This window comes from Osmerus eperlanus, chromosome 27, assembly GCF_963692335.1.
Source record: "Osmerus eperlanus chromosome 27, fOsmEpe2.1, whole genome shotgun sequence".
In the NCBI taxonomy this organism is placed as follows: Eukaryota; Metazoa; Chordata; class Actinopteri; order Osmeriformes; family Osmeridae; genus Osmerus; species Osmerus eperlanus.
Window position 1 is genome coordinate 5,462,243 of NC_085044.1, and position 125,343 is coordinate 5,587,585.

The 125,343-nt window shown below is 40.7% G+C and overlaps 13 protein-coding genes and 1 long non-coding RNA gene across 22 annotated transcripts; 6 read left to right on the forward strand and 8 right to left on the reverse strand.

Moving 5' to 3' along the window:
* Positions 1-7,770: 7,770 nt before the first annotated feature.
* On the reverse strand, positions 7,771-26,539 carry zbtb20 (zinc finger and BTB domain containing 20). Its single transcript, XM_062453220.1, is given in 6 exon segments — positions 7,771-8,398; positions 8,883-9,450; positions 9,452-10,419; positions 12,046-12,213; positions 22,633-22,729; positions 25,881-26,539. Coding segments are annotated over 3 exon segments (2,055 nt in total). The 5' UTR covers positions 10,400-10,419; positions 12,046-12,213; positions 22,633-22,729; positions 25,881-26,539; the 3' UTR covers positions 7,771-7,859.
* Positions 26,540-28,106: 1,567 nt separating this feature from the next.
* On the forward strand, positions 28,107-34,116 carry LOC134014050 (uroplakin-1b-like). Of its 3 annotated transcripts, none has more exons than XM_062453898.1 (12): positions 28,107-28,251; positions 28,584-28,724; positions 29,109-29,171; positions 29,435-30,039; positions 30,695-30,796; positions 31,781-31,869; positions 31,960-32,160; positions 32,343-32,417; positions 32,562-32,696; positions 33,055-33,234; positions 33,345-33,426; positions 33,980-34,116. In XM_062453898.1, exons 6-11 carry the CDS (start codon positions 31,798-31,800, stop codon positions 33,381-33,383), a joined length of 702 nt encoding a protein of 233 aa, XP_062309882.1. In that variant the 5' UTR covers positions 28,107-28,251; positions 28,584-28,724; positions 29,109-29,171; positions 29,435-30,039; positions 30,695-30,796; positions 31,781-31,797; the 3' UTR covers positions 33,384-33,426; positions 33,980-34,116. The 3 variants fall into 3 exon arrangements, with proteins under 3 accessions (XP_062309882.1, XP_062309883.1, XP_062309884.1); XM_062453899.1 differs by having other exon boundaries at positions 30,700-30,796; XM_062453900.1 differs by lacking the exon at positions 29,109-29,171.
* A 31-nt stretch (positions 34,117-34,147) lies between these two features.
* On the reverse strand, positions 34,148-44,767 carry arhgap31 (Rho GTPase activating protein 31). 2 transcript variants are annotated; one of them, XM_062453896.1, is made up of 12 exons: positions 43,985-44,766; positions 41,429-41,531; positions 40,837-40,981; positions 40,181-40,263; positions 39,929-40,036; positions 39,654-39,790; positions 39,332-39,539; positions 39,061-39,185; positions 38,831-38,887; positions 37,946-38,656; positions 37,600-37,784; positions 34,148-37,499 (listed from the first exon to the last, which is right to left on the reverse strand). In XM_062453896.1, exons 1-12 carry the CDS (start codon positions 44,082-44,084, stop codon positions 35,376-35,378), a joined length of 4,086 nt encoding a protein of 1,361 aa, XP_062309880.1. In that variant the 5' UTR covers positions 44,085-44,766; the 3' UTR covers positions 34,148-35,375. The 2 variants fall into 2 exon arrangements, with proteins under 2 accessions (XP_062309880.1, XP_062309879.1); XM_062453895.1 differs by having other exon boundaries at positions 39,332-39,790; positions 43,985-44,767.
* Positions 44,768-46,887: 2,120 nt separating this feature from the next.
* Positions 46,888-51,994, reverse strand: b4galt4 (UDP-Gal:betaGlcNAc beta 1,4- galactosyltransferase, polypeptide 4). Its single transcript, XM_062453897.1, has 7 exons — positions 51,864-51,994; positions 50,282-50,855; positions 49,573-49,805; positions 49,176-49,363; positions 48,811-48,933; positions 47,690-47,794; positions 46,888-47,567 (listed from the first exon to the last, which is right to left on the reverse strand). The coding sequence occupies exons 2-7, from the start codon at positions 50,553-50,555 to the stop codon at positions 47,426-47,428; spliced, it is 1,065 nt and encodes a 354-aa protein (XP_062309881.1). The 5' UTR covers positions 50,556-50,855; positions 51,864-51,994; the 3' UTR covers positions 46,888-47,425.
* Positions 51,995-52,590: 596 nt separating this feature from the next.
* Positions 52,591-56,884, reverse strand: casr (calcium-sensing receptor). The gene is made up of 6 exons (XM_062453832.1): positions 56,700-56,884; positions 56,303-56,609; positions 55,236-56,075; positions 54,856-55,086; positions 54,605-54,728; positions 52,591-54,505 (listed from the first exon to the last, which is right to left on the reverse strand). Exons 1-6 carry the CDS (start codon positions 56,882-56,884, stop codon positions 53,358-53,360), a joined length of 2,835 nt encoding a protein of 944 aa, XP_062309816.1. The 3' UTR covers positions 52,591-53,357.
* A 2,347-nt stretch (positions 56,885-59,231) lies between these two features.
* On the reverse strand, positions 59,232-61,719 carry eif4e1b (eukaryotic translation initiation factor 4E family member 1B). Of its 2 annotated transcripts, none has more exons than XM_062453835.1 (7): positions 61,583-61,719; positions 61,378-61,460; positions 61,114-61,209; positions 60,927-60,990; positions 60,066-60,179; positions 59,810-59,964; positions 59,232-59,379 (listed from the first exon to the last, which is right to left on the reverse strand). In XM_062453835.1, the coding sequence occupies exons 1-7, from the start codon at positions 61,676-61,678 to the stop codon at positions 59,265-59,267; spliced, it is 723 nt and encodes a 240-aa protein (XP_062309819.1). In that variant the 5' UTR covers positions 61,679-61,719; the 3' UTR covers positions 59,232-59,264. The 2 variants fall into 2 exon arrangements, with proteins under 2 accessions (XP_062309819.1, XP_062309820.1); XM_062453836.1 differs by having other exon boundaries at positions 59,810-59,949; positions 61,583-61,709.
* A 2,970-nt stretch (positions 61,720-64,689) lies between these two features.
* Positions 64,690-68,831, forward strand: zgc:175280 (cationic amino acid transporter 2 family protein). The gene is made up of 12 exons (XM_062453837.1): positions 64,690-64,722; positions 65,343-65,713; positions 65,830-65,985; positions 66,088-66,253; positions 66,349-66,485; positions 66,596-66,818; positions 67,404-67,540; positions 67,643-67,745; positions 67,859-67,995; positions 68,132-68,298; positions 68,404-68,512; positions 68,608-68,831. The coding sequence occupies exons 2-12, from the start codon at positions 65,344-65,346 to the stop codon at positions 68,757-68,759; spliced, it is 1,857 nt and encodes a 618-aa protein (XP_062309821.1). The 5' UTR covers positions 64,690-64,722; position 65,343; the 3' UTR covers positions 68,760-68,831.
* Positions 68,832-69,715: 884 nt separating this feature from the next.
* Positions 69,716-80,279, forward strand: zgc:152816 (uncharacterized protein LOC777712 homolog). The gene is made up of 23 exons (XM_062453065.1): positions 69,716-69,786; positions 70,647-71,206; positions 71,366-71,427; positions 71,612-71,647; positions 71,988-72,076; positions 72,198-72,241; positions 72,384-72,500; positions 72,619-72,744; positions 72,834-72,995; positions 73,219-73,343; positions 73,447-73,921; positions 74,652-74,745; positions 74,850-74,875; positions 75,003-75,245; positions 76,336-76,464; positions 76,668-76,790; positions 77,054-77,182; positions 77,314-77,442; positions 77,538-77,668; positions 77,940-78,075; positions 79,160-79,283; positions 79,497-79,618; positions 80,009-80,279. Coding segments are annotated over exons 1-23 (3,222 nt in total). The 5' UTR covers positions 69,716-69,785; the 3' UTR covers positions 80,048-80,279.
* A 1,020-nt stretch (positions 80,280-81,299) lies between these two features.
* LOC134014015 (matrin-3-like) lies at positions 81,300-92,000 on the forward strand. 2 transcript variants are annotated; one of them, XM_062453829.1, is made up of 21 exons: positions 81,300-81,424; positions 82,122-82,678; positions 82,838-82,899; positions 83,067-83,102; positions 83,376-83,464; positions 83,589-83,632; positions 83,776-83,889; positions 84,966-85,091; positions 85,181-85,342; positions 86,314-86,435; positions 86,539-86,938; positions 87,950-88,066; positions 88,263-88,391; positions 88,653-88,775; positions 89,040-89,168; positions 89,297-89,425; positions 89,518-89,648; positions 89,796-89,922; positions 90,643-90,766; positions 90,903-91,024; positions 91,562-92,000. In XM_062453829.1, exons 2-21 carry the CDS (start codon positions 82,124-82,126, stop codon positions 91,598-91,600), a joined length of 2,880 nt encoding a protein of 959 aa, XP_062309813.1. In that variant the 5' UTR covers positions 81,300-81,424; positions 82,122-82,123; the 3' UTR covers positions 91,601-92,000. The 2 variants fall into 2 exon arrangements, with proteins under 2 accessions (XP_062309813.1, XP_062309815.1); XM_062453831.1 differs by lacking the exon at positions 81,300-81,424 and adding an exon at positions 81,605-81,652.
* A 465-nt stretch (positions 92,001-92,465) lies between these two features.
* LOC134014017 (uncharacterized) lies at positions 92,466-97,365 on the forward strand. Of its 2 annotated transcripts, none has more exons than XM_062453833.1 (5): positions 92,466-92,757; positions 93,677-93,965; positions 94,321-94,409; positions 94,717-94,823; positions 95,127-97,365. In XM_062453833.1, the coding sequence occupies exons 2-5, from the start codon at positions 93,679-93,681 to the stop codon at positions 96,549-96,551; spliced, it is 1,908 nt and encodes a 635-aa protein (XP_062309817.1). In that variant the 5' UTR covers positions 92,466-92,757; positions 93,677-93,678; the 3' UTR covers positions 96,552-97,365. The 2 variants fall into 2 exon arrangements, with proteins under 2 accessions (XP_062309817.1, XP_062309818.1); XM_062453834.1 differs by having other exon boundaries at positions 94,351-94,409.
* A 1,445-nt stretch (positions 97,366-98,810) lies between these two features.
* Positions 98,811-99,703, forward strand: LOC134014054 (uncharacterized). The gene is made up of 3 exons (XR_009929019.1): positions 98,811-98,910; positions 99,386-99,509; positions 99,646-99,703. It is a non-coding gene; the product is annotated as an uncharacterized LOC134014054 (long non-coding RNA).
* Positions 99,704-101,140: 1,437 nt separating this feature from the next.
* Positions 101,141-105,784, reverse strand: tagln3a (transgelin 3a). 3 transcript variants are annotated; one of them, XM_062453827.1, is made up of 9 exons: positions 105,704-105,784; positions 105,399-105,441; positions 105,060-105,184; positions 104,861-104,946; positions 104,053-104,767; positions 103,156-103,337; positions 102,506-102,680; positions 102,243-102,345; positions 101,141-101,940 (listed from the first exon to the last, which is right to left on the reverse strand). In XM_062453827.1, the coding sequence occupies exons 6-9, from the start codon at positions 103,333-103,335 to the stop codon at positions 101,799-101,801; spliced, it is 600 nt and encodes a 199-aa protein (XP_062309811.1). In that variant the 5' UTR covers positions 103,336-103,337; positions 104,053-104,767; positions 104,861-104,946; positions 105,060-105,184; positions 105,399-105,441; positions 105,704-105,784; the 3' UTR covers positions 101,141-101,798. The 3 variants fall into 3 exon arrangements, with proteins under 3 accessions (XP_062309811.1, XP_062309809.1, XP_062309810.1); XM_062453825.1 differs by having other exon boundaries at positions 103,156-103,399; positions 105,704-105,783; XM_062453826.1 differs by having other exon boundaries at positions 103,156-103,399; positions 105,376-105,441; positions 105,704-105,750.
* A 1,522-nt stretch (positions 105,785-107,306) lies between these two features.
* abhd10a (abhydrolase domain containing 10, depalmitoylase a) lies at positions 107,307-110,474 on the reverse strand. Its single transcript, XM_062453828.1, has 5 exons — positions 110,281-110,474; positions 109,585-109,768; positions 108,311-108,422; positions 108,057-108,194; positions 107,307-107,698 (listed from the first exon to the last, which is right to left on the reverse strand). Exons 1-5 carry the CDS (start codon positions 110,354-110,356, stop codon positions 107,357-107,359), a joined length of 852 nt encoding a protein of 283 aa, XP_062309812.1. The 5' UTR covers positions 110,357-110,474; the 3' UTR covers positions 107,307-107,356.
* A 4,773-nt stretch (positions 110,475-115,247) lies between these two features.
* Positions 115,248-116,808, reverse strand: gsx1 (GS homeobox 1). Its single transcript, XM_062453658.1, has 2 exons — positions 116,355-116,808; positions 115,248-116,206 (listed from the first exon to the last, which is right to left on the reverse strand). Exons 1-2 carry the CDS (start codon positions 116,728-116,730, stop codon positions 115,866-115,868), a joined length of 717 nt encoding a protein of 238 aa, XP_062309642.1. The 5' UTR covers positions 116,731-116,808; the 3' UTR covers positions 115,248-115,865.
* Positions 116,809-125,343: the final 8,535 nt, after the last annotated feature.

Consider the following 125,343-nt stretch of genomic DNA (forward strand, 5'->3'; position numbering starts at 1 on the left):
TTTTTTATTTGATTTCTGTCAATGAATGGATAGTATATGTCTAAGGCTTTAAGACACATCTTCATTCAACAATAATTAATAAATCCTACCAGAATCATAACTAATCATATTTCAAATTTTGAACATTTGCCAAGGGGTTTACATTCTTCGTTGATATGAACTATTGTTGTTACAAAAATATATTACTATTTAGTATCCTTATTATCTATTAAATCAACTGATATCAAATTTGGTCCACATAATTAGGATGTAAATATAACTTCACTAATAGGAACATCAGCATTTTGTTTGGTTGTTTTAGCCGTAATTATTGGGATCAGTAATATATTGAGGCAGTATCTTATTGAAGGATCAATCAGATTTAATCATTTTTGCAGTGTCTTCATTATTTATTGTAGGAAGGTAGTTGTATGTTCCTGTTTTTTTAACAATGGCAAATAATGTATTGCAAAACCAATAAACAAATATGTGCAAAGTAAAAATCTTGGTCCATCTCAAAATATGAAAAAAAAAAAGAACATAACAAATTTATTATATTTTCCACTGTGTTGGAATAACATTTTAGCAATGATTTGTTGGGGATCAATAGGCAAAATATTAATTGTGCATGGCACATAAATTTAGTGTCACTCTTCCACCAATCCAGTGCATTTTGTTTGTAGGAGAGTTTATGAAAATAGAAAATAATGACTAACGATTATTCATAAAAATAACTTCTGGAATAATAGACATAAAGATTATAGAACAACAAACAGATCAAACATAATCAAGTGCACATTGGGAAGGTCTAAATTGATAGGTTAAGTGTGTGTATGTTTGTGTGTAAAAAGGATAACTAATCAATATTGAGTATTACCTTTAAGCAGAGGAACAATGCAACATTTACAATCTTATACATGTTATAACATGCTATAGTTTTACATCACAGCTACGATGTGTCAGGTTTATTTTATGTTTTGCAAAATTTATTATAAAAAGCTATTTTGATTAATAACACAACTACTAAACTACTGTCTACCAATAGTGATCATAGGATGAAACCCCGCCGCATGTTCACAAGTACTCTGCCTTGAGAATAAAGTGAAAATTTTACTTTCTAGATTGGAACACGTATACAAGTGTGTTGGAGCTCACATCTTTATAGTCTTATCACTTACACAATAGATGTTATTTGTGTTTCTCAGACACTGTAGCATTATTACCATTCTTTGGTGTTTACAAAAACAAACGTTGTCTAACATTTAACAGTTAACCTCTTATGATGTGCGGTCCAATTGCACAACAGACAAATTTGACTACTACCACCACACCTCTGAAGAGACTGCAATTAAATATATAGTGAATGAAGCTGTGTTTTCCATTGTAATGAAGTACTGAAAGCATTAACAGTTTAGAACAGATTCAAAAGTGTATACAGAAATATTTTCACATGTGTACCAAACCTATTTGGCAAAAATGTGTCAAATGTAATAAAAACAATACTGCCACACTGTGAACATTGCTTTGTCTTACAACAGACAGGAATTGTTTTTGGGGCACGAGATAAGCACAAGAGACAAATAAATGACCATCATCCAAAGTGTTTCATATGTAAAGTAGTGTTGGGACCTGAATTTAGAGAATTCTGTTAAACATAAGTATATCATAAGTGGTATAATTATACCCCAATTAAGAGTATACTGGCATTTGTTATGAATTTAAATGAGTCTGGTACGAACAGGGATTTTTCAATAAAATGGTTTGTCATTCTTTTTTATATATATAACAGCATCACCTCAGCAGAATATTGACTGATTCTCAGCTGTAACACCGCACAAAGCTGGACCATAGATTGTAGTGGTCTTAAAGGGGGATATGCTAAATAAGCCGATAGTAAATAAGTTGAGCAAGTTGTCCTTGCAAGGTCAAAGGGATCACACTATTTCTTAAAGAGTTTCAAATAACATCATGAAGTTATGTTACATCACACCAGACTAAATTTAGGAATGTTCTCCACATGGAATGTGCATACAGTGTAGTCTGGCCTTTGCAACACAAATTGAATTCAAATTCAAAACTGCTTTCCATGCCTCGACAAAGATGCTCGCCAATAGGAATATTGCTTCTTTCAAGAATTTCTTTTCATGAACAAAGGTAGAACAACTAATCTGTTCAATACATAATATATTTGTTCAATACTAATATGTTTAATACATGACATTCAGATTTGACTTTACATCATGCCATTGTATACAACTGATTAGAGTAATGATTGCTATGTGGCATCTGTCCAGATGTGCATTACAATAGAAGTTTGAGTACTTTTCATTTAGGCTAAACGATGAATTCATGAGCAAAATGACAAACGTGATTACTGGTCTAATCAGCATGCCTGCTTTGGATTTGGGGGGCGAGAACAAGGTCATACAGTACTGTGTCTTGTCTCCAATCATATAATGTCTGTGTTTGTTTAGCATGTTGAGGTGACAAACATGTAAGGTTGTATATAACCACAGTGGCTTCCTATGCACTGGCCAATCACTGGCCTATTCAGGCATTATTGAATGGTTTTAGCCAGACATTTTTATACCATGTTTTCCTACACTATCATCAATGTTACATCCAGCATGCCTACTAACAGCGTTCCAATGGTATGAGCATGACATTTCTAAATAGAATGGATCAATACGAGCTAGCACGATGATAGGACAGTTTGAAGTATAACCAAACTTTGAATTGTGATTCTTGAACCATTTAATTGGCAGAATCCTAACAGTGCTGTTTGTTTGTCTCTGAGCTGAATGGGATCAATTTAGTTTAGCAGTGGAAAGACAGTTATGGTGTTCTAATAACAGTTTGCTGTGAATACTTTATTATGGCAGAGATGTTTGGGTGATTGGGACTTTGTTGTAGCACCTCTTGCTCACGTTTGTAAGCACCATGTCATAAGAACAGAGTCAGCTAGAATAGTGGCTAGATCTGTATCTACTGTGCAGGTAACTTGGTCTACTCCTGCTTGTTAATGTTAATAAAACTCCTGGTTGTTAATGCATAACATTTAGCATGATTATTTCCTGCTATGTATTTATTTCACAACTTTGAATGACAGCAAATAAATAAAGATACATTTCAGATGTATCCTACATAAATAGATTAGAACAAAGAGGTTCAAGCTATTTAAAGGGCTCTACTGAGATGTACTGTTGTCACCAACATTTATCATAGCATAGTTGTATACATACTATCATTATCTGTTTAAAGACCATAAGGTGTAAATACTGTATATATTTGCAAAATGTACTGTAGGTGAGGAGTTATGAAGATTACGTATATCAATATACAAATAGGCACTTGATAGGCATACTCTCTATATCCCACAAAGCATATTCTAGCTGCAGTAATTTCTGTATCAAACAATTTCAGAATGTTTGTTATATGTTAGAGATGTTCATGAAGATATTTTCTAGCCTGGCATATACTGTATATTTACTTGATTCCATTACAAACTAATATGTAGTAGAACAAAAACTGTATTTACTAGCGAGTGACCATAACGCTATGACCAGTAACAGTTACTGGCCATTACTTTGTGTTATTACATGAGTGAATGTGAATTCTAAATGAAAATAGAAGGACACAACAATAAGATCGGAGTTAGACGGATGCGTCCCAATCGACAAAATTACCAAAGTCCTTTCCCTTGTGACTACATTAGACTGCTTACTACGTCAGATTGTTTTCCAAATGGTTTCATCTTATCTCCTCTTGCATTGAAAGAGAGGGTTCAAGTCCGAACAACACACTTGCACACACGGACAACTGTGACATGTTACTCAATGGCTGCTTGTCCTTCCCCATTTAGAACAATGTACTAATAACACAAGAAATGGTCCTGAAATAAATTGCAGAAGTGACAACTAAAAATAATGTTTGTACACTGACTTAACTAAACCTTAGCAACATGAAAACGACTTTTAAAACACCAAACCAGGAGCTGCTTACTAAAGTCTATCTACTTGTGAATAATGAATCCTGTAGCAAAATCCGAAGCAATATCATAATCAAAAAAATAGCACTATTACAAAGGAAAATACAAAGAAGACACAAATGTGTGCCATGGACTGCAAAGAAAGCATTATGGTGTTGCAGTGAAAAACAGCCTGTGTAGTTAGCCCATATACATTTGTACTATTATTATATGTTCTTTTAAAATTAAATAATGTTTTACAAGTACATTTGTGTGTGAGTTTATCTGGCTATGGACAACAAAAGTGAAATGACACCACCTAATCCTTGCAAGGGTTTATGTGGAATAAAATTGGTTATCTTACTTTTCATTTCCCATCTCAAAATATATCAAAACCAACATTAAGCTACTTCTTTGACTTTTCTTCCATTGACATCAACAAACTAACATTTAGCTACAGTCAATAGTGCATTTCATACATTTATCACACAAAATATTGGCTAATTTAGGTTAACATTGCTCTGACTGCATCTGGGCTAACTCAGTGAACACAAAGTAATGATCTGAAGTCAGACTGGTTCAAGACATCTTTGCAACCACGCTGCGCAGACACCAACAGAATGGCAGGACTAATAGCCTACTGTTTGAAATAGATCTCAGCAAATCTTGACATTTTGTCAGATAAAGCAAACAACAACAGAACCTAGTCTCTATGTACTGTAGGGTATGCAGCATCTATAGCCACTTGGCCGATGGTAACATGAGCTGCAACGAAGACCCTGACTTCTTTCAGTGTCGCTGACCTCTGCAGAAAAAGGCACCAAGACGAAGACCTGCCCAATCACAAATTGCTGAATTTCTCTCTACAACCTAATGCGATTTCACTGACCAGGTGCAACCTCAAATATTGTTCCCAGCATTGTTGTATGATCGACCATTATAGATAGCTATAGCATAGATAACTTTGCTTCTGAAGAACCAAAATCACAGCTTTGGTATTTCTGCAATATGTCCACTTAATGTCAGTTTCTTGTTTTCTTTTTTCAATATGAAAACACAACAAATTTGACCAAATTTGTGACACTTGTTGAATGATCTCATCAGGTAAAATATTCCAATAGACTTGGGTGATAAAGCTTAAGCTAATAAAAGCATTTAGTCTTAACAGCACATAGGTCTTCCATTAGGGGCAATGGTTCCATTAGGGCCAATGCTCTACAGTTAGAGAATCTACACGACAGATTTATTTTTCAGCCCAAAAAGGTTAGAAAAAGCTGTTGCTCAAAGTACCTGCACTGCATATTGCAAAGGAAGCCCTACAGTTCAGATATTCCACCTCCACTTGGGACATCAACAATTTGATTATATGTCACACACAAACATTCACACAGACATACAAACACAAGGGAAGGGACACACACACTTGTGTACAATTTACAGATAGCAAATAAGCTACGTACAATCTCCCACCCTAATTCCCCAAGAAACTTGTTCTAAAACACACATATCATTTATGTCCACACACACTATAAATGTTTTTTTTTTCCTTTTTTGGATTTAGTTTGGCATGAATGCTTTTATATGAAAATTCAGCATCTGTTCTAATGTATGCAATGCAAACTGTTGTTAGAGGGGATAAACTCCTGAAAAGAATATATTAAAAAGGTAAAAAGAGAGACAAGCTCACACGATGGTTTGGATTTAAATAAAAAATAATTGCTTGCACAAACACAGCACAAAACATACGTATTTGCAAGCGTTAACAAAAGCTGAAACATTGAATAACCTTATGGAACAAAGCATTTCTAATACATGTGAACTACAACCAAATAGATAAAAATGATTCTTCTCTAAAACTATAATATCTCTGGTAACAGTAGTGCACTTATCGGTTTAAGCAGTGCAACATATATGCAAGAAAATAATGCAGTCCTCTTATCAAGCTTTTAATAACTTTTTTTCTTTAAAAATGAGAAAAGAAAATCATAGAAGGTAATTTCTTAAGTAAAACAATTCAAGATTAAGCACAGGCATTTGAAGAAAATGTGCAAAGTAGCACTTAGTTTAAAAAATCTTACAATTGTTTTCAGACTGTACTGTAAAATGGTTAGTTACTCTCTACACCGATACAACTACTGATGGGTTGTCTACCCAAGTAAATGAGCAAGGTTGTTTATTTGCAATTGCAAGCAAATGTTTGTCTTATTTTTGATAAAAAAGCAGGTACAACTAGTCAAATATCAGAACAGAGATTTTGAGTGACGTGACACGAGAATAACAACCTTCTCCCCTTACTTCCAAACCTTTTCTTTACACACTGTATCTATAGGTTGCCAAGAAATCAGGAATGTATACTGTTGTCTGGAAAGTCAAATCTGCAAGTTGTGGTATGTGAAATAATTACTAAATTATTTTTTTGTATTTTTGTCTATGCCTACTGTTTGTTTTCTGTACATCCTGTCGAAACAATGCAGGCCATTTGTGCCACCAGATGGAGCTAACTTATCGGGAATAGTGCATTTTAGTCCTCTCCATCTGCTCAAATGGCTCAACAATGTAGTTCAGATGGACAGGCTGTACAGAGACACTGGATTGAGATTGAATATTGTAAATGTCCCATGCAAGTTCAATGAAAATGATTATATATTTGACAGTAATCCAAATCAACAGATGTCTTTAAATCCTTAATAGACGTTTACATTGTCAAAGGATGATTATGCTAACATTGATGTTCATGATGACATAATCTTGTTTCATCAACGGCTGATAACAGTCTGATGCAAGATGTGGAGCAGCAAATATAATGGAGAGTGAGTGCGATCGCATACTCAAATCTGCCATAACTGTTAATGTAAAATCCCAAATTCCATATTCTTTTCAGAAATTCTTTTCCTGTTTTTTTTGTCGTTGTTGTTGTCTCACATTTTGAAATGGAAGAGGTCTAATAGCCTTAACAGTCTTCTAGGGTTTTAGTGGCAGTGTATGCAAATAATATAAACTCCAAACAATATAACATTTTTGCTAAAATACTGTCGCATCAACAAACTCAAATTTTCGTAAACTTAACCTGAACCATCAAAATGCTCGGACAACTATGCTAAAACATATAGATATTCACTCCTCTAATCACTCACAGGAAGTTATATTTCAGTAAAATTATTAAATCAATTTGTACCTCGACAACAGCTGCATTGTAATCCCTCAATACCAAAACAATAAATAAAAACCCAGTGTCAAATGAATTACTCTCCTTTTCTTATCCTACATAAGAAGGCAATCTTGTGACCATCAATATCTTTTAGAGGGAATATTAAGCCCGAGTCAAGACTCTTTTTTTTTCTTTTTTTTCCTTGTTATTGTTGTTGTTGAAAATTATACCACAGTAAGGTTGGACGCTTATAGTGTCCACATCGGTCAGTATGGATTCACATCTGCCATGTTAGAAATTTCATGGCAATGTTTGCGCACACACACACACACACACACAACCACCACACGTACACACTCACACACCACAGTACATACATACAGTACACTCATGGACACGTAAACTCATACAAACATATCTATATTTTATATAGGTGTGTGAGTTTGTATGTGTGTGTGTGTGTTTCTTTCGTAGGCCTTTCGGTAGTGTTCAACACGTAGATCAGTATTTTAGGAAAGCATACATTTAGAGGCCTGTAGTTCGGATCCATCCAGTGGATCAATATCAAACTACAAAGCCTTAAGGCCACCATCTTTTTTTCTTTTAGAATAACAAAAACACCTCTTATCTGGGAAACTTAATGTGCCAGTGTCTATACTCATTACTCTTCATGCCCCCCCCCCCCCCCCCCCGAAAAAAAGAAAAAAAAATCTAGTGCCATTTTTCTTTTTCATTCTTTTTAAAAGAAGTTGTATCTTTTTGTACTTATCCATCGGAGACATGCATTCGCATGTGGTCATTGAAGTGCTCAATTTGGTCGAACTTGGCAGGGCAGACGGAACACACGTAGGTGGTCCCTTCTTGGCAGCTTGCCTCCGCAGCCACACCCACTCCTGTTCCGACCCCACCCCCTACCCCGGCGCTCCCCCCCATGGGCATGGCCAGGGCCACCACCCCGGCGCCAGGTTCGGGAACAGCCATGGGCATAGGAATGGAAACAGGCCCGCCGGCCCCCGCCGGCCCTGACAGGCCCGCCACGGCGCCGCCGCCGGCGCTGTGCATGGCCATGTGCCTCTCCAGCAGGGTCTTGTGAGAGAACTTCTTCTTGCAGATGTAGCATTCGTAGGACTTCTCGCCGCGGTGCAGCCGCATGTGAACGTTGAGGGAGCTCTTTTGGGTGAAGCGTTTGTTGCAGATGCTGCACTGGTAGGCGCGCACGCCCGTGTGCGTGACCATGTGTTTGATTAAGTAATCCTTCAGGGAGAACGAGCGCCAACAGATGCTGCACTGATGAGGCTTCTCACCTGGATGTGCACACAAGTTGTATGGATTAGGGACAAAGGCACGAGGCAGCAGCAAAAGGATGTGAGAGGAAAAAAACATTGAGAGAAACGGTAGCGCTGCGAAAAGTGTATCTCGGCTCTGCCAATCTAGCCTTGACCGAGGCGATGTGAAAGGGCAGTGCTCATTCCAAAACGCATTAATACTGTATTCAGGCTGCATTATATTTTGATTGGCATACATATGTATGCATATTGTACAACTGCAAATACGTAGGCAGAATGTCAAAGATTATTTCACAAAAATGAAACTTTCTTATTGAGTCTATTTATTAGCATTACTATTTTATTACCATTATATTCGTCTATTACTTTTTTAGTTTGGAAATAAAAATGAATAACCAATAACCATGTTGTGAATTGAAGAACAGTCAAATCAATTTCACACATCACATTCAGACATCATATCGTACATGTGAACGGGCAAAGCAATGAGACCGTTACTCACCAGTGTGGACAAACATGTGTTTGACGTAGTTTTGTTTGGCAGTAAACGTTTTACTGCAGAGAGTGCACTCATAGGGCTTCTTCTCCCCTGGCCCCAGCCCTGCCGCCGCCTGCTGCTGCTGGGCCTGTATTGACATCTGGTTGGTGAACGGGGCCATAGAGGGGGGCGGCACGGCAACAAACTGAGTCTGCTGGCCTCCTAGGGACTGGGGGAGACTGAACAGAAAGGGTTTGTTGGTGCTTGACGACTGCGTGGCGAAGAGCGTGGGCAAATAGGAGTTTCCAGCGGTGCCCATCACCTGGGTGTTGCTGGTCATGGTGAGTGGCATCCTCAGGTTGCTGGTGTGTGATTCGGCCTGGCGCATGTAGTGCTGGGCACCTGACAGGGACGGGGACACGATGGGGTTGGGCAGTGGATGCATCCCGCCGTCACTAGTGCTGTGGGACGTCCCGCCGTCCTCCACGTCGTGGACCTGCTCCGGAGACGAGTCGTCCACCTCGATCTGCACCGGCCCCCCCCCCCCCTCCGTCGGGGTGGCCCTCGTGGACCCCTTCCCGCCCGAAGCCCAGCAGGTAGTGCTGATGCTCGGCGGAGTCTGGCTCGGTACCGATGGAGGAGCTCACCCCCGAGTCGAAGCTCTCGCCCTTGGGCTCGCTCTCGACGCCCTCGGTGTGGTCGGTGTCTTCGGCGCAGTCCTCCAGGCCGCCGAAGCAGCCGCCGTACTCGTCCTCGGCCTCCTGCTTGATGTGCAGGCCCCCCGTCTGTATGCGTACCGGTCGGGGCTGCTTGCGGCAGTGCGTGGTCTCGGTGGACAGGAAGCGCTCCATCTGCTGGGACCTCTCGTGGATGCGGGTGATCCACGGCGGGTCCTGGCCGTGCTGGTCTTTCTGCGGGGCGAGCGCCGGGTCGTAGTTGGCCGACATGCCGCCCACGTAGTGGGTGCGCTCGCGGGTGCCGTTCTGCAGCGAGAGGCCGGGGTAGGAGTACAGGGACGTGTACGAGCGGTCCTGCTGCGACGTGGCCTGCATGTATCCCGACTCGGCGTCGCTACTCGGCCCCGACGTGCCAGACTCCGGAGTGCCTCTGGGGGTGTCCTGCCCGGAGTCCACTGGGACGACGGGAAACCCCCCCGGGCCGGCTAGGCCCACGTTCTGGGACACGATACGGGTACACTCATCGATCACGGTCTTGATTTGCAGGATGCTGGCGGCAGTGAGGATCTGGAGGGCCTCTGATTGAGACACCCGCAAGACGCCGCTGTACATAAAGTCTATCAGCTTTTGGATGGACTGCACTGAGACCACGGAGGGGATCTCAATGTCGCTGTAGCCCAAGAGCAGCTTGTCCTGAAAGAAGGGGCTCCCAGCGGCCAGCACACACCGGTGAGCTCGCAGCATGCTTCCATGGATCCGAACAGTCACGTCACAGAAGTGCCCGCGGTTCCGCTGCTCATTGAGGGTCTCAAGTACAGAATTGCTGAAGTTGTGGAGGTTGATGTTATGAATGCGCTCGGTCATCCCCTTGCAACTAATGTCACCTGGGGTCAAACGAAAACAAAAAGCGCAGTCAGAAATTACCATTTTGCGTGACTCATTTCTGATGATGTCTTATCTTAGCACATTGTGCACATTAATTAAATATACTGTACATCAATAATAAAAGAAAAGGTTTTGGAAATTCCAAATTCATTCAATAAAATCATGCAAGTAAAACGATTCAAAGTCAACATAGAGACAATAACAAGTTCGTCAAACAGACCGGGAGGCGCCTTGACATTTGTTGCAGGAGACCAAGACAATCAAGATGGTTCCCACCTACTTAGGAATTGTATTACATGTACAGTGAGCCATTTGATTTGAGACAACATCCCCCCAGCAGGTGGTGCTATAGGCTTAAACGACCTATTTATAAGGCCCACATGTGCTACCGTGATGTGATTGTGCTCACATTTTTGGACGTGACACAAATGAGCTTTATTAAAGCTGATATTTCTACCCTACCAATTTGACCGAGCAAGGTTTAGGACACTGTGGTGAAGGAGTACGAACAGTTAAACAGAGTGAATGATAAAGTCTATCGATGACAATTTGGTCTAGGAAGCTACTGCCAACCATATAATGGATTGCAACATATTTCAGTAACGAAAGCGTAGAACTCGATATATATGCATTGGTTAAGCTAAATTTAGATAGTAAGGAGCCTAAAACAATTTGAGAGCAAAGCTCCCTCATTGGTTGTTGAATAATGATTGGAAAACCATGGAAATTAAATGAAAAACAATGGATTTCCATAGCTTTGCCTGAGTAAAACATTTGTATACTGTTTGTTTTGTTTATCCTGGTGATGTGAGGATTTTTTTTTTTTAAATCAAATCTCTTAGCAGAACAACATTGTTTAGCAAATAATGGAACTGCTTTGTATTAACCCTCCAGCTCAGTTGATCAACTATTTCGTTTCACAATCCTCTTCACCTTCTTCAATGAGATTCCCCCTCTTTGCATATAATCATTAATTTACATAATTTCATTCAACCACACATCCCACATCCTGTGCATAAAGGCTCTTGAACCAGTACTGTTTTACATCTGGGTGTCACTTTTTCTTTTTTTTGCCACAGTGCTTACATTTGTGTATGAAACTCAGGAGTGCAATCTCACATGTGAAATGCATTTGGCCTTTACTGTCAATACCCCAGAAAAGCTGTTGAATTGTGTGTATTAGTATTTCATATACTGAACAGACAAATAACACATTTGAAACCAGATAATGTTATGTGAAAAATATTGATCTGCATAGCATTTTGGTCCACTGCAAAGTGTAACTGGGATGTGGTTGCATATCTCTGCCACGGTGGATAAACTCCCTGTATCATTTCCTATCGGCCTTTGTGAACCTCCATCTGTACATTCAAATTGAGGAGATTAAAAGACAAAGTAGAATCCATTTACACTTCTAGACTCCTGGGAAACCAAATCGTAAACGCAAAAATACAGGGGCAGCAGGTGAACTGTTCCAGTAACACCAGGCTGAGCTCCAGCTGGAAAATCATGCCTATCCATCCTCTCCCAAAAACACTGATCCTGACAGGCTGCCTCCGAGTGTGGATCCGCCCACAACACACACACACACACACACACACACACACACACCGGGGAATACTCACAGTCAGATGACAAGTTGTTGGGAAGATGTAGATGAGGCTAGTGATGAGGCACGGGTTGTGCTACAGGTTGCTGGTGGTGTCGGTGAGGGACCAGTGCTGGGCTATACCTTCAGTTGTCTCGGCCAGATTCATGCGTCGTTCTGCCACAGTGGTTCCTTCAGTACCACCCTGGGTGAAGAGGAAAGAGGCGATACGTAAAGCGACACATTGTCGTGTGGGAGTGTGGTGCTCTCAGGGCAGTGCGTTTGTCGTCCTTGATTTTTCTTTTTCTGCCACACTTTACTACGCACACTTTTGTATTGTATGCTGCTGACCTCTGCTCGTGAATGGAAATGTATGTATGTGTGGATGCTGAGGATAAGAAGGCTCGGGTAAAATAATGGGATAAATAACAGCATTCCATAAGCAATGTATTCTTAAATCACTCAATTTGATGCCTTCCAATCAGCAATATGTGGGGTCAATTCAGTATGACCTGTGTGAAAGAAATTACAATACAGGGAACGTCTTGTCCGGCAGGACATATCCCACTGCTGTTTAGTGGACACTTGACTGCCAATTGTATTTCAAGGCAGGAAATCATATGGTCAGAGGGCCAAATATCCTTTTAGCAGTTAACTAAACTACTGGTCAGGAACACCGCATTCTTCCAACACATCTATTCACATTCCATCTTGACATGTCCAGATTGTCCTATTTTTAGGTCGGAAAAGAATCTATCTTCTTGTGTACTGATGTCTTACAGGAGATGCCCATGCAGTAGCTGATGATTAGAACTATTAACAGTGAATTCATATGAAAAGGCATCAGAGCTTTTCACATCCTCTGTATGTGAACGGTCAGCCTGTATGCACACATCTCCTAAATCAATGCCTTTCCTTGTAACCTGTAGGGTCCGGAGTTTGTGTGTCCACTACAGTAGAGAATCCTCTAAGAGAGAACGTCTGAGTGGTACAGTAGTTAACAAGGCAAGTACAGGTGGTGTCTTTAGTGGAATGCTTAGCTGGAACCATGCCTCGTTATATCTGTTGTACGCCTCTGTAGGGGAATGTATTGTTTTGCTTCATCCTATAAAATGAGCTCTCTGACCTTCACTTGGGAGAGAGATTTCGCAAAGCCACAAAAGACACTGTTGGTTGAGACATGATGCCTTCCACAATGGCAGCTTGAGAACCAGCATGCATTCAGTGATTAAATATTAAACGTATGACTGTTTCTTATATAAAACTTTCTCTGACATGTTCCCTTGATCAGCTGTGTTTTCTGGAGACAGTAAGATCATTGTAACTTCTCTGCCCTCTCCTTTTAAGGGAGGTAGGGAGTAACTGTTATCTCTGTAACTGCTGTCAACCGACTAGAAGTGAGCATCTCTCTTTTCTTCCTACCTCATCCACCCACAATTCAAGGCTATTAACTGCATTGAAGCCTTGTTTGTCTCAAACGATATTAACGCTAAGCCCTCCGTTTTCCCTATCTTATCTGTGAACTCCTCTCATGCTCAGAAGGATCGGTGCCATTACTGTTGGGAGTGTTTTGTCCTTGGTGAACATGTTCTCGTGGGGTCAGCTACGATTCTCTAAAGCCAAGCCGTTTTTGGAATTCAACCCTTTAATCCTAGGGTTGCAATGTGTCTTGTTACTTCGATATCCCACATCGTTATGGTTTGGTCAGCACTTCCATTCAAAATCCCCCCCAAACTAACCATCTCCACCATTTCACAAAGCAAACCCCTTTGGTACACCAACTCACATTGTAAATACCTGTACATAGGCAAAGCCAAAGAAGCATAGGCTACACATCTGGGAAGTTGTCAAGTTGCACATTCCATCTACTTCTGTGCAGGACTGCAGCTAATTCATTAACTCGTGCAATACAATGACAACTGTCCAGCAGCTAGTTTGAAAGATACTCTATGTTCACCTTTTTAATTGTTTAACTTATTTTTCCTGCCAAACCTTTTTATTAGTTACATTTACATTTAGTCATTTTCACAAACCATAATTTACCACATAAATAAAATCTTGTTTTTAATAGTAGCCCATTTAGATGTAACGTGTTCACTCAATTATTTGTCATAGAATTCTGTAGACATTTCTTATTTGTGATAATATAACCTTATTTAGGCCTACCTTGATAATAATTTAATCCGGGATTGTATTTAAAAAGATCAATGAATCATCGTATGTGTTACATGGTCAACATAAGAGGAATAAATACTTCTCCAATGGTTTTCCATGCAATATCTAATATCAAAATATATCTGTAATGGAGATGTCTATGGGTCTTATTTACAGGCATGAGGGTGTATTTATTTTTTCTTATTATGTGTCTATCATGTGTCTTTATTATTTTCCACTTAAAGGCAGTTACAGTTCACTCCAAGAATAATCAGATATTCAATGTGACCGTTTCTCATCTAAGATGAGAAACGGATCTCAGATTATCTGAACCCTACAGGTGTTGTTTTTCTGTAGACCATTTGATTAATTATACAATTATAACTTTTCTGCCTCCCTCCCTCATCCATCCAACCTTCAGGGATATAACTTATCTAGTAACTTGCATTGACTGACTTTAGCATCTCTTATTTTTAAACTTTTCTTGTAACATAATTTGATAGTATTAATTGCCTTACCAGATTGTCCATCATATCTGCTACAACCAATACATTCTAATGCTAAGTCTAATGTTTACCCATAAGTGCCTGTGATGCATACCTAAAATATCAAACGTCAAATAAAGCTGGCAAACACAAACAAGAACCTATACCCCTTCTCTTTGTGTGAATGTGTGTATGCGTTCAGTTTATCTGCAATCAATACTGATAAGACATGGCAGTCCAGCACAGTCAGACCAGGATGCCAGGACACGACTGCCTCAGATATATATAATAACACAACACATAAGGCATTCATGCACTAACACAAGACAAGCATTCAACAACATGCGGCATGTGATTCTCAGGTTTACAAGCACTCATAAAAAAGCTATACATACAAGATACATGCAGCCGAACATACTGTAACACATTTTGAGCATAAAAATAGTCCATAACAACATTGGGGGAAACTGACTCAAATGATGGTTTCTGTTGATGATTTGGAACTACAAATATGTGTTGCCCTTTGGTACAGTTTCAACTTTATGTGGAGGACAATGTTAATGACTGGGAAAGAAAAAGCAAAGACAGGAATAATGTGTTTGCATACAATTGTCTATATTAATGCTGTTATATTCAGTTGCACTTGAGATTGGTTTAATGCTCCTGATTGTCTTGGCCTGTTTTAAAACATATATTTTTAAAATGGTATCTTTGCCTACTAACTATTGCACATCATGCTGTGTGTGTGTGTTAATGTGTTCTTGTACATGCATATCTATATTAAATGTAAATACAGACTATTCCAAACTATGCAATTTAGATCTGGGATCTTTTGCCTTATATTATATAGATTCTATATGATAGATGTATGTCAATCTGGATTGAAGGATTGGATCTGCTAAATTAATCAAATGTAAACATTTTCAACAGAGAACATTCCGTTTTCTTTTTTGTTTTGTGCTGAGACTAAAATACTTAACTCACTACATTCATTCCGGGTGTTATCATATACTGGTGGTAAAGCAAGCTTAATTTCCTGCACAATAATATTTCACAACACTGGGTGATATCAAAGGCTGCATGTATAACCCAATAAACTGTTTATTGGAAATCAACACACACACAGTACACATTTATCGTGTGTTGAAAATAAACTACAAATAACTATTTAATAAATGATTTTCTATCGCATGTTTGGTAAGGGACAGATGACTGTGACCTGATGCCAAAGGCCTCTTTGTGGGTAATATCTTTAGTCAACACAAACAAATACGTATATTACCTGCCTGGCTTTGGTCGCATTCTAGACATGTAAATGCACCTGTCTGAGGGGTGAAGTGAGGTGAATATGGGCGACAAAAGAGCCGGCCAGAGGGAAGCAGCCTTCAACTGCCCAGACTGCCACTCACTAGAGTGATTCCATTTTAGCTGTGACACAGTGGGTGAGCAGCAGCCAGTTCCTACCTGCAGTGAATGCTAATCAGTCCAGGGGTCTGTCTCACCCCCCCACCCCCACCACACACCCCCCCCCCCCCCCACACACACACACACCCCTCCCCCACACCCCTCTCCCTTCCCCGCCTTGGACGAAAGGGGCTGATGATCCTTCAAAATTAATTAGATCCTTTTTGGAGGCAGCCATTTTCTTTCACTCCTTATTGCTCTGGCAAACACTGTACTGTGTTTCTTGCTGCCCTTGTCCTTAGGAGACCCACAATATAGTTACAGATATTCGTATTTCTTGAAATCTTAACTATATTTTTGAGACTGATATGACCGTTTTGAAAAACTCCTTGTCTATCTTTTTCTCTCCATCTCTCTCATTCTCTCTCTCTTTCTGTCTGCACTGTGTGCCTGTCTCTGTAGAGTTAGCTGTCAATACGTCCCCAGAGGTCAGTTTGTCTGCTAGAAATCAGACACAATGCTCCAGACTGCCAGTGCCATGCCCTACTGCCACAACAAAGACCACGGAGAAGGAGAGAGATAGGAGGAGAACAGCATCGGCAATCTGAGTTCAGGTTAATCACGGCTGCCTTAATTAGTTGGCAACCTCATAAAATACACTGTGCCGAATTTGGAAATCAGTTTAATCTAGGGGGAAAATGAAAAGGTGGGGTTAGGGGGATGGGGTGGAGGACAGAGATGAGAGGAAGGCTTGTGAAAAGAGACGGTGTCAGCCATGTGAATAATATACATCTTGAATATGCAAATTTGACTTACAATACACAGTACAGGCATACATTTTCTCCTCATTTGTGCCCACAAAAAGAGATAAGGGTTTACTCTGGCATTGTGATCATCTGTAGTGCATGTTATACTATATGATTATGATTAATCAGGAACACAGTTTACACTAACCCCATTATTCATGAAGAAGATAGACAGTCGTGGTATTACTGCTAGTTGTTGGTGCAACAATAAGTATGATTCAGGAAACATTTATTTAGGAAAAGATTTCATAAATGAATGTTCTTAATATGAAAATAATTTGGATTCCTATTCAATTTCAACCATACATTTTATAAACTACAGTTTGTTTTGCCCAGAATTTTAATCTGATAAAAAAAATTGGAATTCAGGGAAACATCCAAACACACATTGAATTATTTGGTTCATGTATTATGTTTCCATTTCCATATTTGCAACCAACCAAGCTCCAGTATATGATACCGTTCCACTATTCAAGTACTGAGTACTATTAGAATTTCATAATTCAAAATAACTTCTACATTTTACACACCTCAGCCGTGACCTTTCAAACTGGTAATAAACCAAACAGAATTCAAATTTGGTCTCATCTGAACACAAAACAATTAAATATTTCATAATTTAATATTCAATTCTCGCCCACAGCATTCTGTTGGCTAATTAAATTAATGAACAATATAAAGCACTACATGCCTTATTACTGTGGAGTGTTTTAAAATCCAGCTATTGTGCTGTTAAGTATAAACATCAGAATTGCCTGATAATATGCTTAATGCACCTAAAACACACTTCAGTAGAATCTGTGGAAAACAAGCACTACATTTTTGCCGTAATTGATTTACCTTTGACTTGTGCCACTGGACCTAGTGTAAAATCAACCACATTTAAAAACAACATTAACTGAACACCTGCACTGCTTAAACACAAACATTTCTATGTTATGTTGGGCATCACTCAGTCTAAACGATCACTTGGACTCAAACAAAGCATCAGGCCTGTGATCCAAAATTAGTTGACAAAAGAAGGGGATGAAGCAAATCGCTAATGATGGTATTTGATGAAGGGCTGTGTGGAATAAGGTGTTAGCACACAAATAGCAATATATAATACAATGGTTGCGATATGGCCATGATTCTTTAAGACATGATGGCACTTGTGGCTAATGGGCCTGGGATGTAGCTACTTTGGCTTTCATAAAGGGGACCCAATTTCTTGGCAATTATATTACCATGATGGGGATATCCATGACCAAGAGCAGACTTAATTACACATGACCTCAAATCATCAGGACACAAGTGTACATGGTTTGTCTAACGGTAGCAAATTTGTTGGCTGGACAACATGCTCAGCTATATCACCTCATGTCATAAACACATCCACTACTATTACAGATTCCAGAAGGTATAATAATCTTTAAGGCACTTTTTTATATTTTCAAGCTTACAACATACTAAATAAAACCTACTTTATTTATCGTCAAGACAAATGCCACAGTAGACTGTCATAAATCATTGATCAGACCACTTTGCACTGAAAATGCAGTCAGTATTAGGATGTTATTTGCAGAAACACTAATCGAGTAGTACTTGTTCCCCGTTATTCTACGCTTTTAGAAATTAGTTGTTCAGATGATGAACCATTTGACTACTCATGTGATAGTCTCACGAATGCTCCAACCCTGAAGCAGATATTTGAACAATTAGAGACTTATTATTTTTTGGCACAGGTGACCATAGCAACTGAAAAATTTTAGGAAGGGAAAGAATCAAGAGCAACAGTGTTCGTCATGTTGGAGAGCTTGGAGGGGGGGGGGGGGGGGGGAATCACTCCTCATCCTACATTCAAAGTGCTCTGTCATTGGGCTGCACATAAACAAAATCCAAAAGCTATACACTACCAAGACCTTGTAGAGTTGTAAATAAAATTCAGGACAGCCATTTATGGTTTTATGAGGCCTGATTAAATCATTCACATGGCTTAGGAAAAAAACAAACACATTTTATGTTACAATCAGCCATGTCATTCTTCAAGAACATCAGGTCAGAATCAACAGTAGACTATAGGACAATAAGTTAAACATATAAGACGAATTTAGGAACAATAAACTGTATGGCTACTCGCATTGTGTTAAAAGCGGATATAACCTCTGAAATAGGGTATGTTGTACAGAAGTGATATCTTATTAGCTCTTATGACTTATCTTTAATATTCATATTCTGACAGCTGGTAACATGGTTAACCAGAGTACTCTATACGTAGTGTCAAATTGAATGTGCCTGGGCCAAAGGCATGCTGGCTAGTTTCTAGCTAGTAGGGTTAGCTGCAAGAGCTTGAGAAACCAATAAACTTTACACTTGCATTAGATTCAACTATGGCATGTTGAAAGCTGATTGTAACAGGGTTGACAGAGGGCACACAATATCAGTCCGATGTTGAATTATGGTTATTTTCTTGTCTTGATGTCATATGACCAAAAATAGACCTGCTCAAGCCCTTCCAACTGACCTAAATCCAGTGTCTTTACTTTAATATTTGCTCTTTGTTCTCATCAAACCTCTCACATTTGTATGCAATGATTCTAGAGTTGATTTTAACAAAGTACAAGAGAACTATACAACCAGACCATTTTACCTGTTTGCACCAGGCAAGTTCTGATTCCTTAAGGATTTCAATGAGACTGGAAGAAAAAACGACATCAGAAAAGCTGTCCTTACGACTGCTGAACAGCCGACCTGTGCCCACTAGGTTGGGGTTCATTTGATGAAACAAAAGCTCTGTACGTCTTCAGTCAATTCTCAAAATTTAAAAACAGCACTGGAACTCAGCAGGGTTGATGCAAAGTGTTTTATTGGTTCTCAGGCAACAAAGATTCCCAATAGAACGTGAGCGTGATCCCGGGATCAGACTGAAGTTTTCTCCGGACAATTTAACTTATATAGTCTTCTCCCCATTGTATGTTAATATGGTACGATATTTATTGGTTACATAGACATTAGGTAATCTTACCAAGCGTCCCTTGTCTCAGGGGATTCAAACCAGGTACTTTCCTACATAGACACTTCTTCCAATTAGGCTCTTTCTGACCTTGAACAGCCAGCTGCATTAGGTTTCTGGGCGTAAGGCCACAAATATGTCTCATAAGTTATAGCTATGCATCCTGGTTCTTTATGGAAGCATACACATGCTCCTCTCCCCCACTCATCCTTTAATTATTTAAACCTTATATTTTGGGCTTCATGTCTCCTACCATTGTTTAGGGATAACAATAATCAGCCAACAGCTTTGCATCTGGTTTCCACTAATATAACTTGTAATAATATGGTTTCCAATGATACAGCATATACCAAAAAGTGATTACAAGTATCTTTAAGTCCATAATCATTAACCATCTTCATAACTACAACAGTATGATGTTTTTTCCACATCACATTCTATTTCTATTCAGTAAATTCAGGAAGTGAGTTTGAAGGCATGAATAAATAAATAAATAAATACATCAAATAAACTCCTGGCCATAGCGTAGCATAGTGTAATGAATGTAAAACATTTAGCATTATTTACTAAAACAAATTATTTTTGTGACTTGAAGAAACAAAGGTACTATACAGTATACCGTTAATCCAGAATGTGTCGACTCATACTGCCAACGTGAAAATAAGCTTTACAAACTTGAACCATAAACTTTTGTGTTGCAAGAGGAGCTTGCGAGAAAGCCAGCCATTTCACAAGAAAGGAGTAGCGGCCAGAAGCCCATTAATGCGTTTTTTTCTTCAATAAATACTCAAAATTATTTACCAGAAAGGGGCCAATACCACAAATACATCAGCATTGAATCTTGAGTGAGAAAATCTATCAGACAATATTAATCCAAACTCGGCTTCCAGATGGGCAACAACAAAAGTGTGATTACTATTAGACTATTAGACAAGGACATTAATAATATTAGGCTTGCTTACATTGGGTATTCATTTGTAAGAATGTGATCAACATTCACCAAAAGAGGTAGTACTTTTATTTTCTAACGATCTTCAGTTGCACAATCTCCTTTAATGAAAGCTACAGTAGGTAGTTGTAAACACTGCCTGTGTCAGTCAGCATACCTGCTAAAAATAATACTAAAGAGCTAGCAGCTATCGTCAATTATGCATATCGCTTGCTAATCGTGATCCATTTCATGCTTGAAATGTTTGGATAGTTGTTGTTTTTTGCAGTTGGTCTTCATTACAAAATAACACATAAGGATTTCCTGAGGTTGCACTGGTAGTACTAGGAAACTGGCTTACATTAAGTCTGCCAACTATTTTATAAAATTTAACAAAAACCTTATTGCTTCAAATAAAAAGTAACAATGAGGTGTGGAAAGACTTTGGGGTCTTAATAGTCTTAACTTTGTGTGGGGCAACCCTGGCTTTATCGCACAAATGCCATTGTGCAGATACTGTCAAGTTATGTATTCAGTTGTACAGTCTTGGCTTCTGTATTTTGAGATGTTTACTAGCATGAGACATGAAGATTCTTTCAGAGAATACAGAGTTAAGTTAGTTTTGGCATAATCCATGTAATATATGTATATATTTCTTCTTTTTTCTTTTTCTTTTTAAAAGCAATCTCCAGATACTTTTCCACTCTTGAATACACAGTGATCTCACCATGACTTGTCGAAAACCATATGGGTAGCTGGGTTAACTGAGGACAGACATGCAGCTTGGCAAACATACAACTTCCCTATTAGAATCCAAGATACATTTTACACATCACTGAAATACTTGGGCCCTCGTGTTTGCATTTATAGTCAAAGACTATTACTATTTTACATGATCCATGTCTTTTGACAAAATAAAATAATTGTCTTGCAACTTTAACATGCATAAAGGTCCATTTAGACAAAATAGAAAGGGACCTTCAAATTTAGTCTACAACTGGTCAATTTAATTGTTCAGTTCAATTCAAACTATTTTAAGAGATGATTTAGAGAGTTCAGCAGCTGTTAAACTTCCTACTACATCGGTTAGCTTTGATCTGCGTTAGTTTTAATTAAGACTATCTGGAAATCATGCTGATCAACATTGCTTTGTAAAAACTAGCCATGCTGCATCTAACACATAAAAACAACTGACACTGCAAGCCTACTATTTAAAATGTGCAAGTAGAAAAGGTGGATAATTGATAAGATATGTAACTGTCTTGTAACAAGATATAAATCCTAAAGGTATACAATGTGTGCTTTTGCACTGAAGCCTTGCAAAACCACTCTCGACCTCTACACCTTCACCATCATGGCAAAGATCCAGAGTTTAGTGTGTTGAAATACACATTTTCAGTTACAGCCATTTTGAAGTAGTGAAAGGGATCACGTGAAATTATGGCCTACACAGACAATGGCCTACACATATGTGCCTTGGTATTCCCATAGCCTGCTTGGTGACGTTGAAGACCTAATGTTATAACAATAATAATAAATCATATAGAAATCGCTTTAATCCAAAGTGACAAACAGCACAGGAATGGGATTTCAACCCGTGACCTCTGATAGGATGTTACCCATGAATGAAGAAGGTGTGCTGTAGTATAGACAATTGGGGCAGAGGAAATGGTGACCTGGACTCCATCATCATCATCATCATCATGTACATTGTGACATTTCATGCATAAACTAGCGAGAGACATTTAAAATTGTGGGTTAGGTGTTGACCTCCTGCACTACTGTGAAACACCATGCAAAGACTCAAATGTAATTCAGTAGTAACATTTCAGAGCAGAACTGTGATGTCTCTTACCTTTCAGTTTAAGATGGACCTCCAAAACCTCCCCATCTGGCAATGACATCACAAATCACATCTGGAAGTGTCTTTGTAAGCCGATCCAGACCTATTGCTGTGGAAGACAGGCTGAATCAATGAATGGAAATATAAATCCTCCATTTGATAGTGATTAAATGTAAATTATGTAAGATATGACCTACATAAACATTTGTCGAACACTCAAATTCACACTTTTAGGATATTCTGAATTAATGTTCCCCAAACTGTTTCTACATGTTACGTTAAGGGTTAGTCCATTGGGGGCACCATTAAGTAAGTAAGGAGGGTCTCTGGAATGTTTCTTGAGCAAATGGTTTATGTGTTGATGAGCATAGAGTAGCACTCCAATTTTTCCAGCATTTGGCTTGCTTTGCTTCTAATCTAAGCCCCCTGCTGACTAAATAACATATTATTAAAATCCACCTTCAGGTGCTTGTGATATTTAAATAGAAAGTTAACTAGTGTTGTTAGCAATGCATGTGTAAGAGATGGGGGCCAAGCCTGATGGGAGGCCTTTTCACTGAAAATATTCATAAACATCTGTAATCATTCAAAAACATGATTGAACAACATGTTAAATATTGTTTTATAATGTAGTATGTTATTAAAATACAGGCAATAACCTTTCCGTAACTGTATGATATTCTATAAAGAATATCAAATAACAGCATCAACTGATTTTTCTAATCATTTTGAAGAATCAGCAAGGGTCTATATGGTTGCCACAACAAGCCAAAAACATTTTACATTTAATCAATATAACCAGACTGAACGATTCTGAGACAGTATTGCAGTTAATACGTACTCCTGCCTACAGTGACCTTATGACCCCGTTGGAGATGACAAAGCTATCCTACACTTAAACCAGTAATTCTCACTAGCAATCATGTATATAGATCAAACATAACGACTGAGAAACACAACGTCATACATACAGACCAATGTTTTACCGATCGCTTTGAAAATGTCACCTACAAGCTCAGATTTCCACACGCTAGTTAGGATGCTATCACTTTGTTGTCTTTCAGCAAGGGATAACCAGCTCACTATCCTTTAAGCACTGCAAGGGTGGGTTGATACACAGCATGATACAGCTGGACCGACCACCCTCACCCAGTGTTATACAAGATATTTGAAAGTTCAAATGTGCACGAGCCTACCTTCCATAAATTATGAAATTTAAAAACAGGCTTACATATTCTGCAAAGGAATCAATCGAAACAGATAAACAAACTGTAATTATAAAATGGCATAATGGTCTTGATCTAGATTTTGGATATTTGTTTTTAGAAAAGTATGTTATTGTTCTACAAACAAATCAATCAATTATGATTTTGAGACTCGATTTTTTACATCAATAAGTTAAGAGTACCAAAATCACCTGGCAGAGATAAGGGAATATTGCACAGTGTACATAATAATATTCATTTAGATATAACAGGCCTTAGAATGCGGAACTTTGCACTCCTGAACGGTAAACCACTGGTCTTCAGTGAAATAACTGTATTAGATCGAATTGTTAAACTTTTGCATCACTGATTATTGACAACAATATTTTCACAAACCCACAAAAATATGTGACCCAATGTGGAACATTAAGGAACATTTGACATTTATAGGAGACAGACCGTTGGCTTGCAGATGGGTGATATTACACACACACACACACACACACACACACACACACACACAATGTATCCAGTGGGACCTCGAGGAAATCATGTTTCCAAGGTCATCATGTGCTTAAGATGTTTCAAATGAACTTGCTAACCAGAGCATTTAGGGCTACAGTATTCGGCCACATGTTTTGCCTTGTATAAAGGTGATATATCCGGACGTCTTAGTTTCAATTAATAGAATAGGTAGGCTTTAGTCTTAAATGAACATGGGATAGTTTCAGAAACTTTGTGAATCAGCAATAGTATGCTCCCATTAGCGCTCGCCTTATTAATAGTCCGTGATTAGCATTTGCAGAACTCAGATAGTCTCTTATGGATTATTTCCAAGTGAAATTGGAAACATGTTTAACCAATTCGAGAAACCGTGTTATTAATCATACATCGTTAATATGCTATGTCGTCATCACGTTAATGTAGCCTATATTGTTCATTTGCTATTGGTACGCATGGGCGTTATCTTAGCCCATCTGAAATAGTATATATAACAATAAGGGATGCCCTCCTTTTGTTAAACATGGCTCCAAAACCCAGGCCAGAAGGACAGTTTTTCTTTCATCAGTGGAACTAAATCCGCGGTCCTTCATATCTTTAGCCAGTGATATTAGCTCAAATGCTGTTACCTCTGTGGCAGACAGATGTTGCTTTAGCATGACTGATTTAATTCGACAAAACACTAGGTTATATGTATGAATTGGTTATATGAACTTGAAATTCATAAGGTCAAAGACATTAATATTATGAGCCACGTCTGATTAAAAAAAATAAGCTGCTTTGTTACAACTGGGGGCATATATCTGTTTCGGACATTGTTCGGGCCAACAAGTGACAATTTTTTTTTTTTACATTGTCCGGTGAAATCGCAAATTACGTTAATATATGTACATACGTACAGACAATATATATTTATCTATTTGTTTTTAGTTTAAATGGCCATTTCCTCTTGTTAATCATTGACTCAAAAGATGTACACGCGCGCTATAGGTCGGTTAGATCTCCAGATGTCAAGGGAATGTTGTTTATTGAGAGTTTTATGAAGGAGCTTGACCACAGTCTAGCTAACTAATCTTGAAATAACGATGCATGAGGATAATAGATTAATTACAGTTAAAGATAAAACTCTGAAACAATTTGGGGGTGAAGGTAATCATTTTGAGAATAATGACAGATGGGCAACTTCTCACGTCATGCTCAGCGCGTCTTTTTGGTCAGATACGAACGTTAATAGAGAAGACTATCGTCAAACCAAACTGTGAACATAGGCTATAGGCCTACTCCTACAAAATATCATTTTGAATTTGTCTTATAATTAATTGATGTTGATCTGGGATGACAGAATAGCTAAAGTTTTAGATTTTCCTGTGTATTTGAGTCGAAGGTAATAGGAGAAGAAACTCTAGAGTAATATTTCCTCTATTAGCACCACATGCTTACACTCTTGTGAAGTTTGCATATTTCATACATTGTATTAGTGCTGATCTTATAAATAGCCTTATAGATACTATATGAACACCCGCCCCTTTCTATAGGATTTAGCTAATTTCTTACCTGCTGTCCAACGTGTGTCCTCTTCTGGTGGCAGCGTTTAACAGCCTCCCGGTTTTTCCCCGGCAAAGCCTTGATTCTAATATTTTCCCTTACTTTGTTTCATTTCTCACTTCCATTTTCTTTCATCTCATCAATAAACACACGCTGCAGCCTACCTTCATAGAGGACCTCAGTTCAAGTGTGCCCTCCCATTTTTAACTATACGTTGAATATTTTGGGGAGGCACGCCTTTTCACTTACGATTGGAACAGGGCGCACTGTCTTGAGCGGTGTAGGCTGGATCATAAATCGGTCAACGTTATTATGCCCCAATCGTAGAGCCGCTCACTCGTCCTACAGCACATAGTGGGACGTTGTAACTGGTTCTATAGTGGTTTCGAAATGGTAAATGGTTCTCCAACGCAAACAGGGGAGTACTGGGATCCAGTATGAACTGCAGAAGCAAAAGTTTCATAAAAATCCTCGTCTCAATGTTTAAATTCATCCGTATGCTAAATGTGTAGACTAACCTATAGGCCTATAGTTCACCATAAATCCGTTTTAGTATCTCTCACCATCTACAAGTCTGCTTCGTTTAGTCTTAGATAGCCAGCTGTAGAGTATAACGTAGCCTATTGATCCCCAAAGCCTCGGGATATAGCGTACTGTTAATACTGAATGAACTCTTTAATGAAATGTTCCCAGCGTTGCTCAGAATGGCAGTCAATAGTAAATTACATATAATACGCGTGCCTGTACTTCTTATTGGTCAGAGTCGTTGTCAGTAACGCTGTCCATTGGTTCGCAGCTTCATATTGGATGAGGTGACTGCCAATCTTTTTAGGACCAACAAGCTAGATTGCCTGTCGCGTCTTTTACTTTCTACGCATTTCTATTTTCTCATTTATTTATTTTTTAACGTCCCGAGCTGACCTCAAGCCAACCAAAAAAATGGCGACGTTTTAGCGGGCCAATCAGAATGGGTAAAGCAATATAGCATTTTTTGTTCTCCAATGCGTTCACAGATAACTTCTGACTGGCACAGAACGAAGCAATAGGGTCGTGTGGGATCCCCCTCCCCCCTTTTGCCTTCATGCCCCCTCCCTGTCTAGACAGAGACAGGTGTGTGTGTGTGCGCTCGCTCTTGTCTGACGTCTAGACTTAAAAAATCCATCCAAATCTGATATTAATGTGTTAATAATATCACCAAAACACAAACGAAGGGCAACAGCACGAATTTCCTAAATGTATCCCTCATCATTCACATGTTCAAGTGGAACTGCAGTTTGCATGAGAACTGTATAGGCTACGGAAATTCAATGGGTCAAATGAACCTTCTTGGTTCAGGTCAATAAAGTTTGATTCATCGCCATAATGTGTGTTAGATTATAGTAGGCTCATAATCATCAAACTGTACTGAATGGAATTCTTTCGGTTTAGCTTCAAACAAATCGCACAACGCGAAAATCCTGTCAGTGTGTCGCGCTAAACAAACGCCATTTCTCATGGTGAACAAGTACAGTAGGCCGGATCATGTCTGGGGTGTTCAGTTGATTACGCGCGCCATCTGCTGGATATTTAACATGGACCTTTATTGCAGGTTCAAGGGAGGACACTGTGTCCCCGTCACCTACATTAACCGGCCGTATTTGATCTTCAGAATTAAACCAGTTTTATATGATTGTGATCTGTAGCCTATCCAAACGCATTATTATTATTTATCTCAGGTTTTATATTTCAAAGCATTATTCGGACCCATTCGTTTTACAGCGGTCCAACATCAACATGTAGCCTACCGCGGTTTCGTTCGCATGGACCCATAGGCCTCGGCAGGGTGAAGAAAGCCTATGCTCCCATGCACTGGCTCTTTTCCATGTCTAAGCGCCTTCCTGCAAGGACTTCACAAAATGTCTTGTTTATAGTTGGCAGGGGAAACATCAACATCACACTTCAATCTCATAGTGTATTCGATTGGCGTTGTTACAGTGGCTGGGTTGAAAAATGAGGCTATATAGTAGGCCTACAGTACTGTATGCAACGGTAAAATAACGTTATTGGACTACAAGTAGTTGAAAGACCAAACTGCGAACACATTAGGCATAATCAACCCCGCAATGTTTCATTTTGCATTTACGTTAATACATTTATTTGTCATCATCTATATTAATGGAATGAATAGAGTATTTGACTCTGACTTGAAGTCGAAGGTAATTGCAATCTTTTTTTACTTCCTAAAGTGACTTTATAAAACGTCCTGTTTACAGTTGCTGTGGAAACGACAACACCACACCCACACATTATTCTTTTGTTGTTAATACGGTGGAACGCATCCGTATAGCCTGTTTTTTAGGCGACAGAAGAGCGAAGAAACACAATTCTTCTCAGCATTAAGGTCTGTGTTAAATTGAGGACTGTCTTTTACCTGTCACAATATCCCAAAGTTTGTGAAGTCTTAAATGGATTGTTCTGACTGGGCCAGTTTCCTACCAGTACCAGTAACGTAGACTAGGCATGTGCTTTATTTAATTTAACACGGACATGTGAGTGTGCAGTCAAATGGTCCATTTTCTAGCTGGGCTATTTTCACATCATTTTACGTCATGGGGACTTTAACCGATGCGTTCAGCCCATAGGCCTAAAAAAGAAAGAAAAAGCCCATGGGCCTGAAGTGAGCAAGCATCTGCACAGGCTACTGTATTTGAACCCTTCCTTTCCCCCACCCAGATGGCCAACTCTGACATCACAGACAAAGTCCTCATAACAGAGTCTGCAGATCCTTCCTCACGTCTTGCCCCTTCTTATGTGGACCCTTATGAACGCTCTGTAAGATACATGGAAAGTCATAACATTTTACAGATTTTCCAGGTAAGACTTGTGGTTACTACGAAACTGTCCTTTTTGCCATTTCGTATTTGAGATATGATATTGTTGTTGCACTGTGTTGAAACAAAGATAGTTAATAACTAATACTTACACTACTGATACAAATACTATACTTGGATACTTGATCCAAAGGAATAAATGTAAGTGTAAGAGAACAATCTTAGTGATCCCATTTAAGGATCACACAGGGTCATCAAATGTTTCCAGATTACCTTAGTACAGTCTGGAACCTGACTTGCAGTCATTTGTAAGCAGGTTGTGCAAAACAAATTAATTTCAGCAAGACCCAGTAATAATTCAGTTTAATACATACAGTTACATACAATGAAGTTACTTAATCATCATGTTTGTCTTTGTTTCTCACAGGAGATAACAGAGAACCTGGTTTTTGACAGGCCAGAAGATCCTCTCCAGTTTATGTTAGAGCAGGTGACCCAGTAACACCTCAAGTTTTGAGACAATATCTTCATATAGATTCTATTAGACTGTTGCACAACTTGTCCACCCTTTTGGTGACAGGGTACCACTTCAGTCATTGTCCACATTAATTAGAATTCTTTAACATTTATTTTTTTGTCTTTATTGATCATGACAAAAAAGGATTGATTGCTTTAATATTCTATGTAACATTTTCAGCAGCAAAGCAAAAGGATTAAACTATAAGTGGTGCAATAATATTCTTGTCTCCTCAGGTGCAGATGAAAATCCAGATGAGAGAGGAAACGAGGAATAAAACTGAGTAGAAAATAGGCGTTCCACTCCATACCTCTGAAGATGAAAACCATCAGTTATGTGTAAACTCTAAATCAAGACACTTAGTTCAGTGGTAACTACTCAGATACTTGTACCTTGGGTTTTTGTTTTTATTGTCAAAGGGTCAGGTTTAGCCTTACTGAAAAGGTTTGATAAGCACTGCCTTAACCGTGTAGATACAAAACCACAGGGTGCAGTTTTCATTGAAGATTTGTATTTTTTTAAATAGTCTTTGTGAATAATGTTAAAATGGCTTCACTGCTGGCTGTATGTATTAGTATGGGAAACACAATTCAAAAGGGGTTTGTTGAGAGTGGACTATGAAGCCAACAATAGGTCAATAATGCCAATGAAATCCAAATGTCTGACAGTTTGAGTCTCTTTTTTGCAGCAATGTGGGTTTGTCTTGCAGCTCAATAAACACTGCAAACTGACAAAACAGGTTTTCACAATATCATATTTCTTTAACGAAACCCTGGTGCTTCTGATCCTTTGCACTTCATTTGCTCAATGAGGTTACACAAAGAGGGGGTTTCTGAGAAAGGTATGTGCCCGTTCATTTGTTTAAGCTTTATCACATCTATTTAATATTTCTATTAAGTTAATCAATTGTCAAGAAGGCCTAAATGGTCAATATGAACACTGTAAATTTGACTGATGTTGGTAACTCAGTATGTGCCTGAACTCTTCTTAGTTTCTGATTGTGTTTCCAAAAGAATATTCTAATCTTTCCTGTGTCACCAACCCTGTGACCTACAAAGAATTACTTCTGCATTTCATAAAAATGTAGTATATTTGTATTAGCTGAAAGAAGATTCAATTGATAATACAGTATACTGATGACATCGTTTTTATATTGTTCTGTTTCCATAGTAGCTTCCATCAACATTCTTTAAGATGCCCTCTCTGTCTGCTAGATAACAATCTTTTAATCTGACACCTGCATGAGCAGAATGTGGTGCCGTGTTGTTAGATAAGAGTGTTTTCAATATTTGATTTAGCTTGTCCTTAATTTTTTTTTACTAGCCTGTAACCAACTCCTGACATTTGAATGTTTTAACTGAACCCTCCTCTCCCAAAATCATATTCAGAACATGACATCAAACATGAATCTAAGTACTTGTATATGGCCTCCTATGTCGCTTCGTAAAATGATCCCGAAAATGGAGATTTGGTGAATAAAACTTTTTTATTTTCAGTGTAGCTGTTCCTAAAACGTAACGCCTATTGTCTGATACAAGATAATACTGAAAGCAGCGGTGCCAGGCCCTGTGAGGCCCAACCATATCAGAAAGGTGAAGGTGAGAGATTAGACTAAACCCAGATCCTAGATGATTCATTTCAATTACTGTATGTTTGGATTATATGGATTTTGAAAAATATGTAACTCAAAGATTTTTTCAGTCTGGAAATCGGCTTGTCTTTGTCAAGTCAAGTCATTTTTATTTATCCCACTAGGGGAAATGTGTTTGTAGATGGGTATTAAAACACATTCAATCCATCATAAATACTACATAAACAGCATACTTGACACCACACAGAGACAACAACAAAATACAATACAATAGAGTAAAGTACAAGGATCACTACATAAACAGCATACCTGACACCACACAGAGAAAACAACACAATACAGTACAGTACAAGGATCACTTCCTGTTGAAACCCAGAAATGAGTTCCGTCAATGAATACTTAGTGCCATTCATTTATGCAAATGTAACCTCCCAATAGCAAAACTTACAAAAGAGTCCCCAAAAGTCCCCTTTTTGCTCTGTGGGTGGAAACTCAATACCTTCTTCCTGAAGGCAAGAGCTCAAATTCCCCCTTCAGGGGATGGTCAGTACAAGCCAATATGGCCTGGGTCTTCCTTACGACCTGCCTAACATAAAGCTCAGAGAGCTGAACTTGGTTTACCCCAATTACTTTACTGGCCACTCTGACAAGCCGATCAAGCCTGTTCTTAATAGCCAGATTCAGATTCACAAACCACACCACAACACAAAAGGTCAGCATCGACTCAATAAAAGTTCTAAAAAAACATTTCAGTTCACACTTTTCCAGTTGTGACATTGTGCATAATTTCATATTTGTATTAAAAGATTTAGCTGAGTTATGACATATATTGAACCCTGGGTCATGGTGACCCATGTTAGTATTTATTAAGTCATAGGAGGGTCCAATTTGTTTTTCGAAATGCAAACAAATCTTTTTCCTATGATATGCATAGATATTACATAATAATATGCCAAACGAATTGCACTTTAAGGCATCTATTCAATTCTAGAAATTCAAGGAACAGTCATGACCCCTGATGTTGATACAAAGGACGTCTGTTTAAGAGGCTTGCTCGTGGGCGGGAACTTTGTAATAGCGGTAAGCATGTTATGAGTATCTACAAGAATATAGGTAGGACCTGAAATCCCTTATGTTCTGTCTCAACACGTCTCTGTCCCCTGTTTGCAGTGCTGTGGATTGGCGCTCATGGCCATGTGTATTTTCTTCATAACGGACCATGATAGACTATACATCCTGGTGTTTGCTACAGGAAATGACAGCATCTGGAGGGGGGCCTGGATAGGCCTCTTCACTGGGTTTGCCCTTTTCTGCACGTCCTTATTCGGAATGTATGCCATTGTCGGGTCCAACAGACACCAACTACTGGCTGTGAGTTGCTGTTGTCATGGTGTTGTTCATAACCTCATGAGTCGGATTGTATGGTTTTATAAGTGTCTGTCGGTTCATTGTGGAAGGTTATAGCCTTATTATTCATATATGAGTTGAGTGATGTACTGTACATGCCAGAAACATAATTAAAATATGTTATTTTCAAATGAACCCTCCTCTAGTACCTCATCCTGATGATAATTATATACGCATTTGAGGTGGCTTCAACTGTCACTGCTGCAACTCACAAGGACTGGGTAAACCAAGATGTGTATTGATTAAAATGTATTTAAAAAATATATATATATATATAAAAAGTTAATCAAAGACAAAATCAGATTCAGGGCACTCAGTGACAAGCAGCACTCTCTAAACCTCGTTATCGTCTACTATGTCCTTAGTTCATCCTAAATCTCTTCCTGAAGCAAATGCTGCAAAATTACAGCAAACCATTACCAGAGGATCTTCCCAGTCCTCAGGACCAGATCTATGTTATCAATGGAATAACAGACACTTGGAACCGCATATTGACTGAGGTAACTCCTTCTGGATATAGTATTCCTGTTCTTGCCAAATATCTACCAGTTTACTGTACCAAGTAGGGATAAATGGACCGACACTTCAAACTGTAGGAGACCATGGATTAACAGTGACATATTCTTGACAAAGCTACCCAGTAAGTGGAATGTAATGTAGTGAGGGAAAGGCTACAAGGTGCATTTGAAAATTAGGGAGTTGTTACCATCTACTTTGACCTAGACTCACAGCTCTCATAGAGCAGCTTGGAGCAAACACATTTTGTTCCATTTGTGGCAGTTGTGGGGCTCGGGGGTTGTGAAGTTTTTTGCATAGAAAAACGCCTGAAATCCCACAACAAGAATGCTTTGCTTACAGTCTAAGTGCTGTGGAGTGTATGGGCCAGAAGACTGGGTTAAGTATGACTCATCATTCAGAGAGCAGAACACAGACACTGAATACCCCTGGCCCAGACTTTGCTGCCTGCAGGATGCCAAGGGAGCCATCAGCCATGTGGAGGGCTGCAAAATTGGGGTCAAACCCTTCCTTTATGTACAGGTAATCCTAATAGTTTTGTTTGTTTGTGTTGAAATGTCTCGTTCAAATATGAATGTAAAAACAAAATACAACACATAAAAGCCCCCTGAAACTCTTATCTTTCCATTAAGGTTGTTATGACTTCGTTGCTGGTCCTTGATCCAACATAGTTTTGGAGTCTCTTGGTTTGGATTTGCCATATTGTGCTTCACGGTGAGTACATGTAGGATGCACTCTGTATGACTTATCAACTTCCTGACAAAAGAAATGTGTGTCTTTAATTCACTATGAATGTGCCATTTAAGACAAATTTAAAGTTGAAAGACTTCAGACTGCAGTTTTTACATTAAAGTGTCCTTGCTACAGTGTGGGATAATTATACAGTGTAATTATAGTACCAGTCGTTGAATCACTCCGCCCTTTAGGTGGTTGTTGTTAGGCTCTCTCCTGTATACTGTACAGTATATGTGAAAAGGTCTTTGGCACCCAATATTTTTTACATGAATATTGTCTTATATTTATATTTTTTTGTCTTCTGCGTTTGTGTGGTAGTATAAAAGTGCAATGTGGAGAGCACCCTTGCTTAGTCTTTTCATGTCCTCATTTAATATTTGTTGTATTTTTGCTTAAGACTTTTGCACAGTACTGTATATATATAGGATATATACTGCATATACACAGTATAATGACCCCCCCAAAAAATCCAAAACAGAAATAGCTTCATGGGGAATTGCCTAAATATGTCCCTTTTTTGGTTTCTCTCCAGTTCTTTGTGATGCTAGGGGTGATTGTCCGATATACTCAGTTGGATTATTGAAGACGACCACCAACACGAATTTGGTGAGGGTTTGTTATATATATATTTTAGTGAGGGTTTGTTATATATATTTTGCTGAAATACAAACATATTATGTGAGTGGAGATAGTCACGGAAAACCTCTCAGACGCAATTTTAATATTTAGATTTTACAGTGAATTGACATATATACTGTATTGTGTCCAGTTCTTCATAAAAAATCATACATGTTACATTACTTGATGTGTCTGCGAGCCATCCATTGTATCACTGTGCTAATACTGCACTGTCTTGAGTACTATCCAATGTCAACATGGACTTTTACCCTCACAAATTTCTCATGATTTGACTTCATTATAATTCCACAGTGTCTCTATACATACACATCATGGTGTTTACAACAAAGCAACACCAACCGAATCTTATGATAATTCTGTGATCTAGCCAAACAGTACTATCAAAAGTCACAAAACTTCACAAAACAAAACCATGGTTGGGAACAACAGAACAGTATATAAAGTCTGGCAATGTGGCTTATAATTACTCTCAGGGAAGTTTACACTAAAGAGACTGCAGTGACAAGAGGGTCAATGGTTAACTACTATCTATGCAGTAGATAAATACAGGCTAGATAAATACTATTAGTATCCATAACATAATAAAAACTGAGATATTACCCTTCTTAATTTGTTGACACCACACCAAGCTGACAATTCTTTAGGAATATAGTTCCAATAACTAATGTCAGTATCTCCACATTGTGCAAAGTAAAAAATCACAACGTGAAAATAGGATCTTAAATGTATAAATAGTAACCAATTAGCAAGTACTGAGGACACATTAGGTTAAGCAAATCAATTTAAAAGTGGTTGTCTGCATGACCTGGGTAAACATGCAAAACAACATGCAAACTTGGCTTTGTTAGAACACTTTATAGATTTCTGAAATACTTCATGGCTTTAGATATTTAATAAATTCAAGTGTGTTAATAAGATATCAATTCATTTGACTCTTTTCTCTGAGCTAAATGGCACTACTGATATTTACAGTTCATAATCTAAGTAGAAAAATTGACGAACACTTCACATTCCTCTTTGACATCATGATTTGATTTGATTTAGGCAGTTGATAAGAATTATCTTATACTTTCTTGGATAAGTTCCTTACTGTATAACAAGCCCCTACATGGAGGATCATAAAAATTGACATTTGAACAATTTCCCAAAATAGTTGGACAAGAGACTTATGTAAAACTGCAGCTCATTTCAAATCTTGCAAGAGTACATTTCCACATGTCCAAAACATTGAAAGATTTGATACCAAGGTTCTAATTAGAAACTAAAATTTTTGTACTGAATGAGGGGATTCACTCAATCTGTCTGTGGCTTCTGTTGTCAAATATCATGGACCTTCTCTGAGGCTGGTAGAAGCAACTGGTTGAAGTCTCCAGCCTCTGGCCACTTTTGGGCATTGTCATTTTGCTCCTCAAGGTCACTCCCTCAGGGGTCCTAATATTATCTGTCAACTCTTTAGAAAAGACTTCGAGGGTTAATGTTTCAGTTGGGCTCTTGATAGGTGAGAGGACAACCTTGCCTTCATCCCCCAAGGTTGGGTAGTCCATAATGGGGAAAGGTGGACTGAACAGGATCAGACTTTGGGGTCTCTGACGACTCCTGAAGGATGACCTCTGCAGGAGATTGGGTCTGTCAGGTTTCGGCAGATCAACAAAAGGCTCAAAATGAGTGGGCCGCTTCCTCCTCAGCACTGTCACATCTGAAGTTGTCGCGGTTTTACAAGCCTCTGTCGCTTTGTCTGTTATCATGGGCTGCCTTTGGGATTTGGGTGCAGGCTCCTCATTTTCCAGCTCCTCCTTTACTTTTCGAATGGGCTGGAACAGAGGTACAGTTTCGACGTTCTCCACCAGAGTTTTCGTGACCTCCTTCCCCTGCCCCTTGGCTCCGTTAGAGCTTTTGTCATGCCTGGAGTGAGGTATGTGGCTGTACTGCACCTTGGGAGGGATGACTGGCACAGCTTTGGCCTGGCACGTCTTGATCATAAACGCCGTCCTGACGGACGACACGCTAACGGGGGCAGAGTTACGTCGGAGAGGGGCCTGGCGGTTGTTCAGAAACAACTCCAGCTCCAAGGACATGCCGGTGGGCTTAGGCCCGGAGGCGCTCCCTGCCCCTAGCTGCGTTGAGGAAAACTCAAAGGAATTACGGTTCTGTTGATTGGAAATGTCTCTGATGCACCGATGTCCCAGGTCTAGATTGAGGGAATATGGTCTATGTTTGGAAAAGCCGTTTTCCTCCGTCCTCTCTATGCGAGATGCCTCTGAGTGAGACGTCTGCCTGTGAAACCTCTGAGAGGTCAAGGTGGTGTTCTTTGTCCTGCCTGCGCAGCCGGGACCTTTGTGTGGCCGTGTGTCATCGGCGGTTTTGGAAGATGTGGGCTGTTGACGTAAGCAGTTGGTCTCAGTTTTGCCACCGTTTGTTTGAGAGATGTGGCCTGCCAACAGGTCAGCGCCCCAAGCTGGGCCTGATCTGTTGACGTCTTTGTCGGAAGAGGAAAGAGGTGCAGAGTCTCCTTCTTTGGGCTGTGTTCGTTCTCCAACTGGAAAAGGGGGTGACACCTCGAGTTTCTCAAACAATTCCTTGAGGGTAGGGGAGTGGAGAGGGCTTGTGACCCAGTGTTTGTTGGAGCTGAAGTCTTCCCAGGGCTCCACCAACTCCAGCTCCTCTACTCGTCCCCCACGTCCGTCCTCTTCCTCCTGAGCTGCTAGCTGCAAAGTGTGAGGTCTCTCCGGACAAAGAGACAGCCTCTCAACCCCTCCTACGAGCTCAGCAGGCGTGACCAATTTCTTGACTTTGCGGACAGCCTTTTTGATCTCGTCATCAGTTGTATGTTTCCCCGATGCCCCTTGACTTTTTTTTGCCACAGGTATGGAAATGTCTAAGATGTTCCCTGACGGCGGGGGGATTGTGACCGGGTTTTGAAGAGCAAGAAGTACGTTTGTCTCTGTGTGAGGAGGAAGCTGGAGCCATGATGTCATTTTGAAGGAACTATCTGTGTCCATCCTTTGAGACATATGTGACAGTTTGTTTTCTGGTTTATAGATGATGTGGGGAGAGTGAGGCAGAGGATCTTTTGTATCCTCACTGACAATGAAATCAAAGTCTTTGTCAAATGAAGTCAGCGTATCTGAGGGGTACTTGTTTCCTGAGTGTTCTCCTGTCATAGCAGCAAAATGGTCCATCCGTTGAGGCTTTGCACACATAAAAGGCTGTCCCTTATACAACAAAGAGTGATTTGGAAGGCTGCTCCTCCTTTTTGATTGTAAACCCAGCTTTGGTTTAACATCTTGACATATGGTTTTTGTGGAGCACAATACTGGTTCCTCTTCCAGTAGATCAAACTCAGGCTCAGTGATTTTAAGCTCAAGATGAAGGTCAGACCACTGTTCTTTTCTCCCAAGTGAAGATCTGCTGTCCTGAAATATGGTACGAAAACAGCATTGTAAGACATTGTTGAAACTGAAACGTTTTCACATCTGTGGTACAGCTTTGAACAAAGTTGAGGAATTAATATACCAGTTGAGTCTGAATTTTTGTCTCAAGGTATGGTGCAAGTCGGTTGTCCAGTTGTTTTCCAGGTGATTGTTGTATTTGTTTATCTCCAATGGTGGAGATGATGGTCTGGTTGGTCGATGACTGAAAGCCTTCCAGGGTGGAAGGTTGTTCGGTCAAGGTTGTTTTCTCTCCTTCGCAGACTGAGTCTGAAACAGAAATATCTGTAATGAGTATCTAAACATTCTAGAAAACAGTGGTCTAAAGACGCACACACTGGGTCAACATGCCAAAGACTGGGAGTTCAGTATCTGACAAGCACACACTCGTGCCTCAAAAACATAGAAGTGAAAAAAGAAATATGCAATACCCTCAGACACACTTGTTGACATTGGATCCTCTTTGCTCTTCTTCCCTGCTGGCCTGTCCTCCATTTCCAGAGGTGAGCCAAAACTGTTGCTCCTGTACATGCTGGGTTGGTTCCCTACCCTGCTTTCACCCAAGGTACTCTCTCTGCAAGCAGAGCCCCCGTTGCCGTCGCTCAGCTCAGACTGGCTGTACTCCCTGCTGGGCTTCAGAGCAGCTCCGGCTGGGGGTCTGTCTTTTCCTGGTGCCCTGCAGGGGGTGCTGTTGGAGCTGATGACGGCCGAGACCCGCAGAGGCACCGACACGGCGAAAGGCTCGGAGATGTTGAGAGCCTTGCGCTGGTGCCGAGGGGAAGACTCGAGAGGGAACAGGCTTCCCGGGAAGGAGGGCCGGGAGGAGCTGGAGTGGGAGGAGCCGGAGTAGAGCATCCTCCTGTTCTTCGGCGAGGTGGGCTGGCAGCTGCTGAGGTCGTCACCTTTGAAGACTTTGAGTTGCTCTGGTAGGGCTTTGGGCGGCGGCGCCGAGGTGCCCGGGGAGCCTCTCCTCTTCATGCTGGGGCTGCCGCCGCCCGTCGCCTTGCCTGATTCCGTCCGATCGCACTCCCACTTCTGGTCCTGCTCGTTGAGGTCGTAGAGCGTGTCAGACCCCAGGGTTCTGGATTTCATGGCGAATCCGTTGCCTCCTCCGGCCATGCTCATACTTGATTTTTCGTCCTCTGCGTTCGTAAGCAAATGCAAAGCAAAACAATATCATAGAGCAAATCCAACCGAGAGGTCGAGAAATGTTCTAGGTACATTTGTTAGCAAAGTAGTATGAGATATGTGATATGCAGTATATGTATTGATATGTGTTTACATTTCTTTTGAAGGCATTTCATGCATCAATTCACCTGTTGGGAGTGAGCACAAGGAGTCCATACTTCTAGCTGGTCGAATAGTTGTTTTTTCTGTGGACAAAGGATGCCATAACTCATCAGAATCTAGAATACAGTCAAGAAGTGGTGTGAGAATGTCAATACATTAAATGTATATATTCTTTGTTTAATTCTTGTTCCGGCCTTTTCGTCAACCGCTGTGGTTGTGGCTCTCTCTGGATTGGTGTACTATGGCAGTGCATTACCTGATACGTTCTGTTCTCTCATCAACACACTGCCATTGCGGTTCAGTTTGCCCTTGCTATCAGTCACAGACTTGCCCAGGTTGAATATGGATTTCCATTTCTTTGATTTTCCCGATAACTTCCGTCTACAAAGTGGAGATGAAGTGTACAAATAACTCCAAAAACCAAAAATCCAACATGACGAAACTAGGTTACGTACACTCGATACGTTGAAGCGATTTCATACAGAAAGAGGCCACAGAACAGGATGTGGGATGGGAATCGCTCTTACTTGCTATCGGACATGTCTAAGACCGTGTGGTAGAGGGTGGCAGTGCTCGTGTCGGGGAGGCTGTTCTCTCGCTGCCGTTCTCTGCGGGCTGGGTGGTTGGGGCTCAGAGAGCGAGCTTGGGCCTCCTCCAGGCTCATCAGTTTCATGGGTCCTCCTTGTCCACTGATAGGCAGCGTGGCATACTTCTCCCCACACACCACACTCGGGCCTGGACAAACAAAAGCGTAACTCTGTCCTTCTTTGTTGTGTGTGTTTATTTTTTTTTTACATCCAACCAGGTGAGCTCTACATTTACTTTTTGGAATATCGATTTTTTTCATACCTTCTTTTGGTTTCGTTTGGACAGCACCATTATTAAAGATTTGCTCTGTGTGATTGAGGATGAATTCAACCACTGACTGCTGGACCCGCACCTCCTGGAAAGCTATGTCCCCGTTACGGGACAAAACCTCTTTCGATCTGGAAAACACAGAACCCAAAGAAAACTGTAAATGCAAGTCACAAACATGGACGTGGTCTGTACCACTTTATACAAAGGTTGCAACTATACAGTCCTTTAAGCTAAATATTGTAGAAGAGAGTGATGCTATTACTTACCTGAGTAAATTTGGAGCCCAAACCAACGCCAGATTACGTGTGTGCATGTTAGTCTGAGGGCTGAGGGTGGCCAGGTGAGCAAGGTGCTTGGTAAGATATTCCAGAGTCCTGAGGAAAACAAAGAAAACTAAACGAAAATATATGGACTATAAATCTCATTTATGGAATATATATATTCGCTGACTATTTCCAAGCAGCGGAAGAACAAGTCAAAAAGTACATTTGTCAACGCTGGGAGGACTTAAAATGTACCTAAAGTGAGGGACAGGGAGTTCTTTGATGACACCCTGAATATGTTGCAGCTTCTCATGATCCCCTTGGACTAAAGCGGCATCCTGCAGGACCCAAGTCAGACGTTACATTTACATTTAGTCATTTAGCAGACGCTTTTATCCAAAGCGACTTACAAGAAAGAGCAAAAGGTGCATCGGTCAATGATCATAAACAACGAGATAGCCCCCAAAACAATGTGTGTAGCCAAAACATGAAGCATACATTTTGAAAATCAAATAAAAGCCAATGGGTAGAACCAGAAGAGCATGTAGTTAAACAAATTACAATTATTACATTAGCAGTGCTTAAGGTGCGAATTAACATGACTTTCTTTAAATCAGCGGTGTTCAACCCTGGTCCTCAGGGGCCACTGTCCTGGATGTTTTTCGATGTTTCCCTGCTCCAGCACACCTGATTCAAATGAATGGGTTGTTATCAAGGTCTGTGATAGCCTGTGTGCTGGAGCAGGGAAACATCGAAAACACACAGGACAGTGGACCTTGAGGACCGAGTCTGAACACCCCCTGCTTTAAACGATGCACAGAAAACATGAGCTTTCTGATTTACCGAAGAGTTGGAATCTCTATGAGCAACGGAAATGTTCTTGAAACGTCTGCATATTCAGCAATACTTACAGTGAATTGTTTGTACAGCTCATGCGTGAGAAGGGGGTTGGGCAGCTCCCTGAAGTACAACTTGCATAAAGAGCCCACACAGTGAATATCCTGAAGGTAAACTTCCTTCGTAAGGTCAGGGCATGACTCTGTGCAGAATTCCTGCCTGTGGGTATGCCACATTCCCACACACAGATACACACACACACACACACACACACACACACACACACAAAGACACACATTTATGCACACACAAACATATTTGTCAGGATGTTTTATAGATTTACGTGATGGTTAAATTCTTGCTTTCTGACTGGTTTTATTAATATACTGTGAAACAAACAACATGGAAAGAATGTAGTCACTTGTGCAGAGTAATGTTCTATCTAAACACAATCATTTGCAAACATTAGCCTCCTTGGTAACATTTTATAACACAATATGAAGCATTTAAATAACACAAAACTACTAATTTGTTAAGAATGAGTTAAGAGTATGTTATGTTAAATTCAATACATATCTGTTTGTAAATATTATAATGATGATGTATTCCTCCATTCTGAAGGGTATATACAATCTGGTACTATGTTAAACTAATGAAATCAATTACCTGAGTCTTTGGATGTTTGAGGTGACACCTGAAAGTCTGTATATCCCATCCACAACCCCATGCTTCTCAATAAACTCTGCACACGTCTTCAGAACCTGTGGAACTACATAAAAAAACAAGATGTGAAATGTTGTTTAGCCATTGTAAAGCTGTGTCATGACCAAGGGGGGAAAAAAAAGTTCTTAAAATGTTTATATATTTTAAGAACAATAAATGTCACAACATAGTGTTGTTATTCATTAAAGTTCTGCATCAATAACTTAATTAACTACTGTAATTAACTGAGGTTGTTCACATTTATGACATCACAGGAAGTCCAGGATGTCCTCTCAATAAATACAAAGGGTAGCAGGGTTGCAAAGCTACTAGCTCAAAACTGGGTCTCAGAGGGCTACTGCAGTAGACACACTGTAGTTTTACATAATAAAGCTCTACAGGGGTTACCAAACTAAGTGCCTTTCTCCACTGATAAATTAAACAAGAGTTATGAAAATCTGTACTAGATTTTTAAGAGAAGGCAGTGGTTTGCCTTGTGTTACTGTACTGTAATTGAAAAGTCTGAATTGATTAATAACGCACTGTTGTCACAATGTCAAAGATGACAATGCCATCTAAAGTTCAGTGAGTGAGAGAACATACACCGCTTGGATATTTTGTGTTGTATGCAGCAGAAAAATGTCTGCTGCTGACTCGAAGGGAAGTGTGATTAACAACATGAAAAGCTTCATTCCCCGTAACATTATATGAAGTGTGCAGGATGAAAAACAAACTGAAGGTGACTTGGATCATGATTCAGTAAATAATAACAATCCCAAATCCCAAAGAAAGCACACACCCATTATTTTTCACACACTATAAATGATACCCTTCTGGTTTTTTTTCTTTTATCACACTTGTTTAACTCTATCTCTGTTTTCTCTTCCAAAGGGCTGCTGAGTCTCAGGAAGGTGGAATTTGACAGGAAGTTAAAAATTGTTTGTTTGTTTCAGAGGAAGGCTGACACACCCAGTCTTTGCAGCTGGTATTACTTGCAACACTTCCTCTAATAGAAAATGGCTTTTGAAATGTTACCACCCAAGTGTTCCACTGTTGATGCTGTCTGAACTACAGTAGTCCTTGACAGGTCATTACTATTCTTAAAAAAGATATCAATTGAATTAAAATAACTTCATCAAAACTCCCTATCTCATATTTCTTCATATTCCCAAACAAAAAGGGCATTGTAAATCCCGCCACTACTATACAAAATACAATATCCAAAGATGACAACTCTCATGGACGTATTGTATCATTAAGATGTATGAGATTCTTAACTGTCCATTAGCTTCCAGAGGTTCTTTCAGAAGTGGTGACTAGAACAAATGACCAGTAGACTTATAAGTGATACATAGGTCCCCGTGAAGCAAACTATGCTCAACGACAATGGCTTGTTTTCAAACACAATGACAATGTACGGAGGGGAAGGTATTCCTCTCAATCATAATTCTGAACAGTATGCATGCTCTTACGTAACACACAACAGCATAATGCATGTTATTTTGTCATTTGTTATAAAGCAGTCAGTACAGACGGCTATTATGACGTATTATGACGAAGTATGCCCATCCCAAAATGGGTAAGACACACCCCTGACATACTGCACTAAAATACCCTATAGAAAACAATTAAACCCCTTTTTTAAGGATGAGCTGTGTGGCTCTAAATTTGCAAACCCAGCTTTGCTTCAAGCACTGTGGCTGTATGAAAGGGAGTTTGTTCTCTTACATGAGGCTTGCTAAAGGGTACACATTGAACCCTTTCAGTGGCACAGCCGTGGTCAAAATGGTGGGTAGTTTGAAACAGAATTCAAGCCACTGAGTGTTTGCCTGGAATGAAGATTTTTGTGAGACCCCAAAAGACTTGTGTTGAATTGAATTGCTAGAAATTCTACTTCAATGGTTTATGTTAACAATAGTAATTACAGTGGTCTCTTAGTTGTGCTGCCAAAAGTGTCTCCAAAATCATGCTCAAAGTATGACTACAAAATATGATCACTATGAAGACAACATTCAGTTTCCCACCTCTAAGAGCAGCACTGCACACCCTGAGAGCAGAGAGCACTGGGCACAGGCAGGGGAAATTACCCCCAAAAAGGAACCACACCCTGGGTCACATATCACCCTTTCCTTAAACTCAGTGGAATCATGGATTATTTAAATAGATCAAATACAAAGGACCAAAAAAGTTAACCTGGTTTGACCATTGGATATACCTAGTGAAATTAAAATTGCTTTGAGTTCTATGGTCGTCCGGCCAGATATTTATAAAACATTTAGGCCAGTAAAGGGTAGTTATTAGTTAGTCACATTTGACAAGGTTTTATACATCCAATGGACATAACTACAGTGCATGTGTGTATTGGACAATTCGTGTGTCTACCAACTGGGTTACTTTCCTGTGTATTAATGGCAGCATTGTAGCATTCACAAATCAAGTATTCACAGCACAAGCTGACATTTCTCCATATCAGCTGGACAGCCGTACACACTGAAGACAGTATAAACATTGAAGGTTTACCATCCTGTCCTGAGCTCTGTAGATGTTCTATGAGGTTGCAGCCAAATGCGTTGTCACTTCCTTTCTTTTTGGACCGCTGCTTGGCTCCTTTATTCTTCATCTGGATCCAGTTAGTCGTCCAGTTCAGAACAAACAAATCCAAAAATACACAACCATTGACGTGAGAGATCCTGCAAAAGGGATCAAATGTAGGAAGAATGTCAAACACATTCAAACCAAAATGTCCAAAGGCCCCAAAGTGGACTTATCCACTCACATCTTGACCAAAACGTTGGGTGAGGGTGAGAAGTTCCTGACCAAAGCATAAAGTTGACGTCACTTTTTTGTTACGACTTTTGGTCCTTTAGATATTCAAAGCTGTCACGAAAAACGGTGACAGAATGTTCCATTGCATTGGTGAGATAGCTGGAAATGTAGATTAGCAATGGTAGTCCAGTGAGTGATTTATCTCATGAAGATTTGCAGAAACAGCATCAGAATTAGTTGGTTTCCTGTTTTCCGTTTTTTTCCCTCCACCCCAGTCTCCCTGTTCATTTTTTCTCTTATCCTCCCGTCCAAACAATCTCTGTCCTCTTCCCTTTCAGTATAGGAGGAAACTTCTCAATTGAGGCAAAGGAATACTGTCCTCGTCAGATTTCCAGCTTTGTTTTTCAATTTTTCCGTTTTGAAGGTCATGGTAGTTGTGTCAGTGGCATGGCATGGAGGTTTGAAATGTCAGGACTTTGGAAAGGGGAGGGAAGTGAGGAGTCAGGGGAGGGGAATAGCGGATTGCTGTTACTCTCTGCTGTAGAGATTACTGACTCTTTTTTCCACTTTTTTTTTCTTGCCCTGGTCCTAACAGGAAATCTGCTCTCTGCCTTCCTGAATGCTCCCAAAGTACACAATTTCCTGTACAGAGAGCCTTGTTTGGAAAACAAAAACAGACAGGCTCTGAAGAGAGAAGGAGGAGGGGGTCAGAGTGAAATGAAGGCTGGAAGGGCACAGATGTGAACGGGGGTGGAGACACATGGTTCTTATTACCAACTGCTAAGCAGTTTCATCTTTTTCTCCCTCTGAACTCAAATCGTTGCCTGTCTCGGATCAAATGAATGAATGTGAATGAAACACTGACCGGAAAGAGCATGTTATTCTAAAGTCCGCGTTTAACTGTGACATCCATTTCGTGAGGAGACTCTCCTTACTCCACACGGCATTAGCATTGTAGGAGTTGTCTGTGATGTACAACACACAGTTTGGGTATAAACCAGAGGCCCTCCTTGTTCAAACAAAAAATCAGTTTACAGTGGAGCACCATATGAATTCACAAGCACATGATGTTTATCTGGATCAGCCAGGGTCAAACTTGGGTGTCAGCACACTTGGTGTCTAAACATCTAGCTCTTCAGACCAAAACGTACACGGTACTTGAGCACACATTACTTTGAGAACATAGCGTATTTGTCTAATAAAATCTGAACTGCGATTAAACTTGCCAATTGTACTTTTGAAATCAGGTCACATATTGCATTGTGTTGAAAAAGGAAAGCTTGAAAGTCCAGTTGTTTTTGGCTAAAAGTAGGTCTCAAAAGAGGCCTTGGGCATGATTCCAGACCTGCTGAGCTATTGATCTTTCTCATCCATTCTTATGCAGGGAATCTTCTTTCTGTAATGTTAAAAGACACCCTCCTAAATGTAAGTATGAGCATGGCAATAGATTTAGGAACCCTTCTTCTAAGCTCTGCTTGGCTTATAATGATTAGTTCCATAACCTACATTATATCCAGGAATAGAATGCCAATTTTTAAATGTCAAGTTACCATTCAGTGCCCTGACCATTATGGCCTTCAGCGAACAAAGCCCTCTTTCTGTACCACAGGAGGAAGGGATGACATCATATTGTTCAAACAAAGCCTCGGACATCACACTCCTTCCCGCCCTTTGGGTCCTTCCACGAGACTAAACTAGTGAAACTAGTGCTCTTCAAGTCAAGCCACACTTTCATCAAAATAGTTGTAAAAGGGTTAGGAAAAAAAAAAGGAAAGCCTATAATGAAATGACAAAAATGAATCAAGTAATGAAAACCACAGCAACAGATTACAATAAAATACCCATAATGACACTTAAATATAGGAAATATCTTCAGAACATGGAGCATAGAAAGTTAAGACTTCTGTCCAACTTCTTGTCAAACGGCTTGTATACAAAAAACCTTCTCAAGCTTAACTAGAAATTGATATTTTATTACCCTTTGAAAATCATAGCCTCCGATGCTATTATGATTTGTTCTGAATATTCCCAATAAGTTATGAGATTCAAAATGTGAAATAAATGTAAAAACATTCAGAAGTAAAAGGCCCCCACTAGATGGCAGTCAAAAACAGTCAACATGGCATCACTTCATAATGTCAATACTTGTTCATTAAATCATTAAGGTAAATCAAATTACAAACAATACCCCATTTGAAAGGCTATAATACCCATACACATTACTCTATGAAATGTGACATATATATGACTTTATAGTATGCAAATACCATATATGTCTAACCTAGATCTATGGTACTCTACTCAGTCAAAGCAAATCAATTACATTCACTCAAAAGGAGCATCACATTAAAAGGGACAATTTGTCTCTTTAAAATAATTGAAAAACTAGGCCAGTTAGCATTAAGAATAGCTGAAAGGCTGAAATGTACATTTATTCTCAAAGAAGAATTTTCATGGATACTACAGTACCTAATAGTTTTGCCTTGTTGAGATTTTGCTGCTTTTTCATTATAAGAAGCATGTGTTTTAAGTAGTGCTTTAAGTATTGCTAAGGCAACTTTTATATAACCTGATACCAATTATCAGCTGAAAAAGACCCACCCAACACCTTTTGCAAGTAGATTAAGGCAACATATATATAGTATATAAAAAAAAAAAACTATAATGATGAGCTCAAAGTTTTTTCAATCTAGATGTTAAGTTGATTCGTTCACACTGCATGGATGTTGCAAAGATATCCGGAAGATTAAAATATGTACTTGAAACCTAATACCACCAGTATTTATGTTGCTGAGACACCCCTCACAGAAAACATACTACAAACCATATTTCTGAAGTATTACAAAACAATCAGGCTTTGTTATAATTAGCTTCTACATTCAACCAAACTTCTAATAATATTTTTATCAAGACAAATTAAATAAATGTTTAGTAAGTCCAGGTTCCCTTAGGTCAAAATGCAAATGCAGTTTGTCTAGTTCCTAATTTTGAATAAAAAGTGCATACAGGTTCATGAATCCTTGATAATAACATGTGTTACGATCCATAAATGAAATGATTGGAAATGAAAAACTCTATAGTACAATTAGAATAAACCTTTAGGTCCCATGAGTTTCAACATTCTGTAGGGGTTTTAAAAGAGACCAAACAACCAAAACTATTCCTGGCCTACAATTCCTATAGTAGGTCAGCATCTTAGTGTAGAACCTGTGGTTTTCCTATGTCCACGGTAACATTAATATAAAGAGGTGGTCTTTCCACTTTCAGCATCTTGTAGGAACAAGTGTTCAGGCCATCTTTCTTCCAAACTTGAGGTGTCCGTCCCAGTAAACGCATTCTGTGAATGACACGACATTTCTCTTAAACTGTTCATGCACTGTAAACAACAAGGGAACGAGATAACTCATGGCTTCACTGAAGGAAATGTCATGTTTCGTGGTTGCCGCCACATCCACTGACCTGTCTTTATTGATTTCGTTGCCATTGTCTCTTTTATGAAACACCATGGTGTAACGTGCTATGTCTGCATGAGGTCTCACGATCTTCATTTTCTGAAGCTCCACTCTGGAAAAGTTAAACACATTTGTTGAGACGGACAGAACCAACGTGAAAATGTTTGTTATGGTTGATACATTGATGTTGCAAAGACGAGTCTCCGTCCTTGCTTGGTTTGTTGGCTGATAGGCATCCCTGGCTGTGCTAAGGAGCTCTTCATATGATATAAACATTGTGGTTCCACAGACAGAGTTAGCTGTTTAATTTCTAGAACTTTTTCAAGGTATGCTGGTTCTGTAGTATCTTGAAAAAAATGATTGCCAAAAACAACAGGACCTCATTGGCTAGAATCCAGACTCTCCCTACGAGTGAAGAAATCCTGTTTCACCCTGGAATGTAAACAATCTGGCATTGTATGCAGTTATACAGTACTGTCAAAGTACTACAAATCTTACTTAGCATTTTTTGTTGCAGTTTAAACTGATCAACTCCATGCAACAGCTCCCGACCAATCAGCAGGTCGTCCGACTTCCATTTAAACCCCACCTGTCTTCTGTTTGTCAGCTGACTGATTCTGCATTTGTGCTGTTGGATCATGGACCACCAACTATGGACGTGGTGGCATTTCTGATCTTCCCATGCATGAACTGTTCATTTTAACGTGTCTTTTTACTGACTCACAGTGACAGTGTTGTCTTTGCTCATTTGGTTGTGGGGTTTATACGTGACAACAATCTGTGTGGGTGAACCCCCTCCCCACTCTGTGCCATCTTCTTTAGCACGCCTACCACTACGGTGGCAAACAAAGACAACAGTGGAGTCAGGTGGCTGAGCGGTGAGGGAATCGGGTTAGTAATCCGAAGGTTGCCAGTTCGATTCCCGGTCATGCCAACTGACGTTGTGTCCTTGGGCAAGGCACTTCACCCTACTTGCCTCGGGGGAATGTCCCTGTACTTACTGTAAGTCGCTCTGGATAAGAGCGCCTGCTAAATGACTAAATGTAAATGTAAATGTAGAAAAGAAGGATTGCTTCATGTGAGAGGTGTTAGGATTGGTCGAATTGCACAGTGCACTGCCGGCATTACCTTATGCGAAGGTCATCGTCCTCCCCGCCCCAACCCCAGTAGGTGTTTGAGAATCCGTTCACTCTATAGAACTGCTCCTTAGTCATGGCAGTCACCCCTCCAAAGTATCCCTTGTACCGCAATCTGCAGAGTCCAAAAGAATGTTGTGCTTTACAACCACTTCTCGGGCATTCAAATGCGTGACTGAATCGAGGGAGAAAACCTGGTACAATAGTTGTCGTGGATTTCATCATGTAATAATCTGAAACCATTCCGTGTTTCATCAGGCATTTGAAAAATAAGTGAAGTAGTTATGCATGAGCATTGCAATGAATGTTTGATGTAGCCCCAATATTAGATAATAAGTTGCCAGCTCTGAAACTTACTTGTACCCTGTGGCATTCCTGCCAACCACAAGATGTTTTGGCTGCTGGTCACATTTGTACAAATTGAAGTCGTTCTCTGGAACCAGATCCACATCGTGGAAAACGAAGCAGTCCCAATCATGATCCTTGAGAGCTTCCAAGTATCCAACATTCAGAAGCTTGGCCCTGTTGAACGTCACATCTCCAGCCTGTGACAAACAGCTTACATTTAGCTTTTGTACATCCATACTCTGTGCATGGGACTTGACCATATGAAGACATTCCAGTTGTTTATTTTATCCATATTGTGCAGAATTGAGGATGCTCAAATTATTTCATCCAGTTACAGTCTATTTGAACGCATTACTGGGTAACCGCTTATACATTATTCCACACGGGGCATAGCTGGGGAGGATACCTGATGGATGACGTAGATGCCGTAATGCAGCTGCTGTCTTTGGAGGAATGGGTGGAGGTGGTGGAGGAGGTAGAGGAGGTGCTTCTCGCGGTTGCGGTGGGGGATGAGGATAGCCACGCTCTGCAGGGCATTGCAGCCAGGTGGTTTATACTGGCCAGCTGCCACTGCTTCGTTCTCCCTCTCCACTTCCTTGAGTGTTAGGGTGGCCTCGAAAGAAAGCTTCAGGGCTCCCTCTAAGCAGAGAGAGATGCAATGAAGTGACTGCATACAGCCAATTTAGCTGCTTAAGCCCCAATACTCGACTTGTACACTTGAATAGTATCCAAATATACTGTAGGCCAGGGTTCTCCAACCCTGGTCCTCGAGGGCCGCTGTCCTGCATGCTTTAGATGTTTCCCTGCTCCAACACACCTGATTCAAATGAACGGTCATTACCCGGCTTCCACCGAGCTTGATAACAACCCATTCATTTGAATGCAACAAATGGGTTATTGTTAGGAAATACTGTATGTCTGCTACAGTACATACAAATTGTTAAATGTTTCCTTTTATGAAAAGAACAGACATCAAGGCCCCGTTGCATTGCATTGGAAGCACACCTAAATCATTATTGCCACCTTATAAAAGGTATCCAAGTATATAATAAGGGTTTCTTTTTAAGTACACCACATACAGGAAAAACAGGCAGCCTACAATGCCGGATACTTACTGAGAAGTGGCGATTTTGGCGGACAGTCCTCTTTCGGTGGGGAGGAGTCAGGGAAAGGATCGGAGAACACTTGGATTGCTTTCTCCGAGTTCTGTTCTATTCTCAGGACGTCTGCTTCGCTTTTAGTCTGTGATGAGCCCGGGGGGTCCTGGATAGCCTTCACAGTTTCCCCAGCAAATGTTGCAATCCACACCAACACCGAAAGTGAGAGCAGCAACAGTAGCACATATTTGCCCCTCCGTAGGAACTTGGACACAGAAGTACACATCCTCATTGTAACTCGATTGTATAGGTATTGAGCTCCAAGTCTTTTACCTATGACATTTCTTTCCCTAAATCCACTCAGTGTACCAATGACTGAGGAGAAGGAATGTGGTCCGTCGTGGAGCAATCATCCCAAGCTGATAAAACATGTTTGATACGTTTTTCAACAATGGTCATTGCTGCTCTAAAACAGAGCCTAAACAGGCTTTAAGGCATTTAAGATCTAGGCCTAGCCGGACAGTTCCGGAACTTCTTCCAGGTGAATAGAAAAGTGACTTAAGAGGTTGATTACTCCAAGTTCTGCAGACACCTGTAAATGAACATACTGAGACGTAAATGACATTGTACTGTATCATTACAGCATAGACACAACATTGAATACAGCCCAAAGTCCCTTATCCTGGCTGTGCACGGATACGTTAAATTCTGCACACACACTCCACAGTCCCTCCTTTTAAACAAATGAATAAAAACTTGTTTGACCCTAATTTAGCCTAATCCCTCTGTAAACTTCAGTTTATAGAGTAACTGTAATGTGTACACCTTCCTCTGTGTGCTACGTGGCCAGTTGTAGGCTAGCAAACCGTTTCACACGTTGTACTTATTGACAATACAGTAGGGCCCTGGCCTTTTCCCAAACAAAGTTAAGGAGAATGCTAACTAACCTTTTTTACAGTGTCTCTGAAACGTGTATTTGTATGCATAATTAAACCTTCAACAGTAACGGCAACACTCCACTGAACTATAGAGTATGAGATCAATTCCACATTTATGGTTAGAATTAAGGTCAATAGGTAGGTATACCTATTGAATTAATTCTACTTCGTTAGCTCTTAACTTAACGCTATTTTATTCAGATTGCCATTTTAGTACAATTTCGTTGCAGAAAGATGTAGTTTCGAGTTTACCAATGCATGTAGGCCACCTAGCTAGCTCAAGTTACAAAAAAAATAGGTCGGAACAATCTGTTATTCAGCAAGCTATCTAGCTCTACCTCCAGCTTTAATGGCAGAACGACAAACAGCTTCATAGAAACAGCTTATTTCTACGTTATATGCAAGTAAAGTAAACATATAAACAATTGCCTCTTGATATACAGTTAGAGCTAGCTTTCTACAGTTTTAGTCTGAAAAAATCTAGTTGGCTAGCTACTGACTGTCCTGGAGGTTTGGGGTTGACAGACTTGCTATAAGCTAGCCTGACGGACATGCTTAAAGTCGCTCATTCCTGCGGTGACTAAAACCTGCCATGTAGCCTACTTTAAGTACCCAGAAGTAGTTTCTGCCTGTAAAAGATTAAGATATGAACGTTACGTTACCTTTCTACAGTTTTCTGCTCCATGCTTTACTTCCGCAAACACTGCTACGTTCTCACTACAGCGTGTTTCTACGGCTGTCTTTCTGCACAGGGTAGGCGTGCTCTAAATGTTTGTGCCACGCACTGATAGGCTACTGTGCAAGAATTTTGAATCATCTGGTCTGCATGTATGCCTCATGTATATGTGCGAATGTCGGCAAAGCATTCAAAAGTTGAGCTTTTATGTATCAAAAGCGCATTTTATTGCTTTGAAACGCACCACAGATAACACAAATTGGCAATAGTGAGAATGTGGCTTAGTGCAGTGGTAGTAGGCTAAGTGAGACATGTTTTTTTTTCATAATAAAGGCTACTAAACAAAAATCACAACACACATGAAACGAGAAAGAACAAGACCCATATCGGTAACATTGAACGTAAAAGTAGGTTTAAACAACACTGAAGCAGGAGTCTGCATTTATTTTTATAATTAAAGCGTTTATATTCGAATTTATTTGAGTATAGGCAACTTTGGTGTAGTCGGTAGAGGCCTCCACGCGTTTGGATTCACTTCAGTCTGACTCTTTGTTGACTTACCGTTTCCTATATTAGCGATCTACAAACCATGTTTTTCCACGTTTAAATTGGTTTAGTGAGGTGTGTTTTGGTTTAACGCTCATCTGTCCCTATGTAGCAAATCAGAACACATCTACCGCAAAGTAGGTGTCGCACCATTGAATACCATAGGCTGTAGCAGATTGTAGAAGCTGATGTTATGAATCCGCGAAAACAGGTGTCAAAATAAACATGCTTTCAATAATAAACATAACCTAAACCCCTACTCTAGATAACAGCTGAAAGTAAATAAACTAAACACGAATGCACTCTGAGCTGATCAGAACTCTAAAACAAAACCATACAATGGGCAAGTGTGCCAATTAATTAAAGAATCCTTACAAAATAATATTTAAATCTCGTCTTACTTTCTTAGTATTTTTGCTTTCAGTCTCCCTATGTTCTTTTTTCTCTCTTTCATATCCAATTAAAATATACGTACAAATTTTCAGCACACATTTGCTAGAAAAACAATTGCTAGATATATAATGGAACAGACAGCGCATAACAATCAACTATCATGTAACTGCAAAACAAGTTCTACAAACAATTATTTAGTTTATGTAAAACAAATTACATAAGCCTTGAGCCTACCATGATCATAACCATATTTTAAATACATGATTTTCGAGCAACATACATTTGTCTGCAATGTATGGATTCAATTTTAAAATGATCTGATAAATATCTCCTTTCATCAAACACCCTCACCTAGGTGACTTAGCCAAACCCTGGTCAGACTCAAGCCCACAACTGTATGTCTGCTGTAAAGTAAATCATATTTCAGTAAATGTAATATTTCAGATCAATTAATTATTTTTCTCTAATACATGTGCATTTGTAGCTCAAATATTCCTTCAACACGACACATCAGGTTCTTATACGCTCTGCAGCGTTCCTTTCAGTCTTTCATTGAATTCCTCCTTGACTCCTCCAAGCTCAAGGACAAAGTAACAGTCCCACTCTCAAAGCTCACTCTCGGCTTTTTGCCCCGCTGCTGGCCTGAGGGGGAGTCGGGGTAATTCCCATTGGTCTTGAGGCTGATGGACGAGGAAGGAGTCGAGGCAGAAGATCCACCCAGACTGCTGGATCTCTTCCTGGAAGCTGAGCTGTGTCTCAAGGTGGCTTTGGCCGCGACTTTAAACGCATGAGCTGCCGTGCTACAGCGGACCTCCTCTATAGTGTTCCTTGAGGGTTTGAAGAGGATAATGTAGACCTTGTTAAAGAAGATACAGGCCAGCAATCCAAAGCTCGAGGCCAGGATGGCAATAACTTCCACTGCAGATACAAACTTGCCATAGGTGCTGAAGTAGGCCGGAATGAAGGAGATCCAGACAATGAAGAAGATGAGCATGCTGAAGGTGATGAACTTCGCTTCTGTAAAGTTCTCGGGCAGTTTCCGGGATTTAAACGCAAAGAAGAAACATACAGCTGCCAGCAGGCACGTGTAGCCAATCAGGAACCCCAGTGCCATCATAGACCCCTCATTGCAAGTGATAAAAATGATCTCATCAATGTCATGGTTCCTGTAGCTGGCAGGAGGCGCGTTATAGAGCCAGACAACACATATCATCACCTGCACAAAAGTGCACAAGAAAACCAGAAGGAACTGCAAATTTAATCCCCACCATTTGCGATGGAGACTGGTAGGGATCTTCGCTTCGAACACCAGTAGGACTCTATTTGTCTTGACCAGAATGCAGGATATGCAGAGGACGAAGCTAATCCCAAAAGCAGGTTGGCGGAGACGACACGTCCAGTCCCGGGGCTCGCCGATGAAGATCAGAGAGCTCGAGAAACAGCAGATGAGTGAGAACAAGAGGAGGAAGGACAGTTCTCGGTTTGTGGCTTTTACGATAGGCGTGTTACGGAACCGGACAAACACTCCCATGACAAAGACCGTCAGGAAAACCCCCAACACAGCAAATATCGCCAAGGCAATTCCAAAGGGCTCAGTCCAAGAGAGGAACTCTATGTCCTTCAGGAAACACGAAGTGTGATTCTCATTAGACCAGGAGTTATTAGGGCATTTAGTACAAACGCTGGCATCTGTAGAAAGAAAGTCATGGTAGTATTATTATCAGTACAGGGGTGCAGTTTCTACCATCAAAATAGATGTTTTGTCTGTGTTGTAATATTGTACTTTACCTTTATGATCTGTATATTCTCCATCTGAGCACTCTGTGCATTCAAAGCAGCAAGTTGGCATACTGTCTATGATCCCCTTCCTGGTCCCTGGTTCACAGTCTTCACTGCAGTTAGAAAATGGTACCTACAGCAAAACAAACAGATAAAAAGATCTGAAGGGCCAAATGACCTCTTACTAAAAATAAAGATATACATTTTCAGTACAACACTATAGCGCAAACAGTCATCCATTTCTGTTTAAAATGACACACCTCCGTCTTGTAGCCATTCCACAGAATCTTTGTTTTATCAATGAAAAGGTGTGTTCCTTTCTTGGGGCGTATGCTGTAATAGCCAACCTCCTCAAAGACAACGGAGCCATCCTCAGCGGACCGGTGCCAGTTGATGATGGTGTAGTTTCCTGACGGGTCGGCGGCCTCATCAAAGTGAACCTTCTCTCCCACACTGTTAGTGAAGTTCAAATGCTTGAGCTGTTTGAGAACCTATGGCAAAGAATCATTTGGGATCAGGCTGAAATGAGAGGCTGAACATGTTAGGATGGTGTGCATTTCATCGGGATTCTATTGTTTGTCATCATAACACACAGTACGACATCATTGTTCCTATTCTTGATAGATGTACATCACTATACCTGCCATGCTTCAATTTTCTTTATATCTGCACAGGAGCTGTTGGCAAACAGACCGTGACCTGGTGTGCAGGTGATAATGTCCTGCAGGGCTTGGGCTATGGAGTGAACAGCTACATACACATTATAGGATATGCGTAGATGAGTATAATCCAAGTAAGGGGTCTCCACACTTGTAATGTCCTCCTCGCCGGTGCATAACGGTCTGAAACTGGTTCTCTCACTCTCACTGTCTGTGAGCCTCTGGCTGTCCTCCAGATAACAATTAAAGGTCTCCTCCCAAAACTCCCTGACAAATTCATTATAGCTGGACTGTCCTGGATACACTTGTTGTAGGAACTCCTTGAAGCCAGGTATGCTGCCTGCCTTCAGAGCAAATCCAATAGCTCCGCCCATGACATCAAGATACTCCGGTTTGGCAATGAGCGAGGAGCTGGCCCAAGCCTCGCTGGCCAACCAGATCCGGTCAGTAACGTTTCTCCTCACCATTTCTTTGATGAGGGGCTCGATGTCGGGCCCACTGGCGAACACTACTATGACCTTAGCTGTTGAATTCTCAATGCGGTCTGCCAAGCCTTGGATTTCATCCTCGTCCAAGTACTGAGAGATCAACTCGTTCAGGTGGATGCAGATGTCTCGTTCTTCCATCTCCTTCTCAAACTTCTCGATCCCCGGTCGCCCGTACTCGTCGTCAGAGGCCACAGCTATGACCCAGTTCCACTGGAAGTAGTCGATGATGTCTGCCATGGCTGTGGCCTGGTGTTCGTCTGATGGAATGGTTCTCATGAAGGACTTAAACTGCTTCTTGTTGCTCAGCAGGCGGCTGGAGGAGGCGTAACTGATCTGCAGCGACAACAACAAAAAGGACGGAAAAAAAGATGGAACAGCATCACTGCATATTGCTCAATGTATTGCCATTGGTTCTCATAGTGAACAGTTAGTGGTGTAAATGTGTCATTTACACTGGTGAAATGTGAAAACTCACAGCGCAAATCTGTGTGTAGTGTTGCTTTAGGCAATTTACAGGTGCGTTATGAAGAAGCCACTGAAACGTCAGCGTTGTTCTGTACCTGAGGGATGTAGAAGAGGCCCAGCAAATTGGCGACCGCAGTGGAGACCCCAGAGCCGCACGCTCCGACAACCGCAATGGTTGATGGGATGTGATCTGTGCAGTTGCAGAATTCATCCAAGTTTAAAGAGTCAATTTTATTTTGGGCCACAAAACTCAGGGTTGCTTCCAGGGCCTTGGACACTGTGTTGCAAGTGTCAAAGATCCTGTAGCCGAGGGTGATGTTAGGTAGTAAGGTGCTGCTGTTGTTGATCTCCTCGATTGCAAAAATCATGGCCTGGAGCCATCTGAAGCCACGGAAATTAAACCTGCAAGACCAGTAGCAACATTAGAACACTCAACGCAATTGTCGGACTTGGATAACATCCTTAATAATTCGGATTATTACGAACATTTACCTGACACATTCCGTGTATCCTGGCCGAGCTGCCAGATCTTGGTCTTTAGAGGCAACACCGAAATGAATAGGGAAAAGCCCGCCAAGGAGAATGTCACCAGTCTTCTGTGCCCTCTGATGGGGTCCATAGGTTGAAATAACATAGCTGGACCCCAGAAAGACTAGGCAATACAGACAGAATATCATTCTTCTACTCTTATTGGAGGAATTCCTTGAGGTGTACACTGCACATCTCACTTCAGAGACCAGTAGGTGTTTGAAAGGTCCATTGAATGAGAAAACAGGAAAAGCATGTACTTAACTCTGCATCTCATCAATGACTGGCAAACTATTTAATCAAAATGGTGCCTTAAAACCCTGAAAACAAAAGACAATATTGTTTTAATTAAGATGGATTTTAGATTCTGTACTTGAATTTTTGTTTATTAATAATCAGATAAAACAGTGTCCCCGTTCTTGTGAATACAGTGCCGTAAATACTTCTAAGAAACAATGCATTCCTGCTACTAATGTTGTACAGGAAACGGGTTATGATCTAACCAGGAAAGCCTATAGCCAAGCCATTGATATGAACTAACTTTATATCACACTTCACTGCCCTTCCTTCCTGCCCTAGCCCAGTGTCATGCGTTGGCCAGTGCACCGTGTAGCCATGGAGAGGTGTGATAATGGTTCTGCTGCATCTGGATAATTATCCTGGAAAAATGCTGAAGCAGGGCTGTGCTATTGAACACAGGCATTCTAGAGCCACTGTCTGGAAAAAGATACCGTGCAGATTATACTGAGATTTGCAGTGCTCTGACTACCACCATGTCTATCTCCGTGAAAAATGAAACTGAGCAATACTTTAGTTTGACAAATTTAAATGATGTACATGGTATAAATACTGGGAGTAGTTTCCCAAAATTCCAAACATATTTGAACCCCCCTTCTCTAGCCTTCTGCCCTTTATGAGTCCTGAAAAAAAAGTGGAGAAAGATGTATGCTTGAAAAGTCAATGTAATCAATCCATGGATTTAAAAGCTTAAAGAAAAATGTTATGCTTTTGACAGAAACATTAGTATTACAGAATGCAATAGGGATTTAAGATGATAATGTTGTTACCTTACATATTACATCTAAATGTAAGAAATTGCTGTACATCATTCAAATGTTTTAGAACACCAATTTCCAACACATTAACATTTTAGGACATGATTTTAGTCACTCTACCACAACTACACCGCCCCCCCACCCCCAAAACAGATCTTTATCTACACATATATAGAAAGAGACACGTACCATAACATTTCTTGATGTCTTGTAGAACAATAGGCAATATATCTGAATGCCACACACAAGTTACCAGAACAGATCTGTAAATCCAGTCTTGGGATAACTCTGTGTAGTGTTAGTCACTGAGTCCAGTTTCTGTGAACCAGATGAATCATTAACTGGGAGAGGACAACCCATTTCCTTCAGCTAATAAGCTAATGTTGGGTCAGTCTTCAATGAAATTTGTGTAAATCACAAATGTATTATTCAGAGGAAACATATCAGTTTACAATTTTCTACTAGGTGGAATAATATCAATAACACTTGCTTACACGTGTAATAACCAAAACTAAGTGCCAAACTAAAGTATATTTAATCATTCAGATTCTTCAAAGTAGTCTTCTGCATTTTCACAACCAGCCTTATGATGTAATCAACTGGAATGCGTGTCAATTAAGTTAATTAGGTGTACTTTTATAGAAGAAATTTAATGGAATGACTTTCCTTTGAGTTTGAGCCAATCATTAAATTATATACAAATACACAAAAAGAAAAGCAGCCCATCATTATCTTAAGACATGAGGTCAGTCTAATTCCAAGGACTTTGAAAGTTTAAAATGCATTAGCAAAACCATCAACCACTGTGATGAGCGCCACAGGAAGGGCCACCCATAACCATCTTTACAGCAGAGGATAAAATTAGAGTCACCAGTCTCAAACCTGCAATGAACTATACCTCAGATTGCCACCTAAATGAATTCTTCAGCTAAACAGACTGGTCTCAACCTCAACTGCTGTGGTCTTCATGGTGAAATTATTGCACATAAACCACTACTTAAATGATGCTTGCGTTAGGGCTATTTTACCAATAAGAAATAACGAGTACGCATTAGATGACCAGGCCTCCATCAGTCAACCTCAACCCAATTTAGATAGTTTGGGAGATATTGGACCGCAAAGTTAAGGACAAGCAGCCAACAAATGTTTAGCATGTGTGACAACTCAAGATTGTTGGAAAAGCATTCCAGGAGACTCGCATAGCTGGTTGAGAAAGTGCCAGTATTGTGAAAAAGCTGTCAAGGCAAAAGCTTTATGCTTTAAATGATCTCAAATATAAAACAAATGCATTTTTCTGTACATAATTAAGTTTATTTTAATGTAACTTGTGTCTCCCTTAGTGTGGCATGATACGCACATCCAAACAAATTAAATCAAGTGCAATTAATGTATATCATAACATGAAAATATATTACAAAAACTTAGATCTGTTAGTCATATGTTTTCTGGAAAGGGAGATTTTAAATGTATATTTCTACACAACAAACTTGTTCTTAGTTATTGAATTGCTCTTGGTGGCAGTGTCTGCATGGGCTTGATATCCTATAACAAGTTTGGCAGGCAGGGATAGCCCTTCTTTGTATTTCCGTCTGAAATGAAATTGAAAAGTATTATTTATGACAAGCACAATCTTTTGTCATGGTGGTCATTTTGTGAGGAGAACATCAACACTCAGCATGACAACTATATACACACAATGCCATACGAAACTCAACATCCTAGAAGCAGAGGATTGTACAGTCATTCTCTTCCCCCCAGCACTATTTATCCCTGCCAGTCTAATGAGCAACAATTTTTATTACGTTTCCAAGCAGATGTTCTCGCCCATACCAATTACAGTTAACAGCATGATTGGCTAGCAGACCACATCTGTTCCATAAGGGGTCTGATACAGGTATGAGCACTGGAAAAAACTGCTATACGGCCAATGGAAACTTGTATTGGTCGATGTTTAAAAAATAATGGCCAGATTTATATTCTCACATGCGTTATGTCAGTTCATACACTACACAGACTTACCCAATGTAAGTGACAGCATCTCCATTCTCTGTGTTGGTTGTCCAGATGGCAATTTTGTCACCTTTGGCCCGAACATTAATGACTGCACCACAAACATCTCTGCTGAAGGTCCCAAATCCCTCTCCGATGAGACAAAGCAGCTGCATAAGAACAAACTACAGTTGAGAGTTCTCAGGAGATTTACAACTACAAAAGATTCCAAACTGTCAAATGCAGTTATGCAGCTAGTTTTGGGCAGACTGGACCGCTTGCTCACTGTGTCCAACCAGAAGCGGTCCAGCTCTGTGTGCCTCTGCTGCTTTGACAGGGTTATAAGCCAGCGTCCTCCACACTTGTTACTCCTGTCCTCCCACATCGGCACAATACCATCCTAAAAAAAACAATAGATTGCTCTACTTTTCTACACAAAAGCTAAACTGATTAAATGCATTTTTTTTGCTATCAAACACATACCCCACAACACTTAAAATATAAAAAGTATTTTGATATTTAGACAGGGATACCCAACCCTCTTCCTGCAGTGCTATAGATTTATTACAACTCTTATCCAGCACACGATTCGAATAATGAACTAGTTACCAAGTTGTCATGTTTTTACAACTGGCGTAGTAGAGCAGGGTTGACAGATAAATTAGATAAACAGACATCACTTGCATCCAGTTACCCTTTACCATTCTTGAGATATGTCTACAATTTACTTGGAGTCCACGTGGCATGTTTGTATTAAAAACAAACATTTGTCTATACAAGGTTCCACAGTACGTCAGAACAACAAACACCAAGCCATGAACTAAGAGGGCCTCAGAGATGGAAGTGGCATGCCGCTGACATGAAGGTTCAAAAACTGGCAAGAGGAGCACATTGGACTCCATAATCGTGAAATGGATCAAGTTTTGAACTACCAAAAACTTTGCTCGACTAAAAAACAAAAGGAAGTGCACAGTACCATCATGCCCCCCCCCTCCAAATAGATATGTATTACCTTGTTTGCAATTTGTCAATAATGGGTAGTGTGTAGAATGTAAAAAAAAAAAAACTAAGCCGTAACAAAATATGGGAAACATTAAGTCTGTAAACATACGAGGCACTGTATAGGTCAAAAAGGCTAAACCATAACCTTGAACATGGAGTAGTCACAACCAGATGAAAGCTTGCTGGCAAGCTGGATGTTGTTATACAACCTGATCGATAAAGACACGAACAAAGACATACTCCATTAATGAAATGCTACAACCAGTTCTGACTGAAGCATTCATGAGAATGTTATTTTCTTGTGAAAATCTTTGTGAAAATGCTATACTTACGACCAGAAATCCTCTACTGTGTCAAACTTTGTGATAAGCCTTAGATTGTCCTGCCACATTTTGCTCTTATCATTCTTATAGAACCACAGAGCCCATCTATGACCAAGTCCGCATAGCAGGATTGAAATAAAAAAAGAACTCATTAGTGTCACTGAATTTAAGGGTCTTGCAAGCCATAAACATTGAAATAATTTAAAACCACAATTTCATACTGCTGTTGTCTGCCTTAAGAAAATCACACAAAACACATTCGTAAAGAGACACCTGTTTTGTAAGGGATGCTTCACATGTGGTCCCACAATAACACGAACGTCTTTGATCTCCTTCTTTATGGCTCCTTTTCCAGGCTAAAATAAAGTAGGCTTTTAATCGAATTGCTCTTGAACCACATGTTAATTGCATTAGGCCTACATCATGTACTAGAGTAAAGAGAAAAGGTATGTACGACTATAAACGATCAGTCTCTCACCACGTGGAATGTCACAGTCGCCATCGTGAAATTAATACTAATTGGGGTAACAGGTGCCGGTGTTGCTATTTGAGATTTCCCAGGTAGATTATTCATTAGGACTGCTTCCGGTGGAATCGAACCAACAATCGGTTATCGCTGTTGGTTATCCTACTTTTCTTATGCGCTTTCGTTTGTTGCTTTCATTAAATAAGTCTACTAATAATAAAATGGTTGTACCGAGACAGTTTGGTCCGTGTACCTTGTGGCCATTGGTTTTTCTAATTTGCAACCCGTGTTGACAAACGCAAAATAGGGCCGTAATATCGTTTTGTCACTTTAGTAAATCGAAAACACATTTAAGTATAACGGCTTGTTTTTGGTTGTTTCGTTTTTTTTTTGAATAATGAAATAACCATATAACACAAATGGTATAACGAGCCATTAATCGTTGTTTTGATTATTCCATATCCTTTATGCTGATATCTGCAAAAGATGAAAAATAGGCTCGTAATATCGATTTGTCCATTTCGGAAGTCAGAACCAGATGATGGGGAAATGCGTGGTATCCGTTGTTTTGTTTTATTTTGTAATAACGGAATAACCATATAACACAAATGGTATTACGAGCCATTTACTCGTTTGTTTGATTATTCCATATCCTTTATGCTGGTATCTGCAAAAAATGAAAAATAGCCTCGTAATATCGTTTTGTCCATTTTGGATGTCAGAACCAGATTATGGGGAAAGGCTTGGTTTCCGTTGTTTTGTTTCATTTTGGAATTACGGAATATCCATATAACACAAACGGTATAACGAGCCATTTACTCATTTGTTTGATCGGCCGTATTATGCATACTGGCACAAGTGAAAAAGAGAGAGAGGGGGGAAAATGTGAAACTATTGGGGGTGTTATTACTTGCGAACACCAGAGGGCAGCAACGACTAGCTTTTAAAAAAATCTTTGATGAACCCAAGTTTCTTTAATATATATTAAGTTTCTTTAATATATATTAGAAACATTACAAGACGGGGCTCCAGTGTGTGTTCAAACAAGGCCAAAAGTGCCAGACGGTATCAATCACACCCGTGCAAGTAACACTCCACGCCCCAACCCTCCCTCCCCCCCACCTAAATGACGCTTTCAGTTCTGTTGTACGTCTTAATTAGGTGCATTGAGGCAATAATAGTAAGAAAGTTGAGGTCATGTGGGCTACCTTTGCAGTTTATATAGACACACAACTGACAGAGGCACTGTTGTGGATACTTAAAAAAAAAAGTTCTGATCATATTCCAAATTCAACTTCTTCAAAGTCCAAAAACAGCACGGAGCAGCAACGAGAGGGTTCCCAGGAAAATCTGACTTCCCTTTGTCTGTGCTTCACCTTTTATATCCAACAAATTACACCCCTGAACTTTTAAAACAGATCTATTGGCCTACTACAATTGTAAATATCCTATGACTTCTGCTCCAATTGGGCCTTGATGCAATGCCATCGAATAGTTTCTGCTGTTTCTGCCACGTTTTTGGGGACTAACCAGGGACCAAACCAGTAACTTGTGCCCAGTTCCTCTATTCTGCCCTACTACATGTGTTTTCCAACACCAGTTGCAATCAACCCTGGGTTATAGCCCTTCACCATTGCATGGTGCCATTCATTCTTCACAGGTCACACCCATCAAGTCAAAGTGAAAAGTAACTGGTCCAACTCCATGTCCAAGTCCATGGTATCTGTGGAGGAATACAGTCATCACACTTGTCAAGTGTGATGACTGAATTCACTCTCCTGAGTCTCATCTGTGTTGTATATCTGCAAACTGCTATAGTATGGGCTTACACGAAAGTTATTAAGTCATTGGACTTGTGTGGGGAGGGTTTGACAAGTGTGATGACTGTATTCCTCCACAGATACCATGGGCTTGGACATGGAGTTGGACCAGTTACTTTTCACTTTGACTTGATGGGTGTGACCTGTGAAGAATGAATGGCACCATGCAATGGTGAAGGGCTATAACCCAGGGTTGATTGCAACTGGTAAAAACCAATGGCCACAAGGTACACGGACCCAGTTTAGACCAAATTGTTAAACAGAGACGGCTACTCCTAATGTTGTCCGCAAGATGTCACCGTATTTCTAATAAATCGAGATCTGGAGTGCACAGGTGAAAGTGAAAACTGAATGAAAATTCTGAAATATGTTTAAACTGTATTTATCAAGCTAACATGACCAACCTTATTCACAATTAGTTTAGAAAAAAATCACCAATGGGCTATATATTTAGAGTAAAAAAATAATGTGGCAAATTTTGACAGTTTACATGACATAAGTAAGAGATAACGTACAGCATTAAGAACAGCCGTGTAATAACAAATATAATGTAGCCTAAAGATCGACTAAGAAGGTTACATAGTTGTCTGAGGTTCTGTTGACACTATATTGAGTCTACAGAAAGTATGAATGAATGTGTAGGGATATAACGGGAAGGAGAGAGTACTGTATACATACATTATTAACAGTGGACATATAGAGCAATGACATTCAATAATTGACATTCATTCATCTTCTGTAGTGATCAACCATTACAGTGCATGGCTCATATAGCATGCAGTGTTTGAAAAAGTACCTGAATCATGCTTAGTATATGCATACACAGTGAAAGTAGAACGTATTCAAGTTAAAGTGATGAATCATCTATTGAATTTTTCCCCTATGAAACACTTAAGGTATGTGACTTCTTTGAAAGTATGTCTATCAGGAAAGTCAAATGGGAAAAAAGGAAAGGTTTTGGAGGACATAATGGAGTAGCCTAAATATTAAAAGTCATGCAAAAACTGCTGAGCTAATTACTTAAAAATAGCACAGTAACAAACTATTTCCACTCATGTAGACCTCAAATACTTGACAAAATTCAAATAATATATTGCAATCAAACCCATTCCTATTTTACCCTGTAGAGAACACACTCATTTTGAAGTTTGTCTGATCCCCTCTTCTTCAGAAATGACACATAGATCTGAAATATAACATCATCTTTCAAAAATGCAGTTTGTACACCAGCGATGTGAAAATCTACAGAAGAGGCCTCATAGGATGAGTTCCTGTTCATGGATAGTGAGGACTGAGTCCAGAAAAATCCAGAAGGGCTGCATAACCGAGAAGGTAAGTTTGCTGATACTAATGACCAATTACACAATGCCACACCTCACTCTCATACCTCACAATGGTAAATATTGTCTCTTTTGCTTTTAAAGATAACCCCAGATAGCATGAATTGTAAAAACTAGTGAAATATGCTTCAGGCTGTTGGATTAAAAAGACCAGGATTGATGAAAATATTCAATATTTGAATTCATGATATTCCATATGTTCAAATCATTGAATACAGGGACATGTAAAAACATATGCCCTCAGGTATTTATACAGGTACAGTACCACGTTGCATGATAAAGGTGGTCTGACAATGTCATGGAATGGCACAGAGTAAATAGCAAATGACACATTGAAACTTATTCTTTATGTTTTCGTTGAGTGCTGAGCCTTTGTATTGACTCACCTATATACACATACAATGCAGTTGTGATAATGCACGTGCTACTTGTTATCTGTTAGTAGTATGTAAAATAGAGGGCTTAAACTTCAGCCAATATTTATTGTTGAATGTGTTTGACCAGAATAGCTTTTTTTTTCTATTTCAAGTACAATGAAATAACTTGCTTATGACCACTGTAATGTAAGACAAACTAAAATACGATGGGTTGATCTGATGCTGGTGGTTTCAGGATGTCTGGTGCAAGGCTGCTGCTGTTCATACAGAGCCTTACTCGCAGGAAGCCTCTCGAGCCTGAGGGGGAGGTTTCCAACTTCAAACGATGCCTGACCACCTTGGACCTGGTGGCCCTGGGCGTTGGCAGCACACTGGGCGCAGGCGTCTACGTGCTGTCAGGAGAGGTGGCCAGGGCGGTGGCCGGGCCCAGCATCATCCTCTCCTTCCTCGTGGCAGCGATAGCCTCTGTCTTTGCGGGGTTGTGCTATGCCGAGTTTGGCGCTCGCGTCCCTAAGACTGGCTCTGCCTACCTCTACAGCTACGTGACGGTGGGAGAGGTGTGGGCTTTCATTACTGGTTGGAACCTACTACTGTCCTATGTCATAGGTAAACAAAGGACAGTTGAGGATGATTGAAGGAACACCATTTTTTCTCTCTTTTTTTTTTGCTAGTGTATGATGTGCTTTAGGAACCCATTCAATTTCTTCACCATTTTAAAACAGGTACCTCAAGTGTCGCCAGAGCATGGAGTGGAACCTTCGATGACCTCATTGGAAATGTCATTGCGAACTATTTGGGCAAACATGCAGCTATGGACTTACCTGGTCTGGCTCCCTACCCAGACTTCTTTGCTGCTGGTCTCATAATGTTGTTAGCAGGCAAGTTGTTTTTTAGCACACTATCTCAAAAAGAGTCTAAGTGTTTTAATCAAATTTGTCAATGTTCTAATCTTTGATGTAAAACAATTATTTGTCTCTCAGGAATCCTTGCATTTGGAGTGAAAGAATCAGCTATTGTAAATAAGGTTTTCACTGCAATCAACACAGTGGTGTTGGTTTTCGTTATAATCTCTGGTTTCATAAAAGGGGATTCAGACAACTGGTACATTAGTGAAGAAACTATCCTGAATGGAACAATGTATGCAGAGTATGAGCCGTTTTTTTAATTGAATATTTCGATTATACTATTTACTGTATACAAGTCAGGTTTCAAATGTATGAATGCACGTCACATCTCACCAGGAACCATACATCTATACTGAATGAAACCACAAACTATGGCGTTGGTGGATTCTTCCCTTTTGGCTTTGAGGGAACACTAGCAGGAGCCGCCACCTGCTTCTATGCTTTTGTCGGATTTGACTGCATTGCCACAACAGGTAACCATCTCCACCAAACTCTTACAGGCATATGACATCTGCTTGTAGTTCCTTTCCTGACGAAATTGGCCATTTACAATGCAAACCTATTAAGATGTCTCTTCTCTCAGGGGAAGAGGTGAAGAACCCTCAAAAATCGATACCTCTGGGAATCGTGGCTTCGCTGCTCATCTGCTTCCTGGCTTACTTTGGCGTGTCAGCAGCCTTGACCCTCATGATGCCTTATTACATGCTCAGTGTCAATAGCCCGTTACCTGTGGCCTTTACATACATTGGCTGGGGCCCGGCAAAGTATGCTGTGGCTGTGGGCTCACTCTGTGCTCTTTCAACAAGGTAAGGGAAATTATGTGAATTGTAGTTTCTCAAGAGGCTATGAATGACTATTGGTGACCGGGTTAACTCATGTGGTTATAAGGTCAGAAGAATTTGTCTGTTTATTCTTGCAGCAAGGAGAAGCAGTTCTAAAACAGTACCAACATGATGTCTGGAATAGAAGAGCTCTCTGACATGACATTATCGCTCTTTTACACAATAGTTCCAGACAGTTACATTATCAGTTCAATAGTTCATGTCTTTTTAAAAGAGGAACGCAATATGCAAGAAAGCAAAACGGAAACAGTCTGCAGAACTTAATACAGATACTCGAGACACTAGAGACAGAGCTTAAGACAAGAAAGAAGAACTTGTGTTGAAGTATCCCTGGGGTGTGGGCAAAACAACCAGGGTCAAACAGTCAAATTTGTAAGACGTTAGGTCAGTAAGTGGAAACTTAAGCAATACTGTCTTAGACCAAAAGGTTATTCTAGCTTAACAGAAGTGAAAACCTAAACAATAACTGTTCTAGGCCAAAGAATATTATAGACATCCTAAAGAAAGTAATTTTCTATGACACTCAACAGTAATGATTTCATCCCACAGTCTTCTAGGATCCATGTTCCCCATGCCACGGGTCCTTTTTGCCATGGCCAGAGATGGGCTGCTCTTCAAACCTCTCAGTAATATGAGTGACAGACAGAGTCCGGTCATAGCCACGCTATCCTCCGGCGCTGTGGCAGGTAAAACAACTGAATCAACATGATCAAACTATGTCACCTGCCTTACAGGGCTGCCGTTCAAGTCCCACTGTAGTAAGCAATGTCCTTGTATTGTGCTTGCAGCTATTATGGCTCTATTATTTGACCTAAAGGCACTGGTGGACATGATGTCAATTGGAACTCTATTTGCCTACACTTTGGTCGCAATATGTATTCTAATACTCAGGTTGGTATAATTAATCTCAAGCTTTATACATGCATGGGATAGATGAAAGAATCCCACAAAAGTACAGAAAGGTAATGCTATTGTACTAGGTATGTGTTTGTGTGTTAATCAAGGTATCGAGCTGATGAAGGTGACGATGCAAGTTACGACGACAGACCGGAATCTTTTTCACTAACAGGACTCCTGAGTCCTCCATCTCATCCCACTGCTCGAACATCTACAAATGTGTCCACGTTCACCGTCTTTATTAGTACGTTCCTTTTTGCCTACCTTCCCTCACGTTTGTCCGATTCTTAACTCACGTCTTGAGGACTCTGCTTGCGTGGTAAAACGTAGGGTACGAAAAATTCACATCTTTTTTTTTTGCTGTACTTTCTTTCCCTTAGTCTTTTTAGCTATTTTCTTGAGTGTGATCATGACCAAGGCTACTGATTCCCTGCTGAGCCAGGAGTGGTGGAGCCTTCTGTGTGTCTCTGTGATCCTGTTACTAGTGGCCCTCACTGTCATCGTCATCTGGAGACATCCGCAGAGTACAGCTAAGGCTGCCTTCATGGTTTGGCTTCAACAGTTCTAAGTCAAAATACAGACCACTGGTAAACTATTCCGTACTGGTTTGTAATCACAATTTCTGAATTGGTATGGGTCGTGTTTTTCACAGGTTCCTTTCCTACCCATACTGCCTATTTTGAGTACTCTTATCAACATTTACCTCATGGTTCAACTAGGAGCCGACACTTGGATTCGCTATGCCGTTTGGATGGCAGTTGGTAGGGAGAATACAATTTACTATTGTAAAATATTTTAGAAAGACAAGTAGAAGCATTATGAGGATGATTAATAATACTGCATTTCATCATCACAGGGTTACTCATCTATTTCTGCTATGGAGTTCATCACAGTGTGCAGAAGCAAAGGCTACAAAACGCACACAACCAAATCAACATACAAAACATGCAAAATACAAATATGGACCGCAACTTTGTGACTGAGGATTACTGTGGCCCTGAAAACTGACACACCATTTGAATGGAAATGAAACGGGCCTACACATTCATGGATTCTGTACTAAGTACATTTATATTATATTATATATAACAATATATATACATTATATATTATAAAATACATGTATAAATATGTATATTCACTCATCAAAAACAACAACAAACTTTTTAGGTGCATAATTTGAACGAACAATAGCATATTGGCACAGGACTGTCATTTAATGTACTAAATTGTTTTTTTTCATACTACAAACGACTATTTAGTGGATAATTGTAATTTTAGACTTTCTTTCAACCAAGTTTAAGATGCTACCTTTTAGATTTTGAAGTAACAATCTCCTGTACAGTGATATGCTCTATATTATAACCTATTAATTGATTATTAATTGATTATGTAAAAAACACAATATTGTCCATTGTCACTGTCCAAGTCCACATTAAAGATAATTTTGTGATCGTTAGTCGAAGTTTTGACATCCTCAACAATGCAGTGGTTTGCATCCTTGATAGTCCCAAATCTCACTCAAGCTAAAGAGAGAAAGTTCGGTTTCATTTAAGGTATGCCTACATCCATACATCCCACATGGGTTTTATTTTTGTTTTATGTAGAGCTGGCGTTTTTATGAAAACAACGCAGACCCAGCGCCACCTTGTCAGGCTAGTATTGCACAGCGTGGCCAAATAAATGGCTGCATCACTTCCCAAATAGCCTATAGGTTGAAGAATTAAAGGTCAAATGGCGACTCTACAGTCAAAATGTAAAAACATTTAACACTTTCCTATATCTTCCATGAAAATTATGTATTGTGCTAGATAACACTTGTTAATGGTACACATATCTACTGTAGACCCGCTATGGAAAACTGCACAGTGCACTTGCGTGAATTGTTCCACCTTCCAGCTCCGTAGATGGCGGCAATGCATTTTAGCATTGGTGTCCAATGTTTGTCAAAAACCACCGATAGAGTAGGGGAAATGCAGCACCACCGGATGCCAACCGCCGTAAAACTAGAAGAAGACGACGAAGAAGAAGAAGAGTAGGCTATCTATAAAAGTACGATAGGAATATCACTGAGATTGCAGGAAAAGGTACTTGTTAGATATCTTGACAATTTTCATTGCATCCCACAAGTGCAGCTATAAACGATGTATAACGTTAGCCCAAAGGTAACTGTGAAACACAAGCTCCGAGGCTAGGCTGCTGCTCGAGGTTGTTACTAGCAAGGTGGCGACTAGCTAACTCGCCTGTGTGCTTGATTATTTAGCTGGTGCTAACTAGCTAGGAAGCTAATGTGGTTATTTCGTTTCTGCCTCGTGTCGCGGTCTTTCTTTGATAGAAAACGAAATAGCTGGATGTTATGACAATGTGATGGTAGCTAGCAAGGAACTTCTCAATGATTTGCGAACATCTGAACCAGCAATGTTAACTAGCCAAGGAACATTGCTGCTGCTAGCAAAACTAAAAGCGAACCAATCCAACCAGATTCATACTTATCCGAGCTGGTCCAGACGAACTGACATAAATGGAAGTGCTAACGTTGAATTACGATATAATGCATTTAACCTAACCTCATTGACTTCAAAAACGTGTACTATCAATTCCTCTGCCTTGGTTGGAACCAAAACATTGACAGTCTCACCTTATTGAGACTGTCAATAATTGTTTATAACCAAAATAACGTCTTACCAATACTTTTAGTTTTGATGTTTAAATAACTTTGACAACTTAACCATGTGTGCACTTCTCATCCTCCCCTACTTCCACTACGACAATGCTCTTAGTACGTGTATTCCAGTGTAGTTATTTAGTATACATTCAACTTCCAATGCGGTGTTACTCATGCCTTTTATACCTTAATTTGATGAGTACATTCCTTCTGTTATCCTGAATGTTTAGTGATGGAGGAAAGCGGACACCCCTCTTGTGAGAGTGACACCACCACACACCTTCAAGGCTCTGGAGATGCACCGATGAGTACTATGAACTTGTATGCCACTCTCGGGCTTTCGCCTGAAGATGTGGATGCCCTGGCCCAGATCCCAGAGAGTGAGATAAGTGTGGAGACTTTGCCCATTCTCATAATGCAGCTGAAGGCTAAACGAGCCCAAGAAGAAGCGAGGCAGCGAGACGTGTCCCCTAAGAGAGAGATTAAGAAAGAGCACGCTGATTCAAGAGACGATCGTAAAGAAGTCAGTCCCACCTACCCAGAGCCCCACCGGCCAAACTGCCATGGGGACACAGACTATAGGAGAGTGGTGAGCTACAAGCGATTGGAACGGCCAGAAAAGATGGAGGGGAGGAGAGATTCCCGTCACTCCAGGCCCCCAAGAGACAAGCTTCCAGAAGGCCGGCCAAAGTTTCCAATGTCCTATGAAGTGGATGACTTCTGTGGAGTTACGCCCAAGGAGCTTCCACACAAATGCTCTCTGTGCTTATGCATGGTCAATTCTAAAACGGTACGTGATTGTCCGTTCCAAAACATCCTATTGTTTGACGGTCTTGATGTTCTACCCAGGATGCCAGGATGAGATCCAAAGAGCTGTGGTGGGGTTCTATGAGCACTGGCTCTATTTCTCCAATCTGTACATTAGCTCATGGGTGTTTTCTCTTACCAGACATGGACAAGCCATCTCCATGGACTGCGCCATGCAGAGGGGAAGCGAAGAATAATGCGTTTGTAAGTGTACAGGAAAAGAAAAGGGGAACACTAAATGAAATGTGTACACCTAATATGGTATATTAATTAACTGTTGGACTAATATTGTTAGGACAGGTGACAGCATTGTGCCATACATTTTAATTGTAGTCGTAAATATGTGTTTCCATTGGGCCTGATTTTGATCAAAATCATCTTTTGACAGATATCCAGAGTGGGAAATCCCTGAGAGCACAAACATGTGAGTCTACAAAACAATGCTTAACACCCTAGAGTGCAACCGTTCTCTCACTGTTGTGTAACACAGCTATCAAATGAGTAATGTTCTGGGCTTTTGATGTTTCGCATTCAAAGTGTTCCACAGATTTGGCGTTGCAGGCTATGGGCATGTCAGGAGCTGCTGAGAGGAAAAGCGGCGTATTAGAGGAGTGCTGCTGTTAATTTTGACAGCTTTAGACAATAGTATTAGACTAACTATAAATCAGTGTGTTAGCTGGAACCGTAGGTAGTGTCTAGAGTTGTAGACCCTACCTACAGTCTTTGTGAATCAAATTTCTCTGCCTTAATCTGCTTCCTTCCAGGCCAGATAATGATGATCACTCCCCCCCCAGGAAAGTGCCCCGCCTTTCAGTGCCGTTCAAGAAACCACACAGCTCGGATCAACTCTCAGGTGAATAATGTTTCAATCTACCCCACATTAACTTCTATATCAAGGCTATTGCATTTCTGGTGAAAAATAGGTCTTGTTTCCTCATGCAAGAAAAGTAGTTGTACTTTTTCTCCATCTTTAGGAGAAGCTTGGCCCCTACAAAAAAGACTTAATTTAAAGCCCAAGGTATGTAAAAATGTGGTTGTTTACATTATTTTACTGACTAAAAATTCCCCTCTGGAAGATGAATAGCATATGATTTACTGCTCAGCAAACTCTGGCTGGCAAAACAATAACATGTTTGGTTTTGTGTTTTTTTTCACCCCAGACTGGTACAAAGGTGGTGGTCACAAAGTATCCTCTCGGTGTTGTCAGTGTTGATCACTTGCTGTCTTTGGCAAAGCCGTATGGTACAGTCGTCAAACATCTTGTGTTCCCCACTAAGGTAGGTTGAATATAAACCAAATGAGAATAACAACAAAATAATACTACTAAGACACTAGTAGTATTATTGACTTTTAGTTTGACACTAAGTCAAACTCTCTGTTTTTGATATATTGTAGGGCTTCCTGGAGTTCAGCTCACACAAGGAGGCATTTAATATGGTGAAACAGTTTGGTGAAAAACCGTCTTATGTGAGGAATCACAAGTTGACCATGTACTTGTCACCAACCGTGTGCAGTATTCATGTAAGTGCAGTATGTACCATCATCTGAACCCTTCCAATCAGTCGTTTGTCATCACAGGGCATTGTGCTTAAACATGCTTTTGTTTTCAGACACCGAGACTGGATGAACCAGAGACGCGGCACTCCAAACGTGTGAACAACGCTGTGGTCTGTTTCTCTCATCTGCCTTCAGGGAAAGAGCAGGAAGCTGAAATTCTTGAATTGGCCAAGATGTTTGGAAGTGTGCACCATTCAACATTTTCAAGTGACCAGGTATAATTGTGATGAATTAGTTTGTATTGACATTTTCACGGTCACTGCAGGAACGGAATCACATGGTAGCTAAACGTTATCGGTAGTTTGTTGATTTCTACTCAAAATGATTGACACCCACAAGAAAATGATACATTATCAGTTATTATAACTGATAACGTATGAGCGCAAGTGAAGTTAGGCAAAGCCTAGCTCTTTAGAGATGTTCCATTTGACTCTGCAGGCTCTGATTGAGATGGTAGACTGGAAGGACGCAGACATCATGGTGAAGTACTACCGCTCCAACCCCCTGAAGATCAATGGGAAAGGTGTCAAAGTCAGCTTGTCGTCATCAAGAAAGAGGATAAGGTCAGTAACGATTCTTTCCTCTAGGGCACACGGCGGCCTGACCAATATTCTTGTGGGACTTGGAATGTCAGGGGAGTTTACCTCAGTGGTTTTTGCCTTGTAGAGAAAGTCCTGAATCCACCACATCCAGAAGAGCAGACTCCAGCAAAAGCCACTGCAGCAAGCATAAAAGCGCAGAGACTGGAGAGACTGAAGAGAAAAACATGGTAGACGCACAACCTGCCGAGGAAATTGTGAAAGTTAAAGAAGAAAGCCATGAAAGCACCTTGGAGGATCACAAGGAAGACTACACGGAGTCAGAAAACGTTCAACTAGAGGAAGAAGAGGGGATGATGGTGGAAGATGAACAAAGTTTGTTAGATGACATCGATACAGAGACTGGTGCCGATGATAATGTTGATAAAACTGACAGTTGCAAAAGCACTTCACCCGTGACAGATGCTGAAGAGAAGAAAGGACTAGAAAACGTTGAACCATCTGACAAAAGTGTAACAGATTCGGATCAAAAGGCTGCCAATGATCCAAATCTTTGCGATCACGACGACACGATGGAGCAGGAGATCTTTCATGAAGATGATGTAAGGAATTTTTGTCATTGATTTATTGTGACCTGATTCCACAAACCAAGTCTGAGTGTGCCCCAGAATTGAAAATACGTTGACTTCCAAGTTACCAAGTTGTGGATACCTGGCCATTGACCCCCCCCAAACCATTTCAACTTGGTTGAAGGTCTGGGAGCATGTAGTAGGTTGAAATCCTCCACTGATCAGATGGAACGGCTAAAGCTAATTTAAAGCGTGGTACAGCAGAAATCTAACTTAGATTTCAGTGCCAATTAACGCTTTATGTTGAGACCAGATCATCATCGACAGATACAGTCAAGATGTCAATTGTTGGCGTCTATGATCCATGTTGCCCGATTTCAGCCATATATTCTTTGGTTGTGTAAGGGTTGGCTATACATCATGACCAACAAAGAATACAACAGTAGAATTTGCCTGTAATTCATAGAACAGTTTACAAAGATGCAGACTAAGGCTATACCTCATGATCAGTGTCATTATTGACAAGTTTCATTTTGAGTGGACCATGATCATGGTCTAAAGATTGGCGTTTGAAATAATTAAACTAATTGTGCATTTTTGTCATATATCCGTTTAGTAGCCAGATATAGTGTTATTCTGGTTGTGACAGTAAATTGTAAACTATTAAATTGTACAGGCATGAAATGCCTGGCTTTGGGAGCTGACCTTTCATGATCACAAATGACTTTCAAAACTATCTACAATTTTTTGCTTTCATTTACAGGAGGACGTGGACGACATGAATTTTCCCGAGAATATTGATGATTTTGTTACGCTGGATGAACTTGATGACGTCGTGGAAGAAGACGAATCTTTAGGCATGTAACGACTTAAGGCGACTTAAATTGGTCCTGATGTGATTCATTAAATGTCTGGTTAAATCAATTGTGCATTATATGATTGTTTTTCTTCATATTTTCAGGTTCAGACAAGGCACAGGTTGGTGGGGTGAGTCAGACCTTATATCCAAAGCGACGTACAGGGGTGGATTTGAACCTGCAACCTCTCGATTATACGCTATACCATTGAGCTATATGTGAACCCATCCACTAAATTCAAATGGTGTTAACTGTGTTCTGTTGGAAAACAATATTGTGCTAGTCAATGTAATAAGTTGATGACATACTTTGTTCACGGTTCTACGTCAATTCAGTTGTGTAAATTATTTCTATTTACTGGACTCTTGTTATTGCAGGTTGGGACGGTGGTTCTTGTTAAGCCTATCAGAAGATCCTACGGCCTGGAAGATGCCCTCTTCCAACTGGCAAAGCCTTTTGGAAAGGTGGTCAACCACGTCATATCCTTCTACAGGGATGAGGTGGGTCTCTGATTAGATTATTTCTATTCTTTGGCAACCCATGGAGGTTGCTGTGGTCGGGCGCATGAAAACGATACAGAGTCTTGTGTTGCCAAGTCAAAATGACGCACCCCTGTGTGGGTTTATTAACCTGGAAACCCCAAAAGTTCAAAACAAACAAAATCAACAAAAGTTCTTCCTCTGGGAGGGCATCGGGCAATCCATCTGGTATCCGGCGTTTCTACGCCCGACATTAGCTGTGGACATTAGCAGAGGACTCTTAGCGACGTCGTGGACTCTTAGCCAGACTCCGGCTCTCACCTGCATGCTGTTCCCTCCCTTGTGAGTGAGCTGGCTCTTGTAAGGCGCTGTCAGCTTACTCACGTGTCCAATGCGCTACAGCTGCCTCCCGTTGGCGCTAACCAGTGGAGAAAAGGCTCGTACAGCCCATCTTTTACTCTTAATCTTAGGTGTGTGGGCCGCTGTCCAGGGTCCTGACCCTGTCTCAGCGGCCATGTTCAAGTTCAAGTCGTTTATTGTCAGGTACACAGGCCAACAAATTCTTAGGACAAGACAACGCAAAGCAACCTGGCATATCATGACATATAAGTACTCAAAACAATTTACACCTATGACAAGCTAACATATAATACAATAAACCTCCTAAATATACAAAATAATAAGCAATAGAGTAAACTAAACTTATAATACACATATTATCCTATACTAGCCTTATAATCTATACTAACCTAGAGAGAAGTAGGGTACACTTAGTGCAATATTGACTAGTGTGAGTGTGTCGACAGTGTATCATTTCGAGTTTCCGGCTGCCCCAATACCTGTATATATTTGTTTGCTGGTCTGTGTTTGTTTGTTTATAAACCCTTTCCCCCCACAGTTTTAAGTATTAGTACTTACTCTGCCTGTTTTCTGTCCTTAGCTTAATGTAGTAACCTAGCAATCTTCATGAACAAAAGATATGGATGTTGCTGTCAACAAAAGTGTATATCAACAGATTTATTCTCTGATAAATGTGGAAACAAATTGGTTATAAGGGATTTTGTTCATGTATGAGCATTTGCTTTGAATGACATGTCTCTACTGCTTTCAGGCGCGGTTAGAGCTGGAAAGTTCAGAGCAAGCTCATGAAATGGTGAATGCCCTTAGAGACCAAAGGAAATCGCAGCTTTTCGGGAAACATGTCAGTGTAGTCATGTGCAGAGAACTAAAGGATTTAAAGGTGGGTTTTCAAATCAAATCTATGGGTGTGTTTTTCAGGTAATTTTAAGTAAATGTACCCAAGAAGTTTGGAATGCTGACTGCTTCCAGATGTCTTATGTTTACTGATGATTTGATGTTGTCGACACATGCCAAGTGGGAGATCCATCTAGGCATGCTTCCGAACCACAAACACTCTGACATCTCACTGTGCTTACTTTGCAGGATGGGAAGGTGGTTATTATTCAGCGCATCAGAAGAGCCTACGGCTTGGAAAAGGCCCTCTTCAAACTGGCAGAGCCTTTTGGAAAGGTGGTCAACCACATCGTATCCTTCTACAGGCAAGAGGTGGGTGTTTGATTAGATTGTTCATGTACCTGTATATTTTGTTGCTGGTCTGTTTCCCCCCACAGTTTAAGTTGTACTGATTACTCTGCCTGTTTTGTATTGCCACACATCCTTTGTTGACTTTTATTGAAAATATAAATGTTACTGTTGAGGAAAGTGTATATCATCAGTCTTATATATTAGATATATGTAGAAAATAATTGGTTGTAACTGATTTTGTTCATGTATGAGCATTTGCTTTGAATTGTCTCTACTGCTTTCAGGCGCGGTTACAGATGGAAACTTCAGAGCAAGCTCATGAAATGGTGAATTCCCTTAGAGACCACAGGAAATCGCAGATTTTCGGGAAACATGTCAGTGTAGTCATGTGCGGAGAGCTAAAGGAAATAGCGGTGGGTTTTTACATTCAATTATAAATATAAATTGTTTTCAGGTCAATTATGTAAACCTACGTAAGACGTTTTTAATATTGAAGACGGCTTCCATATCTCTGTTTATTGGTGATTTGATGTTGTCCACACAGGTGCCTAGTGGGAGATCCATCTACATTGGCATGCTACCGATCCAGAAATACTCTGACATCTCACTGTTGCGGCTGGCCCAGCCCTTTGGGAAAATCACTGCTTATAGCCTGAACTGGCGGCATAGAAAGGTAAAATCTCAAATCCTGTTCATCCGTTTAAGGTTGGGGACTCATGGATGGATGATCATTATTTCAGAAATGTGTTTTTGCTTGAACACCTCTAGTGCTACATCCAGATGGAAACGGTGGAAGCAGCTCAGAAGATGCTGAAGAAGTACGAGTTGCGTTCTCCAAGGTTCTACGGCACCACATTGAAGATCTGCCTGTGTAGGAAGGGGGATTCACTTATACCATGGTAAGCCCTCTTCTTCTAGGCTTCTCAGTGGCTCCTGAAGATGTTTTTAGATACATTTTGAATGTATGACTAAATGTAATCACAGAAATGGGCAATTCTGTGATTTTCTTTTGTCATGGCTCAATAACATTGTTGTTGAACCTTTACTTGGAATTGCAGTTGGTTAGAAGAAATCTATTTACACAGCTCCTGCAGGTTTCCTCCCAGATTGAAAGTTAATATAAGATTCTGCGCTTTTCTTAATTCTTTTTTTTAATTCTCGTGCCTTCAGGAAACGTCCAGTCAAGTACGAGCTGTGGCTGGCCCGGAAGAACAGCGCTAAGGCTCTTCAAGAAGATCAAGGGGGCGAGGGGACAGGTGTCCAATCCTCTGCAAGTTCCACTACCCGACGGAGTTCCATGGAGGAGGTGATGGGATTATTCACTGACTTTAGCTTTGAGGTCTGACTAGATCACGAGTCTTGCCAATAATGACAAAGTGATCAGAGTCTATTTTTCAGTCGTCCGAAAGTTTTTGGTCAAGAGAAAAACGTAATATCTTACAAAATCAAGGCAGCTTGACGGTGTGTTCAGCAAAGCAGCCGTGGTTACAGGAATACAGAAGAACGCTGGAGACATCTAACATCCAACACATATTTATAGTCAACATGAACAAATGTCCCCCTCCCTCCTTGACACTATTTCCCAATACTGTCAAAACAATTCACACACACAGACACCCCCCCTTCTCCCTGGATGGCTCTGTGTACACGTTCCCTATCTCTAAATGTCAGCTCGACCTCCCCCCCATGTCCTTCTCTCCCTAGTTGGAGCGTACGCTTACCCACAAGCTGTTTCCTCAGAGGAACAGACTAATGACCCTGGCTTCTATTCTGATGTTCGGTCCCTGTCTAATACTTCACTGTACCCTTTCTTCTTTTCATGATGTATTACAAAGGAATGTGTTATTCCCAAACGAGGGGCTCCACTCTTGCGCTCTCATGGTCTGACCATAAGACACTCTGTTGGTGACGCAGAGACAGTGTCCTGCTTCGGTACTGATGAGGATTCTTACATGTTGGCCTGTAGTTTGTGAGGTCCAATCGATTTTAGCCACAACATGATTTAAATCCTTTTTTTAAATTAAAATAGATATTATATGTATGACAGTGATAAATACACATCATTCAGCACACCCTTGACGCCAATCCCGGAGGTGCTTCAATTTTGTATTTTTGTTAGGTTTTCAAGAAGCCTTTCTAGCAACCAGTACAATTAAGTACTATATGCAGTATTTTGTCAGATTAGGTATGGAAACTTGTAAGTATGTAAATAATTGTTATGCGTGTTTTACACATAATCTGGTGCTCTGCAAAGAGCCAAGCTGTCTCTAAATGCTTGGGGTTTTCCGATGTTCTGCTCCGGCAAGTTTGCGTGAGTGGCCCTTCCTATCCGAAGGGAATAAATTACTTCATCAGATCATCATATTGAATTGGGATGTTTCCATGGACAGGATGGATCGATGTCTGAGAGTGAAGGGATCTGTGGAGACCCTGAGTGTGACCAGGCTGATGCAGCCAGTGAGGACCTTGAGCAGGAGGAACCTCTAGGTCCTTATCAACCCAACAAGCCTGTGGGTAAGAAACCAGTGACTCGTTACAGACTCTCTTCTTTGAGTTACACTTCTTCATTTAGCAATTGTTGTGTACTGACACAGATATAGGATTCTAGTCTCAGATGAGCTGAAGAGATTGTCCTCCTAGGTGGGTGGGAAGGCCACTTAAGATAATGGCTAGTGTTCTAGTGTTGTATTAGTTCTAATCTAAGACGTCTTTCACTTTTATTTACAGGGTTAGACTATTTGGTACAAAGAACTGGATTATTCTGCAAGTTGTGCAACATGTTCTACACCAACGAGAAAACAGCCAAATCTGTCCACTGCAGCAGCAAGGAACATTACGAAAATCTGAAGGTGGGTTTTTATCTCCCTTCCTACAACATAACCTTACTGACTGGGAAGATAGATGACGACCATTATTGTTTAATAAGGTCAACTTCATCCAGTACAGCTGCATTGTTTACTTACAATTCTTGTACCTGGAGTAATCTGTAGCTTACAGTTTTCTCTGTAGGAATTCCAGCTCTCAGAAAATACCTTGTGAGTGGTTAGGACCTGAGATGTCACTGCACACGGTCAACATTCCCCAGATTTTACATACAATCCCTTATGATTGTCTGTTTAAGCTAGAATCGAATTGACTTGTGGAATTTCAGCCTAATATGTCTTTTTTCAGTGATGGGGTTCTTATTTCTTAACAATCAACAGCACATACTAACTTTGCGAAATTTTTCCCTTTTTCAGAGAAAAGTAGAGGGAGAGAAGCAGCCTTTGGCTGATTGAGATGACTGGTATCCTATTCGTATATCCTACACTTCACAGTGGAAGACCTGCCTTCTAAACGTATCGGTTTATTTTGTTGACATTCCTTCATGTACTGATGACATGATTTGAACCCATCTGGAGAATGGGTGCTGTGAAGCCATATTGAGTATATAGATCTTATTATAGTACATGTGTAGTGACCTTGATCAGTTCTTTTCAAAACAACAAAATAAAACATTTATGAAACACAGCATCACCTTTGACCTCACAAAACTAATTGTCCCCAAGGCTGCAAAGCATCTAAATACTGTCTTGTATTTTTGTGTGCTTTGTTGGATCTGTGTTTTTATATTCTGACGCATTGATTCATAATTCATCTGTTATTGGGAGACAATGTTGGAATTCAAACATAATTATTTTTAGCCCTGTGAAGAGGGAGCCATCTGATGCAGGACTGAAGAGAGGTGATGGATATTCTGGAGTGGACATCATTGTAGTGGAGGAAAGATATATTTGGTAACCCTCAACAATTCAATTGAAAGTCGCCCTTTATGTATTTTCAGTAGTTCAGTTGCTTCTTATCCATGGTACATATAACAGTGTAATTCAAGCGTGTCGGGTAATATTCGGTCATATAAACAAAGTGAGAAAACAATTATTTCTGAAGTTGTTGACTATCATTTGCTGTTACTGAATATTCAACATAAAAATACATACAACAAAGGTTGTTGTGTAACATCCCTGATTCACATTCCACAGTGAGGTAATGGCACTATTCAAAAGTAATAGTGCCATTAGGAATTAAACAAAATACAAATATTTTCCAAAGGTTATTGGATAATAAATTACATTAATGCTTCAAAACAACAATAAAAATGTGTTACGGAATACAATGGCATAGGCTACTTCTTGCTGCTACGTCCCACCAGTGTTGCCTAGGGCTCAGACATCCACTCTGACCGATGGCACTTAATGGAGCGCCAGCTCAACATGGCTGAAATAATTCCATGCAAAACTTGCTGAGAATAATTGGGGGGGGACGCGACAATGCACGTCCTTGGATTCTAAAATGGACACGTGCAAAATTCAAACTTTGCACAATGCCTAAATAGTTAAACCCCTAAAATGCCCTAAAATCTCACTATAACGTACACAGACAGAGATTTCTCTCATTATAGTAGATACGGTTGATTATAGTACAGAGGTGTAGGTAAATACAATACTTCCTCCGACCAGAGGGGGCGATAACACCTGCATGAGAGGGGCGTGAGGAGAGGGGTCTAGAGGTCTGCAGTTGGACCCTCAGAACATGTTTTCGTTAGCTATCTTGCCGTTATTCATTGCAATTCACAAATGAAAATATAAACGATTTATAACGTTATCCCAACGGTGAAGGTAAAATCAATGTTCCGTGTCTAAGCTGCAGCTCGAGGTTGTTGTCTTATTTTGTCTGCTTATATTTGATTATTTAGCTAGTGCTAATGGTAGCTAGGTAGGAACATAATGGATTGCTGTGGTTATTTCGTACGTGCTTCGCGTCGCGGTCTTGCTTTGTTGGCAAACATGATAGATGTAAAGACAATGGGTTTGGTGTATGCTCGACACTGTATCTACTGAAGCGAGGTACTAAGTCTAGCAGTGTTTACAAACATCTGAAACAGAAAAGTTAACTAGCCAAGTAACATTCCTGTGCTGTTAGCAAAACGTTAAGAGAGTTACAATCTAACAAGATTCATACTTAATTGAGCTGGTCCAGATGAACTAGCATGAACGGAAGACCTAACGTTAAATTACAAAACATCTGTCATTACATGTGATCTCATTGCATACGAAGACTTGTATGACGTCGTATTGTTACACTGCACTTGTAAAACAGACTTGTTGACTACACATTTCTTACCAATCTTTTTAGTGTAAAAGGAACTTAACTCTGTGCACACTTAACATCCTGCCCAACTCCTACTACAATGTTGTTAGTTTGTGTATTTCAATGCAGTTACATAGTATACATTACACTTCCAATAAAGTGTTAGCCATGCCTTTTATACCTTAATTTGATGAGTACATTTCTTCTGTTATCCTGAATGTTTAGTGATGGAGGAAAGCGGACACCCCTCTTGTGAGAGTGACACCACCACACACCTGCAAGGCTCTGGAGATGCACCGATGAGTACTATGAACTTGATTGCCACTCTAGGGCTTTCGCCTGAAGATATGGATGCCCTGGCCCAGATGCCAGAGAGTGAGATAAGTGTGGAGACTTTGCCCGCTCTTATAATGCAGCTGAAGGCTAAACGAGCCCAAGAAGAAGCGAGGCAGAGAGACGTGTCCCCTAAAAGAGAGATTAAGAAAGATCACGCTGATTCAAGAGACGATCGTAAAGAAGTCAGTCCCACCTACCCAGAGCCCCACCGGCCAAACTGCCATGGGGACACAGATAGGAGAGTGGTGAGCTACAAGCGAGTGGAACAGCCTGAAAGGCTGGAGGGGAGTAGAGATTCCTGTCACACGAGGACCCCAAGAGAAAAGCTTCCAGACCGCCGGCCAAAGTTTCCAATGTCCTATGAAGTGGATGACTTCAGTGGAGTCATACCGAAGGAGCTTCCACACACATGCTCTCTGTGCTTGTGCACGTTGAAGTCTAAAACGGTACGTGATTGTCCGTTCCAAAATATCCTATTGTTTGACGGTCTTGATGTTCTACCCAGGATGCCAGGATGAGATCCAAAGAGCTGTGGTGGGGTTCTATGAGCACTATCTCCATTTCTCCAATCTCTACATTTGCTCATGAGCGTTTTCTCTTACCAGGCATGGACAATCCATCTGACAGGGAAGCGACATGCAGAGGGGAAGCGAAGAATCATGTGTTTGTAAGTGTAAAGGAAAATCTAAACATTCAGAGACTCAAGTGAAATGTGTACACTTAATATGATATATAAAATAACCGTCAGACTAATTTTGTTCATGTAGTTCACAGCATTGTGGTTTACATTGATTAGGAGTGGGCCTGATTTTGATTGAAATCATCTGTTGACAGATTTCCACAGTTATATGTCCATGAGAGCAGAAAAATGTGAGTAATTTATTTGTATTTTTTATTGTCATTTATTGGTAGTTGTCATGAACAGTTGATGCCACCGTAGGTGCATTTGCATCGATTCCACAAAGGGAGGAAGAGCGGCGTATTAGAGGAGTGTTGCTTTAAATTTAGCGAGCTTTAGACAATAGCAATAGACCGAATAGACCACTGTGTTAGCTGGAACCGTAGGTAGGGTCTAGAGTTGTAGACCCTACCTACAGAGTCTTTGTGAATCAAATTTCTCTGCCTTAATCTGCTTCCTTCCAGGCCAGATAATGATGATCACTCCCCCCCCAGGAAAGTGCCCCGCCTTTCAGTGCCGTTCAAGAAACAACACAGCTCGGATCGACTCTCAGGTGAATAGTCTTCCAATCTACCCCACATTATCTTTTATATCAAGGCTATTGCAATTCTGGTGAAAAACAGGTCTTGTTTCCTTATGCATAAAAATAAGTTGTACTTTTTCTTCTCCATATTTAGCAGAAGTTATACCAGTACAAAAAAGACTTCATTTAAAGCCCAGGGTATGTAAACATGTTTGTTGACATGCTTTAATTGACTAAAAACTCTCTCTTCTGGAAGGTGAAAAAGAACCTGAATAGCACATCTCTGCCAACTCTGGCTGGCAAAGCAATAACAACGTTTTATTGTGTTTTTTTTACTCCAGACTGGTACAATGGTGGTGGTCAAGTATCCTCTTGGTGTTGTCAGTGTTGACGACTTGTTGACTTTGGCAATGCCTTATGGTACAGTTGTCAAACATCAGGTGTTCCCCACTAAGGTCAGTTGAATATAAACTGAGACATCAAATGTAAGTTTTAATTTAAAAAAATTCTTAAAGGTCCCATGACATGCTGTTTTTGGATGCTTATATATAGGCCTTAGTGGTCCCCTAATACCGTATCTGAAGTTTCTTTCCTGAAATTCAGCCTTGGTGCAGAATTACAGCCACTACGAGCAGTCCCACAATGAGCTTTCCTCAGGACGTGCCGTTTCTGTGTCTGTAGCTTTAAATGCTAATGAGCAGGGGAAAGGCGGATATCGCGCGCGCCATAACACCAACAGCAGAACGGTTATCCAAATAACAAAGAATTGTACAACACTCGCGTTACAGTGTGTGTATTCACACACATACTTGATGCTATCTACCTTTACATTAGCGACAGTAACTGAACAGTTAACTGCAGAGCTAATGTTACAGCCACATTCTAAGGGTAGCAAGCTAGTTAACCATATACAGTAAAGCAACAAAATGATATAGTGTTAGTTGACTTACTTGTTTGAAGTTTGTAGCTGGACCAAGGAGAGTTTGTACTGATCCAGAATTTAATTTCAGACGGTCAACAAGGCCAGTTTTGTATAAGCCCAAGTTGAGGAAACAGTCGTCGCTGAAATGTTTGACGCAGACATACAAAACTTTTGGAACTTGTGTCGGCGCATTTCCAGAGAAAATAAAATTAAGACACTGGTTCTTCAGAGGCGCAGATGAAGGAACTAAAAAAATACTTTGGTTATCATTCATATCGCACGGTCGTAGTAGCTCAGTTTCTCATGGGCGTGCCAGATTCTCTGGGCGGGCAAAGCAGAGAAAGGGGAGGTAACCTTCCCTCTTATGACATCATAAAAGTAGCATTTTCAAAACCGAGTGTTTCAGCTTTCATTTTCTCAAAGGCGGAGAAGAATACCCAGGGCTTGGTTTACACCTATCAAAATTTCTAGCCACTGGGGGACCAAAGGCAGGCTAGGGGAACTCATATTAATGTTAAATAACCTCCTAAAGTGAAATTGTCATGTCATGGGACCTTTAATACTATTTTAACACATTAAGGCAAACTCTCTGTTTTTGATATATTATAGGGATTCCTGGAGTTCAGCTCACACAAGGAGGCAGCCAAAATGGTAAATCACTTTGGTGAAAAACCGACTTATGTGAGGAATCACAAGTTGACCATGTACTTGTCACCAACCGTGTGCAGTATTAAAGTAAGTGCAGTATGTACCATCATCTGAACCCTTCCAATCAGTCGTTTGTCATCACAAGTCATTATGCTTAAACGTACTTTTGTTTTCAGACACCGAGACTGGATGAACCAGAGACGCGGCCCTCCAAACGTGTGAACAACGCTGTGGTCTGTTTCTCTCATCTGCCTTCAGGGAAAGAGCAGGAAGCTGAAATTCTTGAAATGGCCCAATTGTTTGGAAATGTGCGCCATTCAAAGTTTTCAAGTGATCAGGTAATAACATAATTGTGATTAATTTGTTTGTATTTACATTTTCATGGTAACTGAACTTTACGGTATTACATGGTAACAAAATGTTAGCAACAGTTTATTGATTCCTACTCAAATTGATTTACATAAATACTATATATGTATATAATTTTTATTTGTTCTTAGGTATACATTATTATTTCGTATACCATGGTCTGGGTGAATAATCGATTCTGATTGGCTGCAGGGTGTCCATTATTTTCTGACCATTTTCCAGTAAATCTGTCTGTTCACCATTCTAAATTAATGCTCTGTCTACATAGAATGAGCACATATTTAAAATGAATAACCATAGAAACACTTTAACAAGCTAACATCTAATTACAACAATGGGTGACTAACATTTATTTGAACCTATTTGGAGAATATACATTTTCTGAACTTACTGTGTCAGTTTCATAAGTGATCATCTCACATCCCATTCGCTTATTCTACTTAGTAGTCTTGTCAGGCTGCACATATTATTATTTTTCGCTATAATCTTGATAGGGACAATGACATGGCTGGATAGCTAGCTAGTCTTGTTAAACATACTGTCAACCATACACAATATTATTGCCTTTGAATCTTGCCAGCATATAACGTTGTTACCTTTCTGGCTCATAACAATAATAATAATAATATAATAATAATAATAATAGTATATAAATATAATAATAAACATAAATTAATGTTCATAAAAACATTATTTGGCAAGTGACCATGGTAAAAGTGGGATAATGCCCATTATAAAACGGGATAATGCCAACGAGGTGTACATTATCAGAGGACTCCACAGAGGACTTTGCTGCGCGTCGGACGGTTCAGGCACCCCAGTCTTCCAATATTTTCTAATAATGGACTCCTCGTTGGGCATTATCCCTTACATAATGTATGAGAGGAAGTGAAGTTAGGCAAAGCCTAGATTTTTAGAGATGTTCCATTTGACTCTCCAGGCTCTGATTGAGATGGTACACTGGAAGGACGCAGACATCATGGTGAAGTACTACCGCTCCAACCCCCTGAAGATCAATGGGAAAGGTGTCAAAGTCAGCTTGTCAACAAGAAAGAGGATAAGGTCAGTAACGATTCTTTCCTCTAGGGCACATGGCGGCCTGACCAATATTCTTGTGGGACTTGGAATGTCAGGGGAGTTTACCTTGGTGGTTTTTGCCTTGTAGAGAAAGTCCTGAATCCACCACATCCAGAAGAGCAGACTCCAGCAAAAGCCACTGCAGCAAGCATAAAAGCACAGAGACTGGAGAGACTGAAGAGAAAAACATGGTAGACACACAACTTGCCAAGGAAATGGTGAAAGTTAAAGAACCAAGACATAGAAGGACCTTGGGGTATCACAAGGAAAACAACATGGAGTCAGAAAACATTAAACAAGAGGAAGAAGGGGGGATGGTGGTGGAAGATGAACAACGTTTTTTCAATGACATTGATACAGAGTCTGGCCTGTATTTGGACTTTCATTCGTCAGCTGAAAAAAGTCTAATAGGTTCAGATCAAAAGGCTGCCAAAGAACCAAATCGTTGCGATCACGAGGACACGATGGAGATCTTTCATGAAGATGATGTAAGGTTTTTTATTTATTTAGCAACAACAGCAAAACTAGCTTAACCCTTGTGTTATCTTCGGGTCATTCTGACCCATCAGTCATTGTGACCCACCGTCGTATTGCGACAACTTAACCGCATACAAAAACAAAGTGAAGCATTTTCTTTTAACCGTCGGGCTGTCTCAGACCCCCCACATTGCGAAGGTTTAAAGAAAATGCTATTTATTTGTTTTTGTATTGGGTCAAATTGGGTAAACACAACAATGGTTCATTGTGAACCACATGTGACCCGAAGGCAGCACAAGGGTTAATTAATTGCAGATATCAGAACAGACCTGCCTGCAGTCTGAGTGTTTTATGTGTTAATTACTTTGTCTTTGCATCGTACCAGTTGAGTAACAGAATGCAACTGTCTGTGATCTGACGTAGATAGGTCGCTGAGACGTAGATAGGTTGGGTCTTTGCCCCGCCTATACAAAACCTGATCTGAAAACGTGAGAGAAACTGTTCAACGGTCTAACTCCACATTTCAGTGCGACAAAGTGAGAAGCAAATCATGGAATTTCAGTGACGCAAAGTTCATCTTTAATCACTCAGCTTCCAATCAAATGTCTGTATTTAATCTGACCACGTAATGACATTTCATATCAGTAGAGAACCCGTTTTTGGCAGGCTATTTATGTTTTTTTGCATGACCTTTCAGTTATATTCTCATCTCCTAACTCATAACATTGCGCAACCCTTACTAGATCACAAGTCTTTCACAATGCATCAAATTCATATAAAGGCATATGATTTCCATAGTTATACATATATTCTTATATAAATTGGAATACATTTATATAATATATATATATACACCGTATATACAACCTGTATAACTATACATTAGTTGAATACAGGTTGGTGGATTGTATTGATCATTTAGAAGACTATCCAAAGCGACGTACAGGGGTGAATTTGAACTCACAATGCTCACAATTCAGTTGGGTAAATGATTTCTATTTAGTGGACTCTTGTTATTGCAGGATTGGAAGGTGGTTATTGTTAAGCCTATCAGAAGAGTCTACGGCTTGGAAGAGGCCCTCTTCAAACTGGCAGAGCCTTTTGGAAAGGTGGTCAACCACGTCATATCCAGTGATCAGGTGAGTCTATAATTTTTGTATTTAGATACCTATATATTTTTTGATGGTCTGTTTGTTTATTTATGAAACAAAATATATAGATGTTCCTGTCAACAAAAGTGTATATCAACAGAGAAATGTAGAAACAAATTGGTTGTAACAGATTTTGTTCATGTATGAGCATTTGCTTTGAATGACATGTCTCTACTGCTTTCAGGCGCGGCTAGAGCTGGAAAGTTCAGAGCAAGCTCATGAAATGGTGAATGCCCTTAGAGACCACAGGAAATCGAAGCTTTTTGGGAAACATGTCAGTGTAGTCATGTGTGGAGAACTAAAGGATTTAAAGGTGGGTTTTCAAAAAAAAAAAATTGTGTTTTTATATTCAGGTAATTTAAGTAAACTTACCCAAGACGTTTTGAATGTTGAAGGCTTCCATATGTTTTATGTTTATTGATGATTTGACACAGATGCCTAGGGGGGGGAGATCCATCTAGGCATGTTTTCGATCCAGAAATACTACATCTAACTGTTGGGGCTTACTTTGCTCACAATTCTACACAATTCCGTTGCGTAATGATTTCTATTTAGTGGACTCTTTTTAATGCAGGATTTGAAGGTGGTTATTGTTAGGCCTATCAGAAAAGGCTTTGGCCTGAAAAATGCCCTCTTCAAACTGGCAGAGCCTTTTGGAAAGGTGGTCAACCACATGATAACCTTCAACAAGCATGAGGTGGGTCTGATTAGATTATTCATATACCTATATATTTTGTTGCTGGTCTTGTTTTCCCCACAGTTTAAGTTGTAGTGCTTACTCTGCCTGTTTTGTATTGCCACACATCCTTATCTAGTTATTTTTATAAAAAAAAATAGATGTTACAGTCAAGGAAAGTGTATATCAACAGTTTTATTATTAGATACATGTTGAAAACAAATTGGTTGTAACTGATTTTTTTATGTATGAGCATTTGCTTTGAATTGTCTCTACTTCTTTCAGGCGCGATTAGAGCTGGAAAGTTCAGAGCAAGCTCATGAAATGGTGAATGCCCTTAGAGACCACAGGACATCGCAAATTTTTGAGAGACATGTCAATGTAGTCATGTGCGGAGACCTAAAGGAATTAGAGGTGGGTTTTCACATTCAATTGTAACTATAAATTGTTTTCAGGTCAATTAAGTAAATCTACTTAAGACGTGCTAAATGTTGAAGGAGGCTTCCATATCTCTGTTTATTGGTGATTTGATGTTGACACAGATGCCTAGTGGGAGATCCATCTACATTGGCATGCTACCGATGGAGAAATACTCGGATAACTCACTGTTGTGGCTGGCCCAGCCCTTTGGGAAAATCACTGGTTATTACCTGAACTGGCGGCGTGCGATGGTAAAATCTTAAATCCTGTTATATTTTAGGTTGAGGGCTCATGGATGGATGATCATTATTTAAGAAATGTGTTTTTGCTTGAACACCTCTAGTCCTACATCCAGATGGAAACGGTGGAAGCAGCTCAGAAGATGCTGAAGAAGTACGAGTTGCGTTCTCCAAGGTTCTACGGCACCACATTGATGATCGGCTTGTCTAAATGTTTGGATTCACTGATACCATGGTAACCCCTTTTCTTCTATGGATGTGTGTGAATTTGGCTATTACGTGATTTTCTTTTGTCATGGTTCAATAACATAATTGTTGTACTTTTACTTTGAATTTCGATCGATCGCTTTTCTTAAATCGTTTTTTGTTCTCGTGCCCTCAGGAAAACTCCAGTCCAGTACGAGCTGTGGAACAACAGCTGTGAAGCTCATCGAGAGGATCGAGGGGGCGAGGGGACCAGTGTCCAATCCCCTACAAGTACCACTACCCAGAGGAGTTCAATGGAGAGGGTGATGGGATTATTTACTAACTATCTTTGAGGTCTGACTAGATAATGAGTGTTGCCAATACCGAGAAAGTGATTTAAATCCTGTAATTAAAATATATTTCATATGTATGACAGCGATAAATAATTTACATTTATTCATTTAGCAAACACTTTTATCCAAAGCGACTTACAAGAAAGAGCTTTACAAAAAGTGCATAGGTCAATGATCATGAACAACGAGAGCCCCAAAACATTGCGGGTAGCCAAAACATGAAGCAAACATGAAGCATACATAGATACAAAACATGAAGCAAACATGAAGCATACATTGATACAAAACATGAAGCATACATTGATACAAAACATGAAGCAAACATGAAGCATACATAAATGACTGTCATTGAGCACCTACCCTTGACGCCAATGGCAGCGGTGCTACAATGTACTTATTTTGTTGGCTGACTTTTTTTAAATTAATTTTTTACTCAAAATTTAGATTTTCTGTTTTCGATTATTGACCTGAACATTGCCACAATAATTTTGTTTCCAGCAACCATACTCCATAACCATACCGGTGCTCTACAAAGAGCCCAACCGTGTCTAAGTGCTTGGTGTTCTCCATCATTCTGCGGCTGCATGTTTGTGATATTGGTTCTATAAATTACTCAAATGTTTTACACTGCACTTGAATGTAGCCACAATACAAGATCAGCATGTTGAATTGGGATGTTTCCATGAACAGGATGGCTCGTTGTCTGAGAGGGTGGGGGTCTGTGGAGACCCTGAGTGCGACCAGGCTGATGCAGCCAGTGAGGACCTGGAGCAGGAGGAACCTCTAGGTCCTTATCAACCCAACAAGCCTGTGGGTAAGAAACCAGTGACTCGTTACAGGCTGAAGAGCTGAAGAGATTGTCTTCTTAGGTGGGTGGGAAGACCACTTTGAAGATAATGGCTAGTGTTGTATTAGTTCTGATCTAAGACGTCTTTCACTTTTATTTACAGGGTTAGGCTATTTGGAACAAAGAACTGGATTATTCTGCAAGTTGTGCAACCTTTTCTACACCAGTGAGAAAACAGCCAAATCTGTCCACTGCAGCAGCAAGGAACATTACGAGAACCTGAAGGTGGGTTTTTATCTCCCTTCCTACAACATAACCTCATTTAGTAGACGCTCTTATCCAGAGCGACTTACAGTAAGTACAGGGACATTCCCCCGAGGCAAGTAGGGTGAAGTGCCTTGCCCAAGGACACAACGTCAGTTGGCATGACCGGGAATCGAACTGGCAACCTTCGGATTACTATAACCTTACTGACTGGGAAGATGGATGGCGACCATTATTGTTTAAAAAGTTCAATTTCATCAGTACAGCTGAATTTTTTACTTACAATTCAAGTATCTGGAGTAATCTGTAGTTTACCGTTTTCTCTCAGTGGAAATTTCTGCTCTCAGAAAATGCCTTGTGAATGGTTAGGACCTGAGATACTGCACATGCTCAACATTCTGCCGATTTTATATCCAAACAATGACTTATGATTATGTGATTACGGTAGAATCAAGTTCACTTGTGGAATGTCACCCAAAATACGTGGAATGATGTCTGTTTTCAGTGATGGGTTCTGAAATGCACATTTTAACTTTGTGAAATGTTTCCCTTTTCCAGAGAAAGGTAGAGGGAGAGAAGCAGCCTTCAACTTATTGAGATGACTGGCATCCTAATCAACTTCACAGTGAAGACTGGCCTTCTAGTTTACATTTCAGGATGAAATGTATAAAAAGAACCCTTTCAGTTTTGGAACAAGATTGTGGTTTGAAGAAACAAAAGTCAAATTATTTGGCCATTGAAAACTCAACACTCAAACTTGGTGTTGTTTCGTTGATGTTTTGGGGCTGTATGGCTTCGTCGGGCCCTGGTGCCCTGCAGAAGGTGGAAGGTCGAGTGGATTGCAGTACATCCAAAAGGAATGTAAACTGAACGGATAATATTTTGAATATTTCCCCCAAAGTTATATTTTTACATAAATATTTTAACATTTTTGTAACTTGTGATGATGAGAGGACATTTGTAATACATGGATTAAATGGCTTATTGGTTAAATGCATTACTTTGTTTGATTATTTTTGACATTTCATAACAGGAGGATCCAAATCTTTGCACTCAACTGTACGTTTCTGTTGATTTTATCAACATGCCTTCATGAACGGATGACATGTTTTTAACCTATCTGGAGAATGGGTGCTGTGCAGCCATATTGAGTATATAGATCTTATTATAACACATACATGTAGTGATATTTGGATTGTCGAAGGATCCTTAAGAAACCTTCGTTTGAATGAACCTTGGAGAAATACTGAATAAAAATACTTAATAGAATGTATAGAGGAACCATCCTCTGCTACCATAAGACAGGATGTGTTAGAAACTGCTTGCATAGAGAATCAACAGGAAGCTCTAGGTTTCCTGTGCACGGGAACAGGTGGTGACCGGGTGCAACTGCCATAACCCAAATTAGGAGAGAAGTGGGGACGATCAAGCAGTATGAAGTGATACATATGATGTGTATGTCAATGTTAGACACTCGCTCTCACTCTCCCACCCTCTCTTAGCTTGCACTAAGAAACTCTTAGAATCTCTATTCACTCGGATACAGAGACTTAAGCGCATTTAGAAGCATACCTCATACAAAGGGGATTATCTAGCTTTAAGAATTTAGAAAATATAAGAGGTATAACCACTCCATAACAGGGAAATATTGTACTCCATAACGGAGATATAAACTATTTTTCTTTACTTATTAAACAAAAAATAAAAGACTCCAGAAGCACTCCAGATCCAAGAGATACCACGCCAAGACAAAGGTGAGACCCGGGTACCACGACCTGTGATTAAGACATAGCAATCTACCTGGTGTATTGTGTGAAGGGGTAAGATTCACTGTGTAAACTGTTCAGACTACTCTCGTTTAGGTGTATTATTCAAAGGTAAAAAGGATAAGAAAACAATATTTATTTAATACTAGTAAACAAAGACGGGTGATCTCCGTACCCGGACCTGATAGAACAGGAGACCCCGAACATGACTGGGTTAAAGACGAGACAGTTCAAGGTTGATAAAACGCAACAACTCGTCGGCACCCACGATCGTTCAACAATGGCAAACAAGATATAGCCCAGATATAGTAAAGACAATGTGATGGGTTGGGTGTATGCTCGACACCGTATCTGAAGCGAAGTACTAAGTCTAGCAGTGTTTACAAACATCTGAAACAGCAAAGTTAACTAGCCAAGTAACATTCCTGTGCTGCTAGCAAAACATAAAGCGAGTTACAATCTAACAAGATTCATACTTAAATGAGCTGGTCCAGATGAACTTGCATGAATGGAAGACCCAACGTTAAATTACAATATTTAATTATACATTTGTCATTACATGTAATTTCATTGCATGTATTGTATGACCAATTCCTGTGCCATGAGCAAAAACCTTGAGCTATTTAAGCTTACCGTAGGCTATTGTTACACTGCACTTGTAACATAGACTTGTTGACTACACATTTATAAAAAATAAAATAAAAAAACGTCTTACCAATCTTTTTAGTGTAAAAGGAACTTAACTCTGTGCGCACTTAACATCCTGCCCAACTCCTACTACAATGTTGTTAGTTTGTGTATTTCAATGCAGTTACAGAGTATACATTACACTTCCAATAAAGTGTTAGCCATGCCTTTTATACCTTAATTTGATGAGTACATTTCTTCTGTTATCCTGAATGTTTAGTGATGGAGGAAAGCAGGCCTCACTCTTGTGAGAGTGACACGTCCACACACCTGCAAGGCTCTGGAGATGCACCGATGAGTACTATGAACTTGATTGCCACTCTAGGGCTCTTGCCTGAAGATATGGATGCCCTGGCCCAGATGCCAGAGAGTGAGATAAGTGTGGAGACTTTGCCCGCTCTTATAATGCAGCTGAAGGCTAAACGAGCTCAAGAAGAAGCGAGGCAGAGAGATGTGTCCCCTAAAACAGAGATTAAGAAAGAGCACGCTGATTCAAGAGACGATCGTGGGTGAGAAATGTTATTAGGAGTGGGCTTGTTTTTGATTGAAATTATCTTTTGACAGATTTCCACAGTCCATGAGAACAGAACATTTAGATTTGATGTGTTTATTTTTTATTGTAATTTATTGGTAGTTGTCATGAACAGTTGATGCCACCGTAGGTGCATTTGCATCGATTCCACAAAGGGAGGAAGAGCGGCGTATTAGAGGAGTGTTGCTTTAATTTAGTGAGCTTTAGACAATAGCAATAGACCGAATAGACCACTGTGTTAGCTGGAACCGTAGGTAGGGTCTAGAGTTTTAGACCCTACCTACAGAGTCTTTGTGAATGAAATTTCTCTGCCTTAATCTGCTTCTTTCCAGGCCAGATAATGATGATCACTCCCCCCCCAGGAAAGTGCCCCGCCTTTCAGTGCCGTTCAAGAAACCACACAGCTCAGATCGACTCTCAGGTGAATAATCTTTCAATCTACCCCACATTAACTTTTATATTAAGGCTATTGCAATTCTGATGAATAATGAAGGAAAGATGTGAATCTCACCTGGACACAAGTCTTAACAATGGGGGTAACATTGGGAGGATCAGCGGTAGGGACGTTAGGCATAGTCCATAGCTGACATAGGTACCAATGTATGGGAATGGACGAAGAATCAGCTAATGATGGTTCTCTATAAAATAGAAAACAGGGGCAGGGTCTATCAGCACACAGTATGACAAGATAAAGGACAGGTTGTAACACAAAACACTCTACTCAACAGAGAGCGAGACAGAAGCAAGGATGAACAACCAAACCAATAACGAGACCCATAATGGTACCAACCCTGCTCAGGAAAATGCAGAGACAGGGGGAGCCATGATTCAACCAGTAAGACTACCCTTATTTCCGGGATACTAATGATGGTTGCCACACGTCATAGATATCTAACGTATTTTGTCAAAACGATAGTATAATTATTCTTGCCCAACCCCCTCATAGACGAGGAAGACATGGGGTAATACTGAATAGTCCGTAAAAAGGACCAATGTGTATTATCTGTTATATAGAAAGTCCGTACCTCATACGTCCTCAAGAAGAGAGATAAAGTTTATTTAGAAGGATTTATGAAATGCATGATCGGTTGGCCAAAGGGACAAAATCAACCCATAATAACCATACTTCACCTGAAAGTTGCAGGCAGCAAGAGTATCAGACCCTCCAAAGAAGAAATCCGGCCAAAAGAAAACCCGAAAAGGCAGTAACCATGAGGAAGCTAGAACAACAGTTGACTTCGTGCCTACATGGGCAGAAATGGGGACCCACGAAACAGAGGCGAAAGCAATAAGCGTTCCCCAGTCTCATAGGGCATTAAAGGCAGGAAAATCAAAACCCCACCAAGACGACTGGTTGCCCGTGACAATAGAGGAAACCGAGACACGTATTATTAGTTTTGGGGGAGAGGATCATTCTGACGAAATGGAAGATATGTTAGATTTAGATATGGAACAAGTGCCATTTTTTTACAATCCCGAAACCAGGGAGCAGGGATTGCCTCCCAGAAATTGGGAAGACCTTCACGACATAGACCGGCATGTGAATGAGATGAAGGAAACCCTAGAAAGGGAGTTAATGAATGGAGCTGTAAACAAAGAAGTAAACCTAGATCCAGACCTAGAAATAATTCGAGCCGTTGTAGAGGCCTATCCCTCTAAGGATCGGAAAATGGACCCCGTGGTGGAAATGAAACAAGAAGAAATTCTAGAATGGGCTAACACACCCCAGTCCACCGAGATAGTAGGTCCTACTGTTGAAATGCCCATTCCCGGGAAAGCTGCTATAAAAATCACACAGAGTAATGAGATAAAATCTGAGAGAAATCTGGAAACGTCCGTGTTAAATCCCCAAGATGGTTGGGCTATAGCGAGAAAAGAATTACATGACGGGTTGGAAAAAGAGAGACGGTTGGCTAGGACAGTAGAGCGGTCCTCAGATAGGGAAAAAGCGGAGGAGAGCAATGACAGACTGAGGTTCTTCAAACTAGGAAATAGTAGATATAGAGGCCTATTACAATCCCGGCCAGAGAGACTGGTCAATTCCTTTCTGACAAATCCTCACCAATGGGTACAAATCCGCATGATAAAGCCAGGAACAATAAAACCCTCAGACGATCATGTGCAGAAACTTGATTGGGAAACCCTTATGGAACACATTGCGGAATCAAAATTGCTCAGTATATATGAAAATCGGGAAAAATATAGCATGGAAGGGAGTAGAATTCTGGGAAGAAACAAACAGTTCTGTGATGTTTCCATATGGGAATACGGGGAGCAGGGCAGATATATGTGGGCACATGTATATTGGGGACCCCACAAGAATGACCATGTAGAGATCTTTGAAAAGGTGCCCGGATCCTATAAGGAGGCGTTCTATCTCACTGATTCCTACCAAGGCCCTTGGGTTGTATCCTCGACCCGCCAATGGGAAAGGTCCGACTGCGCCAATTGGGGATGCCGACTCATGACCCAAGGAAAATATCGCGAGCCAGGGTTCCATGACAAGGAGGGGAACTTCATTCCTGTCTTCTGGAACGCCTATACTCGCACTTGGACACAGTGAAGAACTATGTACGTCTCCAGGGTGCATAGGAGGGTGTTGAAAGACCCTTAAGAAGCCTTTGTTTGTATGAACCTTGGAGAAATGATGAATGGAAATACTTCATAAATAGAATGTGTATTTAGACAGGATGTGTTAGAAACTGCTTGCATATGTGTATTTAGACAGGATGTATTAGAAACTGTTTGCATAGAATGTGGTAGAAACGGCTTAAGGCCATAGTAGCCTACATGTCAAGGTTAAGTGTAACGTGCACCAAAGTAAAATCGTAGCCTTTGCAATCTTGTTTTGTCACATCGCGATATAATTGCAAATGAAATTAATCGTTCAGCCCTAGTGAAGTGCCTTGCCCAAGGACACGTAATCGTCGATTAGTGACCAGAATCGAACCGGCAACCTTCTGAGTAATAGCCTGATTCCCTAACCGCTCAGCCATCTGACTCCCACACATCCCTTACCCAAATAAGGAGAGACGTGTCCAGGTTTCCTGTGCATAGGAACAGGTGACCAGCATGGCCCAAATTAGGAAAGACATGTCATATCAATTAGGGGGTATCAAGCAGTATGAAGCGTATAAATATGATATGTATGTCAATGTTAAAAAAGCTCTCAAGCTCGCAGCACTCTCTACCTCTCAGCTCTCAGAGCTCTCTCGCGCATCTCTACCTCAGAATCTCTATTCACTCGGATATAGAGACTTAGAAGCATACCCCATACAAAGGGGATTATCTAGTTTTAAGATTGTTTTTTTATATAACCACTCCATAACGGAGATATAAACTGTATTGTTGTGTTCTAATCAAATAAAAAGTTAAAAGACAGTCGTTGTCCTTTCTCACTTATAGAGACTAGTAAAGTTAAAATAGGCACAAGACGACATAAGGGTAGGGGCCCTCCTCCAGATCCAAGGGATACACCACGCCATGCCAAGACAAAGGTGAGTCCCGGGAATCACGCCCAGCAATGGCAATGCCGTGTCTACCTGGTGTATTTGAAGGGTTAAGGGGTTAAGATTCACCGTATAAAACTGTTCAGACTACTCTCGTATAGGTATAGTATTGTTCAAAACCAGAAGGTCTAGAAGGGAACAGACCTTTTGGTTACTGTAGTTGGTTTGGTGTGGTCTTATTCAAAAGGTAAAAAGGATAAGAAAACAATCGTTGTTTGAGAGAAGGTGCTAGTAAACAAACACAGGTGATCTCCATACCCGGACTTAGAGAAACCGGAGACCCCGAGCATGACTGGGTTATAGACGAGACAGTTCAAGGTTGATTTCAACGCTAATCATCACGACAACTCGTAGGAACTCACGATCGTTCAACACTTCCAAGTAACCAAGTTGTGGATACCTGGCCATTGACCCCTCTAACGTAATTGAAGGCCTTGTAGCATTTAGTAGGTTGAGATCCTCCACTGATAAAATGGAAAGGCTACATTAGTTGAATACAGATTGGTGGATTGTATTCATTTAGCAGACTTTATCCAAACGACGTACAGGGGTGAATTTGAACCAGCAACCTCTTGATCATACGCTATACCATTGAGCTATATATGCACCTACCCCCTACGTTCAAATAGTGATCTGCTCTGTAGGAAAACAATATTGTACGAGTCAATGTAATTGTTAGATTACTTACTACTTTGCTCACAATTCAGTTGGGTAAATGATTTCTATTTAGTGGACTCTTGTTATTGCAGGATTGGAAGGTGGTTATTGTTAAGCCTATCAGAAGAGTCTAGGGCTTGGAAGAGGCCCTCTTCAAACTGGCAGAGCCTTTTGGAAAGGTGGTCAACCACATCATATCCAGTGATCAGGTGAGTCTATAATTTGTTTATTTAGATACCTATTTTTTGATGGTCTGTTTGTTTATTTATGAAACAAAATATATAGATGTTCCTGTCAACAAAACGGTGGAAGCAGCTCAGAAGATGCTGAAGAAGTATTAGTCGCGTTCTCCAAGGTTCTACGGCACCACATTGAGGATCTGTCTGTGTAGGAAGGGGGATTCACTTATACCATGGTAAGCCCTTTTCTTCTAGGCTTGTCAGTGGCTCCTGTTGATCAAGATTGACATTTTGAATTTGGCTATTACGTGATTTTCTTTTGTCATGGCTCAATAACATAATTTTTTTTAACTTCTACTTAGAATTTCAGTTACATCTCCTGCAGGTTTCCTCCCCTCTTTAATATAAGATCGATTGCTTTCCTCATACTTGTGCCCTCAAGAAAACTCCAGTCCAGTACGAGCTGTGGTTGGCCCAGAAGAACAGCTGTGAAGCTCATCAAGAGGATCAAGCAGGCGAGGGGACCAGTATCCAATCCCCTACAAGTTCCACTACCCAGAGGAGTTCCATGGAGGAGGTGATGGGATTGTTTACTGACTATCTTTGAGGTCTGACTAGATAGCGAGTCTTGCCAATACAGAGAAAGGGATTTAAATCCTGTAATTAAAATAGATTTCTTATGTGTGACAGCGATAAATACCAGTCATTCAGCACCTCCCCTTGACGCCAATTGCGGAGGTGCTACAATGTACTTATTTTGTTAAGACACAGGTCTAATGACTAATCTAAATTTGTATTCAAAATTTAGATTATCTATTATTGATCTGAACATTCCCATAATAATTTAGTTTCCAGCAAACATACTCCAGTGCTCTACAAAGAGCCCAACTGTGTCTAACTGCTTGGTGTTGTCCATCGCTGCTGCTGCGAGTTTGTGATATTGGTTATTTTTTCAGAAATTGTATTAAATTACTCAAATGTTTTACACTGTACATCAGAATGTAGCCACAATACAAGATCAGCATGTTGAATGGGGATGTTTCCATGGACAGGATGGCTCGTTGTCTGAGAGGGTGGGGGTCTGTGGAGACCCTGAGTGCGACCAGGCTGATGCAGCCAGTGAGGACCTGGAGCAGGAGGAACCTCTAGGTCCTTATCAACCCAACAAGCCTGTGGGTAAGAAACCAGTGACTCGTTACAGACTGAAGAGCTGAAGAGATTGTCTTCTTAGGTGGGTGGCAAGGCCACTTTGAAAATAATGGCTAGTGTTGTATTAGTTCTAATCTAAGACGTCTTTCACTTTTATTTACAGGGTTAGGCTATTTGGAACAAAGAACTGGATTATTCTGCAAGTTGTGCAAACTTTTCTAGAAAGTACCTTGTGAGAGACGTTAGTGGTTCTCAACCCTGGTCCTCAGGGAACCCCTGTCCTGCATGTTGTTTCCCTGCTCCAACACACCTGATTCAAATAAATGGCTCGTTATCGAGCTCTGTAGAAGCCTGGTAACGAACATGCATTTAAATCAGGTGTGTTGGAGCCAAGCAACATCTAAAACATGCAGGACAGGGGTTCCCTGAGGACCAGGGTTGAGTACCACTCCGTTAGGACCTGAGATACTGCACATGCTAAACATTCCCCAGATTTTACATCCAAGCAATGACTTATGATTATCTGATTACGGTAGAATCAAGTTCACTTGTGGAATGTCACACAAACTGTTTTCAGTGTTTTCAGTTTTCTGGGGTCAGATGGCTGAGCGCTTAGGGAATCAGACTACTAATCAGAAGGTTGCCGGTTTGATTCCCAGCTGTGCAAAATGACGTTGTGTCCTTGGGCAAGGCACTTCACCCTACTTGCCTTGGGGGAATGTCCCTGTACTTACTGTAAGTCGCTCTGGATAAGAGCGTCTACTAAATGTAAACGTGATGGGTTCTGAGATGCACATTTTAACTTTGTGAAATGTTTCCCTTTTCCAGAGAAAGGTAGAGGAAGAGAAGCAGCCTTCATCTTATTGAGATGACTGGCATCCTAATCAACTTCACAGTGAAGACTGGCCTTCTAGTTTACATCCTTGGTTTCAGGATGAAAAGTATAAAAAGAACCCTTTCAGTTTTGGAACAGAATTATGTGGTCTGATGAAACAAAAGTCAAATTATTTGGCCATTGAAAACTCAACGCTCAAACTTGGTGTTGTTTTGGGGCTGTATGGCTTGGTCGGGCCCTGGTGCCCTGCAGAAGGTGGAAGGTCGAGTGGATTGCAGTAACTTGTGATGATGAGAGGACATTTGTAATACATGGATTAAATGGCTTATTGGTTAAATGCATTAATTTGTTTGATTATTTTTGACATTTCATAACAGGAGGATGCAAACCTTTGCACTCAACTGTACGTTTCTGTTGATTTTATTAACATGCCTTCATGAACGGATGACATGTTTTTAACCTATCTGGAGAATGGGTGCTGTGCAGCCATATTGAGTATTTATATCTTATTATAACACATAAATGTAGTGATCTTTGGATCCATTTAGCAAAACAACAAAATTAATGTTCACTTTCATGAAACAGCATCACCTTGACTTTACTAAACTAAATACTGGTTTGTATTTTAATACGCATGCTGTGAAGAGGGAGCCATCTGATGCAGGACTGACCAGAGAGGTGATGGATATTCTGCAGGCCTGCAGCAAGGAGGAGACCAATCAGGAAACAAGAGGCGCTAATTCCAAGAGCGGTTGAATGAGTTTTCGAAAAGCTTCCTTGAACTGGACATCATTGTAGGGGAGGAAAGCTATAATGGTACCTCTTAACAATTCAATTGAAAGTTGCCCTTTATGTATTTTCAGTAGTTTAATTGCTTACACCTTATCCAAGGTACATATAACACAGTGTAACTCAAACGTGTCGATTAGGTAATAGCGAGAAGACAAAAATATTTCTGAAGTTGTTGACTATCATTTTCTGTTACTGAATATTCAACATAAAAATACATGCAACAAAGGTTGTAGTGTAACATCCTCGTATTCACATTCCACAGTGAGGTACTTCATAAAAAATAATAGTGCCATTAGGAATTACATTTTAATACTAAGGTTATTGGATAATAAATTACAATAATGCTTCAAAACAAAATAAATGTGTTCTAGAAAATAATGGCATAGTTCCTGTCCCACCTGTGATAACTGAGGCACAGACATCATCCACACTGACGGAAATGACACCACTGTGTAAAAGGGTGTAAGGCCCTTGTAAAGGATTTCTGAATCCACATCCACGGGATTTCCCCTCTTTCCCATCACGCTCCCAGTACGTAAACAATCTTCAGATTTCAATATTAAGATTTGCATTTATTGTATAAGTGACATCTAGGCACCCTACATAGCTAGTGCAACCTCATGCCTCAAGAGAGGGTTAAAAACAAAGAGCCCACCCCCCACTCCGCTCACCCGGAGGTGTGTTATTTTTTACATGATCTGCCGTGGCATGCCGTAGCCCTTCATGCCAGACTGAGATGCTCCCTGGTTGCTCCCCATCTGCATCCCAATCAGATTCTGACCACGACGCAGCTGCTCTTCAGTAAACTCCCTCCGGTTGCCTTGAGCTTTCCTGCTTATGCACAGATTGAAAGACACAATTGAACATTCAACTGTTATATTGAGGATGGCATGAAAGGGAATTGGGGGGGGGGGGGGGGGGGGGGAGACGTGATTCCACACGAACATGCTTGCATCTTGCATTCACACAACGGAATGAATATGTACACAGAGGAGAGTACAATGAGAGAACAATGTAGCCCTATGCTGTTTCTTGGTGCACTGAAATGGACCGCTGTGTGAGTGCATAATCCTCATGTAATTGTGCTTGTGTATGACTCGGCGCAAACAAAGATGAAAACAGTTCATTCTCACCTGTGGAACCAGTCGGGTTCCCCGCGATAATGGCCGTCATCCTTTGTGAGGGCGATACTGCCAAGAGCGGATATGGTCCTCTGAACAGCAGCTAAATCCTTCCCTGTGTGTATCACACTAATATTTAATTGAATCCGGAATCACACCGCCGAGAAACAAACGGGAGACGCGACTGAACGATCTCTCCTAAAGGGGTGGATACTTAGTGAGACAGTGACTATAGGACACGGTTCGTGATAGAGAGGTTACAATGTGATACCTACCTTCCCAAAGGTCCACAGTCTGGAAGAGGTCTGTTTTGATTACTCCGTAGGCCTCGGCTGCTTGTAGGAACTGAGAGATCTTTTCCATTTGCTTAAACACCATCTTTGTCTCAGGGATCTTCTTAATAGGCTTGTCACTAGGAGGGTATAGGCTGTTGATGAGCCTACAAAGGATCTGGCCAAAGACATTAATGTATTTCCATGATGGATACAACCTCTTCAGGGAGTGCATTGGCAGTTTTGTTACTCACAAGGTAAAGAGGTGATGGAAATAGAATACTCCTAGATTCTGCAATAATACCCCACTGTGTCATCAGAGCTGCAATATTTAGAGTTTGAAATTACTAAATTTCCTACATACACAAATGATTACAACAAACACTTTCTACAGAACTCTTGCACTTTTGAGGTTCATGTTGTTTAATTGTAAGTTGTTTAACTACATGCTCTTATGTTTCTTCCCATTGGCACTTATTTGCTTTTCACAATGTATGCTTCATGTTTTGGCTACCCACAATGTTTTTGGGGCTATCTCGTTGTTTATGATCATTGACTTATGCACTTTTGTAAAGCTCTCTCTTGGAAGTCGCTCTGGATAAAAGCGTCTGCTAAATGAATAAATGTAAATGTACAGATTCATGGATACTCACTGTCCCAGTCTTGAGCCAGTCCTGGAAGTTTTCTCTGCCTGGCTGTGGCCGATCAATGTCTCCTCCACATTGGATGATGATCCACTCCACCAGCCTGGTCTCCAGGTCCACGGCATACTTCTGGTCTATCTTCTCCTGCACCTCTCGGCTTAGCCCATAACTGGGTCCTCTGTTAGCCATCGCTGCTAGGATAAGATGCTCTGTATATTGCGCTCTCAACACAGTGACTGAAAGAAAATTCTCACTGCCCAAGCAGGTGCAATACGCAACACATACACACACACACACACACACAGACACAAACAGGCAAGGTAATTTCAACTCATTTCTGTACTGCGTCTGAGGGGAGCCAAACGCATGATAGGATGGCTGTTGCTGTAGGCTATGCGTTGTTTTGTGCCTTCGCCTTTATACATAATTAATAGTTTTGCATGTAACAATCACAAAGCTTTCATAAGCATAAACGGACATCTCAAAGACGTGTTGTAGTGCTTGCGCTGTGATAAATATGAGGAGTCTTTTTATCATTACACTAGATTTAAATCAGTCGTGTATAAAGTGCCATTTTTCATGAAGTAGCCTGAGAGTGTGTAGAATTTGCGCCCGTGTTCTGCTCCCCACTGGATGGTTTCCAAAGCAATAATTTCAAACGCCATTGCTGTTAGCGCAGGGACATGGCCTATGCAACATTCATATTTTCAACGTCCTATGAAAGCATGTCAAAAATAGTATATCGTTTACTAGTTAGTTAGGCTATCTGGTGTCCTTACGCTGAAGAATCAATCAAGTGTATTAAACGAGAACCCCATGACGTGCGCAAAATGGGACATCTAGGCCCATTCGGAATAATATCGCCCCCTGGCCTTTTTCTGATCTGGATCAATATTTCCTACTTACGGAATATATTAATCCACGTCGTTTTGAGTCTGGTTGCTGATTCTCTGCAGTCATGGGCGGATTTCACTTGACATCTTTAATGGGTGCGGTACAGCGCTCAGCATCCGTTCTTCTCTGACTAGCCAATTGCTTTTGGTGCACGAGTGCAATGATTCTGAAAGTCAATTGATGCCTCAGCGCCGCTACGGAAAATAAACAAAACGTATCCTATGGCTCGTCAAATGATGTGAGACTGAGACTGATGACTGTAAAGTCCGCTATAAGTTTATGTCGATGTTATATGTTTTGATGTTGCGACTTTTTGTCCAAATATATAATCAAACGACTGATTTTGTTGGTGTTTCCATACATAAATGTTTGCTTTATTGATCTGCTTCCATTCGAGCATTCATGCATGTAGGATTAGTCAGTAATGCATCTACCATTCTGCACAAGCGTCCTGTGTGCTACACTACTATGTTAAGTGCTCTTTTCTCGACATTTATAAAACACATGAACAGTCTTACGTGCTCATCTTTAAGGGCACAGCGCTTGTGCACACACGCTGAGTGAGTAGGCTATATAAAATGAATTGCAGATACAGTAACCAAGAGGATGACGACTATGACTCTTGGCACGAGCTTCTCCATACGCCATCTGTCAGTGTCTGCCTGTCTGCGCATCCAGGTGAGCTCGAGCATTCCTTAGCATCTCCATATACAGCTTGTTGTTCTCACTGAAAAACAAATAACGCAAGACGTGCAACTGTAGTATGAGTTTAAGTATTGTAGACCATGCAGATGATCGCCTATCTGAATCACATACTCACGCTGCCACAGAGCGGTCAAACATCAGGTTGCCCATGTCCATGTAGTACTGGGCATCTGTTCGAAGAGCTGTCCAGTACTCATTAGCCTTGAGTAGAGAGTATATTGTATCATGAATACACACAATAGGCCTATGATATGCCTTAAGATCTGGACATTTGAAAATCGAATACAGTAAACACCATGCTGATAGTTGTGTACCTGTTCTTGAACGGTGTAGCCCCATTGGTTCTGAGAGTGGTTGGGATCCCAGTAGCCTGACTGTCTCTTCAGTCTGATAAATCGCTTTGCTTCCTCTTCTTTCATGAACGGGGCAGCAAAAATCCCTGTCAAAATGTGTCACTTTGAATTTCTAACTTCCCCTGCCTTTTTACGAAAAAATATAATTGAAATTACGAAACAAAAATGATGTGCTATGAGACTCAAACTATAAATCCAAGTCTAGGGACATCAAGTCACTTGAATTCTTGTTCGAATAAGATCCGTTCAGTATAACTTCTTGCAAAATAGGACTTACCTTTGACCAAAAAGAATACTCACCACTCAAGAGAGCAAAACATATTAAAAAGTTCATGTTTTTCATCTGAAAAATGTAATATTTTCAAGTTGTATAAGGACGTTGGGAATGTTTTTATGTAGAATCATCACATGAAAGTTGTGAAGACAGCATTAATATCACACTGTGTATAATTGAGGTCTTAGTTCATAAATCTAAATGAGACATATAGCATCTACTTTCAGTTTTGACCTGAACTTTGAACCTGAATTTTTCCTTAGACAAAATTAGCCCTGGTCAACAATACAAAATAATTTACAAGTAACAGCAAACTGTAGAGGTTATTTACCTGAAGCAGGGAAGTTGTGAACTGTTTCTTAAGGGCATGTGCAAGAGTCTGCAGGCTCCCAAAATGTCACAGATGGATGTGAAGGGAACAGAACTTTCTTTCAGGGGCGGTGTTGTGTGAGCCAAAGGCAATTGATGTAAACTTGCTATAGCTACATATTTCAGTGCCAAGGATTCACATAGATGGGCCTTTCACACCAACACTGCACTTCTGTTCGCCATATTTGAGGAACATGTCTAGAACTCGAAGAGTAACATAGTGGAGACACTGTTGGAGGAAACTTCCAATAGGAACTGTGAAAAATGAACATTTTTACGGATATCTCTGTCAACACTGATCTTTAATTAATTAAAGCAATGAATAATGTAATGAAAAGTGATACTGTCGCACATACATAAAAATACGTCTACAAAAAGTATAGTGTGCAAACCATTGTTTTGTGAAGAAATAACAGTATTTATCATGATGAGCCAGATAGTTGTGTGATGACAGTCAATAGTAATGGTACATATGCTTTTAAGCCATTTAGGTGGGATGGTTATCATGGTCTTAGTGCTACAGTAAAACAAAAAACAGTGCTAAAGAAAACAAACAATTTGACATTCCCTACAAATATTATAAAAATTGTGTACTTTATTAAAGGAAACCCGTAAAATATCTAGATTCAGGACTAATGGTTGTGATCACTAAACCACTTCTGGCTTAAAAAAAATATACCGGACAGCAAACTAAGTTTTAAATATTAGGAATACATGTTTTGATCCTAACTTCAGATACAATTCTATGTTAACAGCTCCGACACAGTCTTAACCAGGAAATAGGAATGTTGACTACACCGAGTCAGTGACCCAACCAGACTAACATACATGGGTGCAGTACTGTCAATCTTAACATAGCATATGTGCAATCGTTCAAGAACATACCACAATAAAATAACAAACTGAGCAAAGATCAACGTTCTGAGAAGGGGCAACGAGTATCATCTGTATAATGCACTCTCATTTCAAACACCGTACTGAAACAATTGAAAACAATAAATATTTTTTATACACTAATAATATAACAATATTATAGGCTCATAATACTCCAGTCCTTCATACATGATCTATCATGCAAAAACCCCAGGTGCAAAATCAAATGGCATTGAAAGATCAATCCATGTCTGTTCAACAAAGGAAAGCCTCCAGCTAGCACAGGAAGAGAAAATGGTAATGAGTGGAAAACAGCAAGATATCCAAACAGCGGGTAGGGACATTTTGTTTCTGATCAATAGTTTTTTTTACAATCTCGGCTCCCTCTTGTGCTCAATCTGGGGCATGACCATGAAACGCACAGTTGCATTTGCTGCCCTCTGCTGGTTGTTCAATGCACATGCATACATCACAAAAGGCACGTCTGCTGCACCACCACTTTGTTTGCTTTATAGATATTTTTCTCATTGGGGGATTACACTGAGATGGCACCAGGGATGTCAAAAACAAACAAACAAAAAAACTTCCCTTTTTCACGTTGTGTTTTTACATTTGTAGCACCTAAGGGGTACAATGAACACAGGCCTGAGTGTGGGGGAACGTGAGGTCAGAGTGGTGTCACCACACTGCATAGTCCTGTGGCGAACAACACCACCCCCCCCCCCCCCCCCCCGCCGCCCTCTCAAACCAGCGTGGTCAGCTTGTCTATGAGGTCGTCGATGGTATACACGATGAGCTTGATGTCATCCTTCTCCGTCATGCGGTGCTTGCCGTGCTTGCGGAGGATGACGTCCACGTCGGTGCTCAGGACGCGCTCGGCCACCTGCATGGAGATGTGCCAGGGGATGTCCTGGTCCTTCATCCCGTGGATGAGCCTGACCGGGCACGTGCACGGAATGGGGCTTTGCAGGACGCAGTGTTGCTCCGCCTCCTTCAGGAAGTCCACCGTGAATGTGACGGAGCCCTCCTCGTTGTGTTTGGTGGGGACCACCCATTGGCCCTCCTCCTCAATCGCCTTCCTTGCCTTCAAGAAACAGGAAGCAGAAAGCAAAAGGACTACTGGCAAAGGCAGACGTAAAGAGAAGGAACATCGAAAACAACCTCCGCTCAGAACTGTATCCACAGTACATTTAGATTTAGCAGACGCTCTTATCCAGAGCGACACAGTAAGTACAGGGACATTTTCCCCGAAGCAAGTAGGGTGAAGTGCCTTGCCCAAGGACACAACGTCAATTTTGCACGGCTGGGAATCGAACTGGCAACCTTCAGATTGCTAGTCCGACTCCCTCACCGCTCAGCCATCTGACTCCAGTACGACGATACTGTATCTCCATTCTGTATGGCTCTTCATTACATACAGGGAACCCACCATGTGGACTCACCTCTATAGGAAGGGTGTTGAAGACAGTAACAAAGTGATCTGCAGCGGTTGAGATGCCGACCAGGGCTGCAGTCCGCTCTGGACGAGCTATGGCTGCCAGGATCATCAGCCAGCCTCCCATACTGGAGCCAACAAGGATCTGGAACAGGATTTGTATTAGGAGGGACGTAACGGGTCAAACAGGTCCGGGTAAAGAGGTTCCTGAAAATAAGACACTTTTAAACATGCTTGTATATGCTATGAAGAGACACTTACTTGTGGGCCTTCAACAAGCTCATCGAGAACATACAGAACATCCTTTTTCCAAGTGCCAACACTGCAATCTGCCAATGCACCTTCGGAAGACCCACAGCCTGTGTAGTCAAACCTAGGAGAAACATACAAGGTACCAGAGTCAGATGGCTGAGCGGTTAGGGAATTGGGCTATTAATCAGAAGGTTGCCGGTTCGATTCCCAGTTGTCACAAAATGACGTTGTGTCCTTGGGCAAGGCACTTCACCCTACTTGCCTCGGGGGAATGTCCCTGGACTTACTGTAAGTCGCTCTGGATAAGAGCGTCTGCTAAATGACTAAATGTCTGCTAAATGACTAAATGTACCACATCAAAGAATTTAAACACATCAAAAGTAATTGTCCATCTGAAAAGGCACCAAGAGCCACCTGCTGCATTTCTCAAGAGATAAATCACCCCTAACGGCTTCAACCTGATAGCAAAACGACGTTGGGCGCTGTTCCCATTTCCCCTCAGTTGCTGAGGTGGAGCCACCAATCCCATCGCTTTTCCACTCCAAACCTGTTATGTATCGTCAGGGTAACAGTGGTAGGAGAGGCCATGTGATTTGAGGACCAAGCCATGGGATCTGGTGTAGATAGAGAAGAAGTCCCATCCCAGATTCCTATGGGACACCTATGGTGAGGGTGTGGGGTGCAGGAATGGACTCTCCCCAGTTAGGTAGGACCTGAACCAGAGAGGGGTTACAGCAGTACCCATTTCAGCCAGTGTGGAGCTTAGAAGTGGGAAGCAGCTGATCGTGTCGAAGGCTGCATAAAAGTCTTGGAGAATCAGAACAGATGAGAGGTCGTGGCTCTAGCTGTGTTGAGAGTCCCCATCACTACCAGGAGGACAGACCGCCAGAGAGTTTTAAGACTCTAACCTCACTATGACCACGTGAAATAACAGACTGCTTTGAAGTTATTTCTATAGTCTCTCTTTAAGCTAAAGGAGGTTAAAAAACGTTGCGGAACCATCTTTCTTCTCAAAAGAACTCAAACTCTGGGTTTGAGTTCTCTTCACCTCATCAGGGCACTTTACCCAGCCTTGGAAAAAAGACTACGCCAATGGTGTAGAGATACAAAAAAATTCCAACTGTCATTGACATTTGGCAACGCAATAATATTATGTTTATTCAGTAAAGGCTTATTAATACAAAGGGTGAGAATATCCTCAAATGTTGCAGCATTTCACTCAGCATCAGCCTGGAATCGTGATGTTAGTGCATCTAGTCTAGTCAGTGGTATACTTATCTTACCTCAAATAGGAGTGACCTAGGGATTTGCAGAACTCCTCTAGGGCTTCAGCCTTCTGTCCACCCATGTTGGAGGCGAAGCCAGGTAAGAAGACTACCCCTGGGCTCTTCCCCTTTACTTTCCTGTAGGCCAACTTCGGCAGGTCAGGACGCGTTGCATACTGCACTGTAGCCTTATGTCTCACACCTATGACAAAATGATAGTACATGGTACACGCAGACAAGCAGGAGTGCTATGTTATTCCATGTTAATTTGCTGAGGCCAGACGTGTAACGAGACAGCAATGCATTGGCCATCAAATTAAGTAGTTAGCTCGAGCATGTCAGCTTAAAACTAGCTAGCACTAGTAAATAAACACAGTGGTGCTAGATCTGAGCTCATTAAGCCAGATGGTTTACATGGCATATCGTTAGCTAGATGCATTCCACACATAACTAGACGCACCTAGCTGATTTAGCTAGCTAGACTAGCTAACCAACGCGTTTGCTACTGTCAATATTCTATCTAAAATTCGACCAAAATTATGGGAACCACTTGGTCTGGAACAGCCTACCATGCTAGCAAACGCTATCACTACTTAGTCACCTTCTAGCATAAAAAGCTACCTGTGCCACACCCCCATAAACCGTTAGCGTGGAAATGTACAATTTTGTTCTTACGCCTTCATCATTTGTGTATCAGGTAGGTATAAAACTCACCGGAAAACGTGATCGCTTTTCTTTTGGCATTTAACTGAAGTGCCCTACTAAACGTCCTTACAACAGTGGACGCCATTCTGTTCCGCGCACTGCGGAGACTTTAGAGAGAGGACAATAATGCGACCTTAAAACAGCTCGTCTCGGGTTTGATGATGACAGCACTGCCAGTCGCAAACACAATCCAATACAAGGCAAGCTGGCCTGACTTCTGCCCCCCACGTGCTGGAGGAAACCTAGCTGGTTTACTCCGGTTACATTTCATAATGACAATAGGTACAAATAGACTAGTAGGTGTACAATTAGGCTACCTTTTTTATATAGTAGTTAATACGGTTTCCAAGTGACAGATCTGAGGATGAAATGACCAAAGCAAGGTTTTAGGTGGGTAAGAAAGTGTCTAAAATGCATCTAGGCTCTTCTTTCATCCTCTAATTGTTGTTTATTTTATAGGTTAATTGTTTAAATTAAAATGTAAAATTGTTGTACTGTATTAACATAGCTCAGGTTAGAGACATTAAACAGGTTGCAGATAAAGAATAGCATAATAGCTTAGTGATGATCATTAGAACCGAAGACTAGATTTAATCAGAAAATGATCGAGTATCTTTGTCTATGGTAAACACTAAAACGGGGCCATATTTGTATTTATTAATTAACTATTCTATCCTCTGGGTAAATACAGTGGCGACTGGAATGCTCCCACCTTCTGATCCGTCTGTCGCTATAACCTTTTCTTACGAAATAACCTTACGGGTAATGTTAAACCAATACTTGCCACTAGAGGAGGCCCCTACTCTAAATTATGTACAGAGAGATATTTTCCCAGAAATGAAGCCCTGCAATAACACTAGGCAGAAACTTAAAGGACCAGACACCGACATACATAGGCAACAAGGTGTTTCAACGTATGGTTTAGACATAAACTTAAAATAAAAGTTGAATGTACACATGTTATGTTTGTCGATTAAGGCTAGGCCTATAGGGTATCTCATGGAACTGTGATTCATTGTATGCCTACTCTGCATTCTAATTCTCACATCACGTTCTTGGCCTGTGTGATTTAACTTCCCTTTAAAGACAGGCTCACCTCGTCTCTCACCTCGACCCTCAACTCAAAATGAATGCGTACGACCCCCTTGTTTATAAATAGTGAAAAGAGGCGGACAATTTAGACATTTCTGCAGCTTGTGTCAAGCCTCATGACTAATTCCCATATTTAAATGTGAACGGGTGAAACAGGGCCATTTGATGGCAGCCAAGCGAGCTTTATCAGATTTCAATGGCATCTATTCTTGTTTAACTGTGCCCATTTTTAACTAAAGAGAAACAATTCTTGATTAAATCATTTCGGCGTAGCCTATGCTACACTTAAAGTAGCCCCCGTGCGAGCGGAAATGTTAGTGTAACATTTTTTTCTGCAACCCCGTTGTATTGTTCTCATGTCTCTTTATATCGCTTACAAAGGTTAACACTTGAACGCCCAGTTCCAAGTCAGCGCAGTTCATTATTTCCCGACCCTTGACATTGCAGGTGCAGAATTAAATAGATTCTCACTTCTCCAAACCACAGTAGGCATGTTGTGCATGTGTCAGATTTAATTAGAGGACATACATTGATTAGACTACATTAGTAGTCCATGTTAATTCAGTTGATCATTATTAGGTGATAAAACTCAAGAGGCATGTTGCGTAATTTTTATGCGCCTTGCCGAACACGCGCACAGGCCTATACTTTAAACATAAAATCTCTACTGCACGCACGCGCACATAGCATACAACGTATACACGCATGCATTGCATTCTGAGATCGCCACAATATACAACATACAGGCTATGACAAATAGCCTGTCTTCGTGGTATAGACCACTTTTCAAAGAGAAGATACAGTATAATGGCAGGTGGTTCGTGAAAGAGATAGTTAAAAACCTACAAGGTCACGATCGACGACCATGTCCAGACTGATTCCCTTATAGCGCGAGTCAAACCCTGTAGCCTCAGACTATAACTTACAGAAACCATATTTTTTTTACACAACTAAGAAATAGACCCAAAACCCAGAGAAACATTCTGAATATAATGACCAAACTTGATTAACTGGAAAAATAAATAATTCACAGTTGCAAATTCCATCATAATCAATATCCCCAAATTCTGGTATTCACCGAGTCCAAGACTAATTTCATTACCCATAACCATCACGAACTGTAAGCTATAAAAAGATTGTCTGCCTTTCAACACACACTTAATATTTGCCTTCGCATCAAACCAGGATAAAAACATGTATCAGTGAGTTGTCTTGTGTGGAAAGACAAATTTGATGTTTTCTAGCAGGGTTAATAGTGTTCAACAGAATAACAACATTTATACAACATAGGTAGAAGGTGGGAACGTCAAATAACCGACTACTTGCTCACGATAGGCTTGAAAACACACCACAACACTCTAGTTCCAGACCACGCAGATTTTTTTTGTGAGCTGAGTACAGATGGTAAATGCGCAATTATAAAGTATTATATTGTTGCATATTTCCGAAAGTTAGATAATGTATTTGTAATATGTTTGGAAAAATGTTAGCATAGATGTTTATGTAATTATTGTTTCAAATTTAAAGTTTAAAACTTGTTTGAATGTGCAGTGCCGCAGCGAGCCACGCGAGTCCAAGGAGCTCTCATTGAGAAGCCACGTGTCCGTTTCCAAAGCCTCTCCAACTTAACCACCTCCATTGTACGACTAACCCACATCGGCAGCGTCCCTCCACATAAAGGGATTTGCAATTTCAAGATATTTCAGCCTAAATGTTTTTGACAGTTCCCTCGCTTTCGCTTCGGCTTGGTTATTTTAACTGTGCCAAATGGGTCACCTTGGCTAGCTGTCTGCGCGCAAAGGGCTTTTGCGCGCATTCAGTCTGAATTTTTTCCAACTTTCCTTGACGGGGAAACCAGCTGCTGGTCGTGAAAAGACGGCTTATTAATTGTCCTTTGTCATGCAGAATTGCTTGATTTCTAAAGAAACGTACAAAGGCTCTTTTTCAGGATTCAAGTATTTTGTTTCGTGCGTATTTTCAAACCATCGAATCAGCTGCAGCGCCGCGCCGTCTACCAGACTCAGGTACTGACGGCCTGCTCCCTTTGTCCGCTTTTAATGCTCTTGTAAATCGGGCAGACTGATTTGTTACAAGCTGCTCTTTTAATCTGATAGATAAGAGACAAGTCTAAGAAAAGCCGTAAATGAAAAATTAGTTGGAATAAAGACAAGGGCGAGTCTGCTAGATGGGCGCCTGTTGACTCAAGCGGCCCTCGAGCGTTGGGACAGCCCTCTCAGCACCCCTGTCAAGGTCACATCAACAATTCGCTTTTCTTCTTTTTAAAAGACACTGTAGGCTTTTTTCCTTCAATGAATTGATCGTCACAAAATTAAGAATAAATAAATTGAGCATTTGGAGCACCGGGCTTATAAACTCCCCCAGGGCGCATACCCTCGGGCTATAGAATAGATAAAGGGCGCTGTGCAGAGGACTCAGGGAACAAAATGGGGCTCTATGGTGCAATTAACAAAATGCCCTAATCCCATATTTTAACAAATGCAAATGTCGAAGTTTTGTAAAAATGTTTAAGTGAACAATCAAATGATACTTTACAAGTGCAACTTATTTTCCCAAAGGCATAACGTCAATATAATAAGACTAGTTCAGTAGGAATTTTGGGCTGTCATCAAAACCATTATAGAACGTTTCCAGCAAAGTAAATTCAATTCAAGTCCCTTTTCAACCAATGCATGTACTCGTAAATAGCCCTAATTAACTAAAGGAACATCGTAGTATGTTCCTACATTCTTGGTAACGATGAAACCATATGTCCAAACCTTTCGTGTTTACGTATCTCGTGCACCCAAGTAGTTTAATGGCCTTGACCAAAAATATCAGGAAGGCTTTTTTTAGAGCTAATGTAAAGGACCACGACTTGTTGGCAAACAGGATGGAAAATCCCTGTAGATGTTTTTATTTTATATATTTTTTTTGGCTGAAATATATAGGCCTACATGTATATAAACTATACACTTATTTTCCACAAAACTGTAACACGTTTACAAAGTATTTATAACAACACAACACTTCAGGACAAATCATAACTTCATCCATCCCAAAATGGCTAATTACTAATCAGGAAAGTGAACGAGTCCTCTCCTCTAGCTTTCAGTTTTTCTTTGCAAATTTACAGATGAATCTACTCATCCTCAATGTTTTATTCACTCGTTTATACACTCCGTAGTGATTACTAACTCTGCAGCACGAGACTGACGCGAGATACCGGCCTGAAGCGGACATTATATGACAAGGGTCGCTACGGGGCTCTGAAGAACCCGGCACGCTAACCCAGGGATTGAGAGAGCTCTCCCTGGGGAAAGACTGAGAGGACCAATGAATGTATGTCTGTTAAGACTTTTTGACGGAGATTATCGGTCTTTAAACACTTGAATCAGAAGGGGGGCGTGAAATATTTTGGAACACGTTATGTAAGCACAGTTTTTTATGAATGTAAAGAGGTTGCATCTGTCTTATGCGTAGTTTTCAGTTAGTTGCCAAACAACACAGACATGTATGTAAACAAAGTGCCCCCTGCCAATTTTTTTAACTTTCACCAAATGTGCTCCGTGAGACATAGGTTAGTTCTGATTAGTCTTCGCAGTACTAGTGGATATCTGATTTAAATCACTGAAGGTTGGCCTACGTCTATGTTGGGACAAGACTGCATTCCAACGATAGGATAGTGTAGCCTAAAGTTTGATCCATGGACTCCTGATACACTGATGATGAAGTGCACCATGCAGGCAATGTGGCAGGAAATAAAACTGGTTAAGTATGCACACATAATATGTTGAAGTGATAAATCTTGATTTAATGTTTGGTCTAATAGCAGAGTCATAAAGTCATAGAATGTCCACAACTATAGACTATACAAGTTTGTTTATTCGCTGCCCGTGCATCTGACAATACGCACGCATGGGTTACGCATTACAGCCATCGTGTGCGCTCCCAGTGGTGCGCAAGTGTAAACCATTTGACCCAGAGCCATGAGTATATCTCTCAGAATTATTCTTTATTTAAGTATCAACATTTTTAAATAAATAAATATTTTCATTACGTTGAAGATATAATTACAGTCTTAGTAACGTGACATCAAGAAAACATTCCTCCCCAAAATTTCCATGTCCCCGCTACTGCGCCATCCACATACAGGCTAGAGCTAGACGTGCTTAAAGCATACAAAATACCCATATTTTTACCATAAAAAAATTATAACAGATTTAGAAATGAACTTTACTGATATTCACTTGGTCGTTTGGCTTTTTCAATTAGCAAAGTTTTCGGTGGCTCTTGATATAACAGATCCGTTTGGATTGGCAACAACGAATGGTTTGTTCTCAGAAAGAAAAACAGGTATACAACTATACAACATTCCAGGGCAATTTCCTGGTTATATATTCTCTTCGTATGTACAGGTGACTGGACATAAAACAGAACAGTCGAATTTTTGGCTGAATTCCACAGGTGTGTTGATCAAGTCTGGGTTTATGGTGAGGAGGAATTTACGGAGAGACGGACAAGTCTGCATCCTCTTTCCCTGATGAGGATGGCGACATGGGTATGTCATCCTCTTCCTCCGAGCATCGTGCTGATGAGCATTTGCAACCGTGCGAGCCGTTCCTGTGCCCACCGCTCTTTCCCTCTTTCTTGTGCTTGACCCTCCGGTTCTGGAACCAAATCTTGACCTGTTTTTCTGAAAGGTTTAGATACGTGGCGATCTCGATGCGTCGGAGTCTGGATAGGTACATGTTGGAGGTGAACTCTCTCTCCAACTCCAAAAGTTGCGTGCTGGTAAACGCTGTGCGCATGCGCTTGCTGCTCTGAAGTTGGCTGTTGTTGTTTTCTGTTAAACAAAAATAAGTTATGGGTTAAGCCTCATTAACTAACCAAAAACAAACAAGAAGATATGACTTAACTAAGAATAAAAGCATAGGGGTTATCAATATCAAGTTGATTTGGGATGATGATACGCATTCAAAAGGCTTACTCACCGATGGAGATACAGTGGAACTGTCGAGGGTCTGGAACAGAATAGGCTGCTTGGTATATCCCCGGGCCGTGGTTAAGGTTGACGCCTGTGGACGAGTGTTGCCTTGATAGAGTGGAATGACAATATTGGGAACCAAAGGCAGGGAAGGATGCCTTCAGGAGAGGTAAAGATGGTGGAGATGGGTGAAGTTGGGATGCCGCCATGCAAAGCGGACAGAAGCACAGCAAGCCCGCCTTTCGTGAGTGGCAAGAACCCGACAGCCCATGGAGTGGGTGAGAGGGGTGCACGGCATACGGGAATAAAGGTGGATTGTTCTCGGTCCCTTTTTCGTTAGTCTCCCTCAAAATCAACGAATCCACAAGAAAGGACCTCGGCATCTTTGCAAATTTGCTACTCAATAGCCAAAGGAAATATATTTCAGTCAGTGCGCGTTGTCTCGAGGTCTGCTTGCTTCGTGGGTGGACAGCGGAGTGGTGCTGAAGGGACACTGTTGCTCTTTAAATAGTTGTAGAGAGTAGGCAAGACCAGGTTTGGCCATGTGACGGTTACGCCGTGCAGCGCCCAAGAGCTCTCAATAGGGTTTTGTGCCTTTTCTCTTGGCATTCACACTGCACGCTTCGCCATTATTTTACTTGTTAACTAAATGAACTGCATAATGTAGTCCATTCTTGTCAGCCCCACCCACGCCGCAAGAGGCGATACTGCTCTTCTCCCTTTTAACATCACTCTTAAGTTTTAATAATGTTTATTTTGTGGCATTAATTTTGGTGCAGCCATTTGAATGTAGTTGATACGCTTTCGGCAAAAGCATAGTCAACGTAAGTTAATTTAGGTAAACTGAACTTCAGAAAATGATGGAAAACTAACTTCACCTATGCCTATCCGTCCACATAGTCTGACAAAAAGGACATGTTTTATATAAAATCGTGCATGTGTATTTACACATGCATCTCATGGCCTAGGACAAGATTAACAATTTCAATCAAATATAGAGATAGGGATTCTGTAAAGGTGGTACGGATATAACTAACATTGGTCTTTTAAAAGTGCAACTGTGAGAGGCTACAATTTTATCACAGAAATTAAGTTTAAATGTGCCAATTAAACCTTAATGTGGGCTAAAGCTGCGATAGTAAATGCGTAATTAAACTTTAAACGTGTGAATGTACTTGTCTATTTTGAGGCCAATGTATCATTTCTATAGGCACAGAAAGGACAAGTCAGAGCCTGAAGGCAATGCGGTTAAAAAGCAGTGATTAATTCCTGTGCGCGGGCCCCCGCAGAGTCCGGGAAAGAATATATAAAAATAACCAGGTTTTCACTCGCCGGCCCTTATTGAATGTCATTGTGGAGAGTTTTCAATGCGAAAGAAAGAGACTCGAATTAAAGTGTGTGACAGCGGCGGATAGACACACACAAAGGCGACTCTGTCACAGAGGGACCAATGCGTGGCGCGTGAAAGCCCCCGCCTCGGTCTGATTGAATTAAGTAATAGGAAAACATTTTCTTTCACTTTAGGTCTTCTGAACAAGACCTTCAAAGAGATGCTAACCATTAATGTGTGAGTAAACAGTGAAAATAGGTTTCTATTTCTCCCAGGGACCCTTCGTTTCTCATTTTTTATCAAGCCTAATTGTATTTCTCATCAAAAAAGTATGGACTTTATGCAAATGCTGCTCATGTTACTGTTATTGGAAGGCGAGAAAAGGAGTCAATAATGTATCACATTATTGAATCAAGCAGATAACTGAGTGAAGTGAAACAACATTAGACTTTGTGTCTTACATTTTTGTTGATTGTTATGAGTCATTATTGATAAAAAATGCTCCTTAAACTTGTGGGATAATGCTGTTTCTTAAATTGTCTATTGTTTTAACCTTTTATTGAAGGCCTAGATTGCACTGCTCAAAAGAAACCAATTCTGTTGTCTATAAAATGCTATAAGAATCCAGAAGTCCGTCTTTACGAGCCATTACATCAAAACTAAGATAAAAGCCTGCATGCATGTCTCGTTTAAATATCATAAGACACTAAAACCAAAGATATCTTTGTGCCAAATAGCGGAGCCGTCATTTGTATATTTCGGAAGTAGCATGCAGCCTACCATTAGGCCTACTCCCTCGCTTTGGAAGTTGCACAGTGCGCTAAAAATCGATTCAGTGTCACTGCTGGTCCTTGACAAGCGTGACAATTACCTGTCTGCTCACTGCTTTTCAGTTCAGAACCCAGGCCCTTGCATTATGGCTCTGCAGTGCAGAACCGGACCCGTCCATAATGGTCCGGTCCTATTTGTTTTATTTCCCATAAAACCACCAGAGGGGGACTCTATATTACCACTCGACTCACATAAAGGGTATAATTTGGTAGCAACTTCGACGCGCCATAAAAGCAGGTCTTTACCTTACAAATTAGGAGCAATTAAACCCTTAAACAAGCTGTAGGCACGGAGTCACACGGACAAGAGCCTGTTATTTGCAGGAGAGTGGGATTAGGTCTTTCATTCTCTAGAAACCGCATGCCAGGCGTCCTCCATTAACTAATGGGCCAATCTCGTTGCATTTTCTGTGACCCGTTATATCCCCTGTCAATTTTATGCTTTATTCAAAATGTTAATGGGAAAATTGCTTAATAACATACTGTTAATGAAAATAATAATGAATTGAATCCGATTCCTTGTTTTCAAAACACATTTAAACGATTATGAGGCTCCGTAAGATCTTGTTTAGACGATCTTACAAGACACATTACAGTTTGGCCTGTAATTTAATGCAATACAAATTTGCACGACAATATGTTTGGCTGGTTTACCATGAGTCGGCTGCTTTATTGCCAAGTTTAAAAAAGGAAACCATTTTCCAAATGAAGTCCCTAGCGGTCAGTCACCCCGTAGACGGTGCAGGTTTACGTAGGGGTGCTGCGACGATGGCTGGGGCCGCTACTCAGGGAGGCTCATCCTCATTTGTAATCCCAACTGGAGACTGACAAATAGTTTTGACCCCCGAAAAGTAGGCCCTCTTGAGGCTCAAACTCGAAGTGCACGCAATTTCATGCATATGAAAAACCTCACTCCCTTGATGAGCATTATTATTCCGCAATTTCGCGAACTCCATGGGATATCCTTAGACACATTTTGTGCCACCACAAAATTATAGGCTACTTGTTACGTGTTACTTGTAGGTTGAGTGTTATAGGCCTCCAGTGAGTTAATGAGGTTAATAAAAGCATCCTTCAAATCTGCTCTAATCTAAATGGCCAGTGTGTATTACCAGGTGTTAACCTTCTAATAATGATCTAAATAATGATCTAATGAATACAAACCTGCAAGTTCTACATTCAAATAATGAAACCGAATTTTGATTTTGTCTGATAATGTGTCTTTAATCAAACTCTCAAATGTGTTTTTTTATGATAATATGGACCAGCGAGAGGGCAAAAGAGGGCAACCTGTTCATGAACATGTAGTCAATATCCTTTTCTTATTGTATGAATTATTCATTGTTTTGAGACACTATGCCTCCTCATTTAATATGTACCCATACTTAACAACCATACATCTCTTATATGAGCTATGGTCTAACTGACAGTGTAACAGGATTTAGGGTCCCAGTGGGGTTTGGTTTTGCTGGATGAGCGCTGTGACTGTCGATGTGACACAGAGGGCCGGCTGCCCAATACTAATCTTCCCCTGAGGCTACCCCACAGCCTGCAGGTCCTGCTGCAAGGCTCCGGGCACACAAAGGCCTGATTATCATTCATATGTTCACCACCAGAGCAACCAGTCCAGCAGATGACAGTGCTAACCTAACTGCCAACTGAGTAGGGCAATATGTGCAGCACACTTGGGACTAATGAATCCTTAAGTAAGTGTGTCTTTGTGTCTGCAGTCTTTGTGTTTTTTTTTAAATGTATTATGTGTTTGAGTGTGTCCTCTTAAAGGTACCACCCTTCTAACACCTAAAATAATCAAGATGAACTTGAACATGATATCATTTCCATCACTTTATTCCTGGGTCGTTCACTGTGATGAGGCAATATTCCGGAATTTGCCGTGTACACGCTACTTAGTGGATTCCAGTCCCGCTCAGCCCAAGGATGAGGAGTTCCATCCTGTAGTGCTGCACAGGCATACATTGCATTGAGGGTTTGAGTCCATCCCGCCTCCCCCCTCCCCATTTTGGGGTTAAAAGTGTCCACTAAATGATTAATTAAATAAATAATTTAGTAACTGCCAGGGTTGGGCATATAGTGTAAAGATCCACGGGCCTTATTATGTGACACTTCTTGTAAGTGACTTTGTATGAAAGATTAAACTCTTAAATAGACATTAAAAAGTATGGAACGTGTCCAACTTGTTGGACTATGAAACTGGAGAAAGATACAAGTGTAACCAATGCCAAACAATAGTGTCACCAAAATGTCCTAATCTTTCTCAACTTTCAGTGTATATGACTGTTGTGATGCACCTTGTTAAAACATAATGACACTGTTTTTAATTTAAATTTCAGTTGCAGTAAAGTTTACAAAACAAGAATAAGACTAAGCTTATTAAGTCATTTAGTCATTTAGTCATTTAGCAGACACTCTTATCCAGAGCTGTTATCCAGAGTGACTTAGCTTATAACATGAGCTACTGTGATATTACAAAGAAAGAAATAACATATATATTCATGAATGACATACATTGACTTAAGTGCTATTTTGACAGAATGCCAGAAGTATTTAACATTTTACAAATATGAATATATATTTTTCATGTGAATCCATTTGTTGTGGTAGAACTATATTCACTTTGGTCCCATTTACTTGCAAAAATCTTGACATGCTGTTTGGAAGTTTGATACCATGTGGCGTTCAAAACATTATTTTGTGTGACTGACTCCGTTTATTCCAAATCAGTTGACGTTTAGGTTCTGAAATAACAGGTCAAACCAATGAATTTAATGAACTCTCCCAGACACAAAGCATGAGTCTTGCCATTTGAACTCCAATAAAGGGCTATGGTCAGGTCAGCTAGCTCTTTCAAGGGTTTGTACACAAATGTGACAGAATGCTTAGAATGCGTCCACTTCAGCATCTCCATTGAAAAGTTGTTCAAAGTGTTTGTGGCATCAGTGATATTGCCTCTCAGCCAAGGTACCTTTGTCTCTTATTCTCTTTCTAGTCTTCATTCACACACAAATACTCCCTAACAACAGAAGTCGAAGAATGCAAGCCACTTTCACGAAACACGTTCCTTCCCCCTTCTCACATAAAGTCTTTCAAAAAACTTATATTTGCACAGAAGTATGGCCTGTAACAAGTTCTGTCTGTCTGCTTCTACTCCTCCCCTCTTTTCACTGCTTCACTTCTCGGTTCCTCCCTTTTTGCCACTTTTATCTCCCCCCAGCCTCCTTCATTGTCAGGATTTCTCTCTCATCATCAGTCTTTGCGTGTCTCACGTCTCTCAAGCTGCATCAGTCGATGAAGAGAAAGACGAAGGGGAGGGGGGGATGTGCGTGACAACGAAGGAGGGAGACCGGAAAGGGTAAAGTGGGAAGTGGGACTGAACTTCGAAAGTTTTTCGAAATGTCATTTGTAAAAAAAAAAAAACGAAAAAAAAGGTTTTGGACTGTACAACACCCCGCCCCTCCCCCCCAATACATTTACAAATCAATGAAGCTTTTTTCACACTAGTACACAAATACATGGTATTGGTTTAGAGAACTACATCTTTAGTCACACTGTTTTCTCCTGAGAATGACAGCTGAAACTTCAGGGGTTGGGGGTAGGAGGTATATGAAAACAGAGGGAGAGCCCTACACATTATTTCCAAAACATTGATTTACTTTTACATTATAATTGCAAAAGCAATTGTATATTGCTGCTTATACTTACTATTTCTTCGTATTATTAAATTCTTAATTGCGGTAATTGACTTGAGTAATGACTATAGGCAATTGGTTCAATGGCCTAGATGACTCCTTGACCTTTTGTGTACCTTTCAATCTCGAACCTTATTGTCATCCGCTATTGTTATCTTTTTCCTTCCTATTTAGTTTCCTGTCAGGCGTCTAAGAAAAGTATTTTATTATTTGTATTTATTATCTTAGGTTTTGTGTTATTGTATCCTTTGTGGTGGTCTTCTAAATATGCACACCAGATATGAATATATACATAACAGGTTTCATTAAAAGCAGTATTTATTGTGGAAATTCTGTTATTCAGTTTGAGCAGTTCAATGCAGAGTACATTTTTCTGGAAGTAAAACTGTATCCAGTGCTGAAAAGAGTGCAGCTGTTGCCAAGGCGAGAGCAACACTTTCAGGGTAATGAATGAGAAATTTAGAAGACATTTGCATGCTTAAGAATAGCCCCCTGAATCATTTTCATATCCCAATATCCTCTTTTCTTCCCAAATCTCTATGGCGAGCATTGTGTTTTGGAGCCAGCTTTTGTTTACGTTTTCGTTTGATTTTTCCCCCCTTCTACTTCATTGTTGTTTCTGACTTCTCCCCCCATCCTAATGACCAGGGTGATCGGTTCCATCCTCCTCCCCCACTCCTCTCTTTCTCCCTCTCCGCGTTTGACAGCGTAGGGGCTCTGTCCCTCGCTTTTTGTCACTGAGTTATGACGTAAGCGCTGAGAAAAAGCCCAGCTCTGTGGTTCTGGGGTATAAAATGTTTGTTTTTTTGTGGCTGCTGGTGATGGGTCACTGCCCATTTCGGAGGGTCCCCAGTTTTCTGCAGATGCGCTCTATTGAGGAGGCGACACGCGGCAGGGCGCTGCTCAGGGGGGCTGCTGCTCCCCCTACTACCATAGAAACCAATACACTGGCTTTCAGCTGGCCCGGGCCAGGGGTCCACTGACACCAACCCTTGTCCTGACAGAACCCAAACGGAACTCGGAGCTCTGAATAATACCCATTTGTACCCAGTTTGTCAAACATAACAAGAGCTGCCAGCATTGCTATGACAGCCTGTCTGCAGAGATGACTTTTATAAATGAGGCCTACTCTTTGGACGACCACTACCATGATGGTCCACATGGACCACAGAGACCAAGCAAAATACCTCCAGAACCGCACAGCAAAATACTCTCATGGCAGAAAATAAAGACTTGATTCAAAACTAATCTTACCCAAAGTCCTGGTTCTGTCTGTCTGTGGTCAGCCAGGTTTTGTGTCAGTGTTTTCAATATTATGGATGATACAGTTGAAAACGACCCTACAAATGTGTATAATCTTTTGCCAGTATGAGGTATATACAATGTACTGTAAGATGAAGTGCGAAAATGCTTTGATTGGTTGTGATACAGTAAAAATATTAGCAATCGTTTTTTGTTGGGGGGGGGGTTTGAATGGAAAAATTGCACAAACTTGGTTTATTCCGTTATACAGCTATTACCCACTGTAGCTAGGTATACTGTACTTAAAATATCATAAAACACCTTGTTTGTGTATCGTTTGAGTTGTGGTGGTCATTTGAATGTCCTTTCTTTTGAGTTTTTTCCCCAAACCCTCCCTCCCCCCATGTGCATGAGTGTGTTAGCGTGTGCACATGGGTTTACTGCATGCACATGCTCGTGAGGGAGCACGTGACGTGGGTCTGGCCCATGAAGTGAGTAGCCCCCCTCGAGTGTACGCGCGGTCAAAGTTCACCGTCGACACCCTCACCCCCTGGCAGGTGCAGCCTCCGGGGTCCAGGGGAGGCGGCCCCCTCATCTCTCCCACCTCTTCACGCTGCTCAGCCAGAGAAAGAGAGGGGTGTGAAAGGGTGCACTCCAGAAAGCCATCACCTGCTCCCTCCGCCCTCCAGTTCCCCACTAAACCTCCCCAGCCCAGGCCATTGCTCCTCCCCGTCTATTCTGATTGCCTGAGATAAAGAGGGAGACAGATAGAAAGGACAAGTGAGAGATGTAGAGAGTGGGTCTTGGAAGCAAAGATGACACGGACTGAAGAGCTACGTTGGGGGGGGGCGAAAAAAACCAGTGGAGGTAATAGTCAGACAAAAATCCACTGCGGCAATGACACGGTTTTGGTGTTGGTGTGCAAGTTTCGTTCCCTGGTATGTGAATGAAGTTTGGCAGCAGAAATGTACATTTGTCATGCCCATAGAGTGAATTCGATAGGGATCTGCATGTGGACAGAAAGCCTATGAGTGGAGGTTGTGTATTGATGGATTCTCCTCCCAGCCTCTCCCAGACTACCCTTCCATTGTGAGTTGAGAGAGTGTATCCTCCGACTCAAGGCACTGGAATGCATCTCCTCCATGCCTGTGATGGATGGGGCCTTGTTCCTCACTCCTTTTGCCCCTCCCTCTGAATCCCTCTTTCTCTCCTTTGGGCTTTGACTCTTTCATGACATCCTTTTCTTCTACACCAATAAAAGTCACCGATTCTTCATAGTCTGTTGTGTTGATCTGAGAGGCTCTGTGACTTTTCATCTGGAGTGTGTCACACATCACTATTCAAACCCACACACTGCCTCCAAAGCAGATAAATGCATGTGAGCCGAGCGGCTTGGACAGCCAGAAAACTCGCAAACATAAACTAAATACTATACAAGAGAGAAAAAAAAATGGGCTCAAATGATTCACATGGTTTTAAATAGATGTCTGATGCTTCCGATATATATAGTTTTACAAACATCCTCCATCAAGCTTGACATTGTGAGGTTTAGTTGGTTGGATGAAGTGAGGCATGTGGCCTTGTTTAAAGGGATCATTGGTTGGTGCTCCATCAAACAGCATTTTCCACTGATCTGTGGAGAGGCTGTATCAAAAGTTGGACGATGGCTGTTTAAAAACTATTATTAGAGAGTGTTACACAATGAGCCACTAACAGGAGCAAGGTGGACATGACTAATGCAATGAACTCAACACCATCAGTCATCATGACCCACCTCTGTGGCATCGCTCATCTCACTCGGAAATTGTATTATATACACACTCGTGAAGCTCAGACACACACTTTCAGTCAGATACAGCTTCACACAATATTGTCAGATTCTGATTG

Bases quoted from the DNA above. Each gene is read 5' to 3' on its own strand.
- LOC134014017 (XM_062453833.1), top strand. From the start codon at position 93,679: ATGGAGGAAAGCAGGCCTCACTCTTGTGAGAGTGACACGTCCACACAC. The intron at 93,966-94,320 runs GTGAGAAATGTT...GCTTCTTTCCAG, and splicing joins GATTCAAGAGACGATCGTGG to GCCAGATAATGATGATCACT. The intron at 94,410-94,716 runs GTGAATAATCTT...TCTACTCAACAG, and splicing joins CAGCTCAGATCGACTCTCAG to AGAGCGAGACAGAAGCAAGG.
- casr (XM_062453832.1), bottom strand. From the start codon at position 56,884: ATGATATTCTGTCTGTATTGCCTAGTCTTTCTGGGGTCCAGCTATGTT. The intron at 54,729-54,855 runs GTGTGTCATTTT...GTTTTGCTGTAG, and splicing joins GGAATGGCTACAAGACGGAG to GTACCATTTTCTAACTGCAG. The intron at 54,506-54,604 runs GTAAAGTACAAT...TTCTTTCTACAG, and splicing joins AGAATATACAGATCATAAAG to ATGCCAGCGTTTGTACTAAA.
- tagln3a (XM_062453827.1), bottom strand. From the start codon at position 103,335: ATGGCTAACAGAGGACCCAGTTATGGGCTAAGCCGAGAGGTGCAGGAG. The intron at 102,681-103,155 runs GTGAGTATCCAT...GTCTTTGGCCAG, and splicing joins ACTGGCTCAAGACTGGGACA to ATCCTTTGTAGGCTCATCAA. The intron at 102,346-102,505 runs GTAGGTATCACA...TGATACACACAG, and splicing joins GACTGTGGACCTTTGGGAAG to GGAAGGATTTAGCTGCTGTT.
- LOC134014050 (XM_062453898.1), top strand. From the start codon at position 31,798: ATGACCCCTGATGTTGATACAAAGGACGTCTGTTTAAGAGGCTTGCTC. The intron at 32,161-32,342 runs GTGAGTTGCTGT...ACCCTCCTCTAG, and splicing joins ACAGACACCAACTACTGGCT to TACCTCATCCTGATGATAAT. The intron at 32,418-32,561 runs GTAAACCAAGAT...CTATGTCCTTAG, and splicing joins CTGCAACTCACAAGGACTGG to TTCATCCTAAATCTCTTCCT.
- eif4e1b (XM_062453835.1), bottom strand. From the start codon at position 61,678: ATGAATAATCTACCTGGGAAATCTCAAATAGCAACACCGGCACCTGTT. The intron at 59,965-60,065 runs GTGAGCAAGCGG...TCTCAACTGTAG, and splicing joins ACCGCTTCTGGTTGGACACA to TTTGTTCTTATGCAGCTGCT. The intron at 59,380-59,809 runs GTAAGTCTGTGT...ATTTCATTTCAG, and splicing joins GATGCTGTCACTTACATTGG to ACGGAAATACAAAGAAGGGC.
- zgc:152816 (XM_062453065.1), top strand. The intron at 72,745-72,833 runs GTAAGTGCAGTA...TTTTGTTTTCAG, and splicing joins CAACCGTGTGCAGTATTCAT to ACACCGAGACTGGATGAACC. The intron at 73,344-73,446 runs GTCAGTAACGAT...TTTGCCTTGTAG, and splicing joins TCATCAAGAAAGAGGATAAG to AGAAAGTCCTGAATCCACCA.
- gsx1 (XM_062453658.1), bottom strand. From the start codon at position 116,730: ATGCCGAGGTCCTTTCTTGTGGATTCGTTGATTTTGAGGGAGACTAAC. The intron at 116,207-116,354 runs GTGAGTAAGCCT...TTTGTTTAACAG, and splicing joins GTTCCACTGTATCTCCATCG to AAAACAACAACAGCCAACTT.
- LOC134014015 (XM_062453829.1), top strand. From the start codon at position 82,124: ATGGAGGAAAGCGGACACCCCTCTTGTGAGAGTGACACCACCACACAC. The intron at 82,900-83,066 runs GTAAGTGTAAAG...ATCTGTTGACAG, and splicing joins AAGCGAAGAATCATGTGTTT to ATTTCCACAGTTATATGTCC. The intron at 83,890-84,965 runs GTCAGTTGAATA...GATATATTATAG, and splicing joins ATCAGGTGTTCCCCACTAAG to GGATTCCTGGAGTTCAGCTC.
- arhgap31 (XM_062453895.1), bottom strand. From the start codon at position 44,084: ATGAAGAATAAAGGAGCCAAGCAGCGGTCCAAAAAGAAAGGAAGTGAC. The intron at 40,037-40,180 runs GTACATTTTAAG...TGTTTTCCTCAG, and splicing joins CTCCCTGTCCCTCACTTTAG to GACTCTGGAATATCTTACCA. The intron at 37,500-37,599 runs GTATATTAATTC...ACCATATTTCAG, and splicing joins CAAAAATTCAGACTCAACTG to GACAGCAGATCTTCACTTGG.
- zgc:175280 (XM_062453837.1), top strand. From the start codon at position 65,344: ATGTCTGGTGCAAGGCTGCTGCTGTTCATACAGAGCCTTACTCGCAGG. The intron at 66,254-66,348 runs GTATGAGCCGTT...ACATCTCACCAG, and splicing joins AATGGAACAATGTATGCAGA to GAACCATACATCTATACTGA. The intron at 68,299-68,403 runs GTTTGGCTTCAA...TGTTTTTCACAG, and splicing joins CAGCTAAGGCTGCCTTCATG to GTTCCTTTCCTACCCATACT.
- b4galt4 (XM_062453897.1), bottom strand. From the start codon at position 50,555: ATGAGGATGTGTACTTCTGTGTCCAAGTTCCTACGGAGGGGCAAATAT. The intron at 49,806-50,281 runs GTAAGTATCCGG...CTCTCTGCTTAG, and splicing joins GCCAAAATCGCCACTTCTCA to AGGGAGCCCTGAAGCTTTCT. The intron at 47,568-47,689 runs GTCAGTGGATGT...TGTCATTCACAG, and splicing joins AACGAAATCAATAAAGACAG to AATGCGTTTACTGGGACGGA.
- abhd10a (XM_062453828.1), bottom strand. From the start codon at position 110,356: ATGGCGTCCACTGTTGTAAGGACGTTTAGTAGGGCACTTCAGTTAAAT. The intron at 109,769-110,280 runs GTGAGTTTTATA...ATTTTGTCATAG, and splicing joins AAAAGCGATCACGTTTTCCG to GTGTGAGACATAAGGCTACA. The intron at 108,423-109,584 runs GTAAGATAAGTA...TGTTTCTCCTAG, and splicing joins CTAGGTCACTCCTATTTGAG to GTTTGACTACACAGGCTGTG.